Genomic DNA, 144,179 nt, shown 5'->3' on the forward strand with positions numbered 1-144,179 from the left:
GGACAGTGTCAGTAGATCAGAAGCTCTAAATTTTTCCACTCACATTAATTGTGAGAATTTCTTAATTATTTCCTTACTGAGGAGTTGGCAACACTGCTGCCAGGTAGGCAGCTTGATGTATTTGCTTGACAAGCATGAAATGTTGTTCTGGCGGTAGTTTGCTGCTGTACTTGTAACTATTTTCAGAATTGGCTTCATGTACAAATCTGCTAGATGTTCATAAAAAACAGGTGCTCACTGTATTTGTTTATGGTACATTCAGATGAATGATGCAAAGTTCATCTGAATTATATGTTGGATCAAGTCATGTTAACCACTAGCTCTGATTTGAACTGTCAGGGTGTGGAGGTCCAGCTGGACCAGGACCACCTTTCCTTTGGAGCTGTTGTCCAGCGCTGCCAGGCCAGGAAGAGGATTGTCCTGATGAACACTGGAGACATTGGTGCCAGGTGATCCAATAGTACTGGTAGCAGTTATGTGAGATACAAACCTCATACAAACATATCACAGCAGAAGCTCAGAAACATACGTGTCCATACACACACGTGCAGATGCACCAGTCAAGCTAGACTTTATAGAGTCACCACTTTTTTATAGAGTCTACAACAACAAAGACTCAGCAGACCCTTTATACACAATGTTTTGTCATGAAGGAACAAAATCTATAGTGCACATTGGAACAATTGCTCATTTTGGAGTTTTGTATCTGATGAACAGTAAGGGATGCATCATATTTACTGTATGTACCATGTGTGCTCAACATATTTCCTGAAAAATTGGCACTACCAGCATCAGGGTTGTTCCACTTTATCCAAACCTGAGCTGTAATCCATTAGGGGATCAATAAAGTGTCACATTATTGTCTTGATCTGTATCTTTGCAGTAACTGTTTTCGAATACAGGTGCTGTTTTATGTAGGGACAAACAGTTTGCACTGACCAGCTGTATGAATCATCACATTTGATTTATGTGCCACATATTACAAAGCAATGTAAGTAAAAGGTTTTCAAAAAAAAAAAATAGCAAAGTATTTTGGATATTGATTTTGAGGCTTCTCCAGCAGGCCTGAAAGCTCACAGCTGCCTTGTCAGCAGTGTAGCTTCTCATTGTAGGTATGGTTAAAGGCCAGCATCAGATAATGTGAGACGTTGACTCGGCTCCTTTCTGGAGCAGGCGGTCACTGAAGACGGATTCAAAGATCAGTAAAAATTTGGACAAACTTTCAGTCAGTTTCATTTAGCAGATTATTCACTAATGGCTTTAGCCATAAAAGGATTTGGATGGTGTGTCACGTTCTACTGTATTTAGAATAAGTGGAAGCTGATTAATACTGCAGTTTTTCTTTTGTTTATGTTTTCAGTGACAGGGATTACCTACAGTGGAACTCTGTTTGTACTACCTTTTGCATAATTGTTCCTCTGATCTCGTGTCTGCAGGTGGTGAATTTTGTTTGCCCAGTACGCGGTTCCCACATACAGACCCTGTCCGTGTTCAATCCCACAAACCAGCACTGCAGCATCAGACCTGTCATAGAGGGCGAGCAGTGGAGCGCTGCACCCTCTGTGATACTTGAACCCCACCAAAACAAGCTGTATGAGATCACCTACCGGCTTCTGACCATGACTGCTGATGGAAAGAAACACCTGGAAGAGCCTCTAAACAGCCTTTATGTAACAACCGACTTTTCACAGAGCTAGCATGCTGTGCTTGTGTCAAACAAAGGGGTGGTGGATGATGGTCCAATATCGACCCGAATAGCTGGATCATCGGGTATCTTGACAATGGGGCCGATCTATGGACCAATCTATTCAATTCTGTTTACTAGACATAAACAGAATTGAATGTGCATACTCCATCGTGTCAGCAAAGATGTCAGCTGGGGTCAAATGTAACAGATGCCTCATTAATGGTTAAAAGTCTTATAAATAACCAAGTGACCCCAGTCTCTTCCACACATTGAGGCAAGTAGTTTATTAATTAAACAGTTGCACGGGGTCAGTACTGCATATATTCAGCTATCAGAATCAGATTGGAACTGAAAAAAGTGCATCGGTGCATTTCTTGCTTTGTGTGCTGACAGAGATCCTGAAACCTGACAAGCCAAATGCTACAGTGTCCCTCAAGGGTCTAACATTGGGTTTCAAACTTATTACTTCAAGGTCCACATCTGATTTGTATTCAAGGTCACAGAAATGTAATGTTTCAACATGATGATGTACGCCTCAACGCTTCTCTAAGCAGTGTCATTCTGTTCTTGTTCAGTTCATGAACTACTGCGTGAAAACTGAGTCCTCATGTAAGATAAGAAAACATGAGGCATGTCCCTGTGACTTAGGAATCTAAGTCTGTGTCGGTTCTGCACTTACCAATGGATATGAGTACCATGCAGTGTGACAAAGAGTTGTACAGCCTTTGCAAACCGTAGTATACTGTGTTGTGTGACTCTTGAGGAGCTTTGTCAAATTTGGCAGACAATACCTGGTGATTGGAGTCATTTTTGTGATGCAGTGATGTGCACACCTACTGCGTATAGTACACAGTAGTATAAGTTACCATTATGCTGTTTTCAGTTATAACAAATGTGCAGTGAAAACTGTATAAACTGCTAAAAATGTGCTGTGGGTCTAACAATGTTGACATCTGCCCTATTTAACATGGTGCCTTTAAATTGCAGTGAAAGTGTGATGAAAAATCAGACCCACCTGTGACTCCAGAGTTATGATCACTGAAAAATTCATTCAAAAAGAGCAACTCTTGTTTCAAAACTACAATACCAAAGTAATCGCAGTGATTTAATTCCCATCATATGATCCCCGTCTTATCCCTCTGCTGCAGACTTCACTGTCAGCAAGATAGTGATAGTGATGGGGACGTTACAGATAAAGACAATGTCAAACCTACGTATGTACCATCAAACTACTGTGACTTGTATTATCCAGAAGAGACTCGTGCTTGTGCTCAGCCATAGAGTTGAAGAAGAGGGTCATGCTGACCATTTGGTACCTTGCAACAGGGTCCGGATAAACACCTTATCCCATTGGTTTGTTACAAGCACAGGAGAGTACAGAGTACACAGAGTGCACTGCATGAAGCAAGCTGCTTTAAATGTAGTCTGCAACAGTTCAAGTAAAGCAAGTGGCACAGTCTGGTTGTTCAGACTGTGACTCTGGACACCTCTGGTTCTTATTAATTTGCTTCATTTCATATGACGTCTGTAATCAAATTAACCTCTGGACACGGTTCTCTCCAAAAAGACCCAAAACATGCTGATATCCTTCAAGGCCCCTCCAGGAGGCTCTCTGGGGATGTGGTCTGGCAAGCTGACCATGTCCAGGGCCACGGCAAACCCTGTTTTTGGGTGTATTACCTGAAGGGATACCAGTCCTCTTAGAGAGAGCTCTGTGGACACGCTGAACACCTTCCACTAGATGCCAATGTAAAGGTGCGCCGACAACCATCTGGACTCTTGTTTTTATGATGCTTTAATTGTGATGGCAAATTATTTGTAACTCCAGTGTTGCTGCCAAAAATACAAGCCAGAATTTGTCTTGTGTGTATTTATGTCATTTAAATTATTATTTGTCACAAATGCAGCATAAAACGTGAATCAATCCTACAGAGAAAAGCTGCTCAGGCCTGTAGTAGCCCACGTATCTCCACATGGGGGCAGTCATGTCCAGTGAGTTTTGACCATTTCTATTGCTCAAGTGATGAGAAAATACATCATTTATTTTTGCTTTTGTACCTTTTGGTCATTCTTCTAACCTGCGCGTTAAAGTGTTAACTTTCCAACAGGAGTTAATTTGTCCAAACTGTCCTGTATGCTGTTAGACACAAGGCACATTGCAGGTGACACCAGCTACTCAGCAGAAAGGGCAGAGCTGGAGGAAATGCTCATTACCAAAGGTTAGATCACACACACAGATAAACACACTCACATACACGCACGCACGTATACTCACACGCGCACCTAAAGCTGTAATGAGGAGATGCACTAACCATTCAAAAGACACTTCCTTTCATCTTCCCATCGGGACAAAGTGAGCCACACACACTGGTGACAGGCAGCTTCTGCTGTGACTTGAATGGAAGGAAGTGAAATATGACATTAGACTTAAACACAAGACAAGGCAGAGTGACGTGACGCTTTGTCTGAAGTCCCCTCAGCTAGAGAAAGTGATGTTGCTTCATCCCAGATCGTCCAACGTGTTTTTATTTTAATTACAAGATCGCAATGTTACCTGACTGCTCACAACACCTTCATTTATATATAGACAGTTTAGGGAGATAAACTGTATTCAGTCCAAATATACACAAAACATTGTGCCTCATAGGAATACAGCAGAATCACAGTGTGGTGAGAGTTGACATACAGTAAATGTTAAGAGCAACAAAGTCACTGTAAACTCTCCAAACCTGACAAATGTCTGTCCTGTAAGAATATAATGACCATTTCTCCTTGTATCGATAATACTAGGGGTATGTAGGATGGGTGGGTGTGTTTTGGGGTGGGTGCTGTGATGTAACGGGGGAGGTGGGGGGGGGGGGGGGGCTTCTCTCTCTCTCCCATAGAGCGCAGCATGAGCGCTCCGCGGCAAAAGGATGTGTGAGCAGGCAGCGCGCTACTGTAGGGACGGAGTCCACAAACTGCTGAACAAAGAACAAGTCAAACTTCGAGCCCAGGAAAGCCGCGAGCAGCCGAAATCCGTAGCCGGTCAGGACAGCGAGTCCGCGACGGCAGCACAGTCCGGAAACAGCGGCGCCCAGCCCGGTGGAATCGACGGGCTCGTCCGCTGGATCGTCACCAAAATGAGCGACAACAAGAACATCTCCAGCCGGGAGTGGGCCTCCAGCAAGGAGGAGGTGGCCGTGGCTCAGGAGCAGTTCTTCGCCCCGGAACCGCGGAGAGGCATCTCTGTCATTTTGGATGTGAGTATGGTCAGCCTCACTGGGCGGGTGGGAGGGTGTGCGGGATGAGGACATCCACTGAGCACTGCGTGCGGACCGGTGCAGTGCGCACTTACGCACAGAAACGACCTAACAATTTACTGTTCGGGCTTGCAGCTGGACCTTTGCAGATCAGGCAGGAGATCTGCCTGCTAAGTTAACACTTTGGAAAGGTACGTGTCTGTCTGGGATCAAACCTGTCACCCCCCGCTCACTGGACAGTCTCAGATCTTTGTGCAAAATTCACTGTTCAGTGTCGCATAATATTGAGCAGTATATTTTAAGCTCGTCTTCATTTGTATACTTATTTATTATATCGATCCAGAAGTTATCACAGACGCAGGTCAGTGCAGTACAACGTGACTTTTGATGATTTTGATTGTTTTACTGTCAGTCCAAAAACAGTCCGACGCGCACCGACGCGCTTCGCTGCTCAGCAGCTACAGCTGTTGTAAAAGCAGCATCAGTAAGTCAGACTGTTTGGAAGCTTGAGAGAGTTTTATCCCAACACTTGAATAATGAATGAAATGTCTTACTACCATATTCTGGATCAACCTGCACAAAGATGCTGCTGGTTTGGAAGTGGCAATTACGCAGCGCCATGTTGATTGAGGTCAGCTCATCAATACTGTTGGCTTATTTTTCATCAACGCCCCACTAAATCTTTCCCCTGGAGATCAGCTGGTACTGCTTTAACGCTTTAACGGGGTATAAAACAAAAGAGGAAAGTAGTTCAGTTTCTGCACACATTGACCACGACCCACATAGAGTGACAGCCTGATAAGGAAGGGGTCCACGGAAAACTAATTACGATCAAGACCAGAGGGTCCAGATATCCTAGTACCCTAGTAAACTCATTCTCTCTCTCTCTCTCTCTCTCTCTCTCTCTCTCTCTCTCTCTCTCTCTCTGTGTAGGGGTTGATGGGGGTGTAGCCTGATTTGCTGCTGACACTCCCTCCTTGAACAGGACAGTGTCCACTCGGGCAGATGCAGTAAAGCAGACTTTCATGAACTTCCAGTTTGGAGCCAAAGTGGCTGTTTCTGATGTGTGACACAGGACTAGCCTGGTCTCACATCCATGTGTTTCAGAAAATGCTGAATTTCTCTCAACATTTTCATGTTCAACGTACAACCTTGTACCATTTCAGGCACAGCTAAACAGTTTCAATTGAAAAAACGCTGGAATTGATAATATCTCATTGATTCTGCCAGTTGAGGGGAGATGTGTTTTCTGCATGTGTGCAGTCGTCTACATAGATTTCTTATCGAGATAACTTCCAACTCATTTCTTGTTGAAATCACTTATATTTTCCATGGGTTTGTTCCCTTTTTATGGCATTTTACCAGGAACCTCAAACGCACCATTTTTCTGCCATCCTCACACTGATTGATCGATGCAGTGTGGGCCGTGCCTTCTGTCATCAGCAGTGAACACTCTGACATTTTCTCTCCAGCTCACTTTCTGCATTGGCTTGAACTTTGAAATGTTAATCGTTTTTGCCATTTTCCCATATTATTGACCCCAGGAGTACTATCATGGTCAAGAAGTCCACACCAAATGGGTTTGAGTGATTGCTGTAGATGTGTGTGTGTGTGTGTGTGTGTGTGTGTGTGTGTGTGTGTGTGTGTGTGTGTGTGTGTGCATGTGCATGCATGCATGCGCCCACAGGCAGCACTCCTCATTAGACTGTCTCCGCTTGCTTGTTTCTCATCGCTTGCTCCTCTCGTCTTCTCATTCATCTTAACCCTTCTGCACCTTTCTGTCTGTTCTTTAAACTCCTTTCATTGCTTGCTCTCTCCCCCTCCTTCCTTTTCTCCTCTCCTCCTTTATTCCATATCCTTTTTTCCTCCTCCTCTCTCCTCAGCCAGGTCAGGAAAACATCTATTCTTAATCAGGTTAGGAGATGTAGGGAACATTCCCCCTCCCTTGGTCTCCGTCTTCTCTTTCTATTTTGTTCAGTCGTTTTCTGTTCCTCTCCTTTCCTGTCTCTCCTTTTCCTCTCACTCTGTATTTCTGTTACAACTCTCTCTCCACACACACACACACACACACACCCCGCCTCCTCACTGCAACACTCGCCCTCCTCTCCAAGCTTGTCTGTCTCCAGCAGCTACAGAGTTGGCTGTTGTCTGTGGAGTTGAGAGTGCCCCAGGGTGCAGCCGGAGAGCAGAACAATGCAGAACAGCTTGTCATTTGGTACTTTGTGCGTCTCAGCAGTTAACGATTTTCACTTTGGCCTGTTCAGATGGCTGCAGTCACTGCCTAAATGCACCACATACATACTTATAGTTTTGGAAGAAATAAGCTTGTAGAGTAAAGGATGGCAACTAATGAGTATCTTCATTATCTATTAATCTGCAGACGATTCATTATATTTTTTGTCTATGCCCATAAATTAAATGCCAATCATAGTTTCTTCAGTTTACTATCAGCATCAAATCCTCACATTGCAGGACCTTGAAGAGAGAACTGGCATTTTTGCTTGACAAACAACTGGAACAATGAATCAGTTATCAAAGTAGTTGATTGACGCTGAATCTTGTCCTGATGAACTAACTGATGTGTTATTTCAGCTTTACTTGAAACGTTAAACGTGAGTCAAACAATAAAAAAAAAAAACGATTCGCTTAAACAACATAATCCGCCTCTCTCTCAACATCCCCATGACAGTGCTGACAGTGAAAGTCACTGTCAAGTCTTGAGGAATTTTTTTCCGACAGCTTTATACCCTTTTAGGTGAGAGGTCTTATAAGCTCTGCTTCCCTTCTATTCTCAAGTGTGATGGAAGGGAATCTGCACTTCACAGTCTTCCACATCTTGTCTGTGTAATGGGGGAAAATTGAAGAGATTCTTCAGCAAAAACTCTTTTTAGCACCACGCACTCATCCCCTGTAGGTTGGAAAGACGTCTATTAAAGTTGTCAGTTTTGTCCTTCACAAGAACAGTTAGTGCGACAACAGTCCAGGTTTTGTCAGAAGAAAATGAGTATCCCCCCCCCCCCCCCGTCTTTCTGTGTCTCTGTCTCTTCCTTTCATCTTTTGCATCCCCCTCACTGTGTCTCTCTCTGTCTTCCACCTCTTCCCTGTCATTGTGCTGGTTTCTGGCAGTTGTTGTCAGTAGGAACAGTATATGTTACACTATGAAACACTGATGAAAGTATCAAACCTGCTTCTTTCAAATCCGCAGGGAAAGAGCCTTCACTGAAGCTATAAATTAGCCAGAGTCATGTGTTCATACATGCGTAGAATGTGGCGCACACAGCAAGCAGTCATCAGTCAGTGACTTTTTTCTGTGTGTGTGTATGTGTACGTGTGTGCAGCTCTCTGTCCCGCAGCTCCTAACAAGTCTTATCGCACAACGCTGCACCTTATCTGGTTGAGACACAAGTGTTTGTGTGTGATTCAGTTTCTGCGTGGACTCACTGTACCGGCTGCACTGTTAACAAACTGGATGGTAGATTGAACATTTCTATTTGCACTTATTCACCCACTGGCTTCTGCGTTTGCTGTAAAGAAAATGGGTCGTTCTGTTCTTATGAAACATGACATTATGTGTGTTCAACCGTCTGTCACTTCAGCTTAAATGTGACTTCATGTAGATGCTCTGCCCGAGTGCCCGAGATTTATAATCCTCATTAAAGCAAAAACAAGTGCATCACCTTCTGTCTTAAAATACAGACTGTTAAATTGTCAGTAATGAGCCTGCCAGTGCATCTGACGTAGATGTTTATTACATGGAGATTGGGACCATATTTCACATTTGCTAAGATACTGAATTGGTGACACCTTGTCCACCTTGAACTAAACAAGGAGATTTGAATTGATTAAAAGGGATCAGCTTGTCTAGTTTTAGGAGTTTCTGCAGGTTGTTTCATTTGTGTGGTGGATAGTATTTTAGAGCCAGTTTCCCAATCTAAGCACTGACATGGAGATCCTCGAGGACCAAGTAGTCTTGGGACCACTGCAAACTTGATTTATAGTTCAGAAGACATGAGAGATACTCAGGTAACTTGCCGAGAAGTGTTTTATAGCCAAACAGTATACACTGCTCTCTTAACATATGTTAAGATGCTCTGAGTCTCATTTATTGGAGCTTCGCACAGATTCTGACACTGTCGACCACTCAGGTTTATTAAACCACTTAAAATCTTTAAATGTACTTCTGACGTCACACTTGCTTTGCCAAATCAGAAAAATGCCCATCTCAGGGCTCAGTATTGGGTCCTTTTCTCTTTTTTGTGTGGACATGCTTCCTCTCAGCTCTATGGTTTGGAAAGAAGATGTATTATTATGCAGATGATACACAGTTGTATATGTGTAACTGTTATATTTATATTCTACTTTTTGTTGAAATTGTGTTGAAAAAGTGTTGCATCAACTCTATTGGTTCCATCGTTTACATTTGTGTTTATATTATTGTGTCCATCCTATGTACCTGTTAAGTATTCACTGAAAAGTAACTTTCTGAACACGTTTTGAACTGCAGGGCTGTGGTTCCGCCCTCCTTCAGTGGCTTTTATATGACTGTACATCCTCCCTGTTTATACCTCTGGCAGCTCACTGCTAATACCTTGAATGATGCTAACGGCATTCTTGGTTTGTGTTCACAGATATTCAGAAGAGCTGACAAAGATGGTGAGTACATTCATTGACTATCTCAATTGCTCTCTGCAGAACTGGAGAGAAAACACATCTGAAAATGTTAGTTTGTACAATGTATTTGTTAAACTTTATCCATTACAGAAGACGGACATGTTGACTGCTGTAACATAAAGTGATGCATGTTGATGAACAGTATGATTTCATTGTATTTAAGACAAGTTTTACGTGTGGTGGGAACTATTCATATTCTCAGATGGATTTGCATTGTTACGACTCCATTTTCGAACATTTTCCCACTTTTCTCATGAATTTCTGGACTTGCTTGTATGAAAAAATGGTACATGTGTCTCTTGAATGTGCATCTCTATGTGTTTTTTGATGGAGATAGATCCACATGCAGATTCATGTTTCTGAACATTTTTATAGACCCTTCTAATTGGTGACAGTTTTACTTTTCACACACTGGTGTCACTAATAACAATTCTAATAGCTGCATGCCACTGAGGCGTGTCAGGTCTCAGCTGTTGTACATGCTTCTTTACTGGTATAAATAGAGTTCTTTAGAGACAAATCAAAATGTCCATTTAAAGAACAATCTCGCAACCTTAGAGGAGTGCACAGCCATGGCAGCGGTATGTACGTTCTCTGAATGTTTGCAGTTCAGTGTTTTCATACAGTTTGCATCTGCTGTTGTCCTTACAAGGACACAAATTCACAAGAATTAAATCTAACAAACAACCTGTTCCTGAACCATTTCGGCCTCAGTAGGCAGGTTGATTGTGCTGCAACACAAACATACGATTTATTGGGTCTGAAGTGTTTTGTGTAGCAGGAAACTATTGAGCACCGAGCTCTGCCTGTGTGCCGTCTGAGCTGCTGCGGCACTATGGCGTATTTTTAGCATGTTGGGACATTAAAGCGTTTTCAGAGAGAAAGTTTATGTTGCTGTGTAGCTGTGCCAGTGAGCAGTTTGCTTATACCTTCTGGCATCTCATGTACTGCTGCTTTCTTTCTCTCTATCTTCTCCGCATCTCTCTGTCTCCTCCCTTTACTCCTCTTCCTGCTCTGTCCATCTTTCCTCCTTCTCATCCTCTCCCTCCTTGCCTCTTTCATACTATCACTGTGTCGTTGACAAAAAATGATTTAACTAATGAGGAAACAACATAAAAAGCTTAGCTTTCGAAGCAGACAGATGGTCATTTGCTCTTGTGTGTGTGTGTGTGTTAGTGTGTGTCTGTGAGGGGGGTTTCTCTGCTATCCAAGCATATTACCTCTTTGCCTCCTCTCCAGCACATGTTGCCAAAATGTAACTCTCTTCACTTTAATGTGCACTATTGTGGCGGTTTATTTCGTCATTGCTTAGTCATCCATCTGACCTCTGTTTCATTAGTTGTTAGCACAGTGGCTGTGTGTATGTCGATACGCACTACACAAAATACATTTATCAACTGAAGTTGTAGACCAGCGAACATAAACTATTTTTCCGGATAATTTAACTGTTGGCATCGCTGCTGTAGATGACATCCTCATCTCGCCTGGGGTTATTCTTTCTACTCTTTACAACAGACTGTGGCATCAGCTGTCAACATTTTAAATACTTGCACTGCCTAATTACCAACTGTGCAGATACAGAATGTCAGTTAAGACTAAACAAAATGTACATTTTCACTTTTCATGCTGATCTTATCCCGAGCACAGAGCAGCTTTATGAAAGATAAAGCAACTCTTTCTCCATCACAAACAAGCTGTAAGATTGTGTGCAACTTGATGATAACAGTCTCTTGGGGTGTTTCAACAACTCCATCGCTGCTAGAAACACACAGCTGTCTTTAAAGAGGCAGATCCGGGTGTAGCTGGGTGAGGGGCTGCAGAGAAAAGAGAGACTGAGAGTCGGCGAGGAACAAAGTGAGAAGCAGAAACAACAGTTATTATGAAGAAATGGAGTTATTTGATGTATGGAACGCACACTGGAAGGAAGAACCAGTGAGCACAAGCTGAGGAAGAGCTATTTTTATCCTCCTCCCCCTCTCTCCGGGGAGACGACCGGGGAACTGTTTTAATGAGTGAGAGAGGGTGAAAGGAGATGCTAACGGGGAGAGGAGAGAATTGTTAAAAAGACAAGAGGGTACAAGGGGGGAGAGACTGACAGAGGGAGAGGCAGGGGTGCCAGAGATTAAAAGGGAGAGGACAGAGAAAGAGGAGCAGGGCGATGAGAGGAAGAGGAGCGAGGGAAGAAGAGGGAGTATCATATATATGACAACAGGGCAGTAATTTAGCTTTAATTGGCTGAGTTCTGTCTTAACATTCATAGCACAGATTTTAGGGCCAGCTTTCCTGCCCTCAACCTGCTGAAACAGCAAACCAGCAACTGTGTGTGTGTGTGTGTGTGTGTGTGTGTGTGTGTGTGTGTGTTTGAGAGAGAGAGAGAGAATGTGTGTGCATTATGCATCCACTTCTACTTCAAATACAAGAAGCACGCGTCAGTGAGCATTTTCTGTGTGTGCTCGTGTGCGATGTGTAAGCGTGTCAGAACGTCTGTGTGTTCGTGTGGCCGTGTGCATTCTGGGTGTTTTGTGCGACGATCACAGCCGACTCAAAGCCATTGTTATGCAGCTTGTGGAGTGTTTCAGCAGCCAATAACTCTCTGAAATAGTTGCATCATTTGACAGCACTTAGTCTCCTGTTTGCACTTGCAGTAGCACTTCTGATACGCCACAGTCCATCGAGCTGCTGCTGTTTGAAATTTCATCTTTGTAAGTGAAATGGGAATGTTGTGAAATAGTGACCTTTCTTCTGAATCCTTGGCTGCAAAATGGAATTATTTAATAGGCGCCATTAATTTGGAGCATGAATACAAGTGTTTAAACACATTTCTAACCGCTCGACCTCTCTTTTATCTGCTTTGGACAACTTTGTAGAGATTCATCCCAACCATGTGTTTATCTGCAGGTTTGGATCAGTCTATCACCAACTACTTAGTGGATGGTCTGTTGTATCTGTTATATAGTGAGTAGTGAAAGAGTGATTTTGGACACCTCAAGGTCTTAGTTAGGTAAGAGAAGTGAAAATGCCTGTGTGGTTTAAAGAACGTGGTGTAATTGGGAAAAAGCATTTTCACGAGACCTTGGACTTTTACACCACTGACACAACGAGGGATTTTTGCGTCTGTGCTCTCATCACTTAGTGGATAGTTTTTTTCTAGCTTCTTGCCTCGTGACTCATCAGCCATCTGCTAATTATCGTCCCAGTGTTTGACATAAAGACAGAAAGCAGACGGAGTTTAGGGAGGCTTGTTTATCCATGCTGTCAAGACGAGACAGAATTACAACCTTACAGCTAAAAGCAAATAGGAGGGTGCAGCCGCTTCTGTTCAGTGTGGCCAAACACAGCTCATCACTGTTACATTAATGGAAGTGACTTCCTCATTTTATTTCAATTACATACGGATGTTTGGTGGCCAAGTGTTCTGAGCTGTGCGCTCCACAGATCCGCTGTCAGGCTGGTGTGGAGATGTGTTGATTTATCTGCCCATTTCATCACTGAAGTACAAATTTGAGGTATTTTCATGCCACCTTTTATGTCTACTCCACTAGATTTCTGAGGGAAATACAATTATTTCTTAATTATACAAAGCATATGAAGAAAAAAAAGGAATATAAATATAGGAGGTGAGGAAAGATGAGTGCAGAGACTGCTGTTTCGCTGATGAGACACAGAGAAAAGGAAGACATGAATCAGTTGAGAAAGACAAACTGACAAGTAGCAGACACGAGGGACAGACAGGATGAGGCAGTGCAGACAGCCAGGGGAAGGTCCGCACTGGAGCACTTAGTTCATGGTTTATTCAAAAGGAGCCAGCTGATTCGGTGGTGCACAGGTCTTAAAAAGAGGCTGAATTACATCTCTGTTAGCTGTCTGTTGTGCCAAACCTGTGGGAGAAGCTTCTAAGGTTGACGTCTCAGCATTTCTCAAGTTTAAAGTAGCAGTTTGACATTTTGAGAAATATGAAAATTCACATTCTTGCCAAGAGCCAGATGAGAAGATTGATACCACTCTCATCGTTGTTAGCTTAACTTAAGCATGGAGGAACGGCTAGCTTGGCTCAGTCCAAGGAGTAAAAGGCAGTGTCAGTCCACAGCACCTGCCTTTATCAGCTGATATGCAGTAACTCTCGACAACTTGCTGTTTTGACATTTCCTATTGCGATACAGAGCATGTGTTAGTTTTAGAGGTGCTGCTTAGGTGTCATTTAAAACTTTGGATGGAGTGAGGCAAGCTTCTTCCCCCTGCTTTGAGTATTTAAATAATGATCTACTCCTCGTTCTCGCTCCATAGATAACGCAGCGACGTGACTACTTCGCTAAACCAAAATGTCAAACAATTTATTCAAAATTGAGTCTTGAAGACAGACTTCTTCTTATTCCTGTTCCCCAGAAGCTGAGCCGTTTGAGACGTTTGACGTTTTGGGAGCTTCTCTTATTCCCTCTGGTGTAGAGTTGGATGAGAGGGTCGATACCACTCAAGTATCTGTAGTCGGTTAATTTAGCTTAACATAAAGTCTAGAAACGGGAAAACCGCTAGCCTTGATCTGTCCAAAGGTAAGAAAATCCACCTTAAATAATGAGATACAACTTGTTAATTAGTTAGCTTTAGAGGTGCTGGTAGGCAGACATTATACTCATACTGTAGCCCTCACATGTTAAACTAGTAACACAAAAAGATCAACCATCAGCGTGAAACCACACAGAGCATCTGGAGTGAAATCAGGATGGAAACTTGAGTCAAACTAACCCTGGTATAGTAAATTCACTGTAAGTTCAGTGTAGCTGTGCTCCCACCCTGTGCATCCTGAGGTTTTAGTCCCAGAAACTACTTTTTAGTGAACTAAAAGGTTCCTTCAGCCCATTGTTGTCTACGTTTCCACCATGGTTGAAAGGCCTGCAAAGATGAGACAAAGTAGTCAGCTGACCTGGCCTGGACTTCAGTCCATCCGTCATTTGCTTTCTTCTGTAACACCATGCTGATGTGTCGAAGCCAATGCACAAAAAAAACGTGCTTGTGGATGCAGTGTTTTTTTAAAATGGAGGCTGAAATAAAACGCTGCGAGCACTTGACCACTTGACTTTTTCAGCACTGCAAGAACCACCCCCAAAGTTCCTGTACTTTCACAAAATACCAACCCCCTGAGTCGTGACTTTCTGAGTGAAATGATGTCCCAGGTACTTAAATTATAACCTGTTCAATGCGGCGGAGCTCCTCCAAAGGTTCCTGCTCTCAGGGGAAAGTTCCTGCGGTGGAGATATGGCTCATGTTGCTTATCTAAGGTGTGGAAACATCCTGATTCAAACTGCAGTTGTGGCTGTGATAGAGCCATTCTGTACAAATAAATCCAATCCAGTGGAGGAGGAAGAATCCAAATAGGCTGTCTGTAGAGTAGAAGCTGAGAGTAGAAGTAGTAGTAATTTAGTCACCTAGAAACCTACTAAAACAATCTCAGAGTGACTCATCATTCTTTAGCATCTGTGATCAGAATAATACGCCGATCAATGGGTTATACAGGAGTGATGTAAAGCATTTGATTTGAACAGTAGAGCATATTTAAAATCAGGAATCAGGTAAACTGATAGATCTAAAGATGACTGGTCCATTTTATGAATAACTGACTCTCTGTGGGGATTAATGGCTGAACTAACACTGGAACTATAAGCTAACTTTTAATTCTAAAGAACAGCAGAAACTCAAATATCGTGCACAGTTTGAAATGCTGCTGATGATGGTGATGATGATTGTATGCGTGTACATTAAGTCTCTATCTGGAATCATAAGGGGAAGGCTTTTGACTGTGAACAGTGAAACATTCGGCTCATCCGCTGGCAGATGCTGCAGATCGTCAGTCAGCCAGTCAGTCAGAATGGTGTCATGTGTATCTAATTACCTGCAGTCTTTAATCACTGACACTGCTGCTAACAAGCCCCAGAGTGCCGCACGCCGAGGGAGACAGAGAAGAGACAAATAGAGAGGGGAAGTTCTGCCGGAGTGACAGGAAAGGAGGGAAAAACAGAGGAAGTGTTTCTGCTGTAGGACACAACACGAAGCTCAGAGTGTGTTCGCAATATTCAGCTTTTGTCTTGGAAAACGCAGCACATTCACACTAGGTATGTTGTTTGTGCTGTCAGCTGCCCACTGAGTGTAAAATCCTGCCATTTCTCATAGTAGCATTGATCCAGATTTGAGTCCTAAAGCCTAACAGTGAGATTATGCCCACACCAGACCAGCTACATCTGAAAATGCTGCTAACATGTGTGAAAATGACACCCGTGCCTGAACAAGAGAGAAAAGGCTAAAGCCCCTTCTGCTTTTTAGTGTTGTGTTTGTACAGTGTGTTACCTGTTAACCAAGACATTACACGTTCGCCCCTGCACTGACACATCAGTCAAATCACTGATTCATGCTCGTGAACCGGTCTGACACAACAAACAAAATGCGCCTCAGTGACACCTGCTGTTATGCGATCGGCCATATTTACATTCAAAATGAGTGACAGAGAAAAGTCAGACAAAGTACAAAGTTGTCTTCCTCCGCACTCACTCAGCATCTCAGTGTGTGTTGGCTGCAGGCTTGTGGATGGGTGGCTGGTTGTTCTAAAATCATTTAATTAAAACTCTGTATGGTGCTGGCAGACAGAACTCATATCCAGTCCACCGCTTAGAGCGTCGGACTTGAACTTGAGTGAAAGAAAAAGAAAAAGAAAGAGAAATAAACTTGTTTTTCGACCTCAACTCACCTTTTTTCAGGTTAATTCACTTTAGGCAAAAAGTGGCTTTTATCTTTTAGTTGTATGTATATCTCTGTTGTCCCCTACCTGCTTAATCTCCTCTTATCCAGTCTACATTTATACCTAAGTATCTTTTCCTTATCCCAGCTTGATCTCTGGGTACATTTATGCTAATGACTAGCTGTATCTAATCTTGGCACACACAATAACATCTTCATAGAGTCATTTTACTGCTCTTTTACCATAAATGTGCAATATATAGAGGCTACATTAGAGGCACATTAGGTGTATACATACATACATTTGGATTCAGGAAAGACCACTTTCACATCTTTTATACATCAGATTCACACACCATGCCACCACATTATGGCAGCAGATAGGAGAAAAAAGAACAAAGTCATCTACATCCATAAAATGAAATTTACAAAAACACAACCGGTTTTCAAGGAATGGGTTTACATGTTGAGAAATATGCTCAATCACTTACAGAAGATTGATTCCACTCTCACACATCACTAGAACCACAACCAAGGAGGCTATGAATGAAGGAAGGGTTGGTAATATGATATAGGGTTGGTATTATGATATAATATCATAATACCAATGCTGTAATGCTGTGCTTGGTGCCAGACTTTCATGGCAGTTCTATTGAAGCCTATGGGAGATGCATGGAGAAGCACACTAAAACACAACATATCTACATCATATGCCTTTGTCTTACAGTGCAGGCATCAAATTCAATATGTGTGTATATTTACAAAAATAATTCGTTATTAAAAAAGGATTTGCAAATGTGCCCAAACCTTTTTGCTGGAATCGAAACCTGTATTTCCCAAATTTCAAACTATGCCTTTGGATTTGAAGGCGACTTGTTTTCATTTAGTTCTTCTTTAGTATGATAACTGAATGGTATCTATGTGGTCTACAGAATGAGGCATGTCATCAAGATAAAAGGACTTGACCAAGCACCATCCTTTGCATGATACATTAAACATGGCTCCTGTAGTCTTCAGTAACAAACAGAACTCAATACTGACTGAGTTTAACGTGGTGGTGCAGGAATGATGTGAAGCGAACAGTGGCGTGAGAAGTAAGAAGTATTTAGTGCAGGTTCCTTTGGTGGCCTACAGAAGAAAGAGCGAGTGAGGGAGGAGACCAGAGGGGATTGAAGTCTCTTTGTTCAGCGTCTTGGTCGTCTGGATTTGGATCAAAGGCTCAGAGTTAAGACGTCCTTTGAAGATGTTTTCCTCACCTGACGCTTTCTGCCCTCTGCTGGGTCGGGATCAATCCCCCCTCTTTTCACCTCATTCGCCTGGAATATTTGTATGGTTCAGATTGCAAGAGCACCGAGCTGAAATGGAAGCCTTTAGAGACAGCATTAAATTTTATAATCAGGCTTTTTTTAAGGATAGAAGAGGGAGCGATGGTTAGATCTGGGTACCACATGTTGACATCAGTCTGATATGCAGTAAGAGTAGAATAATAGAAGTCTTTTGTCTTTAACTTTACAAAGATGCAGCTAAAGTGTATTTTAATGTATCCCACAGATGTTTTATGGTACAATAACTTGTTTTTGCAAATTGATTTATTTATTCCAATTAGTCTTTCTTCTTTGATTCTTCAGTCTTTCCTTTCCTTCCTTCCTTCGTCCCATCTGCCGTCATTTCTCTCCCTCCCTCCCCCTCTCGCTCGCTCTCCACTGTGTGAGCTGTGCCGTGGTTTTTTGAACTGGGCCTCGGTGCTGGCGTGGCAGGACTCCCTGGCCGAGCCACATTTGGCAGCATTGCTGAAACAAAGCTGAGCCGCCTGTGGGATGAGTGAGCGTTTGGCACCATCAGCCACCTATTCTCTCCCTTCTCTTTCCCTTTCTCCTCCATATCCCTCCTCACTGCTCCCCCTTCTGTATGTTCTCCATCCTCTCCTCTCCACCTCCTCCTACCCTGCAGTCTCTCCCAGCTCTCTCTACCTGTTTGCGGTTTGTCTCTTGCTTTATATTCTTCTGCTTTTCTCTCAGTGACTTTATCCTCCACTTCCTCCTCATGCCTGTGTAATAGTGTCTGTTCTAGCCAGACTTTCCTCTCTCCAGCCTTCCTTCATCTCCTATCTCCTCTCTGAAGCAGACAGAGCTCTCAGTGTGCAACAGAGGGCCCGAACAGAGAAAAAGATGGACAGACAATGGGAGATCTAAACAGATTCACAGAAGTTTTTGATTTGGTGTTGTCAAATATGGCACTTTAAAGGAGGATATGAGTGTAGAACAGAGGCTTTCAAACTGTGAGGCTGGCCTCCCGTGGGAGAGTTGAACTGGGGCGTGGAGGGACAGATGTGAGGCAAAGATACGGTGTGAAGTGTGAGACAGATGCATACAAGTGTTCTGAAAACAACTGGAAGTTAGTTATGAATTGTGGCTCGGCCCGTTCATTTGGCCCTTGTCAACATGGCAAGAGCAATTTAGTGGTTCAACTGTAGCAATTTGTGTCAAAATTTGTACTCTGTACTGTCTTTGAGTCATAACTGAGGCAAATCTGAACCAGTAACTTATGACTTAGTTTTAAATTCAGTGTGACTTCCTGAGAATATCATATCTCCAATATCAAAATACCTAAATTTGCTTAGAGATCATAGGAAGAGGATGCTCCTTATAACTCCAGATGTTGCCCGAGAATCACCACATTTTAAAGTTTGCTTCCATATCAAAATACTTTTGGTAATAATTAGTCAAAATGTAAACAAATGTGGGCAAAAAAAAAGAAAAAAAACACAGGCTCAAGCTGAACCCAAAATGTAACCCATAGAATCCATGACAACATAACACTTTGATAGATCTGGACCATGATTATCCTCCAAAAAGCAGACAAAGAGTATGATTGGAGTGACAAACCCCCGGTGTTATGCAAAGCATAAAAACATCCAGCATCCACCTGACTTTCATTCCTGGTGGAGTAAACAAATCTCTAAACAAAACTAATCAGAAAGCACTTGGATCACATGCTTCTAAAAATCACTCGTCGTCGCTTGTACAAAAACCTCAAGTGAGACGTTTGCGTCATCAGATTGGATGATTGGTGATTATGAGGTTGTTAGGAGCCTTCGCAATCACCCTAATTGAACCTGCACACAGGTCTTAAACAGTCCTGGCGCTAATGATTGAGGGTATGAGAGAGAAAAAGATTGAAACCAAAGGCCAAGGAACTTATGAGTCTAAGCAAGTCATCAGGAAAAAGCAAAGCCTTTAATCAGTCCAACCTGATTCTCTGCTTTAGTGCTGGAGGAGTCATTGATTCACTGATGTGACCTTTTCAACCACTCACACACACACACACACACACACACACACACACACACACACAGATCATCTAGAATCTCAACTAACAACCAGTGATGAGATCAGAGCCGTATTGTGTCCCTAACAGATTTACACCCACTGATTCTCTGTGCTGCGGTGTGTATGTGGGTGTGTATAGAAAATAAGGAATAGGAGGCATGACGTTAAGTGTATTACAACATTTTTATTGGATAATTGAAAAGACGGAGGAGAAGATCAGCTGGCAGCGTGCCACCACAGCTGTCCACTCAGTGTTGATATAAATCCTGCTTACGTACAAGCTGCTGGTGTTGTGCCTGAGACCTGCCTCTGATGGGATGAGTTCCACCTGTGATTGAGCTGCTCTGCAGAAGATAGGTCTGACGTTAAAGGATTTTTAATGGAGCACAAATGAATGAATGAAAAGTAAATGATAACACCTGGTGAGGTATGATGTATAAAGATAATGGACAAGGCAGAGGTGCTCACTCAGCTGAATCTGTTCTTTTCTGTCAGAACACCTCTGCTTGACCAGTAGTAACCTGCTGGAATGATCTGACGTGAAGTATTTTTCACGCCCATATTACAATCTGGTGGCAAAGTAAGATTTTCCTGTGGCATCCTTTGCTAGCCTGTGCTGGTTTAATATATTTGTGACGCTAAGCATGCCACAGCAGGTGGTGTGGTGCAGTAGAGTGCGTTCCATTATCAATCCAATGGCAATCTGCAATCGAGGTACCAAGAGTGACTGTGTTTCATGCAGTCTGCAGTCGCCAATGTGGAGGTGGTAAAGGGTGTACAATACATGTGAATACTGTAATAATGCATACTGAATGCATGAATGAATACTGTAATGCAATGCATTACAAATGATGGCGCTGATTTATAAGAATGGAGCCAAAGTCAGATTGATATTGAAGGTAAAAACAAATCTCTGAAGTGTCAGTGTGCGTTCAACAGCATATTGTTTTTGCCACTATTCACTCATTTGTAGTGCCTTTGTTCAGTGTTTGCAAGGACAACTCCAGAGTCCCCAGCCAGTCAAAACTGGAGACAATGAAATCTGACATCAAAATGTTTTTTGAGAGAAAGTAATTAAGCATGTGACACCTGACAATGCAGGTTGTGTAAGCAGCACCCATTATCTCTCTGAAATGTCTCTGTTGCTGGATTACACCATTAGTTGCAAAGGAAGTACCTGCCACAGCACTTGAAAAGTGAGCCACCTCAGCGTCAAAAAGCAGTGGGGTTACCATGGTGAACACAGCTCCAGTCAGTGATTGGCAGTGCTGATCATCAGAGGTAACGCTGCTCAGTGTTTGTTCTTCCAAGAGCCTCATATAGCCAGAGAAACTAGCTGCGGCTGCTAATTCCTGACTTTTTCTCTCTTAATGAGCAACGGTTGGGAGCTGCCACTCAGGAGAGGATGTGTGCCCTCTGAGTAGTATCTGTGCACACCATCTGTGTGTATTATTGGAAGAGTGGGGGTCTTCTGTTATGAGCATGAAAACACCAGGGGCACTTAAGACATGACATTTACGTGCCGCATAATTAACACTGTGGCCTTGCCAGGTGTCTGTGAGTGTGTGTGCACGCGCATAATAACTCTGCCTAAAGGTCTCTCAGCTGAATCAACTAGGATGGAGTCGACTCAGTGACTGCATTTATCTGTCGTTTCCAAACTGTGTATTACCTTCACTGTTCCACGAGGTCGATAAACCCCTTGAACTAAACTTGCAGATAGTACTGTATGATCATCACTAAGGCTCCAAAGCTTACAATACACACACATTTAGATTCAGATTCACCAGCTGACCAATAAAAAAGTGCAGTGATAATGGGTCGTAAGAGAGCCAAGAACTCCTGTATGTGAGGTAAAATGAGGTTTCTTGCCCTCTTTTGACTTTCTGAAATAAAGCACTAAACAAGCAGTTTACCTCTGCTGACATCAAGGATACAGTAACCCCAGTTACCACTCAGTTGCCCCTGGTTACAGCATCCCTCTGTTCTCCTCCCATGAGGCCCTATGGGCTGCCGTTGCCATGACACTTAAGTTAACCCCTCCCCCCTTATCCCCCCAAAATAAATTCCTTTGCACAAGACGAACAGTGCTTTGCTGAAGGCTTGTTTTTCTGGCAGACCGTGGGCAGCTGTTGGCCTTCAGTTCATAATCTGCTCTCAGGTGTCGCCCACCGTCTGAGGACACGCTGAGCCGAGTAAAAAAAAAACCTCTTCCCTTTGATTTTCAGGTGGGTTTAGTCTAAAGCTTGAAGTCAAGTCAGTATTTAGTTGCTCAACAAATCACTCATCAATTTTCAGCTAGTTTACTGTTCGATTGGTGGTTTGTGTAAGTTTGAGCCTTGCTAGCAGCATGGCTGCAGGGATGGTGATGTCAGTTTGGTCCAGATTGAAATATTTTAACAACTATTGCCATGAAGGTTTGTACAGACATTCTTAGTGACCACAGGATGAAGTCTAATGACTTATCTGATCCCCTGACATTTCTTCTTGTGCCACCATGAGGTTGACATTGGTGGATTTGAGTTAAATGTCTTAAACTATTGAATAGATTGTCAGTGAAATTTGGTACAGGTAGTCCCATTCCCAACAGAACCCTTAACTTTCCATCCTGTGCCATCATCAGGTCAATTTTTCTAATTCGTCCACTACTTTATGACCAAATACCTTCAGAACTCATGAAATTCCCATCAGCCTGAGCTGTATTTTGGATTAAGTGCTAAATAGCAAATGTTGGCATGCTAACATGTTAAACTAATGTTGGCATTTAACCACCACTGTGCCCGAGTTCAGCCTCACAGAGCAGCTAGCATGGCTGTAGATTCGTAGTCTTGTTTAAGCAAACATGCCAAACATTTGTTGTTTCCAACTTCACGAAGAGACAGACTTGCTACTTTTTCTTGTTGTAAATGACCATAGGCACCTGAGCAATGGAGTAGATGGAGCAGATGCTTCCCCAGTATTCTGTTATGGGGAGAAAAGTTGTGGTGTTGCTACCACACTTTTCGTCTTTGTAAAGTTAAACTTATCATCATACAGTCCCTGCAATCACGCGATTGTATTAAAGCGATCACAGTCATGGACTGAAAATAGAATGTAGGAAAAGATAAACCAACATCTGTTGAATGAAGCCACTTAGCCCACTAACTCCAGTCAAACTTTAAATTAGCTAAAATTTGGATTATACTGTCGTCAAAAGGATTTGTGAGTCAACTACTTTGCAAGCCCACACACCTAATGGTAGCTTGCTGATCGGACAGAATTCGGCTGTGGAGATGAGGCGATTGTGAAGGAGAAAACTCAAAGAGTCAGCTTTTTAAATGTTATGTGGCTATTAATCATCTGCATTTGCCCTGTTGATTTTATCATTTGGGATGTAGTGTAGGGTAAACGCACATAAACACAGTTTAGCCACCTTTATCAATGCAACATTGGGTTTACTCACCTTTTGATGAGTTCACCATCACTTAAGATTGGACAGTTTAGCCAGCAGACGTTTATAGTTTACCCACCTTTTCTTTTACTACATTCTCTCTGTGATTTTATCCAGTTACTGTTAATATCTCAGGTGAATTTACTGCCCTGCTCTCTCACTTGCCTCACACAACAGCTGACTAACTGAGAAACAGTGGAATAGCCTGCAACCTATCACCATTTTAAGCCCCATAAGTTTTTATGAATATGATTTCAAATATTCCAATCATCATTTCCTGTCCTGATCCGCGCATTTATGCTGTCATGGCAATACATGTTGGAAGAGGTCATATTCGTGTGCACAACACCTCTGATCTTAGTGTGATTTTAACTTTTATTTGATATTTGCCTCCCTCCACGCCCGCAGCCACGCCTCAGCCCTCACATCAACAGCTGCTCCCGTATTACCGGCGCACATCACTGATTTACTGTAAAGTCAGATTTGATATTCACCTCGCAGCTGGCATCTAGTACACCCACGTCACATCACCCAGGGAATTGTTTTTAAAAAGAGAGAGAGATTTTTTTTGTAATTGTAATTGTAGCATGCCTCAGTGGTTTGCAGCGTCGCTGCCCAGCGAGAACAACCTGGGTTTGAATCCCAGACTGGATCCTCTTTGTATGGGGCTGGCGTCAGTTTGCACAGGTTTTTTTTTTTTTTTTTTAACACATTGAGGGTCAGAGTTTGAGTGAAGTTTTCTTTCAGTATGTTTACAGTAATGATGGGCCCAGTGTGTTCCTCTCCTTTCAAAACCAATGCATGCTGGAATAGCCTCCAGTCCCCAGTGACCATGCACAGGGATCGGCACATCAACAAAAAGAATACATTTGAATTCTTTATATCAGTCAGACATCACAGGACATCCTCATACAAATACTTTGAGAACAATCCATTCTGACATTACTCATGTTCAATTCAACAGACGGGACTCTGCTACACTAATAGAGGCACTGACAAATCAGCACGTTGGCTCTCCCCGCACCCTATGTCTCTATCTTGTGTTTAAATCACACTGCTGACAAGATGCATTGACAAAAAAAACTCAAGGTTAAAGGCCAGAAATTCTATTTTCAGCGGAGACATCAGCAGCACGTATAAATTCAGTGACAACTAGACGCTGCACGCACATCCTCTGCTGCTGATTTGCCGGGTCCAGGCTACAGCAGACCCTGTTATCACTCTCCCTGTGTGAAAGTATTGAATGGTGTAGAGGTGGCAGTGCACACGGCATCTCCTGCTCTTTACTCACACTCTCAGTTATCAAAGGATAGATTGGCACCACAGGGCAGGTTGACAACAGAATACTCTGTCTCTAAATTGGCATGAAGAAATGTTATCTAGCTCTGCTGCAGGGGTCCCAGTGTCCAATAGGAATTGTTATTGAAATGCAGCAGTCAGTGTTGAGATTCATTAGTATTTAAAAAAGACTGTATCTGTCAAACTGTTTGTGACATTAACTGAAGGCTACCCAAGTTGCCTTGGTGTCATCCATGCTGCTGAGTGTGTGTGCGTGTGTGTGTGTGTGTGCCTTGTTAACTGTCTGCCTTGAAGTCTCTCATCCTCCTTCACTGCATCGGCTTCGCTCACTGACAGAAAATGAATAAAGGAAAACTTTGGCCCATCTCTTCCGCTGCTCTCTTCTTCTCTTATCTTCTCTTTTATGAGGGCACCGCTGGCTTTCATGGCCAGGGGAGGTGGGGAGGGTTGGCAGTGGGAGGTGGAAATATAATTGAAATATTTGAATCCCCTATGGAAATAAAAGGGGAATTTTTCATTAGTAGTTGTATGTGAGGAAGGAAGGAGAAGAAGGAGGGAGGGTTCATGGTGGAAAACACAGGGAGAAGGCCTGGAGAACAGGGAGTGAAGGGAAGTGATGATTAAAACCACATTCCTGATCACACACACATCAACTCATTCTCATTTTCTCCTGTTTCACTTTATCTCTGATTCCTGTACTCATTTCCTCTATCCATTTTCCCCTCACATTCAGCTGAACCCCCCTCATTCCCTCCACTCTCCATTCTCTGCTCTTCAGCATCTCTTTTTTTCTTTACCTGTCAGATGTTTCTACAGCTCTATTCATCATTATGCTGCACAGGCCAGGACAATGATACTGGCCTGTGCAGAGTGCAGATACTGGCGATACTGAATGTGAAACTCTTTGTAAACCAAATTGCAAAACCAGTCTGTTAAGTGTACCCATTTCTGTTGTGGGGCCCTTTGAGTCGTCCCAAGCAGCTGGTCAGATTTTGGTGAAATGGAACATTCTAACTGTAACCGAGGCCTAGACTGTTGGGCTGACAAGCTGCAGCCACTAATGAGAAGGCTGATGCTGTGAATGGAGCTCCCTCATGCATGTACACTGTCCTTAACTGCCTTATCTGTGAAAAATGTTGAATTCTAGCATCCAAACGATCTTTACATTTTCATTTCTTAAAACATTACAGCAGCAATTTTTTTTCTAGCTCTGAGTGGAATCTCCAGGATAACCTCCACCAATGAGAGGGGAGGGCAGTAGCTTCGACAATCCAGTCTGAGAGTTGAAACCCAGGCAAGAGAAAGCCCACAAAGCACTCGTTAAGAACTAAAAGCGATCAACAGTTTTATCAGGTCCTTTCATCTGGATGATGGCAGGTTGACAGTAAGAAAACTCCATTCAGAGATCCCAAGTGGAAATGAATCCCTTGTAGTCAGTGGCAATAAATAGTAGTGTCTCCTTACATCAAAAGCGCTTCTTTTTAAATAAAAAAAGATAGTTTGATGCTTTTAATGAGAACAAATCTGTCTATGCATTAACACAATATGCGCAGCCTCCCTGCCATGCTTGTTAATCTGCCAAGCCACCAGGGCTCCATGTGATAACATTAACAACAAAGAGGGCCAGCGCAACATGCAGAAATTACCTCGTTTGACGCACTGACGGTCTATTATCTGCCATTAAACACCATCACGCTGCATTAAAAAAGCACTGTTGTGGGCAATGGTAGTCAATTATGGGCTGGTGAAGAAGCATATCTGGCTGTAACAGGAACCATAAAACACCATTTGTGCAAATGAGGCCTCCCCAAAGGGCTGATTGAAGCAGGAGAGGCTGCCAATGGGTTTCATATGGAAGGATCTGAAGCAGAGACAGGCACCTGAATGCATCATCGTCACTCACACACTGACATGCTGCTATTATCTGCCATCACCTCGGATTACTCATCATTAGGCTAGACCCACACACACAGATGCACACGTGCACACAGAGTAACTCCTGAACTGTACTTATAAAGCACACACACACACATATATATATACACACATACACACTCACGCAGATCTTCTCAGCACCATTACACCCATTGTGTTGTGTGCAGCCACACTCCTCTAATAATAACATTATTATGTTCAGCCTGCAGATTGATGATGATTACATCATTCCACTCTGCTGAGACAGAAAGTAGATAAGAATGACTGATGATGATCTGCTGGGGCTCATCTCATCATCCAGACAGACAGAAAGCATATTGTTTACACCAGGGAAACATCTGTCTCTGGGGAGATGTAGAGAAGATCATATCCTTCTCATTAAGACAAATCATGACTCACATCTCTGTCTTTACTAAAAATTAGGAGGACGGTGATGCTTTAGCTGAACACAGAGCAGCTTGTTGAGTTTAGGTGCATCACACACTGTTTTGGATTTGAAAGACCACAGTGACGTTGTGTCATAGATTATTGATATTTATTGTCAGAGCTGTTGTTAGGGGCCTAAAAGGTACAATAGCATTTTTGCTGACTTTGACTGAAAGCTTGTTAGATTTTCATTGGTTTTCATTTACCTCCATGTATTACAAAAATCAGCCTGCAGAGGACTGAGTTGAGATTGAGTTGTTTCAGATGGACTCACTTGCCGTACTTGTATCACTGTCACATTAAAAAAATATATTGGTCTCTTTGTTAATGCTCAGACTTCAGAGCAGACGACTCTTAAGTCTGGGGTGTTATACGAATTCCTTATTGCAACAAAAAGGAGAGTTTTCAAAACTGTAATCGACTGTCAACCTGATGGCTCATTATGTCTTTGAGTCCAGCCAGGGACCACTATTGCATGTCAAAAAAGTACTTGAAAAAACTGGAGCACCATGGAACACTAGGCATCAGATGGGGGTAAAAAGATTTTCTATTATAATAAAATATATGAAAAAAATCCCTGCAAGCTCATTTAGACTCTGTACTGAAGTAAATAGAAACCAAATACTTCCTGTAAGGTAGTGACACACTGAGGAGACAATTGGATTAATTAGTTAAGGGGCTGAAATATGCAAAACTATGGGTATGGGCCCTTAAAACCCCTGTGTATACCATGACTATTGATTTATTTTTGCTGCTCTGGGTCCAGTTTTACTCTTAGATGCAAGTTTTTTATAGGTCATAGTTAAAAGTCTCCTGCAAAAGCAAAATCAGAGTAATGTGGTCTATCACCTTGCTATTGACTTAATAAAGCAATGAGCCCAAAAAGAAGTGGTTTCCCTTTTTAAAAATGAATAATTATTCATGATTTTAAATGCATCATGTTCTATTTGAAGTATTTCGTATTTACTGGTGCCTCAGGCGTCCTCCAAATCAAGGTTAAGAATAGATGATTAGAACAGGAAGTTAAACTGATTTTGTCTACAAACGCTGTGTTCACTGTCAGCTCCTGAACAGTACATCTGGTAGAGTTGATGACCCAGTTTTCAGAGTAATGGAGTGGTGGTCACGTCGCAGTGCTGCCGTGGTTGTCAGCTGGCGTGTCCACTCTGTGAGGTCAGGTGAGACAGACGTTCTGCACGACTTGCATGACTGGCTCTCATGAGCTTTTTAATTGGACGTCTGTTCCCAAAGTTTAGATGAAGCATAAATGGCATAAACATGAATAGGTGCTGACTGCACCGGGAGCCAGTTTGATTGTTGCCTTCGCTTACCTGATGGTGTTGTGTTGATCAGTGATCAGGAGCAACCCATGTTACTGTGAATGAGAACATCTCTTTATATTTAATCTGGAATCTGATTGTAAAGACACTCATAGACACTTTAGCAGAGCAGACGCTGGCCTAAAAGAACACACAAGATTTACCGTCGGAGTAAACAAGAGGCTGATTGGCACTGTTCCATTTTTTAAAACAATGTTTCTTGAGGGAGTTGTAAGTGAGATACCAAATTTTATATACATATACAGTGTGTGTGTGTGTGTGTGTGTGTGTGTGTGTGTGTGTGTGTGTGTGTGTGTGTGTGTCTACCAGGTGGGCTGCAGTGATGGATAGGGAGAAAGGACAAGAGCTGACAGCTCAGAGAGAATCACTCCTGTTCCTCATCTATCAGATGAGGAGCTCACTGGCAGCCTCACACACACACACACACACACACACACACACACACACACACACACACTCCACTGACACACGCATGCACTCACTTTCCTCTCCCGCTGATAAGAACTATTCGCAAAGTGAGATAATTTAGACAAAGGGTGAAATACCAGCTGATAGAACAAATTTCTAAATCTCATGGACAAAGCAGGTGATTGTGGCTGAAGAAGTATGGAGATAAAGAAAAAGATGAGAAAGACAAGCAATAGTTAAATCAAGAGGTTTCTCAGTTGTTACGTGAGCGAGAGAGGAAGATAAGCAAAACAGGAGAGAAATGAGCTCAGGAAAAGGAAAAAAGAAACCAAGAAGCAGGAAAAGAAGCAGAAGTGTGGATGTGTGTGTGTTAATGTGTACGGAGGGAGAAAGAGATGGTGATATCATGAGCCCAAAAGGAGGGTCAATTCCCCTCTTCTTGTTGCTATGACAACCCATCATGTAGCTCCCCCCAAAATAATGATAAACAGCTAAAAAGAGAGAGAGAGAGAGAGAGAGAGACTGGAGAGAGGAAAACCAAGACTAAATCTTCTTTAGAAACCAAAGTAATTCAGCACAGGTAAAAACATGTGCAGACAGGTTGGATGTGTGTCAGACATGTATTGAAGGAAAGAGCAGTGAAGGCACGTCTCTCTTCCTCCTCAGTGCTGTGCAGGATGTGGAGCCCAGCAGGAAGAGGGAAGTGCTAATTGCTTCTCTTTAGTCTGTACTGAGAAACGAGAGAGCAGTTAGCACAGTAGGTCCACCGCTCTTACCGTCCCCTCACTCTTTATTTCTTCCTCTCTCTCTGTCTCACATGCACTCAGACATAGATACACACACACACACACACACACACACACTACATAGACTTACATTCGTTTGCTGGAGACTTACCCTAACCATAGCCACTACTTGCCTAACCCTAACCCTTACCTTAACCTAAACCTAACCTTACTGTGACCTTAACCCAAGTCTTCACCCTAAAATTTAATGATTTACATTATGAGTAAAACGAGTGTTTAGGGTTGTTCACCTCCTTGCACTTCTCAGTTGGTTAAGCAGTGCTGTAGAGTGACTGTATACAACAAAAGAGTGTTTTTACTTATTCTTCATGCAGTCTGGCACCCTAAAGCGATTTGCAGAGGGCAGAGGTTCAGGGCAATTTTGTCAGCCAGTCTTAGGGTACCATTAGTGCAGCTTGTTAAGGAAGGAGGTTTCCACAGGTTTCCAGTGACCCACCACCTTGGACAGATCTCCAGGAACTGTAGAATCCTGGCTTTCAGCCAGACTGAGCAACATCTGAATGATGCTGTTTGTTTTATAGGTTGGTTGTGAATTCTAATCGGAGCAATATGGGCGTGTTGTGTGGCTCTGAAGATGATTTCCTCAGTTTCCACAGCATTGAGTATGAGATTGTTATGAACGCACCACTGGACCACTTAGTTGACACTGTCCACATAAAGGTCAGGCATTGTCCCCTCCTTTATCAGTGGTATCAGTGTAGTATCATCGGAGAGTTTGATGATGTGGTGGTGGTCTAAAGTACAGCAGTGGGGAGCTGACACATCCCTGCCATGGCTAATTTTGACCAGGGTAGGTGTTATTGACCCTAACCAGCTTCTGCCTGTTGATGAGGACGGAACAGGTCCAATGAATGAAACATTGGTTAATCTCCAGCTGATGCATTTTGGATTTCAGTCTGTCCAGTTTATTGTGTTAAGTACTAAGGAGGAGTCTGTGACCAGTATTCTGGGATATGGTTTTATTTTTGGTGCATCCAGATGTTTTATGACCAATGCTTATACACAAACTGGTATGGGTCAATTTATCCTATATCAACTGAAAGAGCATATGAGAGATAAAAATCTCCGGTGCCTGTATTGATACAGAGGTTAGTGCCACGGTTTGAAAGTCTTTACACTCCTTGGTTGGTTTCTTTGAAAGTGGGATGATGTGTAAAGTATTCGAGGCTGTGGGGACAGTGTGTGTGTCTAATGCCACACCGGCACTGGCTCCTCATTGAATGTCCTCAGAGGAGGCACGGAGGACTTTGAGGACTCGAAAGACGTTGGCCGTCTGACCCCCGGTATTTCCAATCTATTTACACACCCCACAGTTACTGACTCCACCACCTCCCTGCATGTTTAGCACTTTCAGAGGTTTCAAACTGGATGAAAATGTATTAAGGTTGTTTGCAGAGGCCAACTCATCATTTGTCACAAATGATTTGTGGTGTTTACTTGGCATACCTTCATTATTTTTGTAGTGTCTTTGGATATTGTGGTCAGAGTTACATTGGTGGTTTGCTCCTGGATTGATAGGCATCGGTACGTTTATGCAACATTTGTCCAATGTATTTTCCTTCCTTGTTCAACATTTTACAACCTGTTGGCATCCTGTCAAAGTTTTCTCCAGGTATCAGTTGTTCAGTTGTTCTCCCAGGACAATGGCAAACAGGGGTGTCAGGGAATTGCGGTTGTAGGTAAAGACAAATTCCCCCTCCTCAACTTTTTGTTCCTGTCTGCAAAGAAGAGTGAAAATCCATGTATGTCACGGAAACTCAGGTGCAGAGAAACACACAGGAGTTTGACAGCATTTTATCAAATCCACATCCCGCACCAAATCCACTTATCAAATCTAAATATTTTTGAATTCATTTTTAAGGTAACTGAAGTTATAAGTGATTACAACAAGACTCAGTCTAGATCTGTGATTTCCAGAAATAGTACTGTTTTAGAGGTAGCTACTAAATGAATCACAGCGTCTTGCTACAACCTGAAAATGAGACGAGCAACAGAAGATATGAATAATTGATTGTTCTGACACACTGAAACAACCGACTTTTATGTCTGATCCAAGTAATGAAGGTAATTCAGAACTGTGAGGTTAATGTGCTCCATGGGTTGCTCTTCCTCCTAACTGCATTTGCCACGATCAGCTGGATCATTTCTCTAGAAAAGCGTCTCCACTCTGTTGAATGACAAAACACAGTTCACTCATGGTCGTCGAGTGACGCTTCACAATGATGTATTTTTACATTCTTAAACAATCTTTGGTATCATCCGGCCAGCAGCTTGGACAGAGCACATTAACTAACAGACAGAACTTTCAGTGTAGCTGTTACAGAGTTAACTGTAACTAACAGCTGATATTAACTTTGCGGTTATTTAGCCACTGCAGCATTTGTCAGATGATGTCAGATTGTGGTCCAGCAAGAGTTGGGCCAAGTACATCCGCGCCCTGCACCTTTCAAATGAAGAAAAGGGCAACACTTTTTCACGCAGGGTTGAAATTGGTTGGAATTAGATGATTTCAGGGCCTAGACTAGTCTACATACTAGTGTGCATATGGCCAAAGTGGTGTGATTCAGTAGTAATTGTTGGTGTACAACTAATTTGTGCATTTGAGTATTATTTTTAAGCTAAATGAGTCCAATAGTACCAGAAGAGAATTTCAATCAGATCATCATCCATACCTAAAGACACACCAGGAAACACAGAGTGACTGAGCAGAGCAGAGGGAGCTGTGGTCTGTTTCATTTGACAGTGACTTTTATGTTAGTTGGTTGCTCTGCAAAAAGGTATTTTACTTAAATCAGTCATGCTTGCAAAGAGCATACAAATCTGTCGTGTTTACGAAGGTAAATCAAATCTTGAATCACTTCACTGCTGTTAGATGGCCTGAAAATGATGGTGCGCATCGATGGCATTTTCACCACCTGCAATTTGTGACATTAAAGATGGCACCACAGCTATGTGAATCTGCCAATTTCCATGATTGGCTGAACAAAGAGGTGTTTAGTTGCATGATTTCCTGTTTGGTATTTTCTAAATGAACTCTGATGAAAGAAGAGGTTGGAAATGCCATCCTGTTCACGACTCCTCCTCAGGGCGGTGTGATGAGACATTACAAGGAAATAAAGCAGGCTTTCATTTCTTCTACATAATGTGGAGGGAAGATTTGTTTTTGCCTTTGCCCAAACAATTTAAATCAACTGTTCTGTGAGGTGTGTAGTTAGTGTTAATTCATTCATTTATGATTCATTCAGAGAACCATAGCCTACAGTATCCACTTTCAGAAGTAAAAGTTGTACTTACAGATTGTGTTTACCTTTTTCTAATAACCCATTCCCCCACTGACAAGCAGATCGGAAATAACTGTGACACAGATTTGCATGAGAACATTACATTGTACTTAAACAAAGCAGCAGGCTGGGTAACTGTACTTCCTGTCAGTTAAAGCGGGTAAATAAACAAACTGCTAGCTCCTCAAAGATGTCGGAGTCACGTGGGACTCATAGAAAACAAATAAGAGCAGAAAAACAGACAGACAGCCAGCAGGCGGTCTACCTAAACCCTCACACTGATTAGGGCTACAGTACACTCTGTCCATTCGGTCTGTGTGTGTGTGTGTGTGTGTGTGTGTGTGTGTGTGTGTGTGTGTGTGATTTCCATAATTTAATCTTACCATGGCGGCACATTAGCAGTACAGGACCTTGTATTAGTGCTAAATGAATAAGCCTGAAAATGCAGCAATGCAAACGGGGAATAGAATCCACCTGAGGAGACATGACAAACCTAACCAGAGCTGCAGTGGGCGGTGTGGTACGTTGGCAGGCCAAAGTTTCAGTGGGAAGTAATTGTTGATTTCAGAAGACTCTGCTCAGAAATTGTAGAATAGTACACACATATCCACCTTATTCCCAGTCCCATAATACCCTTTTTCTTAGAGATTTGTGGCAAATAAATGATGTGGGAACACAGCCAGGAGGGAAAGTTACACACTGGCTTTGTTGTTGAGGGTGAGATGAGAAGATTCTTACTCCCCACTCTCATCTCTGCATGTTAAATATGAAGCTACTGCCAGCAGCTGGTTAGCTTAAGTTAGAACAAGGACAGGAAACAGAAGGAACCAGCTAACCTGACTAAAGAAATCCACCTACCAGCACTTCTAAATTTCACTAATGAATACATTTTAGCCCTTAAAATCTGTATTACTTATACTTATCTGTGTTATTAGTGTCTCGTTCTTACACTTGTTTTTTTGTACAGATTAAACAAATGAGATGCAATTTTTTTTTTTTCAAACCCAGTTTTATATTAGAAATATTCTATTTTGCAGCCGAGCTTTGCCTGGACTGCCTCCTCATCTCCTCTCTGCTGTCAATGAAGACATTTTTGAGTTTGGGTCATTTCCTTTGCATGAAAATGGACCATTTTGGACAGCAGAATAATAGAAATTTCAGAAAATAGGGCAAATGTACAGCGTCTCATTTGGAGGAGACAGGGTGCTCTTGGCTGTTGCATTGCCTCCTCTGTTGCCAACTTATCAGGTTAGTGAGGAGGGTGGTTGTCAGGGTTGTAGGGTGAATTGGTGGCTGGAGGACCAGGACTTAGACAATGGGAAGCAGACACAATATTCTATGAATGCTGTTCAGTAGTTGACCAATATACCTGGCTGTCCAATTAGTTGAATGTAAAAAGAGAATTTCCCAATGTAGAGCCTGCAAATAGCACATTACACTGTGCTACATATGTGTGAGAGGGCATCATGTGACAACAAGGAAACACATACATTATACATACATATATATGGAGCATTTGACAGTGGTATAATATAGGCCAGGGACTGTAGAAGCTGTAGTGTTTTGTTAAACATGTGTAATTTGGAAGTATTTCATGCTTTAGGAAATGGGGTTAGCTAGCTATCTGCTTGCTTTAGTGGTGTGTGTTGCTGGGTTTCTGGTGTGTTACTGGAGAATTCCTAAGTGGGTCTAACCAGGCTAGCTGGCTGCATGCAGTAAATTGGGTCACGGCTGAATTAAACACCAGTGCCTCTGCTTTCAGTGCTGCACCAGAGAAGGTTAGAAATAGTCATCGCTACAGAGTCCAAATAAACAGTCAAGCCCGGGCGGACAGGGAGAGTGGGACTGGTGCTGTGAACACAAGAAGTGGCATTTCAGAAGTCCGCCTCAAACAAACATGCCTTCTGTCCAGGAAAGGTTATGCCAAGCGTCACAAAAAGAAAGCCATTTGCAAGGGCATTTCTTACCTGGTGTCACTGTGCACAACAGAAACCAACATGGCGCAGCATCCGAGAGTCAGCTTCTAGTAACAAGGAGCTAGAAGAGAGGAGAGATAAAAGATATGGCGAGACTAATAGGGGGACGGGTATTAAGTGAGATGGAGAAGACGTAGCGGTGTTGCTGGCCATGGATGTGGAGTGCCTGGAAGCTTTTTTGACAGTCTGTTAGTCTGTTTTGAAAACTGTGTGATGCCTTTTCTCCTGAGTGGTCAAAACTAGAGCCAGAGTCAGAGAGCTGTGTTTCTGCTGGATGTGTGTCAGTCACATTCCTGCTGTGCTGGTGCTGGGAAAAAAAAAAACAGAGGCAAGAAAAGCTCCACAGAAGAAAGAAAGGGGCAATGAAAAATTGATAAATTCTTGGTGGTAAAAAGAGAAATTCATAAACATACTGTATGCTTGCCTAATCTTGCAACTGAGAAAGAGCAGAGGGGAATAGATGAGGCAGATTTTAGGGCAGCACATTTGAATTTCAACCCTTTGTAAGGCTGCAGTCGTCCTGTCCCTGCGGTTTCCCAGCACTCTGCAGTGGCCCCATAGCTCAACCTGCTGCATCCAGTCAGCCACACTCAAGGACAAACCCTTTGAGGGCAAGGGAATTAATATTTGATATCTAGCTCTGCATCATGTGGTGAGACAGACAGTCAGGCATACTAGCAAGCAGATTCAGAATGGAATCAAAGCCATGAATAACCACTCCCTAATGCAGGGCCACCACTCCACCTCAGGAAAGCTCACACAGCATTCCAATTAGACAGCAAAGAGAGATGTTGGTTGATTGCTTGTTGGATTAGTAAAAAAGGTGCTTTGCAGTATTTGCTGGAACTAGATGCAGAATAGAAACTTGTCACTAGTGATTAATAAGCTTAAGCAACTCAAACCACTGTATGAGAATGAGATGAGGCCACCACGGCCTTGCTCTTTAAAAGTACTCTACATTGTGTGCTGCATAAAGGTCCAATAAGGTATTCCTGCACAAAGAGAAATAGAAGTGCTGGAGGAATGCTTTTTTGTACAGATAAGCTGAGACGCACAAGTTTTAAAGGGAAATTAGCCATGTTTTATGTGGATGTCCAGTGAGTGCTGGGAAACGTAGTCAGTTCAAGCAACAAATTCCTCAGTGCGTGCTATGTTGACAGAGAGAGCTAAGAGTTCAGCTTGTCGGGCCATGCCATACCAGAATACTATGGGTTAGATGAGGACTGACTCCTTTTTTTTCCTCACGCAAAATTATATCAATCATGCACAATCTGTGTAACACTCCTCACACACTCACAGAGGGGAGAGAGAGATAATAGAGCACAGCAGCTGGATCTGAGTGAAAGTACAGAGACAGGGTATTCGATGAGACCGGTGTATGATTAGGTGCGGCACATCAAATATGCCACATAGACCACCAAGACCACAGTGAATGAGAGCATGTAGCAGTAACCCAGACCACACAACATGTGACAAAGTCAGCACAGGTTCCAAATCGATCCTCTCATTAAAAATATATTCAAAGTCACTGCTGATGTTTTCATGGGAGCACAGCACACCAGATGTTGTTGAAAAGCTCTTATCTCCCCACAAACTAATTCAACTTATACATACGACGAGGTGGATTAAGAGGTCGAGGCTGTTTAAGGCTGTTAAATCAAATGAAATGTTAACTTACTTGAAACAAGATATGCTTGCTCATTTACGCAGTAAGCTAGCTAGTTATTTAACAACGTAGCTCAGGTAGCATGTCTTGTCTTAGGAAAGTCAGCATTGATTAAACATCCCTAAAAAGCCTAACCATGACATCTTAAATCCACCCAGTTGTATTTAGTCATGCAAACATACCTTTATCATGCTGTTTTTTTTCCATTTTCTGTTCTCATCTTTCTTTTCACTCATCCAGAAGGATATGACATTACTTTTTTGCAGCTTTTTTCCATCGATGCAGAGGCCTGTGACTTAACATTAGTCTGACTGACAGTGTGCATGAATGTGACACCAGCACTGACAGAGGTAGTGGAAATTGATTAAACCAGCAGTTTTAGCTAGCCAGCCCATTAATATATAATATATGATATAATATATCACAAAGAAGCATTTCAAACTCTCTTGTGGGACATTTCAAGTTCTCCTGGAGGCCCTCTGGTGTACATTGGCGGCCTAAGCAGGTGATTAGTTCACTGATGCATCAGGTTGATTGTGATATAGTGAAGCCCTTCTCCAACTTTGTCAGTCAAATACCCGTACAAGCAAAGAGTCAAGCATTGTCTGTATTACACATCAGTGTCGCATTACACAAACAATCCTGAGGTTTTGAAACAAAACCGGCACTGTGTGCTCACCAAAATGCAGAGACAGACAGACAGACAGACAGACAGACAGACAGACAGACAGACAGACGGGATACAGCTAAAAGTTTGTAGCAGACTGAAGCGCATGCTGGATTGATTTCACAGCAGCCTGACAAAGTACTGAAGGCAGGGATCACACTGAGCATGAGTGTGTGTGTGTGTGTGTGTGTGTGTGTGTGTGTGTGTGTGTGTGTGTGTGTGTGTGTGTGTGTGTGTGTGCGTGCACACACCTCTGGCTCGTAAAGCACAAGAATGAAAGGTTTGAAAGTTGGACATGATATTATTAACATGCTGATGTTGGGCAGGTGAAATGTTCGCCAGATTCACCATCTTAGTTTAGTGCAGCGAATCTCAAACTGGAAGAATGTGATTTATGTCGGCAAAATAAACAAACAAGCGCTTGTTAATGCTATTGTGCTGACCTTTACTCAAATTCAACTTGAGTCTTGTTTTTTTTTATTTTGTTTTTTTTCCCATTCAATTACTGCTAATGATTGATACAAACTGTGGTGTGGGGCTCATGAACTTTTGTCAGCAATGAAGGGGGGCAGAACAGGAAAAGGTTTGACAACCCTTGGTTTTAATATGTTAGCATGCTAACAATTACATTTACATAAGAAGCACAAAGTACAGCTGAACCTGAAAGAAATCAAATTTTTTGTGCACATTTTAAACCAAAATATTGCACATGCTAAAATTCTGACCTTATGATGGCGCTAGAGGAGAAGTCAAATATGGCCAAAGTTGTTAGTTAGTTTGCAGAGAACATGAAAAAAATCCAAATCCAAATTTCTTTACATTACATCAAATAGTTTTCACTTAAAAAACAACAATATAAACCTTGATCATGTTGGCAGTAGAAGTCAGGGGATCACCAAAATCAGCATCCTCTGGACATCATAATGTCCAATCCAGATGAGATATTTTAGTCTTAATCATGTGGTGGATTGACTGACTGACTGACAACATTGCCATCTTTAGATCCTATGCTGCTAGTGTGGCTAAAAGCATGTCAGAAATACACAATGTACAGAGCCGTGGACTGAATGATCTTCTGGTGACAAATTTAATAGACTTTTTATCAAACATTAACACCAGTGAACTGTGACTTCAGTTGCTTGATCCTAATGACTTGAAAGACCAAAGAGAACACGTTAGTCGGAAAAGAGGTTGAGCAGAATGACTGTATTACTATTCAGAGGAATACAGTATCATAGGGCGGAGATGGTGCAGGCTTCGGTAATTACCAGTCACATCTTCTCCTTTCATCCCCTTCAAAAGCAGCAGACAGGTTCATACAGTGAAGCAAAGGTTCCCCATACTAATGCTGTCTGATACTGAGCTGGCATGAGCAAATGTCAAGATGGTTGACGGATCTCAGGTCTCAGTGCGAGGATGCTTTGTACTACATATGATTTCACAGTGGCGTGTGTGTGTGTGTGTGTGTGTGTGTGTCTCCTGCAGATGATGGCAAGCTGTCTCTGGATGAGTTCCAGGCTTTCTTCTCCGATGGCACGCTGAACGAGGAAGAGCTGGAGAAGCTGTTTCACACCATCGACTCTGATAACACCAGGTCAGCACTACTGCTTCTCTGCTGCGTGTAGCATGCGACACAGCTGTGTGGTTGCATGAAAGAAATCTGGATGCAGTGCGTGTGCATTTACGCCTGTGTTTGTTTTGTGTGCTCATTGCGCCGTAACTTTTGTTTTTTCTCACTGTCAGTTATTAAAAGAAGCTGCTCTGCTGCCACACAGCCTCAGTACTGCACTTTTCAATTGTGTGTGTGTGTGTGTGTGTGTGTGTGTGTGTGTGTGTGTGTGTGTGCGCGTGTGTGTGCACGCTCAGGTAAAAGGTATGTAATTTCACTGGCAGCCAGAAAATGTCACATCCGCCTCTGAACGCTCTTTTTACAGAGCGCCTTTTGTACCAAAGCCCTTTACGTTAAGTGACACTTTCAGTATGAAAATGACAGCGGGAGAGGGGATATAGACACAGTGGGAGAAAATAATGAAAGAAGAGTGAAAACTGAGGAAAGCCAGTGTTCAGTTTTTTTCTTCGTTCACTTTCTCCTCCTCTCTAGTCGTCGTCTATTTCTGCATTAGTCATACCGAGCCTGCAGCACGTAAACCTCTCTATGTTGCTCCCTAGGACGCTCTGTTTGGATTGGCTCTCATTTAATCAATTTATTGACCCTTTCTAATCAGCCAATCAGCTCATCCAGCCTGTAATCAGGAGAAGTGTGCTGACACAGTGGGATCTGAGTGATCAGAAGACCGGCTCAGTTAATTTAAAGAACCGCAGTCGGAAACCTGTGGGGCCTTGAAATAAAATGAAACCAAGCAGAAGAAAAGCTGACCTTTATGGTTGTTGTAGAATTGAATTAGGTTCAATATATAAATCCACCAGCAGGCTCAGACATTAGTGGAGATTTCTTTTATTTTTTAAATCAGTGGAGTAAGTGGACCATGCAGCTGCAGCCATCTCTCTGACGTCAGCCATCTTGCTTCTTGGAGATGGTCCGGCTTTATAAATCATATTCAGCGCATTGGACGCAGTCAGAAAAGTTTCTACTCATTAGAGTTAAGTAGGCTTGGCAGCCACACGCCAGTCCTCAGTATTATCGTGCGACAGCAGATAAGGTTATTGATTGGTCCTAGTAAAAGAAGAAATGACGGCGTAAGCATTTCCTGTTGAAGCAGGAAGTTGATGGATGGAGAGGAGGGAGGGAGCAGGCAGAGACTGAGTGCTGTCCTGCTTCCACTCATTTGTCTCTCTGTCTCTGTCACTCTTTGCTTTCTGCCCAGCTTTCTTTCTATATCAGGCTTTTTTCTGAGATTTCTGTCTCTGTTGTCTGTTTTTCTGCCAGGCTCTTCTTGTTTCCATCCTGCATCCTTCTCCATCACTCTTCCCATCACCCCTCTCTCTCCCTCCATCCACTCTCCATCTGTCACACATTCCCATCTTTAGCCCTTTCTGGTTTCAAGTCCTCCCTGCACTTTTCTCTATCTATTGTCCCCCAGTGAAATGGTTCTGGAGATGGGGAGAACATGAAATCTCAGGTGATATCTCAAGCAAAGTCTTATTTATTTTTTCCTGGGGCTTTTTGTGCCATTTTTACATTCAATTTATGTTTAGTTTGGCATCTAATAAATTGCCTTCTTCCCAAATGCATGGACAAAGATACGGTGCCTGCAGGTGTGACTTATTATTTAGTCAATTTAACAAACCACGAAGCTTCCAGGAGCCCCAACAGACAGCGACACCTGTACTAATGTACAATTCTTTACTGACAATCACAAAATAAACATTATTATGAAAAAGCATAAAACCATTTTTTACCACCCAGTCTTCCATCTGATTGGCCAAAGAAAGAAGAAAACAGCTTATTCCATGTTTGTTTTCATGGCAAAGAATCACAATATGTCAAATAAAATGTAACTGTCCTCATTAAAAGGGGTATTACAGTGGTTTACTATTGCACATCCATACAGTTGAGGGACACATAAGAAACACGTCAAAAAGGGGTCAGCATCAGTGCAGCAGAGGCTGACATGTCCTGACTTTTACAGCGTGTCTTTGCAGGTGTAGCACAGGCAGCATGTTAGCAGAGCAGCAGCAGCCTCTTCTGTGTAGACATGCTGTCAGTCCCCAGCATGGGCCAAGCTCCAGAAACATCAGTTCCTACATTTCCCTCAATGCAACTCAACAGCATCTTTTATCAGACCCTCTGAGACCCTCTGTCAAACTCCACAGCTCCAGTCTGTGACACAGGCTTCTGTGGAGTGTCCGCTTAAACATGCAGAAGCAACAATAATTCATAAACACAATTTCATATGAAATTCCTTTAATGACGTCATTGCTTCTGCTTTGCCTACAGACACGAATGAGATACTTCTCAACATCACTTTTAATTGGTTTGTCCACTTCCCTGCGTTTGATCCAAATAATCTCTACTGTAAAACATGATTGATTCCTCCTTTATATTCCTATAAGGTGGAATCCCAAGGACTAATAAACCTTGAAAGGATGATAAATGATGATAAATCGTATTGCTAAACCCAACAGGCCCCTGCATCACTTGCAGAGAACAACATAATTACTGGTTTATTTCCCCTGTAAAAATGCATCACCCGTTTGGGTAGTGAACAATCTGCCATATTTATTTAAGCCTCTGAAATGTTGGAACATTTTACAACTCTGACAAACATCCCAAGTGCAGGTTAAACTGCATATGTCATCAGCAAGCGTGACAGTACGTTTAACGTTGCATGAAGCCAGACTTTTGATGGATATTTTAAAGCCCATCTGTCACAGTGACACATCAGGATTCATTCTGGCCGAACCTGTTTATTTAAAAGACTCTGCTGCTTAATTAAATAAAGTGGGCCATTGTCTATCAAGGACCATTCAATCCAAACTGAGCGTAGAAGGCATGGAAATATTGAAAGAGCAACAATGAAGTGACTTTTAAACTTCAGCTTCTGTGTTTTATGAACATTCCCTTTAATGTGCAGCATTGACTGATTGTTAAGATGAACAGATGGAGTCTTTCTGCCCGTCTCCTCCTCTGTCCTCAGTTCTCCCATCATCAGTTACTGTGCACCTCACATCCTTCTATCGACTGGTTCCTCTTCCTTTCTTCATCCCCTCTCTTCTTTTTCTTTCTCTCCATCCCTGCCTCTCCTCCCTTTTTCTCCTCTGTCCCTCCTGGTCAGTCAACTAGAAAAAGTCTTCTTTAGGCCAGTGCAGAATTCACTGCCAAATGGGTCCCAACACAGCGAACTGAGCATGAATGATGGCAGTGGATTGATTCAGACTCCTGTCAGAGAGTCTTGTTAGATCGCTTCCTGCCTGCCAAACTCCCGCTCTGTGTGTGTGTGTGTGTGTGTGTGTGTGCGCGTGTGTGTGTGTGTGTGTGCATGCAAAAAGCCTTTCCTCTGTTTCTGACCCTGCTCTTCTCCATCCTTTTCCTTCCTTCCTTCCTACTTTCCTTTCTTCCCTTCGTTTCTCTCCCTCTGCTGCTCCTCTGCTATGCTGTGATAGTAATGTTGACACTAAGGAACTCTGTGGTAAGTAAACTGCCCACACACACACTCACACACTCTTCCCACTGGCCTCATTCTTTCTTATCTATCATTAAAAAGTACTTCTTAGTTGAAATGCAATTAGATTTCTTTAAATTATACACGATGATATTAATTCAGCTACTTTAGCTACAATTAGCCACCACAAATTATTTTTGAGCACAAGTTGCATGAATCTGGTAATGTGCCAATGTGCCTGTACGTGTATGTGTGTATGTGCAGACTACTTCGCTAAGCACATGGGGGACTATGAGGGAGTTCTGGCCTCGCTGGAAACACTCAACCTTTCCATCCTCAAAGCCATGGACTTCACCAAAAAGGTAAGAGTGAGTGTGTGTGTGCGTGTGTGTCTCTTTCTGTGTGTGTATGTGTGTTAAAAGAAGTCAATGTAACAAGGCTGTGGTGACAGGTGACAGATATCATCAGGTAATACATAGCATATAGACAACACGAGTAGACATGCAGAAGAGTCATTGAAGTGGGTCAGCAGTGGAAGTTACATTAAAGTTTGCTAACATTAGCCACCATAAGCCATGGTTGATTGCTTATTTTTAAGAAATTGTTTTATTTCTCTTTTGTGTGTGAGACACTTACAGTACTTAAAATGCTGCAGTGGTGGTCCACTACCCCTCAGCACCGTGTCTGCCAGAGCTTCACTGTATAACACAGGACCTTAAAGTGTTTATACTCCTTGTTTTTGTGTTAAATGACAATGTTAAATCAGTGTGAAAGAGGTCATGATGAACCTACCGAGACTTATCACCTGAGTTTGCAGCTCTTTGACTTCACAGAACTTTACAGCGAGTCTCAGCTCATTATTCAGCTGTCCGGTCACTCTCACTGCTGTGATAGCATTGTTTTCAGCAAAAAAGCTGTGAAATTCCCACTGTACACTACCTGCTCAGCGCCAAATGGTTAGCTGCCAGTCTGTTGAACATGGTGCAGAATTTAGCAGCTAAAAAGCCAAATACTTACCTCAAGAGATGGCAAAGACCCAAAACAGCCATCAGCTGCATCAGCTGTACAGATATAGAAGCAGTGTGTCCACTCTTGACCCTTCAAACACACAGAGCAGTCTACACTGAATCTGTTCCCATAAACCAGGTGTAATGCTGTGTCTGTGTCTCTGTGGAGATGGATGATAGCTGTCTGCTTTTGTTAGTGTGTGTGTGTGTGTGTGTGTGTGTGTGTTTGTGTGTGTGTGGCAGTCAGCTGCGGAGCAGTAATGTGTTGTCCTAGTTTTTGCCCATGATGTCCTATATATAGCAGCTGGTCATACTTCACATCCATGTGTGTTGCACTTCGACTCGACTCTGTGTGTCTATATCTCTATCCACCAGCTCTCTCTTAATCTTTCTTTCAGCTATATGCCATTCAGCAGCACTCAAACACACGCACACGCGCGCACACACACACACACACACACACACACACACACACACACACGCTTGTCCATACACACAACCCCAGGCTAGTTTTTGTCTCTAATGAGCAGCCATTGTTTAATCAATCAGCCAAGTGTCTCTCTTGTTCTGTTGCTGTGTCTCCTGTGCTCTCTCTTCCTCTCACTCTCATTCATACCCTCCTTTTCCCTGCAACACACACACACACACACACACACACACACACACACACACACACACTCAGTCATGCTTCCATCACTTCAGAGAACATTACACTGACTTATATCAATTTCCTAGAGACTTACCCTCACCCCAACCTTATCCACTCCACTCCACACACACACACACACACACAAACACACACACACACACACACACACACACACGCACACACACACCTTCCTCAGCGGTTGTGATGTCCTGATACTGTGTGTTGCGGGCAGCATGGAATTGCTCCAACAGTCCTGTGTAGGGGATGGATCAGCTCAAAGAGTCAGATAGTCAAACTGAAACACAGACACTGCTGATGAGTCAAGTATTGATGGAAGTTGTGTGTGTGTGTGTGTGTGTGTGTGTGTGTGTGTGTTTCAGATTTCATGGCTCAAATAGATTTACTGCAGAGAGAGAAAGAGAGACAGACACTGAGGCTAAAGTTTCTTTGCTTCAGCTACAGTTCAGACAGTTCAATGCGGGCTGCCAGTCTTGCAGCAAACATTTATTTTTAGATTTCTGTTGCGTCGTAGTAACCCCTCTGTGTTTCCTCTGCTGCGCTTATTTCAATCTTTTTTCTCTGCCTTTGCTTTTTGTCTAATACGTATTGCAGCAACTGCACTAGTGGCTGAGACATCTGCCATTTGAGCTGTTTATGAGTAGAAAATGTACAGCCCTGAAGAAACACAGCCCTCCTCTTCATCTGAATGGCACTGTGTTGGCCAATCAAATTCGTGCAATCGCACATTCCTGTCAGATCATTTTGTAACATGAACACCATATTTCTCGTGTTTGCCTGGCAATCATTGAAACAAAAGTTAAGTATGGTCTATGGTTGTGCCATTAGGTAATGTGTAAAATTGATTATGCCTGGCAGTCATACAGACAGATGATCTTACAGTTCTTAAAAGATATCAGGCTTCAACACCATCGAAACTCATTTGTATGTATTTTTAGAATGCAGAATTCAGAGTTAGGGGTTGAAAATATAGGGGGTAGTCAAGTTCCTAAGAACCCACAGAGCTGTTATTTGAGCTGTGAAACGTACTGAAGTGTGCGACTTGATAGACAAGCATATGATGTTTAACGTGGTGATGATAGGATGAACTGCATTTTTAGCCTGTTACACTAAATACTTTAAAAAAACAAACAAACATAAAAGTCAAATGGTGCAGATTATCCATCAGATTCTACTCTTTCTCAAAATCACCCTTCATATCATTTGAGGAACACTTAAGTATTTCGGGGTTAGCCAATTCTTGTTTCAGAGCACCGCCTCTTTACAAGCTGGAGCTTATCAGCTCCTCACAAAGGTCTAAGTGGACTGTCTGAGTGCTAATCCACAAGTAGGGATAAGAGCCGAAGTCACTGGGCTGGCAGTAATTGCTCCATATGTTTCAATTTAACATTACCCTTTAAAATGGGAGCACCAGTGATGCTCGTTTCTTTATCTTTGCCTCCTGCACTCTTTGTTGTCTTTACCACTGCCTCCTTTCTGCTCTCATTAGACCCTGCTGGTCCCTGCCCCCCTCTACTGTATTTCTCACTGTCTTTCTCTTTTCTCTCTCTCCATTCTGTCATTTTCAAAAAACATAAATAATTCTATATTGAAGACATCAACATTTAGTAAAATATAGTGATGTATATGTTAATGCATCCAGTGTTTCTTTTTCTTTTTTTTTTTTTTTCCTTTTTTTACGCCCATGTAAAAACTGGAGAAAATCTCCAAATTGAGGCAGATGTGAGGAGGCAGAGTGGGTGGAGCTAAAAGACAGAGCGTGATATTAGCTTGAGCAGAAGGTTGTAGTCTGAGCCCTGGCCTTTTAGAGCCCAGTGAGAATTGATTAGCTCTCCATCCCCCTCAGTGGATATAGACACAGAGAGAAAGTGGATAGGAAGGCAGACTTTGCACTGTGCTGTTACCCACAGTACTGTACAGAAGTCGGTTTTTCTTCTTTAAAGCCATTGGTTGGAACATAAGGGCGGGTTGCTGCAAGGATTGAATGGTTCTCCAAATTATTCATCTGAAATTTATACCCCAGCAGCATTGGCTCTGCTATGGTGCGAAACCTTGCCAAGTCCTTGTAATGTAAGATGAATAAAATTAGAGACTGCTCCTGGAATAAAACACATTACAGTAGTCAATGCAGTGCCTGCATAATCTTCTTGACCCTTATTTTTATCAGAAAATATAAATCTTCTGAATGCAGATGCCTCTAGAAAAAGTTCGATAGCCACAGCTGTGTTCCATGCAGCTGTGCAAAGTGCTAGAAACCAGAGAGATCCTGATGCTGTGCGTCTGTGTCACCATTGGCTCATCATCCTTCCCTTCATGCTCCCAGAGGGACAACCAACACACTAATAATTCATGCAAATGTGATATTTCCATTCACTTCATGCACTATTCATTATTTTGACTGTCAAGGTATCAATTAGTGGAAGCAGGCATTGCTGCCTGTCTTAAGAGGCTGATGAGATTCTGCAAATGAGGCGATCATAAAATAATTAGTGGTGATAAATAAACTGAAATCACCTCTGACCTCACATCAGATCAGCCCGGGCATTAATTGTAATTATCGTGCTAATACACAAAGGGAGGGTACGACGTAATTATCTTTAGGTGTTAAGATTACAGAAACAATGATAAACAATGATCTGCTTTGTCTCTGTTACCTGTGCTGTCTTTTGCATATGCATTTTATAGGTCGCCTGTGCAAGCAGATTATTACCACCCAAATTTGCATCGATTGTTAGGCGTCAACCTCTAGCGGCCGTAGTAATTATGAAGGGAACAAAGGAGGAAGTCAGGTGACGTACTTAAATTACATAGTTTACCTAAAATAACGTGCCTATTTCAACCAATGATTGTTTCATAAACCTAACCAAGTAGATTTGCTACCTATACCAAAGCAAACTGAGACCATTTCACGAAGTTAAGGATGTGAGGATGAAAGTCCAGTATGATGAACGTCCACCTTCGTTGTAGCGGCCCGATGCTGATACTGTATATATCATATATAGCATTATGAGAGTCATTGGCAATTGACCTATTCAGTCATTTAGCCATGATGACGTGTTGGCATTTTATTAACTTATTAATGTATTGGCGCTGCAAAATGTTGTTTTTTTGGGAGGCTAAGTGGTTATACACCCAAATTCCAAACTGTTCTCAAACATTGGAAAAATCTTTATCCTTTGTTTTAAAGAAGGATTACAGTTTGTAAAAACAAATATTTTTTACAGCAGACATTTTAGCAGGAAAATGCACAGGTGTAATCAATAACATTAAAAATGGATACATTCCAAGGTGAGCCATTTCCACGGTCCTGGTATTGATGTTGGACATCTTTAATGAGACCTGAGAGAGTGACCCTGTGAAGATTCAATCAGAAAGTTCTCTGACTCATGATCTTTAGTTTATTTTTAGCGTGGTCTAATTGTTGATTGCATATTTTACTATTGAAAATTCAAGTCAAATCAAGTGAAGTTGCTCAGAATCATTTTTAGCTCATTAGTGTGTTCTTCCCTGCATGCGTTGTATTTTTGTGATAGTGACAGTGTGATAGTACACTTACTAACTCCATTTTACACAGAAAAATGTGCAAAAAGTGTGCATGTTTTTGAACTGAAAGCTGCAAAAAAGCAAAAGCAAACTACAGAAAGTTTTATTGAAGTTTGCATTTATTAACTTTCTCAACTTTTTTTATTTTCGGAATAAAGCAAACAAGGTGTCACCTGTTACCTTGGTCCTGAGCATCCCACTGCAGCTCGTGTCAGCAGGACATCAAATCAAGAGTTCTTGCAGGTTACTGTGGTGACAGTTACCATGGAGGCAGGATACTTTGGGGACAGTTGTCATGGAGACAGGTCGAGTTGATGTCAGTCTACATAGAATCAAGAAGAAGAAGAAGAAGAAGAAGAAGAAGAAGACATCGCTCAGCTATCTTTGTATTAGCTAGCAGATCCAGCTCATGTCATCATCCAGCACCATGTTTGGCGTCTCTGGCGTCCTCAGGTCCATACTTTACTATAGTTCCTCTGGTAACACTCATGTCCAAGGGCGATCCTTAATTTAGTGAGCACGATCAAAAATTACTGCCTTTGCAAATTATGAGCAGCAAAGACAAGTTTAAGAGAAAATTTTATGACAGGAAACAGCAACAGTGAGTTTGTTTGGCCACAAAGGATTTTGAGAAAGCCCCCGCTGTATGTGTGCTTCATACCTGCAGCAGCATCTTACTCATATTCCCAGATGACAACGTCATGATTTAGACGCTGTTAGAGAACAAATATATAATCCACAAGGGGGAGAGCAAATGCGTTGATATGCATCAAATCCAGGCCTGTTTCCACTATTTTTCTTTTCTTTCTTTTCTTTTTGTAAAAGCTTTTATGGAACTATCAGACTCAGGAGTGGGTCAAGAAAACAATTTTAATTGGCTCTCCAGCAGGTGGAGATACTGTAAGTAACTGCCCCTCCCATGAGGTTTGTGTGTGTGTATGTGTGTATGTGTGTGTGCGTGTTGGGGTTGATGAGAGCTGAAGCAGGTGACAAAAAAAAGAAGGGAGAATTCACTACATCTCCTCTCCTGTCTGTCTTCAATAAATGCTGCTTTAATGAGCCACTCTCATTAGCACTTTATTTTTTTCAAGCTTTCACTGAGCGAGCCACCATACTCATTGACAACTCTACAGGCACACACACACACACACACACACACACACACACACACACACAGGCACAGACAGAGTTTCTCGGGCTAAAATCTTGTTAAGCTCATCTTTTTTCAAAATGTGTTCAGGAAATTGTTTCATGCCGGCGAGTGACCCTCTATGAGCTTTTTAGCTGCTTCTCATATGACTCCTCCTCCCCACCTCCTCTTCATCTCACCTCTCCTCTCTCTCATCTTCTCCACTTTCATTTCCACTCTATTGTCTTCGTCCAACCCCAGGCCACCACCGCCTCCCCAACCTCATCCTCTTCATCCTACTCTTTTCTTCATGATGATTAAGGTGAAGCGGATCACAGGGAAGAGGGAGGCGATTTGGTCTGTAGACAATAACATGAGCGGGATGAGGAGAACGAGAGGGGAGGAAGATCGATGGAGGAGAATGGGTGGAGGAGAAAGGGCAACAGGGGAGACAATGAGAAAGGGAGAATGGGCGGGTGTGTGGGGCGAAGGGGGTGTGTCAAGAGGTTGGCAGGAAGTGAGGATGGTGATGAATAAAATAATTAAATAGAAATCAGTGTGTAAAACATCTCAGCTGGCTCAGTGAGTGGGTACAGTGTGGCTTTACGTTACATTCATCACTTATTCATTGGGATTTAATGGGTTTTCAAGATGATTGTGCGTACGCAGTACAGTATGTTGGGAATACATGTGGAGTGTTGCATCATTAGAGCTGAGACGGTGTTCTTGAGCTTCTATCCTTGTGACAGCTAGTTAGATGATCAAACCCTCAACGTGTCCATTTTTATGGAGCCCCAAACATGACTAAACGCAGCAAAAGCTTATCAGACAAGTTGAAAATATAACTGAATACATGAATATATAATTCTGTTAGTTCAACAGTTAAAATCAAGTGTAAAAGCAAATATAAAGCTTTGTGCTGCTTCTTTAATACAGATACAGGAATGATTAAATGGTGCTAATACCAAAAGAAAAAAACACAATAATAAAAGCTAAATAAAAAAAAGGAATTAATTCAAGGCAGTGTGGGTAGGATTTTCCTAAAAAAAAAAAAAAAAGTAACATGTGGACTCAAACAAAAATAATCATCACTTACAGCCCACCAGGAGTGAGTGGCAGTGTGTCTATCTGCAGACACTCTGCCTGTATTTTCTTATTTTGCTGTGTTCATGGGCAGTGGGTGTGTAGCCCCAGCCAATAACAGCACACCGGGTGTGAGGGGGGGGGGTGAAAAATGGAGCGACCAGGTGCCAGGTGTAAACAACCACCCAAGAGGACGAGAGGAGAGGCCAGCTTGAAATGCTGCGTGTACAAACTGCAGCCGACAAATCCTATTCATTCTGCCTTGAAGTAAATTGATTGGAGGTCCCTGTCTCTGTTTGATTGACAGCAGCTGGCAGGCTGCCACAGTGCCAGTCTTAGACCAGAGAGAACGACAGAGTGAACAAACTTGTGCTTTAGCCTGCATTTCAGGAGCCTACAGTGTGTTGTTAGTGGTACTGAAGAGCAAGGACCACAGCAGCATCTAACTGGAGACAAGTGACATTTACAGGTGCGTTCACATGCTGTTTAATGTGCTTCAGCTGAGCAGCTAATTAGCTATCTAGCCTGTAAACCGGCGTTAGCAGTGCACTTTTCCCAGATTAATGTCTGTTTGATGGCTTGTTCACATGCTGAGGTGCAGGACAAGCCGCGTGTTCATATTTGTAAAGTTAGATACGGAGGAGACTTTAGCAAGAAAGCTGTTTCGAATGTAAATCCAGCGAAGTAGTGGCGGACTCCGCCACTAAAAGTGAAGATTACAATATTGAAAGGTAATTACAGACTGCAAAAAAAGTGAATTAGGGCTGCTCGATTATGGCAAAAATCATTAAACACAATTCAACTGAAAAACATAAATTATAATATAATCCATAGAAAGACTTGTGTGATACTCAGTGTGTATTACAATGTTTTTATTTTTTTTTTATCAAATGTGAGGAAGGATTGCTGAAATGCAGCTCTCTTCCTTTTTGGCTGCTTCAAGCTCCAGTTCTGTAACAGCATGGATGCAAACTCACCTCCAATCTCCATTTATAGGTTTCAATTTTTCAAGTTCAATTAGCTCAGGTGAAATATTTCCAAGGACTTCTTGCATGTCTTCACAGTGACCCCAGATGATTTTACTGCAGTGCACAGGCAGCAGTCCTCCACACTCCTGAGTGTGTGTTCATAAGGCTTGTGTGTATATGGATCGCCACTTGGTGCCAGGAGTTCAATCTGGGGCTTTCCTGCAGCCCGGAGACACATGCATATATATATGATATACACGTGTATCACTGCTGACAACCCTGATAGCAAATGCATCCCTCAACCTCTGGAACCTGGTGACCATGGCTACCATTTCCCCAGGAAACCAAAGAGCATGATGCTGAAACCATGCTGGATGTTAAAGAAGTAAAGTTAGATTCAGGGAATGAGAATAGGAGGCATGTGAGGGAGGTAATGATTGAGAGGAGTCAGGGTGAGCAAAGAATTTCACAAAGGACAAAGACATAGAAAAGGAAGAGGACAAGGAGAGGAGGAACTAAGGAGCAAGTGAAGGGAAGGGATTTAGGAGTGTAATAGAATCGCAGTTTGAGATAAGGCAAGAGGTCAGACACAGTTAAAGAGGTGCAGGAGGTCAAAAACGCAGCTCGGCTTCTTTCTCATGCCTGCCGCCACCGTCTGGATGAGTGGGAAGCTCAGCAGCGCCGTCATGAAACTGATTACGGATTACATGGTTTCATTTGCAGAGCTCCCGAGTGCTACATTACTTTACTAAAACATTTCACTCCACGCCCAGCTGATCTCTTTTATGTACAATTTCTTTTGCACTTCAGCCACAGATAGAGCTGCCACGGACGCCGGCTCGACCAATGAGAGGGATTTGATATTGTCGCAGAGTAGTATGTGAGCCTTGGTGCACTATGTTGAAGGCTATGCTGTAGCTGACATGCTTTCATTCATAATGTAACTACGCTTTGGGCTATGGTGGCAAAAGAGCAACGGCATGGACACCATAAGAATTGTGATTGGTCAGGTTTGGCTGCTTTGTGATAGTGAAGGCAACATGATGAGGTTGAAGAAAGGACCTGTAGCAGGTAAGCAACCAGAGCATGCTGATGTTAGCTTCTACCTCAAAGTACAATCTTTTAGAGCCGATGGCATGGCTGTTAGTTTGTGACCAACGCGGTGCTCATGTTCACGTCCTTCGCCCACGTTGTATAAGCAGCAGATGTATCTGTGCAGCCATGGACGTGTTGGTCTTAAAATGAGGTGCGTCAGGCACATCGTTGGCGCAATACTATCTTGAGGCAGCAGAAAGCAATTGCGCCAATAACCAGCAGAAACCTGTTCTTAAGCCAGTGGCACAGTATTTTCCTGCTATTTAAAGGCTGCATTATTCAGACAGTTAGATCTTCCCACGCCTGCTTCACCTCAGGGAGCTTTGAGGATTGCTGCTGCTCTCGTACATGGTCTCATTTTCTGCCATCTGTTGCTTTCGCTTCGTGTACGAGCAGATCCGTTTCCTCGGAAGCAAACCATTCGCTCCCCAAACTTGCTGAATCCGCCTTTCGAATAGCAGCACGCCGCATGCAGGCACACCTGGTTTTTAAAGGAAAGAGAAGGTGACAGTGTGATTATTTAAATTCATTAATTCGATCATTTCATTCAGTTATTTACACCCAAAACACACCTATGATTCATAAATACAACCCTTTTGTGCCTTGCGCCTTCCTTAATATTCAGATTATGCGCCACTTTAAAAGCATAAGTGGAGTTGGATAATTTAGAGCATGCACTATAGATAATTTAAAAAGGGCAGTTAGTCTTATTGACCTTTATATTTTTGTATTCAAAAGTTGTAAGTTATGCTTCACCGAAGAATATTTAATTTCCACCATTCCACTTGACCGAGATATTGCGGGTGAATGGTGTTGCATCGAATTGGCTGGTGGGGCTGCTCTTCCCCCTCATCCTCACGCTTTCTTACATCACTCCCTGCCTCCTGCCAATTGCATCTGCTTACAAAGTGCCATTGTTACGTGCTTTTTCTCCAGAGTATATGGAAGGCATGTAGGCACTGTACACTCCACACTTAAACCACTATGATAGCCTGCTCGGTCTCTGTGTAAATCCAAATCCCATCATCCCACATGTGTCCAGGAGCCCCACTTCCCCTATCGTGCAGCACAGATGTTCAGCTTTGGTCAACTCCGCTCCCTGCAGATCCTCTCATGTCAGTTCAAGACATCCCCTCAACCCTCAACATCTGTTTGTTTGACTTATTTCAATAAAACTCAAGCACATCTCTCAAATTACACTTCACTATAAGAGCAGATTTACCATCGTCATTCATAGCTGCAAAGGCTTGAATGCTTTTTAGGTGCAAAAACAGCTGATTTTTAACCTGCAGACTTCCCTGTGTCAGAATTTACAATAATCACTTTCATCTCCATCAGTGGAATCAGGCTGTGCTGTCACAGTAGAAGCTATCATAGTGCAACCCCTCCCTCCTCTCTATCTGCTCTACATTAGCATTGCAGATAAATTATTTCCAGTCAGCTCCTCTCAGAGTTAGAGCAACAACGCAGCAGAGGAGCAACCAGCGTGTTACTGTAAGAGATTTGTATGTGGATGCATGTATACCTGTCTGTCCTCTGTTTCAGACTCTGTTCAGGTGTCCTTCTGTTCAGAGGTGGACACGTGTGCCCAGAATCCACCAAATATGTGACTGACTGTCTGACTGACTGCCTGACTACATCCTCTCCAGCAACTGTTAATGATGTGGACATGAATAATTTGTGTGTGTGTTTGAAAGTGAGAGAAAGAAAACTGGTAGAGGGTGTGTTGTGTTGTCAGCTGGGTGTGTGTTGACTGATGAGGTTACACCCAAAGCATGAATAATGCAGAGGGGTGTGGGAGCGAGAAAGGGAGAGGCAGTGTGTGTGTGTGCGTGTGTGTGCGTGTGCGTGTGTGTGTGTGTGTGTGTGTGTGTGTGTGTGTGTGTGTGTGTGTGTGTGTCGGATGGGTAATTGGGTGAAAGGAGAGCAGAGGAAGCCCCCTTAGGGATTTGATGTGGAGTGAGATAGTAAAACACACAAATGAAACAGAAAGCTTAACACAATGTACAGTACATTGTCCTCGCTCTCTCCTAACCCCTTTATTTGCCTCCTCTCTGCAACTCTCTTCCAGTTTTCCCTCCCGTGCTTCTTACCAGTTTTCCTCATGTACTCTCCCTCCTACTGTTTCTCCCCGCCTTCGACTTCCATAATCCTCCTCGCCTACCGCCATTCTCGTCTCTCTCTGAAGGCCGATGAAGCTGGCATGATATCTGAAGCGTCTGTATGTTTCTCATGCCTGTTAGATCGCCTTCTGTTTAGCAACAAACTCAGGCGTGCTGCCTGCTGTTAACCACTTCTACACTTCCAACACTCACTTGCACCAGTTAAGTCTCCCCAGTACAGCAAATATTTGGTACTGTGTTAGCTTTTTCTTTTTATAGCTGTGTGCAGTCCAGACCATTTTCTACCTCTCATTCTAATGTCACACATTTGTCTTTGTAGAAAATGATAGAATGCTGCATTAACCCATTGAAACTTTTGAAACAATGTCTCCTTAATTCCAGACCTTAACAGAAACAGGCTGGTCAATTCTAGTTTCTGATTGAAATTACATCCCAGTGTCCCCAGGTCGCATCTGTGTGAGTAAGGCACAAACACAACCAATAAAGACTTGTCTAGAGAGTGCAAGACAAGGCAAAAGAGCTTATCCATAAGCTTGCCGTGGCTGGAAATAAGTGTGTTAACAACTTGGCATGGCTTGGCCCAGTTAAAGTGGACCAAAAAACAGTACACTAATCTGCAGAACCAAGTCAGTTGCTTTTGAGTACCAGATAGACCCTGTGCATTAGGTTTTGAGCTTTAATGCTTTTTAATGCATACATAGCGTAGCAAAAAAAAAGGTTGTTTGCCAAAATAAACACAAGAAAATGGATAGTAACATGAGTAAGGACAGTCACCATGAAAAGAGCATCACTGAAACCATGCAGGCTGGACCAATGCTGCACGGATACACTGTTTGTTCCACTTTTGACCTTTTTTAGATCGTAATGTAGAACTGGATCTGATCACAGTTATGGCTCTCAGTGCACTCTCTCTTCACAACCATCTGCTGACAATTTCTTATTTATTTTGTAATATTAATTATTGCTTATATTTCTCCATTAGCTTGCACATGCTGTATAATACTGTACTGAAATCTTACAGAGAAGAGTGTGAAGATCTTACATATACTGTATCTGAATTGTTTCTCATCCTCTAAGTAGCTAAAGCTACAAAGAATGACGACAAAAGCAGAGAACAGATGATTGTGGTGTGTGTGTGTTTGTGTGTATTCCTCACGTTGTGGGGGCATAGATCTGTTTACACCCCATAATGTAAATCATTACGTTTTAGGATGAAGATTTCAGATGAAGGTTAGGGTTCGGTGTAATGTCCCCAGAAGTGATGAAAACCTAACGTGTGTGTGTGTGTGTGTGTGTGTGTGTGTGTGTGTGTGTGTGTGTGTGCCCGTGTGTCCATGCTAAGTTTAGTGTCCTGCTAATGGACTGGTACTGTAGATGTCTCCAGAGTAGGAGCAGCGGGTGGTCAGTCATACAAGTCCCCCATTAGCGTTCAGCCACACACACAGACACACACTCTGACACACACTCTGACAGGCAGTGCATGTGGTTGTACTCTCTAAGGTCAATGAGCATTGCAGCTGGGATGTCTTCATCTCAGTGAAAAGGGATGGCGGCAGAGATTGAGTATCAGTGTTTCTCACTGTAAAAGGTCTGCTGCTCAGATATAATTTCCTGCATACTGCTGAAACAGTGTTGCTTAAAGACATATTGACTGGGGTTGCTAGGATACCATTTTAATTGGATGATGTGTGAGGATGAGGCAAGGCTGTGGGGGTTTTCAGAGGTAGCCTGCCAGCCGGGGAGCTACGCCTGTGCTTCCTAACGCATCAGACCTCTGTTATCCTCGCAGATGGAGACCCACTGCAGGCGAAGGTGCTGGCTCTGCAGAGACTGGTGAAATAAAAGTTGATACCTCTTGAGCTGTGAAATAAAGGAAACACCGGCACTAAAAACCAACACGTCTTACGGCAGACAACTCCGCAACATAAACAACTTTTATTGGTTGCCATGGCAAAAAAGATCCAACCAATAGAAAGTAATAAAAAATCTCAAAATAGGCCATTCACGAATCCTCTAGAGAATGCACCTAGGTAGGCTGAGGTGTGGGCGTCGTATCGCCTGAAGCTCTTTGAAGACCAGTTGAAAGGAAGTCCATGAACCACAAACTGCTCAACATGCTGGAAACTACAAGCTGTGCTCTCTCTTCTCTTCTTTCTCTTCTCTTCGAGATGTCCTCCCCTCTCTCTGTCTGTCCTGTGATGGAGGAGTGGCAGCAGGAACATGAGGGCTGTCCTGTTCTGTACAACTCCTGAGTCGGAGGAGCTTTGCACCAAAGGGGAGAAAGCTCTGTATTACAGGCGTCTATTCCACGCTCCATGGTTGCTTTCACACCTGCGGTTTGGTTCATTTGGTCTGGACTAAGGAAAAAAAAATTCTACTTTGTTGCCTTTCAGTTCTGCTGCGGTTCATGCTCACACTGACTTACAAACGAACCGTGAAGTGTTTGCTTGAAGTCGTATGGCCTGACAGGTAACTCGTTCACACTTAGTTATAATCATGTAACCAGCAATCCTGAATAACTGATGGAGAGACAGAGTGCACTGTTCAAACTGTTGAGAAACCTGTTGCTGAAAAACGCTAATGACCCATATTGAGCTTTGTTGGCCTACAGAGCCGCAACTCTGAGTAATGCAACAGCCCTGTGCAAGTTCTCATGGGACATTGCCTTTGCACTACATCTATCCAAAGAAGTTTGAGCCAGTTCTCCCAGACCTACAAACAACCTGGCCCAAGTAGAGAGAAGAGGTGGATGACAATTGTATCAATATGAGACCCAGAAATGTTGTGAAACTGCCACCAGGAGACTGTCTGAACGCCTGGATTTCTGTTGCGATAATGACATCCGTACACCACAGTCCCACCAGTTTACCTGGTATCATCTAGTGCCTGTGCCTGCACCAGAGCCTCAGGCTGAAAACCAGCATGAGCACCGCCGTCAAGTGGATTCTCCTGTAACAGCCACACTGAGAGTGCACCTGGAGCGAGGTCAGGCAGAGAAATAATAAAACCACTGAAGCTTACAGACCAAGTGAAAAAGTGTAAAAATGGTTTATTGAGAGAATTAAACGCACAAGAACCTTTTCAAGAACCTTGAGAAAGGAAAAAGTGAAGTGTAAATGCTCGGTGTTCATGATTTGAACCTAAAGTAAGGGTGGTGTGGTTGTGACGTAAACGCAGATGGTTTGGTATTTAACCTTTGGATGATGTCATAGGACGAGCTCAGGATAGTTCTGAGTGTTACGACGTCCCGTGCTGTTAGTGTAACTGCTCTCCTTTTAATAAACAGTCTGAACGCAAAGACAAAGTAAACGTTATTGTCTCAACCAGATATGATTTTAAAACTGCCCACTATGACTGCTGAGAATGGCTGGATTTTAGTTAAGTGCTCATTTTTCAGCTTTTATTTTGAACAGCACAGGAAGTTGTATTTGCTTGAAGTGTGACGTCGCTGGGATCTGGCACACCTCGAGGCTTTTCACGTATTTGCAAGATGTTTACATTTTAAGGCCTTGAGTTTTATTTTCTGACCTAAATATGGTGCAAAGAAAAAGCTTCTCTCTCTCTCTCTCTCTCTCTCTCTCTCTCTCTCTCTCTCTCTCTCTCTCTCTCTCTCTCTCTCTCTCTCTCTCTCTCTCTCTCTCTCAGAGCTGCTTGAGGTGACTTGATTTCCCTCCTGTGAGACTGATCGAGCTCCTTCAGGCTAAGCTGAAGGATGTAGAGAATTATCAGTGGATCAATACTAACACTTACACGCCCTCTCCCACCCATCTATCTAAGCGATGGTCAGCCTGCAACACCTTTTTCTTTTCTCATAATGCCTCACGCTCCAGCATGTTATTGGTTTATTTATTGTTGTAATTTTTTTGTCTTGCAAAATTGTATTCATTTTTATTCTTTTCTCTTTTTTTTTGGTCCTTGTTGGTTCAGTTTTGCTGTGTGGTGCATATTTGTATAAAAGGTGCTATATAGATAAAGCTGAGTTGAGTTGTCCTGGCACGCTGGGGAGGCTGTTGTGACATTATTTGAATTAAACGACACTACAGTCCCAATTATATGTGCAACCTTGGGGGTTGCACAAGAAGGAGAGAGAGCCACTCACTGTCTCATTATGCAGTACCCCGTCATCACTGATTGGTGGATGCTATCGTGAGCGGAGGCTCTTATGTTGACCTCTACCCTCCCAGTTTTTCAGAGGGAATGAAGTCAATGAGATTCCCTGCTGTGGCTTTATTAAGTAGAACAGGAGGAACACTGAATATGGCTGATGACAAATGGCCTGACACAGAGAGCTTACAAATAGTAACAGTGATATTGTGTATGATTATATGCAGGATTGTCCTTAAAAGCAGCTTGTTCAGTAGTTACCAGTACACACTGAAAGCTGGGTATTTATGTGAAGTGAATGAATTAAATGGAAGCCAGACAATACTGGTTGTCAACTACATTATCATGGCAAGGCTTTTCAGAATTAATGACTTCACGTTGATCTAAATATATTCTAAATTCATGTGAATTCCACTGACATATTAGTCATACTGTACAATACACATACTTCCTCCTCGCTCAGTTTACCTCATGGTCCAACTTTATCATTTTATATTTGTCATGTCGTACACTAACATCCTGTTCTCTATGTATGTTTCTGACAGTATAAATGTTGTGGTGCATTTGAATGTATTTTGCCTACAGTCAGTGCTTCCTGTCCAGAAGTGATTTGTTTGTGAAATTCATCAAAGTCATTGGAGTATTCCTAACATTGCGTCACGCCAATTATGCCAGTCGAACTGGAGGCTTGCATCTTTGACACCTCCACCCCTCCACAAAGCTTCTGTATCTCCATCTGAGACACTGAAGATGGAATAATTTCCCCTAACTAGACCAACCTCTGTAATCACTGATTACCACCTTCTACAACCCCCTGTAATCAGCCATAGCCATCTTATCACAATGGGAATGAATGTGTGTGTGTGTGTGTGTGTGTGTGTGTGTGTGTGTGTGTGTGTGTGTGCACACACTGCGGGGGAAGGTTGTACTATACATGTGCAGATGTGTAGGTGGATGGTAATGAAGAGATTGGCTGTTAACCTTAAGAAGATGGGAAAGAATACATGCAATCTAAAACAAATACACACACACACACACACACACACACACACACACACACACACACACACACACACCGCTCACATTCACGGGCTTAGTGACCCTGCTGACTTGGTCAATTACTCCTACCAGATTACATTTTTCAGGTCTCATAAAAATCACGTCACCTCGAACTTTATTGCAGCTCCATGTGTGTCGCCTGTGTGTGCTATTTCAAAAAAAGCCTTCGGTGATGTGTGCAAAATGACAATATTTAACCTTGTAGGTGTGATAAGTTCTGGAGCGCTCGGTCATCAATCATCACACGCAAGCACACACACACACGCACACACACACACACACACACACACACACACACACACACCCATTCCTCCTGCCTTGAAGCTCACAGGCACACACAGATCAGAGCAGATAGACACACACAACCACACACACTCACAGATGCTAACAATGATACACTCTGTAGCTAATCACCAGGCTGTGTTCAGGGAGCCAGCGGAGAGAGATGGTGTATCTCCTCCTGGGTCAGTGATCTGTGTGAATTATAGATCACAGCTTTTCTATCCCAGGTTTTGTTGTCCTGCCCTCGGGACACACTCGGCAGAGGGAGAGAGGCTATGATGGACACGTACAGGAGGTGTGGGCAGGGTGAACTGTGGAGCACATTTTTAAAATAGTATTTACAAGTTCACAGAGCACACTGCATTTTTTAGAAAGCACAAATGAAGACACACTGATTGAATTAGTCTTCTGTGGTTTGGATGTTCTGCTGATGCTGGAGTCGATTCTCAGAAATTGAAGGGTCCTAAACGCTCCAGGCTTAATGTGACTGGTTTGTGCTGTTTTGTTCGAAGTAGAGTATGAAGTGATAAGGTTTTGGGTCCTGCTTTATTACCTCATCTTGACACCCTGGAGGAAAGGTTTAGGACCTTTATAACCAATTTTTTCCTTACGCTGTATATTTCCCACTCATAAATGTCTTTCATTGAATTATGATACAGCCACAACAAGTGTGGCTCAGTGATACTCCAGCATAGAAGAAGAATTGGCTAAGTTGGACAAAGAGTGAATTTTTGATGTATGTATTCAGCTGTCCTATTCCCACATTTGCTTTCATGCATGTAAGGTCAATGTGTAGAATCCTTATACGATTATAGCATCTCAAATCATTTTAAGGGCAATTTTTTGAAAAACACAAGTTGTCTTATATATTTTATACTTAAGTTTGTTGGTTGCAGGTTTGTTTTTAACATATGATGCAAACTCTTAGAATTGTTGCTTCAGTGACACCATTACTTAATAATCAATGCTGAAGTTCAATCTAATCTAATCTGCCTAATCTAATCAGTCCAGGCACAAGCTGTAAAGCTTTGAACAGTTATGGTCAGCAATCACACACATACACACACACACACATGCACACACACATCCACATATACGTATGCATTGTTAACATCCTTCCATTTTTCTTAAAACAAGTGAAATCGACATGTAAATCAGTGTTGTGTTCTACAGAAGACTGTAGTGTTTATCCAGCCAGCTGAAGATGTGATTTTCTGTGAAAAATCTAACGTATGTATCATAATTCAAAGGTCACAATGCATTGACTTTAATGCATTTAGTGCTGTGTGTGTGCAGGCGGTTAGTGCCAAAGGCGTTACTTTGACCATGAAAAACATCCAGTTTATCCGACATGTTTTCGTTTTCTTTCACCCGTTGGAGGAGTTCTCCTCTAATCATTTCTTCCTCTGAATCCATAAAGCAGCTGTGAGGAACATCAATTTCACTTAAGGGAGTTTCTCAACTTTATTACTTTGTTTCATTGTGTTGTTGCAAATTAATGTTAGTGTTTAACCTGCTTAACCATGTGGAGAGCATAATATCAGCATGCTCAATATGCCAAATAAATGGCATGTTGTATCAAGATTCAGTCAGCCTCTTCTTATTTTAATGACAAAGTGGCTTCAATGGACTCATAACGCACTCATGATCTCTGCAAGAAAACTGCCAAAATTCCGATCTGTCATTTCTGTTTATTCAGACGTGGATCCCACTTCGGTAATTGAATCTCAGCATGACAGTCATTAGTAAGTCATCAGTGCCTCTCGGGTAAAATAGCAAATAAAAATGGTACCACAAGCCCAAATTTTGTAATCACAGTGATATGTGTGGTATTCCAGTGAGATGTGTGTGTTTTGCTCTGAGTGGATGCTGTTGAAAAAGTGAACAAGCGGACGGGACTATTCCGCACATGAGGCGTTGAGGATGAGCCTCCTCAAAGCGTGTGTGTCTATGAATGATTGAGCATGCATGTTTGTGTGTGGACGTGTGTGTGTGTGTGGACTTGAGTAAAAACCATTGACTGTGATAATGGAAGTCAATACGGCCGGTGCGATTCTGCGTCCTGTGGGAGCGTTTGTCTTTGATTAGAGCGCAGCAGAGAATGGCTGACTGCACAGGACCCTTAATTGTCTTCCTGAATCACTGCACTGTGACTTCTGACAGTAAAGCTGACATGACCGACTGCCTCCGCTCTCTGGAGTACGCGTGTAGTCACTTGTAGCCTGGCGTTTGAGTTATGGGGTTTTCGTGTGTTATTTTGAGTTTTTTAGCCTCAAACATGTCCGAGCAGCATGTGAAAGTTGCCAGTTTAGTTTCCTGTAATCGTCAATTGGGAAATATTAGAGTCTCGAAGTCATTAGACTGTTCAACCCCGTCACCCTTAATGACAGCTAACTCTCAGCCTTAGAAGTAGCCTAACACTGTGAGAACATGTAATACACTACAGTTGTTAGCCAGACAAGCTAACAGTTGCGGCTGACATCAGAAGACATTTTTTTAGTTTATTTTCTTTTATGATTTTGCTCTTTTCAGTCGTGGAAAGACTGAAATGAGACCAAACTCTTTCAAAGCAAAGTGTTTTCTACAGCCTCATGCACGCAGTTTCAACATGAAGTGCAAAGCTTGACAGGCCCTCTGTGCCTAGTCATGGTTGCTAAGTTATGATTGGACAGTCCCTGTTGGGGGGAGGTGCCTTTAGCGAAAAGCCAAATCCCTAAATAATTAAAAGGTGGCAGTGATAAGGTCATTACAGTTAAAGCAGCAGCTCCAGTCTTATCTGAAACAGTCAGCTCCTCTGACAGTTCAGCATGTTCACGCTGTCAGACGTGCAGTTCAGGGACTCTTTGATGCTGTTGTCAGGATGTCATTTCTTTCTTCATTCCTCTCTGAGAAAGTCTTGCTCAGCTTAACAAAATCCACCAAAAGTCCACATGCGCTCATAAATTCACTGTCTGGATGGATTTCCCCTCAAGGCTTCAGTGCACGAGCTGTGGCCATTTAAAACACGTCTCTGAAAATGATTGATTTCCTATGGATCAATACGCTTTGAGCTGAATGCTACAATGCTCAGTTTGTCTATTTGAATCGGTATTGTTTAGAGTAGTGACTGATGCTGACAATGGAAGGTTTTATTGATTTCTGGGCCTTTTTTTTGCCATAATGTTGCTGTGTTTAATAGGAGAAGGTGGATAACATTTCAGTCTGGTCTCAACAATATACAGTTAAACCACAAAACAGCACTTTCTATTCCCCACGGGCCGGGTTCTATGCTCAGACTAAAAGGTTTTTAAGGCGTCTGAAACAAACTTTCAGCCCAAAGTCCTGACAGTGGACCGAGGAGAGGACGAGATGGAGAGAGAGAGAGAGAGTTGAGGAAAGGAGAGGAAGAAGATTGCAGCAGGGAATGGAAGTTATTGGTCTATTTTTACTTGTTATTTTGGCCTCCCCGCATGCTGCCCGTCCACCTTTAGAATCCGTTCAACCGTCAAGGAAGGTAGTGCTTGATGCTGGAAAATCTTTGTGTGTGTAGTGAAGGGAGCAGAGTGGGGAACAGCGAGGCTGCCCTGTGATGTGTGAAGGGCCTGATAGGGAAAGAGGAATATTGAAAATAAGGACATGCTCCGGACATTTTGGTATTAACACGTCTGACAGAATGACTCACTGTTGGTTTCCATTGAGGTTTCATGGTCATCCTTTTTTCTACTTTTGTCTCCCCAGGTTTATGAGAGAGGAACCAATGTGGAGCAGTTTGTGACCCGTTTCCTGCTGAAGGAATCAGCCAATCAGATCCAGTCTCTCCTCAGTTCTGTGGAGAGTGCCGTGGATGCCATTGATGAGCAGCACAGCCAATCAGGGTGAGCCAATGGACTGTGTCAGACAGTAATATGTGAAATTGGAGTGTGTGTGTGTGTGTGTGTGTGTGATCGTGACTGTACACATGTATCATGGCATTAAGTGGAAAACCCAGCTTGTCAGCAGTCCTAATGACAACTAGGCAGTGTTTCAAGCATAAATCCTCTCTGGTTAGAGTGTCTGTCGCTGACACACACATGCACACACACACACAAACATGTTCTTTATCCCACTTTCATCACCCTCTATCACGCCCTTGTTCCTCCTCTGCATCCCCTATGGATCCTCCTTTCAACCCCCCCTATTTTTGATCTTTCTCCACTTGCTTTCTCACTCCTTCACCCCTCCAAACCCTATGATATCTTCCATTTTTCATCATATTCCTCTTTTTCCCCCCTCCCCTTCTCTCTCCTTCTCCATTTTTCAGTCATCTACCTGCCAAGGTGAGCCCACGGATGTCAGAGAGGCGCAATGAAAACACCGTCCCTGACTATCCCCCTAACAACAGAGTCAGCGCCAGGGAGGCTGTCAGGACCATCAACACTGCTTCAGGTGACAAAAGCAAAAACACACGTATACACACACACAAACCGCAGCACCTCCTCTGAATTCATGGTTGGAGGTCATCCATCATGCACTTGTATGATTGGCCTCATATCGACAGCCTTTAGGGAGGCGACATCGCTCTGAGTGAGCAGAAATCAAACTCTGACTGCCGCTCTGCAATTTTCCATCCACTCTTCACAAACCCACACACACACACACACACACACACACACACACACACACACACTCCCATCCATACATGATTTATTCTCCATTTTAAAACTCCTCAATCAGCCACCTGCACAGGTCTGATGCAGCTCTCCTACCGTGGTCAGGACAGCACAGATAGACAGGTGGAACAACGAGGGAGCGAGTTTTAGAGAAGTGAGGGGGGCAAAGGAGACAGAGGAGAGGGAGAAGGAGGTGAGAGGAAGATGAGGATGAGAGGACAAGAAATACAACAAAGCCTGTGTGTGTGTGTGTGTGCGTGTGTGTGTGTTTGTTACAGCAGTTAAACAGACAAATTGATTGAGGCTGACCAATCTGTTTGAGGATGTACAGGACCCTCATTATTCTCTCTCTCGCTCTCTCTTTCTCTGACTCTCTGACTCTGTTACAGCTTTCCTTCTCTCTCATTCTTCCTCCACCAGCTGGTAGTTAACGCCGCTGTGCACTCTGGCCTTGACACTTTGTACCCACTTGAACAAATTGCTCGCTGCAGAAATGACACTTCAAAGGTCGTTGAGATATGGCGTCACTTTACGCTACACAAACTTCAGCGAGGAAGAGTCAAACAAAAATATACACTTGAGTTGAGGAAAGCCTCAAAGGCCCGAGAAAAACATGAGGCAGGCAGGGAGGCTCCCTTCATCCATACATAAACAGCTGAATATGTCGATTGCCAGTGACTCCTAAAACAATGTTCAGTATATAAGAGAGAGAAAGTACCAACTAGAAGACTTCATGATATTGCTGTTGTTAAATTTATTTCCTCATGTTCCTCAATTTAGATAACAAAATAAGGGTTTTCCCCATCAACTACAAACTGTCTTTAATGTATTTTCCAAGTCATAGCATAAGCATATAGAGTGATTTCCCAGCCAGGCAGCCATTGGTGTTCATTCATATCAGAACTCTGTGAGCATCAGCTTGAAACATGTTGTTTACAGGTAGTTCATCACAGTTAACATTTTGTTGTTGCATTATTCTTGAGTGGTGTTGCAGCTGATGGCAGGAAGTGTTGGGAAACTGCCCGTGTTTGTGTGTTCATGCACGCTCTGCTGTGTAAGATGTGTGTGGTATGGAACAGTGACCTTTCCAATGCAGGAAACTACGTCCTCTTAATCCTTCACATAATGTCACGGCTGCTTGTTTTCTGCGTTTGGGGCAGACTCATTCATCCAGCTGTATCAATGCATCAATTGTAATTATGCCAATTCAGCTGCAGTGGTCTGTTCAGAGAAATAATTGAGTTGATTGAGTCGCTCCAGCTTCAGCAATAACTGATATGAAATGCTTTGACTCGTACTGCTAGAACTGTTACTGGCAAACTTTCTATCTTCTAGTTCTGCCACCACCTCCATATTATTACTGCAGTGAAAAATATTATTATTTAGTTTGCTTATTTCTTATTTATGTGCAGAGTCTAGTCCTCTGGTTTCATTTTATGTGAACAATCTTCACTGTTTGGTCTATAGATAAATAAATAAATAAATATGCAGTTGGTATCAGTATTCATGTAGTGAAACAATGCAAACATTTTGTCTTTTTCTGTGAACGCTTAATGCATAGATCTGCAGTTTCTCACTCAACAGAGTCAGAGTAAGGACAGGTGAACAAACTGTAGCACATTGATTTCATAGCATTACAGTTTTGCTTAATCATCACTGAATCAGACCATGATTTACCAATTCAAAGAGTAAAATATTTGATTGAATTTCTTGTCAAAACATCTGACTCTCAAATAGATATCAGAGTTCCCATGAACACACCACTGAAGTTCCAGTATGCTTTGTGAAAGGTGACACATTATTGAAGCATGTTTGATTTACACCATACAAAAACATTGAAAACCTCACTATGGATATGCTGCGCTTTCTTTAGCTGGAATACAACGGCATTGTCATTGTCTTGTGCTGCAAAGCAATTCACCATACCCTCTACAAAATCTTGCACATGTACACTGGTGTCTCACATTTAATCTGGTAATGATTTAACCCCATAAAGTCAAAGAAAATGTACATTTCTAAATGCGGAATAGCAGCTGGTGTCTCAGTGATTACTTCTGACTGAGTGCTGTGAAGCAAACAGGCACAAACGACGGAGTGGCTGTCAAAGCCATTATTGATTCAATGAATGATCAGTAGAGCAGAGATTGATCTTCTGTGTTTTAATAAACAAAGTGTTCGACTTGCAGCCGTCACACCAAATTAAACCCATGACACAGTAAATCACAGCGTTTCTTTATGTGACCTGCTGTGTTTCCTACAATACGTCACATAAAGTAGACATTCTTCCTGTTATAAACACACACATCATGTATACTGAGGCCAGTCGAGTGTCATTTGACCTATTTTATCACAAGCTTGAACATAAAACACCAATTAGGTTTACACGAGTCGGTTTGCCTTGACAGGATTTTGTGATTTATGGCCCCAGTGATGCAGTTAAGTGAGGAGAGTGTTTCTAATGGTTACCTTGGTTTCTATAAAGCTTCTTGTTTCAGTGGGATGTCACACACACACACACACACACACACACACACACACACACACACACACACAGAACCTGACAATGCTGTCAGACTGGATGGGGCATGGCAGTGATGGCACTTTGTTCTCAAACAGCCTTGACTCTGACAGCATGCTGCCAAAGGGCAGTTTATCCTATGTCTCTAAAAATACATCCTCATCCACGATACGCACGACGTCATGATAAAAGAGGCTTTTATTGTTGCGTGACTCTTTGTACCACCCTGATACTGCCTGCTCACACCGTTAGAAATAGACAGGAACAGCAGAACATAAACACGGGAGGGAGAAGACCAGAGAATTCATTAGACATGATGCACTAAAACTCTACAGTTAGAGTACAGTTAAGTAGTTGCTCATAGGAAATGCTCTTCTTTTAATTATTTTTGGATGTTGTTCCCTCTTTGCACTCAGGAGAACAGACATTTTTACTCATTTTCATGCTGAGAGTTTAATGGTTAGATCGATGATCAGTGTCACATCTATATGCTAAAAATGAAGCTAAAACCCCAGATAGTTAGCTTAGCTTAACATTAAGACTGGAAATGACAGAAAACTGGATGGAATGGGAAATGTGAAGCATGTCCCTTAAGATTGTGCACAAACTGAAGAGTAAAAACTCTAATATCTTGGCCTGCCGTTTCCCCTGTTTCCAGATTTTGTGCTAAGCTAAGTTAAATGATGGCTGATGGCTCAAGTTTCACATCTCCTGTACAGACATGAGTGTGGTATTTTTTATTTTACTAATGTTGGTTTCTTTAAGTGACAGTAATCTTAGAGAGAGGTGACATTGAAGTGCCTGGTGTTTTTAAACCATACTACCACAATGATTTGAGTCCTTGGTGGCTGCTGTATACCTTCATGCTTGGAGTCTTTTCTTCTAAAGATATATTGCCAAAGAAGCATTCCCTTTTTAATTGAGCAATATTTCCTTAAATGACTCCCTCCAGATGTGGGCTTTGACCCTGGGCCAGACACAGATATGTTGATAGAGATGATATGAGCGAGAGATGACCCATGCCACTGATAGTGTCACAGCCGGAGTGCTCCTGGGTAATTAAGCAGCCTCCCTCACACACGCTCTTCTGGACTGAAACTATTCTGTTTTTGTTTAAACCCTTTCAAATGCAGCAACATACCAAGTGCACCCAAATGAAACCCTAATGAAAAAATATTTTTTTTGCTTTTGCTTCTGCTTTCCACCTTAAAAATACTTATTTTTCTGATTAGAAAACCTCTGTGGTAAACCTTTAGAGCATCCTAATTAAGGAAGAGAGGCTGCACTAAAGCAAAAGCTGACTGCATTTTGGCTTATTTCAACTCAATTTAGCCTGCTTTTTATTTTGTCTGCTGCTCATTGAAAGTGAACGTTCAAAGCTCTGTTCAAAGTGCATATTATGTATAATTCCGTGGCTCTTAGAATAAATAAAATGCCTGTTATCTGACAAACAAACAACTTCAATACATGCAGAGTTTGAGAGTTTTGAGTTTGAGAGTGCATAACACTGAAGAGCTTCAGTATCATATGAGTCAATATGTAACGTCATCCAATTATAGATACATCAACCTCAACACAGCACATCTTTAACAAGGATAGCACTCTGTTTGTGCTCAGCATAGATTACTAGACATGGTCTCATTATGAGGAAATTATTGTAGATTATTTATGTTTCATTCAGTCCACTTTGAAGCGTACGCTGCACAAAAATGTAATTATTGCTGCTTGTTTGCACCATACCAGGTTTTCTTGTTCTCCTTTTTCTGTTCTCAGGTAACAAAGTGCAAAAAGAAAGACAAGTTCAACACAAGTGACGAAAACAAAGGTTTTGTGTCAGTGGCATGCACTGGTCTGATTTACAGCAGTTGAAAAGTCTTTCTAAGTGCTCCAGATCTATTGCTGCATAGAAGAAAAATTGATTCATGTAGTTCTTCCTCTTTTGGATTCCAAACATCTGTCAGCTGTCAGGGTGAGTGTATCCCGGGATATATTTGAGGTTACAGAGGATTACCAATAATGGTTTGGGTGAGGTCTCCATGTTCATCCATGTTGGTCACCTCCTGTGCATCATCCCTCACCTCATGATGGGCACTGTAAAACCTCAGAGTTGCCAGGTTCACCTGCAACAGCGCAGGGACCCCTTGAACTTCAGTGCTTTCAGACCATAACAGTACCCAGAAAGCTTGAGGGAGAGATGGTCAAGTTCCAACCCAAACAAGCAGTAAACACGCACATGGAAGTCATTTTAATCCTCATTTTGTGAGTGACAATGACTGTAATCACATTAACGTCGAGTCAGCATTGGAATCCCTGGACAGCAGCATTTCTCAGCTGGTTTGGAAATTCGGTCCAGAGCGTTTCCAGTCATTGTACCACCTTCACGTTCTGATGAAGATGTTTGGTAACATTGGACCAAACTGCAGCAGATAAAACGTGATTTGTCATTTTTGCATTAAGCCAGACTGCTAGACCTGCTGCGCTGCAGGCTTTAGTTCACAGACATGAGAAGGTGAGTGAACAGATTGATTCAGCTCACTGATTGTAAGGCTGCAATTAAAACACTTTAGATTAAGCTCCATCCAGCATTAATAAGCAGCATAGTAACACTTCATAGATTCATTAAATGTATTATTTAGTTATAGCACACGATAATGTAGTTGAGCAGAGATTTTGAAGTGTTTTTTAATGTGACTATAAGTCCTCCTGTGAAAAGCATGTAACTGATACAAACTGTTAAATGAATTATTGATAATGCAGAAGAACACAACTATAATCATGCTGCTGTAATTACACATAAACAAAGCTTATAGTTTGTTATAAATAATTTATTAACTGCTTATACACATGTACAAATCATTCCTAGTTGACTTTAAAACTTTTCATTAAAGGGTTCAAAACTTATGACATATGGACCTTGAAGGTTCTTGGCCTCTGAAGACTTAACTAAAGGTCAACTTAAAATATTTTTTCTGGAGCTTTCAGCTGCACCTTGTGGCCTTCATCAGCCAATGGACTGCTCTTTTATCATGGAGAACGATGGAAATGTGTTCACAAATAAATAAATACTTCAGTAATAAATCTAACATTATGCACTCTGCATATTCACAGCACAGCTGTGCTCACAGCATTGCAGTGTGTTATAAACTGTTTTAATTAGTGAAGGACTGCTTTTGAATGTGAAATTGGGAGGTAGAAGAAAAATGTTACCGCTCAAATTAAAGCAAGCACTCATGGATCTTACGGTTTAGGAAAGATTTTCTCTCAGTTCCCTGGCATATTGGATGAAATGTTCCAAAACCGAGGCAATGCTTTCCCAGTGGGTCCATAAAACTTACTTTTACTTTGATACGTCCTGATTCCAAAACAAGACAAAGATGGAAAAGCAGCCTTTAGTGCTCTTTGTCAGTGTCGCGCTGCTTTGCCCCGGCCTCATGCCGTCCCTTTTTCTTGCGTCTTTAGTTTCCCTCCCCCACCCTCTCGTCTATACTGTAGGCTGTAAAGCAGCCCTGACAGCTGAGGACCTTGATGTCAGCTGCACTTTGTCTAGAGTCAGGACAAGTCGATTGATTAATGACTCCCAAACTCTTTTCTCCCCCGCTCTCCCCATCCATTTGCTCAACCTCCTCCAGAATATGTGAGGTACTCTGCACTCCTGAGTCAGTCCTTTCTCTTCTTCTCTTATTGTTCTCCACTTATGGCTGCCCTGTATGCACACATGTGAAGTCTCTGTGAAGTTTTATTATCTTCCCTTTTCATCTCATAATAGCATATAGACAGGAGTGTGTGCGTTAAGTGGGTTTTCACTGTGAATTGATCCGACTTTCTGCAGAAACACAGAGATAAGCAGAAAAAGACAAAGCAGTGAGTGGGAAAGGACTGGGGTTAAGAAACAAAGAGCGAGGAAAAGAGCAAGAGGGGGCAGAGAATAAGAGAGCTAAAAATATCCTCCACCACCTTTAAGTCGAGCAGCGAATGCTATATTGTTGCTGTGTTCAACGCTTCAATGCGTACCTCCCCTAAATGTATCTGTCACCTTGCTGAAGAGTTTTAATTGTAAGTGAACTGCAGTTTATTGTTCAGTGCTTTCTCAGGCACGGACGCACAAGCAGTTGAGGTGTGTGTGCTTGTGTATGTATACAGCCTGTTGTAGGAACGTGTGTGTGTGTCCTCGCTGGTGGAAAACATGGATGTAGATTATGTGACATTGTCCATGTTTCATTTTATTGTTCACATCCATTTTCCTGTCAGCCCTAATTGACCATTTAGTCAGCCCCGCCCCCCTTCGTTACTGTTGCTACATATAAGCTATATAGAGGAGAGAGGGGCAAATATGGTGGTGGAGATGCATTTTATTTTCATGACATAAAAAGCTGATATCTATAGCCGATGTTTGCAGTCTTACTCAGGTTGTGACTCAAACCCACTAGAATTTCGACTCACAACGATGGTGCTGATATTTCAACCTGTGTTGATCATATTTTCACAAACGTACATGAGTTGTGTTCACAGGCAGTATCAGTGACAGCAGGTTTTATTGACCTCAGTTCGATGGCTTTAATACGAAATAGTAAAGTCTGGAGCCAGAATTGTTGACTGCAGGTGCTATAAAAGACTTACTGCAGACTCCTTTTTGAATGATGTTAAAGAATTACAGCGATCTGATGTATGTCAAGATGATGTAAATGTTGCTTTTAAAAATTTCATGGATACATTTAGTTAGATATATGGTTAGATAAGTAGTAGACAAATGGTCCTCTCAGAAAGAGGTCTGTAAAGGGCAGAGGTGCACCATGGTTAGATGATGAGTTGCAGAACAGACAATGCCAAGGCTGCCACGCAGAAATCTGGGTGCTGTTTAGAAAGAAGGCTTTACTGCAAGTTAAGAAAAGAAGGTCACCAAATGAAATTACATCACAAAGAAAGAAAATTTCAAGCAAAATATTTCCAGCACAAAATATTTCCAGCACTATTTCCATAATTTACAATTTACAATGTGTAAGGAGCAGACATTTTTCCAAAAATAACAACTTTTTCTTCAACAAGGTGGACAGTTTGAGATGTTGAATGCACTGGATGATGTCACGTCAACTTGCCGTGGTGTTATGAGTGATAGCATTATGAGTGATAAAACGTTGTTTGTATACATAACCTGGATGGAAATCTATTGAAATTGCAGCTCAGCTGCTTTCCAAACTAATGTCATAGTTGTAATAAATGCTTACTCAGTGGAACCTTTCCTGGAGCTTTGGAGAGACTCGGAAATCATACCTTTAGCCAGAGATGGAAAAACACGTCTCGCTGGGAGCTGCAGACGTATGAGTGTACTCCCTGTGCTGAGTAAGAATAGTTCAATCAGGTATTTTGATAAAATGGAATACTTACATAGTCCTGGGCACTCTACCAGCTCTGCATCAGTACACATGACTGATCGCTGGTTAACACATGTGGATAACAGGAAACTGCTTGGGGGCCGTGCTCTTGGACTTTACTGTAGCTTTGATGTCAGTGACCAAAGTATTCTAACTTTTGCTTTTGCCTGGATGAAGAGTTGCATCTCAGTGCAATTTTAATTTGGGGTTCCTCTAAAAATAAAGAAGAGTAAAAGGCAGTGATGTGCTTCTTGGCCTTGAAAGTAATGCTCACGTCTACTGCAGGTATATATAAGCTAGTTAGTCAGAAATGCTAATGCTTGCAGCTTACCTTAGTGCAGATAAACACACAGTTTAATCCAGTGCTTACACTTTTGTTCATGTGCTTTTGGATTTTGGAAAGGCTAAAAGAAAAGACAGCACCCTTCAAAATCTTTACTGCAGCCCCATACACACCACTTCAACATCCGAGGCTTCACATATCAATTGAAAATTCTTGTATGCAGAAGTCTTCATGTACAAATGTGTATTGTGTGAGTGCACGCTGAGCTGTGACTGTGATGGAGAAGAGGGGAGCCACCTTATGTTTTCCAGTCTGCTGAGACAGATGTCCATGAAAGTAGAAAAAATCAGTAGCTGGTATTTTATCCCCCTAACATAAAATATATTGCACACTGTTCATCGTTAAGAATGTGTATCTGTGTCATAAACATCAAAGCTGGTCATCCTGCCTCTTTTCATGATGTATTTATGTATCCATGACAGGATGTCTTCAGTCCAAGGATAAATACATCCAGATAATGACAATCAAGTTTGCCTCAAAACCAAGCAAGTTATTTAGATCAAGAGGGATGACGTCAGAAAGCAGCCTCGCAAACGTTCTTTTGAGAAACAGTGGGAACATCTAAAAGCAAGACAGTGGAAGATCTGAGAGCTCTTATAGCAGCATGAAGTTAAAGGTAATCACGCAAAATGAGATGCAGATAGTGAATGCAGTAGTTGCAAGTAGTGGGTGATCTTTTTCAAGATCCTGGCTGCAAATGCATTTCAGTCAGAACTGTAATTTTCTTACAGATTTTTAGGCCGTCCAGTGAAGGGAGAATTGCAGTAATCTGGGCGACTTGGAATGAAAGCTTGGTCTAACTTTGGCAGTGTGCCTGCTGAAAAAAATGCGCTTTTGTGGCCCTGTGAAAAGGACAAAGAGGTTACAGTCAAACCAGTGTGTGAACACACCACTACACCATGGTGACATCTGCACCTTACTGCTTGACGTACAGCACACAACGTTCAGCTTTGGCAATGAACTTTGGCATTTAAAGTAAATCGTGTGATACATATGAGTCAAGTGTTACAAAGCTGCCTCTTCAGTCAGGTCCAGAACTAGTTGGTGTGGAGTGACTGCTCTACGTTGTGTCCCAGAGAAGACGAACAGACGTAAACAAGACAGGACCAACATTTGTGAACTTTTCAGTCACTTAATTTGAGACACCGTGTAACAGTCGACCTTTTTTCATGATTCATGCCAACACATTTAAATACTGGCTGCCACAGAATGGAAAGTTAAATTAGGTGAATGTGGAATAGCTCAAATAAGGTTTAATTGAGGAGAAAGTCAACAGAGACCCCACCCCCACCCCCCCACCCCCTCCTCACCATGCTGCTTGCTTCGAAGGCTGTAATTCCTCAGACACTTCTATAATTGACTGCGACACTTATTTTCTAAGTCCATCGAAATGACCACTGGGCTTTTATCTCCAACTGTCTCCATGGTTACAGACTATGGTTTAGTGGGTGTGTGTGTAATGTGTGTGTTTGGGGTGGAGGGAGGTAGCTCCTAATTGACTGGCTGTTAAAGCTTTTAATGAAGAGTGGGCAGCCAGCTCTCCAATTAGCTGTGAGGGGGCCATCAGGGGATGAAAAGAGGACAGCAGCTCAGGAGAGAGTGGAGGAGATGAGGGAGGAAGAAGACGGAGGGAGGAGGAGAGGAAGGAACTGAGAGAGGAGAGAGAACCATAAGTGGCACTAGAGAGAGAGGAAAAAGAGGCGCTCATCTTGTGTGGGGTCAATGTGTTCTTAAGTGTTATTTCACAAGATTTTTAGTTGAACAAACACACACAAATACACAACCGTCATCAACATAGAGGGTGAATTTTCCATATCCTCATTACATATTTCTCTATGTGAGTTAATGAATAGTTAAAGGTGCAACGTGAACCATTTTAACATCAACAACATCTTGAAAACATTTGAAAAGCGGTTGTTTTTAAATAGTTTATTGTCTGCATATGGTTGCTTGCTAGTCGTCTTCTTTTTCCTCATCTTTACTGCCACATCGCTACATGTCTTGGGTTAGGGTGAGGGTTACTGCCACCGACGGCTGTTCAGCATAGCTTCAAGCCAACGGCATGAATTTGTATTGTGTATTGTATCCTTGTGTGCATGCACAATACAAACAAAGGGGGGCATACTCGTAAAATGTTGCTCCATAGAGCTACTCCTGGTCAAAAACTCCACAGGGTACCTTTAATTATGAATATGAAATACTAGCATAATTACCATAATAAAGTCAGAGCATTACATAGAAGATGAATAGAAGCTCTGCACTGCAAATTCCAACATGTTTAAGCTCTTCATTAAAGTGAAACAGAAAACAAGTACATGCAGAGGAGAATCATTCAAGGGGGAGAGAGGCAATAACATCTTCTTCATAACGAGACAGTTTTATGGGAAATGCCTTCTAATTTATGAGAAATTGACACTAACACATAGATTAGCCCAATGACGTGAATTATTTCGGTAATCATTCTACTTTTTTAGAAAGAATGATGCTGTGTTCATAAATTCTTCAAGTTGCATCAGTCTGTACCACCAGTTAAAACTGGTGCAAACAGAGCTTAATTCTGTTCTGATTAAATTTCCTTTAACCATTATATTTTGCAGTTATTGATAAGATATTAAAAAGCATCAATGCATAGGACAGAATTGTTCTTCCAGTAAACATTTTCTGCCAAAGTGAAATATTGCTTTAAGATCCAAGCTAATTATGAAGAGCCCAGTGTGGCTGGCTATCTAAAAATCACACTCGAATAAGAGCCAATTAAACAGAGCTCCTCAAAGGAGCTCCCTTCCTGTCCGTCCATTTCTTTACTGTCTTTGAACAGGCCGAGTTCCTTCCGATAAACAGATATAATTGCCTATTTATCAGCCTCTTTGGAACTCCCACTTTACATGAAATATTCATGATGAAAGAATGAAAAGGAAAAAAAGAGAACGATGAGAAGGAAAGAGCAAAGATAGTGTATTATGATGTGGTATAATTGTTAATGTAATGTGCAGCAGCTCTTTTTATCTTTTTGCTGGCCCTGTGGCCCTTATGTTTGTCGACCACTGACCAATAAGAATTATAACACCATGGCCATGTGGCGCCACCACTTGTCCAAAAGGCTACTACTTATTCAGGATTCTGTAACTTTTTTGACTAAAAACATGTGATAGCCAAAGAAGTCTAATTGTATATCAGAATGATGAAAATTAGAGCTGTACAGAAAGATGTATGACATCCAGTTATAAACACAAAGGCAACAGGAACAGAAAGACGGCCCTGGTGGTAACTTACTGATGATTTCATTATAAAACCATCATCAAAAGTAGACACAATTTAGAAACTTTATATGTCCATACTGGTTCATTGAGTGTATTAAGACTGTGTGTGTGTGTGTGTGTGTGTGTGTGTGTGTGTGTGTGTGTGTGTGTGTTTGTGTGTGTTGCAGGTACAGTCGAGGTGAGGAAAGAAGGTCTGGAGGCTCAGATCAACCGCCTGGCTGAACTAATCGGACGACTGGAGAATAAGGTAAGGAATGCTATACAGACACACACACACACACACACATACACACACACACGTGCATCTGGATGTGTACGCAAACCATAACCGCTGCATGCCTAACCCCAACCTTAATCAAAGCGTCTATAAGTCTTAAAGGTGAAGGCTGGAATAATCCGTGTTTTTTTATTGTCTATGAAAGAACCAAAGCAACAATGAATGGATTGTGTGAGCAAGTAGAGCTGAACAATGTGCAATCAAGCTCAGATTGTGATTATTTTGACAGATGTTGCAAAGGAATGGTACGTTTTGCATTTCATTTTCACTGATTTTTCCTCCAAACGTGTTCCCTCACATTTGGAGAATTTGATTTTGTAGGTCAGGGAATCTCTGCAGCATCACACGCTTCATTTCTGATTGTATGTTGTGACCTGTGTTTACCTTTATGAAAATATTGCAGCTCCTGTGATTTGGATATTACACCTGGCCATACTGTGATTTAAATACTATTTTGATTGCTTGTTCAGCCCTAATAACAGTCCTACATATGCTGTCCTGCTGTCATAAAAACATACAGCACATCAACTGTGTAGTAGATGCAAATTATCCCAGAGATAGAGAATTCCCTCCAGCTTGAGTAACAGTTGTATTCTTCAACCCTGAAATTTAATGGTTCACCTTTGGAGACTAAATTTTTGTCCCCAAATCTGAGTAGTGAGTCCCCATAATGTGACTTTATGAACATATTATTGTCCCCACAAAATTAGTAATACAAACACATTTCTCTGTCTTACAGCTAGACTCTTCCATTTCATTTTATTAAACTTAATGATAGAAATACTTCATTTTTGATAGAGGCCAGACACACACACACACACACACACACACAAGTCATGTACACAGAGGAAGAAAACATCTTTAAAGGAGATGAAATGTGTATATATATATATTAAAAAACATAATTGAGCAAAGAATAAAAATGCAGTGTGTGCAGAAGGATTAAACGTTCTGCAGAGAATAAATCACATACATTACGATAAAAACTGAGTTCAACCAGATGCCCAAACAGACTGTGACCTCTGTGGCATTGTTGGTTTCTCCTTTTATTTTTAACTCTGCTCATCCTGTACATGTGTAGAACTCCTCTGCCGTCCGGAGACAGCACAAGCCAGTGATCTTCTCCTCAAACTAAACTTTTTTCACCAGGTTGTCAGCATTTGGAGACGTTTCATTGGCCAAATTAAGCAATGCCAAAGCAGCACACTGAAGTTGAAGGTCTGCAGAGGTCAGGAGAAAGAAATGGAGAAGAAGGAAGACGCAGGGGGTTGATGAGGAGGCTAAGTAGGGGGTCGGATAAGGAGTTAATTAACACTAAGTGATGGAGAGGAAAGGATGGAGGGAGGGAGTGGATGAATAAAGAGACAAGGAGGCAATTAAAGGCCTGGTGTCCAAGCTACTGCAGTGTGTCTTTTTTGACACGACCTCCTCTTCCTAGGAGCTCTCTTGTCTCAGATGCTTCTTCATTGTCCTCCCTCCCATTCTTCCTCCACTCCACGTGCTCCTTCGTCGTCCTCCTTCTCTGTCTCTCCGTTCCTCTGCATTGCCTACATCTCGTCCAGTAGCGAACATGTTAAGGCTAATAGAGCCCCAGCAGACTCAGCTGTCTTTGGGAGAACGGGCCTCTACAGCAGAAAGAGCTAAGAATAACTAAACACAGTGCACTGCAGGGAAGGAGGGAGGATGTGGGAAGAGAGCAGGGGAATCACATGAAGAAGAAATGAGAAGAATTAAAAGAACAGAGAGACTGATTGTAGATACCCGTTTGTGTTAACACACCCAGGTCTGCACCCGTAGTCCCTGTTTAAAAACGACCTTTAGCTCCGGGTGCTAATTTAATTTACCTTTAACACATTGCCCAGGTTTAAGCAGAATTGTTTCACTCAGTCGAGTGACCTCCATTTTAGAAGAAATGATAGAGACGCCTTCAACTAGAGAATTTTTCAATAATCATTTGAGACCCTGAAGCCCCCCTGAGAGCTCATTACTCTACTCCGCGTCTGGCTTGATTACAGTGACGGTGGCACAAAGGTAAATCTTCTCACAGATGACTAAACACAGTCGAGTTTGATTTCTGCCTGTTTAGAATGATTTATTTCTGTTTTTTCTGAGTGAAAGTAGTCAGCCATTTACTGAATGTGTGATGTGTGCAAAAAGAAAAGTGGAGGTGGCGTTGCTTTCATTTATCCATTCTTTTTCCATTTCATCGACAAGCTAAATCCAAAGTAAATTTTACAGTCAAGTCAGCTCCCAAGTCACCAACCAGTGACGTGACGAAGAGTGAGAGTAAAGGGGCCACACATGCTTTTTGTTTAAGAGGAAATACATCACACTGTAAGCATTTTTGAGTTTTACAATGAAATGACATGGGGTCATGTATTTTAATATCTTGACTTTTAAAAATTGAATAACTTTTAATGTAATGTGCATTATTGTCGTTGCAGGTTAAGAGAACATTAGGCTGAGCCCAGAAAGAAGGGTCGAAATTTGTAGCTGTAGCTGTAAAATAGTCTGTTTATTGAAAAAAAGGACACAAAAAGAAACATCATGCATCATACATTTTCCCTTTCTTCATCCCGCTGCACCCCCATGCACACACATGCATGCACACTAGCAGTTGTCCCATTGCTCCTCCTAGCAACAGGAAACTGAAGTCTTTTTCTGCACGTTAAAAATCACCTGGGATTAAGTAGTACAAACCTCTGTATTCACCGCTCATATCTTCACAGCAAGTAGGATCCTACGCCCAGCAGGCTCATTATATCTCTCATGATAACACATTATATCTTCATGCTAATGCTTGTATGAGGGGTTATGTGCTGGACAATTGTTTGAGATCAGTGCCTGGAGTCTCTGCTGGTCATCTGGACACCGAGTAATGAACACAAGTCATACAACGCTGCTTTTGGCCAAGAAATAGTCCCTGTAAAACCACAGTTTAATGTGTTAATTAGTGGGCTTTAAAGGTGCTGGTAGACAGCTTTTGTTTTTTTGCTTTGTTCAAAGCCAGACGAGCTGTTTTTTTATGATAAGCTAAACTAACTGGATGGCTGCATATTTCCATTTAACATACAGACACGCAAGTTGGCAGTGATTCTTTTCGTGTAGCTCTTGGCAGGAAAGCAAATAATAGTATTTCCCAAAATGTTCAACTATTCCTTCAATTGGCAGCTTAAAGGCACAAAGGTTAATACAGTTATGAGGACAAAAATTCAGATTCAACCTTGATTGAGAACATACTCAGGAATATATTGTGATGTGTGTAACTAAGAAATTATAATATAACTGTTAACGACATATAGCAGAAAACATCACCTTCATGTATTCAATGTGCAGATTTAAAGCATTTTCAAAGATGGTATTTCATTTAATGACAGGATGAATGATTTCATTGATGACTTCAATGAGCAGATTTATTTTTCTCTTTCCAAACTTAAAACCCATCCAAGAAGGAAATAAGGCAACATATTTCAAATACATTATGCTGTCCTGCTTTTATCTGAAGGTCTTTCATAGGGAAAGTTACTGCATTTTCATATTGGTTGATGAAAGATTTTCTTTGTGAAAAGAAGAAATTATCCCAAAAATTACCCTTGAAATGACAACAAAGAATAACATATTTATCAGGTCACCAAACTTTTAGAATGAAAAGAATGTTTTCAGAATAATCAGCTCTAAAGAAAAAGCAAATGAATAGACGTTTTCTGCTGGATTACATTTTCAGACAACCAGACAGTTCTGCAGTAATCATATCAAAGCAAAACATGGCTTTGAGGAGGCACGCTGAATGTGGCTTTGTCTCTCTGTTTGGCCTGGTATTACCTGCACGGATCTCAGTATTAAGACTGTGCAGGAGTCTGGAAGAGGAAGTGACCGTATCACACTGCGTCAGAGTGAATCATGAATTGTTTACTGAGTGAATAATAAGCCAGCTACACACAGAGTGATGTGGTGCCTGGTGAGATGAAAACAGTGCCCTGTGTTGGCATCACTAGTCTGTGATAACACGCTGGAAATCCTGTTACCTGCGAACCCTCTGCAGAGTGGCAAATTCATGTTGCTGCTGTTGCTCAGTCTCACTTTCAGATTCCCCCGCTGTCTTCCTGCACGCTACCGTGGGGCTTTGTTTGTTCTTCTGGTTACAAAATATCATTATTTATGGCTCTGTGTGTGCAGACACCTGGAAAAGCTGGTCTCAGGATGATAGCCTCTGATTGTAGCTGCACATCTGGCATGGCTGATATGGAGGCTGAATACTGACAAGCAAAGTGACAGAGCTGTCTCCTCTTTATCAGCAAAAGAGTGTGATGCTGTCTTTGATGAAGTGTTGAACTTTAATTGCATTGTCTTGTAATGGCAGATCTTGAAGCTTTTGTTGGGATGTTCCAAGCCGACCCTAAGGATCAGCACTGGGGCTGATCCGAGGGTATTTCATGGATCAGTATCGGCTGAAATAAATCGCTATCTTTACTGAACTCTGTGTTTTCTCCACCTCAGCCTGCTAATGTTGCAGCACTGCTCTCCTTAATGATAGCTGGCTATAGTGTGAACATTTAACTCCATAAGTTTTGGTTTCAGTCTGTCTTATGAGGAAAGTTTAGCAGTATACAAAACATTGAGTGTTTTTGTTGTCCCAACAAATCCAACGGAGTGAAGCATCTTCTCTGTAGCTGATCACGTCTGGTCAATTTCCTCCAGCTCAGCTTTCATCCATATCATATTAATGTTTTAGATTTGAATCAGCAGCTTAACTATTTGGATCAAGACGCTGTTGAAAAATTTGCAGCAAATTTAGAAGGCTATGTGTGTTATTTGGATGTGTTGGGTACATATTTATATTAAAGGATTCAGATTGGGATAGTGGCTAGTTTTTTGTATTCAGTGAAGAACAGTGGAAAATACAAAGATACACATAGTGATGAACGAGCACAGAATTACCTCCTCAACATCTTTCAGCTCATCAACTGTCTTAACAACCTGAATTATTATTACTATTTTGATTCCCACTCATCAGCGTCATTTCCAGGCAGGCAGCTTTTGATGCAGGATTGAGCAGCTTAGAACCAGATACTTTTCTCAGGCGTTGTTAAAACAACGACAACAACAAAAAAAAAAAAAACAGTTAAAAGGAGAGTGAATATTAGACTAACTGTTAATGTTGTATTTCCAAGTGATTAAAAACCAGTTCATTGTGATAAACCTTAGTTACAGCAGGTTTAACAAACCAGACTGTCCACCTTGAGAAAAGTCTATCGGGTAAATGAGTGTCAGTTGGTAAAGAAAGCAGCAGACAGTGAGACACTAACCTCTCACGTCTTTTATTTGCAACAGCCAACCAACAAACACTCACCACCTTCCATTTCAGTCCAGCTGTGACCATCCTGTGGCACATAAAGTTCACATCATTCAGCCGAGAACTCAGTATGTTTCTGCTGGCTTTGACAGTACGTGTGTGTGTGTGTGTGTGTGTGTGTGTGTGTGTGTGTGTGTGTGTGTGTGTCTCACCTGCCCACTGTGCCAGACCCCATTGCCTTGACTTTCCCTGCTGCGCTTGGTAAAAATCTCACTTATCCTGCAAGTGATGCAGAAACTCTTCATTCACAGTTGCAACACTGATACTCATCAGTCACCTTGGTGACAGAAACCTGCCGCACATACTGTGATTTGTTAGATCAGGTTTATGTAACTCTGACACACAGGCTTTGAGAGTCGAGGAGAAAGCCAGAAATCAATGTCTCATCATCTCTACACACGGACACACATAAATACACTGTACCATTATCCCACCTGGCTTTGCTGATTTCTTGTGTGAGGAGAGAGTTTGAACTTAACTATTAATTGTGTCTCCTTCACTTAAGTCTAGAGTGTGAATAATTGACGGTTCTCTTAACTAAACCCTTTCCTGAAGCAGGAGGATTTAATGAGAGCAAAGCCATCATCTAAAGAGCTCGGAGGGTGGTGTCTTTTTTTAGCCTCTCCTAAACCAAAACCAGACAAGAGGCAAAATGTAAGGTATTGCTCTGACATAAGCTTTAAACATTACCATGCCGGGCTAACTGGATTCAGTGGACGGCACTGGTAAATGGATTGTATTTATACACTCTTCTGGTCTTACCGGCTACTTAAAGTGCTTTGTGACACAAGCCAGGACTCATCCATCCACACACACATACACAGGTGGCAGGGATCGAACCACCGACCGCTCTGCCTGCTGAGCCACAGCTGCCCCTACCACAATAGTAACTTAGCATTATTTCCATAGGCAAGGGCCACCATTAGCTAACTGTTATTGTGTTGGGTTGCAGGATACATAAAAAAATACCTGTTCAGGGCTGGAACATTCACTGCGTGGGAGCTAAGATGGTAGAGTAATAGAGTTTACAGTAGTGACTCTGTGAACATTAAAACATAAATTTAATCACTGCTTCGATAGTCAAAATCAAACCATCTGAGGCTAATGTTAAAATAAATAAACACTTATGTGCCATGAGAGGATGGAAAGCTTGACAGGTGCTGAGGGGACTGGGGCTTAGCGAAGTCAGTTGAGTCTGACCTTATTTTGCACTCTGGCTTATGAATAATTACTTGAAATAGTTCCTTCCATCTATAGCTCCTATATTATGATGCTCAGTTCAGTCTTTCAGTGTTCTTGTATGTTTAGGTGTTTTTACGCTGATGTAAGTCATTGTGTTTCATTTCGGCCTTCTCTTACTGGAATGCATCCACCTCTTCTCTGTACCGCCTCCCATAATGCCTGCTGAACTTTATTTTCGTCCTGAAAAGACGTCAAGTCCTGCTGTCATGCTTGTTTCTGCCCTCAGCGTGTCCACTAACACCTCTCGTTGTGACTAACGTCTGCTTCAAGCTGTGGTTGTAGTAGTTGCTGTCATTGGTCTTGTTGATTGACATGTTGCTGCTGTTGTTGTTGTTGTGCTTCTCCTTGCAGACGGTCTGGTTTGATCTGCACCAGAGGCTAACAGACACAGACGGCACTGCCAGCGCAGTAAGTAGAAACTAAACGAATCACTGTTGTACATCACACAGCAACACACAGCCCCAGGTGCAGCATCACTTACTGCTGCCTTACAAAGGCCAACAACCACTGCTGCAGTCCCTCAGGCTGAGTGTTACAAGGCCGAGACGTGACTTTTGTGATGTAATTAACATGGGAAAGCACTTCTTCTTGACCGGAGGCGTCCAGAAATAATCCAGGCTTCAGTGTCTGTCTCATGGGTGCTGATCTTTTGAATTATTCCCAGAAAAAGCGCTTGTTTTGATTTGTTGTCTGGACCTGAATAATTCATTGATGCTGAGTACTCTCTGAAAGAATTAATAGCGTCACACCCTCTCTTATGTGTTAGCATGCTAACACTTGATCGTTAGCAGTAGTGTTGAAGGTTTTTGGTTGGAAACCAAAGTCTTGGACAAGCTGTAGTTATGAGATGATGATGACATTAGATGAAAAGTGAAGAACCTGCATCAGTACCAAATGTCAGGGCAGTCTGTCCAGTATTTATTTGTCGAAAATGTCAACTTCACAGTGACACGAGAAAATAACATATCAGCTGTCCTACAAACATACAGCATAGTCAGGATGTGTGATATTCTCTGTGATAATGATCAATGATTCATATGAAAAGCCACGAGCACTGTGTGGGCTTCTTCCTTTCAGACTGTATTTGGACTGAATCATTAATCAGAAAATTTAGTCATTGAAGCTCAACTATTTGATACCATTTTCAGGCATAATTTCACCCAAGACTGCAATCAGATACAGCGCTTGTAAGCCTGCAGTGAAGTCAAGATAAGAGTGCAAGAGTGCAATCGATACGGTTGAAAGCTATCTTACAGGTCTGAATGTCTGCACAAAGCCATAAGCAATCTGTATCTTAGAGAATTACAGAAAAATGACTCTGTAGTGTCAAGAAGATACATGAGAATAGAAAAATAGGTGCACTAAAAGGAGCTCAGGAGTGTTGCTCATATATGTCAGGGATGGTGTAGTTCACTACATTGATTCTTGCTTATGAAGCGGGCTGACACCTTTATAAAGTAACAGTACATTTAGTCCATAACAAGTGGCAAATGGATCCTGGAAAAATGCATGCTGTCTTCCATGTGGATTCTTTATAAATAAACAATCGCTACAATACCGACCAAATGCATAAAACTGCAACCTTTCCATCAGAATTATAGAGGTATATGTGGAGGGGTTTTTTTTACAAGCACATGTGTACAAGCCTCATATCCGCTCCCACTGTTAGCCATAATTGGATCAAAACACGCACCTAATCAACAGTTCGCATATCACCACTCATTAGACCTGTCAACGGCAAAGAGGGGTTTTATTGATGCCACATCACAATGGTTCTCCATAAATGTCAGAGCAGCTGTTATTACAAGCGGCCATTACTCTTGGCTGTAGCTATTTATAGGACACATATAATTAATTCATGTATCTGTTATCTGAACATTGGAAAGTCAGTAAGCAGTGATTTAGTTTGCAGCACTGTTATCATTTGCTTCAAAATGAAGGGTATGACAAAAACATTGCACACACAGTTTTGTTTCCACTGTAAAATGATGCTTCCATTGTAAATAAAAAGATAAAATAGATCACAGGAACATATCAAAATTATCAGGATGACAGAAAATATCTGTCTCACTCCCACTGACAGGACTGGCCTATATTGATTCAGTAAGGGGTATTTTATATTTCAGTATGAGACAGTCTCATATTATATATATTATACTGGCAACTCTGTTTCATAAGAATAATGTTTATTATGTTCACAATCTCAGTTCTGTGTGTTAGCATGTTAACACTTGATGATTAGCAGTAGCATTGAAGGTATTTGGTCAGAAACCAATGTCTTGGACAAATTGTAATTTTGAGATGATGATGACATTGGATGAAAAGTGGAGAACCTGCATCTGTACCAAATGTCAGGGCAGTCCAAAGAATATTTGGCAAAAATGTCGACTTCACGGTGACACGAGAAGACGGATGGCCAAAGACAGTAGACTTCCTCCTCTGGGAAGCATGGATGTCGATACAAAATGTCATGGCAATCCATCCAGTAGTTGTTAAGATACTTGACCAAAGAGGTACAGAAACTGACCAAAACTGCCCCAAAACCATGTTGCTATATGCCTTAAAAAATTACTCAATCCGTGAAATACTTGCAACCCCATATCTGTGCCTCAGGGGGTTAAAAACCAGATCGTTTCCAGTTATCTTCTGTCTGCAGGAGACCAGTCTCATAATCACCTATTGCACTTTTACCCACAGTAGTCGGGCCGCTCATGGCTGCCCATTAGCTGACTAAATTGTCCACTTGTCATGGGCCCAGACACAGAGAGGCGATTATAAGAGGCTGGTCACATGCACTCAGAGGGAGAAGTTGCAAGCGGTGACTTGCTTTTCAATTGCTTCTCAAAGAAACTCTCGTAAAACACCCAACAAGGAGCACTTACAAAGACAAGAAGACAAGAATTGGGCAAAAGTAAGAAACAGGAAAATTAAAATGAGCAGCCTTTAAAAGTAATGAACTTTAAACAACTAAAGATTAGCTACTCAGGGCCCGGTCTTTAAAGAATTACATCCCTCGAAAAACACATCGAGGCAATTAAAGAAGAAGCTCTCAGCAATTACCATGCTTCCCAGGGTCCATTCAGTTGTTTGGTGGTCTGCTTTACAAAACAGAGTAAACAGCGGCCAGCAGGGAATTTTTGCCTTTGAAGTAATCATTTTTGTACATTCAGACAGACTGGGAAAACACTTTGCTTCAGTTCCCATGGCAATGTAGCAGGGGCTTCGTCTCACTTCCCCAGTCAGCCGATGGCTTATCGGGTGCACGAGACCGTCTGTCCAATCAAATGTTCTTAGATATGAAAACCACACATGAATTCAAACATTCTGGGCACATTGTAGTTTCATTTGTTAAAACCTTTGATGTCCTCATTACAAAATGTGGATTTTTTAACATAGAGTTGAGAATAAGAATGAATTATTTCCTGTGAGCATGAACACCAGCTGAATGTCCTCAAAAACACACATGCTTTGGCTTCACTTGGGACCTTTTGGTAGTAGACACCCTGTGTTTTACCTGCACTTTGTAGTCAGTTAATAGACCTACATGATGACTGTTCAGTGTGTAGTGCAGCTCTGCAGTGGGATTCTCTCTACTCTTATTACTGGCATGGACTTGAGGAAGCACAGTCTCTTCTTAAGTTGAAATATCTTGAGCCACAACTACGGTACATCCTTTTTTTTACTTTTATTTCAGCTTATCCTTCATACAGACACTCACCTCTCTCTGATTCCTATAACTTATTTAAGATTCAGTACAGATAGTGGAGCCAGCATCAAAGTAGCAATTGATAACATACAGTTATTAGCACTGGCCCCTCTGCAGTGAAGGAGAAATCAAAGGGTCAAAGGCCGTAGCTCAGTGGTGGGATTTGAGCAGCAAGCACAGAAAAGTAGAGATGTTAGAAACAGAAATGTCCACCTGATCCGACACTGAGGTGAGGAAGAGGAATCTGAAACTACCACCAGCTCTGATGGAGTATTGGCAGCTTAAGGAACATAACAGAACTGTAACATCCTCGGTTCAGGCCTGGCAGCTTTGTTGCATGTTGTTTCTCCTCTCTCTCCCCTAATTTCCTACCTGCCTCTACAACATAACTGATCCAAGGCAAAAATGTCCCCAAAAATCTTCTCTTACAGAAGTAGAAATGTCCATTCATAAAGTCACATGATTCCAAAATACACTGCACTAAAGCCACCACTCACCTTCACATGAGAGCTTTTATTTTGTTGTCCATTACTCATACAATTTTATCTTAAGAACATGAGAAAGGGATTAAATCAAACAGCAACCAGCACAAGGTCTCACTGAAAGAGCGTGTGCATTAGCAGACCACTGAATGTCTGGTTCAGGCTTAATAAGCACAAAGCCCCCCCCCCCCCGCTCATTGTTTGATATTATAGAATCATTGGTCATTGTGCTCATATATTGTCTTCTTCTTTCTTTTCCTTTCAGATAAGTTGCTTGCTTTTTTCTCCCTTCCTTAACCTTCTCTTAGTGTACCAGCGCAAATCTGCATCTGCTTTTCAGAGGCAGAAACTACTTCCACAAAGACTGACCCTCATAAATTGTGCACACCTTTATAAATCCAGTGAAATGCAGCCGCGATCAGATGTATCAGCTTTCCCTCTGTTACTTGCATCTTCCTGTAAAAAGAAGCACACTTCACCGATTACTCTCAAACTGCACTTCCAGGCTGGTGTGCCTGTTTGATGAATAAATCACACATCTGGAGGCACAGTATGCTTCTGAAACCAAGTGGAAAGGCTGGAAGGAGTCTGCTCCTTAATTCCCAAACTCAAATAAAGACACTGTATGTGTGCTAAAAAGTGAGTGAAAACATTTGAAACATTTCCTGTAAATCTTCCTCCGTCCACCTTTCACCTCCTCTCCTTGCCCCTTCATCCCAGCTCTTCTGCTACAACTGCGTGTATCATCACCCCTCGAGCCTTCTTTTCCTGTTCTTTTCCTGTAGTAATCCCTCTCTCCTGCTTCCAAACACAGATTTCTTTTAACAAGGTCATGCTCCTCTTCACCTTTACATAATTTCACCCTTCCTCCCACGGCTGGCTCAGTTCATCCCCTCTGACCTTACATTCTACCAGAGGAAAGCTTCAAACGCGATTAGCTGTCATCTTCTCTCCCTTTCAGCGCGCCGTCGAAGCAATCAACCCTCCTCTCCGCACAAAGACACCTCAGTGAGTCTTATCACCACACAGGGGATCTTAACAAGATCACTGTGTGAGAGATACAGAGATACTTTGTCAGTGCAGTTGTGGAGCCGAATTAACGCATGCATTTTGCTTGTAGTGGACACTCGTGAGCAGTGAGCGGCTGGCCGACAATGATTTCTGTCATGTGAAGTGGATAAAAAGGGGTGAGTGGGATGCAGAGGCAGATTACATTGTAATAAGAGAGAGATAATAGAGATGAGGAACGCGAATGAGAAAAAGAAAAGGCCAAAGGGACACAAGCGTATCTCTGTTTTTAAGAAGGGATGTTTTCATCTCAGCAGGACAAAGGTCTCATTCTTTCCTCTTCTGTTTGTCATACAGTATCTTTACAGTATCTAAAAGAGACACACAATTAACTAGAGGGCACTCAGTACAGAGCACAAACCAACACTCAACTGTTCTCCATTTTACAAAATCTGCAGTTACAAATTCAAATCAAATCAAATCAAACTTTATTTATATAGCATTTTTCATACAAATAAAATGCAACACAAAGTGCTTTACACCTGTGAAAACCATTGTAAAGGAAAGACAGAGAAAACCCATCCCTCCTACCCTCCATACTGTATATACATGCACACAACTATACACACACACATATATATACACACACACGCACACACACACAGACGCACAGACGCACACACATGCATACACACAAACACAGTCACGCATTCTCACCACTGACAGTAGCAAGACATGGTAAGGCACTGATGGCAGACTATGTACACCAGGGGCGCCGGCACCCAGGCCCCCCCGACTTCAAGAGACTGGCGGACCCCCACACCAAGGTCGGGCAGAAGGGACCCGAGGACACCTCCCTGAGGAATCACTGGAGTTCAAATCAAAAAACTTAAAGTACAAGATAGACATGATATAAAATAAGTAAATAAACTAAACAGTTAAAAGAGTAAAAATACATAAGATAATAAATAAAGTAGATTATCATTTGTGTTCTGGTATGTTCTTCTGAGAAAGTGTCACATGACTGCAGTGAACTGTAGGAGATGACCTGCATCATGTAGACCTGCTGGCCAGCATATAAATTCCGCCTAGTTGTGTTTGAGTTTTGACCCTTTGAGGTTTCTGTGGCGGCTCAGTGTGGAGTGTTTAACCTGTAGAGTAGCAGAATGAGTAACAAGGTGAAGTCAGCAGTTATTGGTTCATTTCCAGAGAGCACAGGAAATAAATGCCTGTTAGGTATCAACACCTTTATGATAAGCATGTGAAGTACAATGGATTGTTTGTTAAGATAATACTGTTGTGATCACAATGCTAATTTCTGTAATGGTAATTGTCATTATTATGTTAGCATGTAGCTCATGCTCACTACATGAGCTACATACAGTTACCTACCCTAGATGAGAAGTCAGGGGATCACCTCCAGGTACCATGAAAGCCAGAACAAGACTTGATGGCAATTGATCACATAGTTGTTGAGAGGACCAAAGTGATGAACCAACCAGCCAACAGGCTAAAGAGATTCGGAATAATGCTATAGCACTGAATTAATCCTTGGGGTGAGCGTCGCATTTCAGCCAAATTTTCTGTAACACTTGCTGTAACACATTGTATCTTGCCAACAACCAAACAGAGATACATGATACTCTAACTACTTTCCAAATTCATTAGAACAGACCAATTTCAAAACAATAACAGATCAATGAAATGGAATGTGTAGGAAAACAAAGAGAGGTGACAAGCTGGCATTTAAAAAGAAGTTGGAGGGCTGAGATACACAAGAAGCGGTGGAAGGGAGGACTACAGAGAAAATCAAAGCTAAAAGGAAAGGCATCCGGGGAGAAAAGACGTCAATTGAGAAAGCAAATATGCACCGTGTGATTAATCAGTAAGACTACTGAAGATGTACTGCAGATAAATGGAACAGACAGTCAGGAGGTGAGACTAGAAAGGAGGAGGTTCACAGAGAGACATTCAGGACGCTGTGAAGACCCTTATTAAAAATGAATCAAGAGGTTATAAATATGGATATTACCGTATGAACAGGTCACGCACTCTGCAGCAGCTCCCGCTCAGATGGGCCTGCTCTTTGAATTAACCATAATTCTCAAACACCACCAGTGCTGACTCAGACAGGAGATGAAGATGTAGTGTGAAATAGGTCCCACCTTACAGCTAATGTGGGTCTACTGTACATAATGGTGCTTTGTCACTCAAACTGTACATTTCATTCAGCGGAGGAATCAGTACATTTGTAATGTAAGAATTATTGTTCATTTTAGGGAAGGCGGAGCTGGAAAATAAGACCAGGAATTGTGATTTTGGCTTGTTCTGCCCAACAGCAAAAAAAAAAATCCTCCTACGGGCACCTAAAAAGCCCAAAAGCTCATTAATTAACATATTAAATCCAATTTGTTTGGTTGGCACAAAAACCAAAGTGACAAGATTTACCTTTGAAGGAGAAGTAATGCGCTGGACTATCTCTTGGCCACGGACAGTGATTTCCTGAAGTTCCTGGCCATTAATTAGTCTGTGACATAACCCACCATAATAGAATGAATGGTTAATTAAATAAGTGGCCAGGTTAACTGTTCCCACTTGTTTCCTGTCTTTATGCTGAGCTAAGATAACCAACTGCTGGCTGCCGTTACGTGTCATCCATGCAGGCAAGAAACACATCAACTACCCCTTTGCAACAAAGCAGACAAGCATATTTCCTAAAATGTTCTATTTCCTTTAAGAAGGGCTTCTTGTCACTAAATGTATTTTTGTCTTGTATTTCTCAGTTAGGTTTTAAGACCTTTTAATTAGAGACTATTTTATCATTGTTCAGGGGATTTTTGTCCTCTTTTATCTGATAGTGACAGATGCAGAGACAGACAGGAAATCGAGCTGCTGACCATGCAGCCATGCAGCATGCATTGTAACCACTCAGCAACCAAGGCACTCCACTGTAGCATTTTATATTTCATTGTATTTAGGATTTTACACTAATCTTAATTGCAGTTCTATGTAGCAATGAAAGGTCTCAAAAGTCTTATATGTGGCTTTCTGAAGCCTGCAGATGCGCTCCAGTGGAGCAGTTGATTTAACTTGACTGGTAAAGATGCTCGTGTCAAGTGGCTCCCTTGCATTCATTTTCTCCATTAACATCCTCCCATTCTGATTCTGCTTCTCTAACCATCAGGTTACCACCACGCTCCTCTCATGAAGCAGCATTATATATTATTATGAATTCAGCTCCGTATGAGCCGTTCCTCCTCCCCGACTCACACAAATCTTGTTGAAATAATCCAAGCCATTCTCACGGGGCATTTTTATGAATACAATGTGCTTTTATTGAAGGAACAATTCCTAAAAATAGCTACAGTGATCAAATCAAGGGAACCAGGTACCAGGTGTCTCCAGCAGTCTGTGAGTTTCTACTCTGCTGTGAGATTAATGTGATGAGGCATTTGAAAATTATATCAAAGCTAGAAAAGACACCAAAGAAGGAGAAATGATTCCTTACTGATTCAGAGTGATGTTTTATATTAAAGAACACTGAGGTACAGTTTGGAAACATTTATGTCTACATTTTTGACACAGTGAATTATTAAGAATGGAGAAGCATCTGTGAGACAGGTCAGTGTCTGCTGGAGGAACACTTGAAATATTAAGGAGAGCAGTGATTGGATGGAAATTTAGCACAATTCGCATGTTTCAGACCTGCGGCTGTAGTCACAGGGCAGCAGGGTGGTGAACTGTACCCAGAGACAAGCATAGCTGCAGGACTCTTTGTTAGCAAGAACCCCTCCCCTGTTCAGCTGTCCTTGAGCAAGACGAATCCCTGCCAGCTTTGCGCTCTGCAGCACAGTTTGACCTCCGACGTCCCCATGGACAGAGGAAAGAGACTTTCTCCTTCTGAGAACAATACATCAGTTTATTTTTTTATGGAAAACCCTTGAAAAGCACTAAATGGCTGCAGGATTCCAAACTAGTGTTATGGGATACAATGAGGCTCAGCTAAAGGTGCTAATCTCACTCTGTCATTATGAAACTGAATGTGATCCCTTTAGAAACACTTATCTGATACTTCAGAAGTCCTGCTGTTTGTCAAAGCATTACAAGTAGAGCACCGTCCTCTTGATTTTTATTATCAAGCACTGCAGTAGATATGAGCTATGTGTTAAAGGATAAGGCTGGCATTATTTTATATTTTCTTTTTCTCAACAAATCCCTTGAAAAGACCAAAACCAACAGTGAGCAGATCCTGCAAGTCCTGTATGTGTATCCAAAGCCTGCTATGTATTCTTCCTCCGTGCCATAGACCTCCATTGTTGTCCAAAAACTATTAAAAAGCATGTCAGTGAGCCACACTGCTGCCCTGGCTGACATGTTCCTTCATTACCACGAACAAGGACACTAGTTTATTTTGTGTAAATCCAACACACACTGTCCTGCTGCTGTAAACACTCACTGGAACACCAAATTCAGTTATTACTGAAAATAGCAAAGAACTGTAAAGATTTAGAGGATGTCTTCAGGAAGAAAGAATGGGTGCCACAGACAGAGCAGGGAGGTCTGCAAGGGTTCACACACTGTTTGGTTGGTAAGATAGACTATTGTCAACCTTACCTTTAAGAGCAGAGGAGGCTTCTTCTTTTTCAGCCCTGCTTGTTTGGAGCCTTGAACATGTCTCCAAATGAATTTGAGTCTTAAATGTTAATGTAACACCCCTGAAGAAAGTGTGTGTGAGGGATACCAGAGGGACTGTGTAAATGGTCCACTCAGCACTCCCTCCCGATGCATGAATGGCCTATATATTCAACAGATACTAAAGAAACGTGTGACAGAGTCGTACTGGACCCATTCAAATCAGTCACACATGGCAGGTGTGTTGCTTTGAAGAGTCTAATGAGATCTGGATCTTTTCAGCATCTCCTCTCTTGATGTATGAGCAGCGGCACTTGTTCCCTGAATGACCCCAGTCCCCTGTTGGCTGTTTGAGTTTTCGGCGCTGAATTTTCTCTGTAAATTCAATAACCCCTCCTACTTGCATTAATCAACCACAACCCACACTGTCTCTCCCGTCCCTCCCTCTATATTTGTTTGTTTCAACCCCCCCACCACCACCACCACCCCCCCGCCTCTGCTGCAACACAATTTAGTCCACTTAGGCTGCAAAACTGACAGCTTGCTCACCGTATCAGTCCCTGTCTCTGTAAGTGTGTGTGTGTGTGTGTGTGTGTGTGTGTGTGTGTGTGTGTGTGGCGCTCTCTCCTCCATATATTTTGACTTCCCCTTTTATTGCCTCACATCTCTTTAATTGACTTCGCTGGCCGTTTTGTTGCAGCCCTTTATTCAACCCTCTAACTGTATCCAAAGGCCCTGTTGATCTATTTTTGTTTTCCAGATGAGGTCATACCTTTTTTTTTTGCCTCTGTAACAACACATTTCATGATCCATGTTTAATTATTAACAAACATCATAACAGGGTCAACCAAATGGTAAAACAGAGCCGTCTGCTCCCTTTTGCACCGCTACTCTAACAACAATACATTTAGAAGATTTCGGTAAATGCAGCAGAAGGTCAGAGTGTTTAAAAGCAAACAACAACACAAGAGAAACACCCAGAGGAGGAGGAAGAAACCTCAGGATCAAAGAACTGAAACACAGACACAGACACACACATTAGGTTTTTGTCACTTTTGGGGACATTGCATAGACTAACATTCATTTCCTGGAGACTGACCCAAACCTTATCCTAAACCTAACCTCAAATTTAATGATTTACATTATGGGAACCTGCGTTTTGTCCCCACAATGTGACATGAAAACAGATTTATGACCCCACAACATGAGTAATATACACACACACACACAGTAGTATCAGCTCTTTTTTGTTGCTGTCAGTCTCAGTGCTTTTAATCGCCTGCACCGATTCACTCACAGTCATTCTTCAATAAGTGTGAATCACCATGTCGATATAACTAAGGTACTGTGGACAATAAAGAGAGAGAGAGAGTCGGGTAGTTGGAGTAGTGAGGTAGATATATAGATCCTCAGACAGTAAATGGAAGCTCTGCCATGTTTGTCTCCACCACAGTGAATGCGGGTGAGGTTTGGGACGTAACCTGTATCTGCTGTTTACTGCACACGCGTTAACATGCTGATGTTAGGGACCTTCATTTCATGTAATTCTCCATTATTAATAAAGGTTCAAAATCCCCCCGAAATACCTCAAGAAATAAATAAGTCGCTCAGCATCTTCATTGAACAGGTCACTAAATCACTTGCAGATCATCTGGAAGTGGTTTAGCACCAAGTTCTCCACATATAGTGTAAGAGGATGGCTCAGCTCTGTCATGAACAGCTCTGCTCACAGTCCCAAGTTGGCTGACTGTAGATCTGCAGCTGTGTGGTTTTGGTACATCTGGGCGGGATTCTGACTGAGAGGATCTCAGTCAGAATCCCACAAATGATAGCTTAGCCTCCACCTGTCCCCGTCAACCACTATATCTTCTCATTTTCCAGCTGCACAAGCTTTCCTCTTGGTTTCATATGATATTGTATATGTTGACGTGTAGTTTGTCGCAGGAAGGTTTGGACAGGCTTTCAATAACGTCTTTGCACCAACAAAATAGTGAAGTTCAAATGCAGTTTTCAGCCAACTGCAGCACTTCAGAATTGTGCAATTCCTGTGAGTGACGACTTTGCGGTATGCCAAAGCATCCCGATCACCAAAGTACATTTCTTAATTATGCTGTACTCATATTGTTTTATTGGTTTGCAGGCCCGTCTATTGGTGCTGTCAGGTTGTGATCTACAGTGTTGTGTGAACCCCACACTGCAGTGTTCTGCTGATGGATTTTGGTTTTGATAGTCCTCCACCTCTGCACTCCCTGCTGAAAACACTCTCCTGCGGCTAATGCTAAAACATAATGTTACATTATAGAAAGAGCAGAGTCATAAAGTAAGCAAACTCAGTAATGCTTTTTATTATCTGTTCATTCATTTGAGGAAGATGGTGCTTGTTCATTTAAAGAAATGGCATAGTGTCACTCTAAGACCAAAGGGAAAGAGTCTATTAGGAGCAGAAGTCCAAACTGTCTTTCCTCCTCACGTCATTTACTTGCTTAAAGCCTCATGTTTTAGGGTCATTACAAGTTTTATGAATTTCACAGTACTCCCAAAGTGCACACACACCTCCAGTATTTGTGTCCTTTCTTTCAAATTCAAATCATATTGTTCTCATCCGCCTAAACAAACCTGATCTGAAGGACTAACCTCCTCAGAGCTCAAATATAGCTCTGCAAACATGCTTGTTGTGAACGTGCCCTGAAATGTTCCTCCCAAACGGAGAGACATTAACATTGATTAGAGGAGTGATTTGGAAGATCGATGGAAAAGCAAAAGGCAGAATTAATTTGTTAATGTTTGGAGGAATTCATAAGCAGGGCCGCAAATAAATTCATCTGAGATAAGTGAGTGGAAGACATTAAATAAATGTGATGAATACATGCAGTCATTTAAAGGTTAGTTATTCTGCCTCATGATAACCACTCCCTGGGAATCATCACATTATAGAAAATGGCTCATTGTGTTTTGCATACGAGCAATCAAGGTAATACAGTCTGGAAGAAGAACGTTAAACAACAGTGATGCCCCTGATGAATAGATATACGAGCAGGTTGCATCAGTGGAGCTCACAGGGAGCTCGTATGTAAGACGGTATGAGAGAGAGAATCATAGTGATAAAGAGAGACGTGCAGCAATAAAGAAAAAGTGTGAGTGCTTTGTTTGTAAGACAGCGACGGATAAAAAGATTGAGTGAAGGTGGCAGCAATAAAAAAGAACTTGTCCTTGGAAATATTTCAGCTGGTGTTGCATTATCAGGACACATGTGGCAGATGCCGTTTCACTTCTGTCTTCTTTTGTTTTGCGACTCGAAGCACCTCAGGGACTCGCTGCTAATACGCCGTTCTGTGTCATGAGGGGTTTATAAAGTGTACAATTTTCCACAAGCTTTTTGGGTGTTCATTTTGTATGCAAGATGATTTGTGCAGGTGAATAACTCATCTCTGCAATTCCCTTCTAAATAGCAGTGTGTCTAAAGAGATTTGTTGTTGTTTTGTCAGGCAAAACATGAATGAGCGGACCTGCAGTCCCACAGTGAATTAGTGCATTATGAGACTGAAAGTATTGAGTGCAGGCATTTACCCTGATTTCACCAGGCTTTTATAAGTGCAGCAAAAGTCTCAGAGATGGGATGTTTATACACATGATAACATCTGGGAGCTGCATGCTACAACCACAGTCTGGTTCCATTAACTGATGCTGTATTTGGAGGTCCCAGTTACTCGCAGTTTGTTTTGTTGTTGTTGTTTCTGGTTTTAGATGCTAGGAGCTGTTTTTGCATGGCTCTTCCCAGATATCACTTGTCTGTCAAACACTGTTGGTGGGCTGTGAGTCCCCTTTCCTTAAATTTCCATCTATTAGCCTACATGTTAGACCAGGGGAGGAGACGCTCAAAAGAAACCCACACAGACGGCATGGTCTCCACCCAGTTAGAGCTGCACTGATTAATAATTTTGTGTGGGCAGTCATTCAGAATTGAAAGGGTCTCTGGCAGCATTTTAACACCTTCTTGCCAGTTGTTTTGGTTTTATGACCAGCTGGGCATACTTTACTACTTTGGTTCAGTCATGTTGACACTCATCGTGCACTCATTTTAGCCAAAAAGCTGTAATATAATAAACCAGCTGTATGCTGTAGCATTTGTGAGTTAACACATGAAAATAGTGTCAGCATTTAGCAGCTAAGAGTTGGTTGAGACCAAACCAGAGCTGAAACAAGAGGGAATACTTGACCTTCAGGTTGTTTTGTAGTTGTAGACAAAAAGCAACAACCAAAAGATGGATGCAGCTTTGCTGACTTACTTTATCAGTTATACCAAAATGCTGTTTATATTTGGACTGCCTAATCTTAAATCTTACTAATTTCTTCTTAAATACTTCGAGAAATTAAGTCAAATAGCCTGAAAACATGAAGAACATCATAGCAAGGTGCTGCAGGCCAAAAATGATGACAGCTGCTGTTGTGAGTGTCCTGCTGCTGCTTATTGTGAGGTATTTCTTCTTGTTCTCCCACTGCTGCAGTCAGCAGGTCGAGGTACTGTAAGCTATACAGTAGCTATCAATCTATTATTGCAGCCCAAGGAGAGATATGCAAATTATCCCTGAACTAATGAAGGGGTTCTTTCTTTTCTTTTTTTTTGTTCGAATAAATGAGGGATTCCTCGAGCCCTGAGCAAAAAGGATGGGGAGCTGGAGAGAGGAACAGAGGGAGGAGGGACAGCGATGATGAAGGAAATAGAAGAATGACTCGAAGAGAGGAGATGTATGGGGAGGAAATAATAGAGATGATATGGGGATGTTGGCAGATTGTATGAGAGAAAGAGGAAGGCTGCAGAGCCCTGAGACGTGAAAAACAAGAACTGGGGCAGTGAAGGAAAGTGAGGAAGGAAGAACTGAGGAGAAAATGGGGGAGCATGTGGGGAGATGAGGGGTCGAGAATGAGAGAAGGTGTGAAAAGAAGACCTGAATGTGGGTAAGTGGTATTTCCCAGTTCCCATGGTAACGCTAGACTGATCCCCCCCTCCTCTCTACAACACATACTCACATGTATCTTTCTGCTACTCCCATTTTCATACCCAGCGGGATAACATCACACACTCCCACATGTTAAGCGCACACACACACACACACGCACAAATGCTTAACACATACATTGCAGTATACTGTATGTGGCCTTGATAGATGGTGATGATCTCTGCATTATTTATACAATTGTCAGTGCAAAGCCTCACTCGGGGGTTGGCATACAGATGTGAGGAGAAAGATGCAGAGAGAGAGAGAGAGAGCATAAAAACAACACAGGAGTTTTGAAATGCTTTGTATTTGACATCCGCGCATACGGCAGCATGTGCTCTTATGATGGTGCAGTTTTTGGTAGATTGTCCCGCTGAGTGATGTGGAATTTCTGACTTTGGCGGCCCCCAGAGTTTGCATCAAAAATGACTGCGTGGGCATTTCTCACCAGCACTGAAATCATTACTATGCCATCAGTGTAATTTAAAAGATGCTACAAATACATAAAAAAAATGCAAATAAGCAAAAAGCAGAATGTGTCCTTGGCGGTTCATTGGCTGCTGTGCCTCATGCTAACACTACAGCATGCAACACTTCATTTTATTTTGAGCTCAGTCAGGAAAGACACCAGTTAATATGAAGGCAGGAGCTTTATTTGAGAGCACCCGTGTAGCTGATTAGAGAGATGTGTGTGTTAATTGAATTTTGGACTGACAAGAGTTTAACTCAGGTTTATTGGGAATTTGGGAATGGAGGGCAGAATGGCAGAGCAGGGAGAGTCAAGCTGCTGGCTGGAGAGTGGGAAATCTTTGGATGATAGTTCAGAGGTGGAGCCTCAGTGTGATGGAGAAGTAGAGTGGCAGGGTTAGGGTTAGCTTTATCCACCCCTCAGTGCAGAATGAGATGAGGGTGATTATGATGACATACAGTATATTTGACATATGACAGGAGAGAAAATTACGAGCCTGTCACAGGATCATTTCACTGTTATTCAATATAGTCCATCAATAACACACCACAACACACCACACTCAGAGACAGGAGATTACTAGCATTACTGAAAGTACAGCTTCACGTTGAAAGAAAGTTCACACGCTTTGTTTCCATAACAACAGACAAGAGGAACACACAGCGACAACAGAAAAAGGATGAAAATAAGCACCGTACTCCTGACAGCCTCGGTGTGGCGGCTCCATTTCCTCTGGCACAAACCCAAACTATCGTCAAACAGCCACATATTTTTCCATTCTCACTTGACACAAAGTTGGCGATCACTGTCACTGTGTCTTTTATTACATCTATTTTCATTTGAAAGCCTCTTCAGCTGCATTTTAAAAAGAAAAAAAGTGTCTGGCACCTGCTGGAGAGTCATGCCCGACCTCTGTTCTGAGCCATTTTATCAGCAGATGTCACAAATACGTAGAATTTCAACATCATGAAAACGCTCTGTAAAAACAAACGCTGCGCTCAAAATCCTGGTGTTGGACTCGGCTCCAGTGTTTAACGACGGGAGAAGAGCTCATGCTAGAAAAACAGGGTTTAAGAATGCTGATGGAGCCCAGGACAAGACAGAAATCAATAATATTTATACAAGCCCATGAACAAGGCTCCACATAACTTTACGACGTGGTGATAGTCAGCCATTTGTTCTGTCAAACATGTAGAGTCAATAGTGCCCAATAAACACACACACACACACTGTATGTAATAATGTGCAGTCTTTCTAAGAAGAAGCACATTATAGGTGTTCTCGCTGACACAACACACACACACGCACACACACACACACACACACACACACACACACACACACACACAGAAAGCTCAAAGCAGCTCTTAAACAATATAAAGTAATGAGCTGCAGTCCTCTGTCCAGAGTCTGCACATATTTCAAAAATGCTTGGCCCTTAGGGAAAACCCAAACGTGTGCACCCCTACACTGTTTGATATCATCACATTTCAATTCATTTCACTGCAGTTTGAACATGTAACTCACTGTAACTCTGCCTGTCCTTGCCTGCAGCTGTTTGGTCTATCATTGTCCTGACAGCCCTGACACTGGACTTGAACCTGAATCAGCATTGTCACACAAATACTTGATACTTATATTATACTTGTGTAAGAGATGCATTATCTTTAAAATTCCAGCGGCAACAAACCAAAACTGTTCATGAACACTTTATTGATTTTGTTGCTGCATCCATGAAATCTCCCCTTAGTCATCTATTTAGAGTTTTGCTCTTGGCTTTGGTAGATTATTTTCACAACTTTCTAGATAACAGAATATCTGTTGATGGGTTTTTACTGGAAGAAAATAAGACATGATACAATAGCTTTTAAAAGGAATTAGTTTCCTCTGCTAGTTAAAGCAGTTACTTACACATGTCATCACACAGTACCAGTAGAGGTATTACACACTTACAGTAGGTTTGATATCACTGTCACTGTTTAGGTTTGCAGTACAAGATTCCTTTAAGTGCATCTCCTGTTTCTGACAAGCCGTATTCAAGATGAAATGGAAAATACTATAATAGCATACCATGTTAGGCATTTAACTGATGTATGCATTTCATTAAATGAATATTTATTTGCTGAAAGAATTTCATAAAATAAATGAAGACATGAATTAGATGCCTGGTGTGGATTTATTCTCTCACCATTTCTCAAACAACATTTTTGTTCATTTGAAGTTGTTCAGGCATTGTGCAGAAGGTGTTTAGACCATGTGTTGGAAGACTTTCTAAAGGTAACAAAATCTGCCTACCAGCACCTGCTAAGCTCACAAATGAACGTGTTACATCTCGTTGTTTAATTGTACAACACCTGAGTAGTATGGGGGTTTTAATGGGGATTATGTGCTTTAACTATTTAATGGCCAGGAGCAGTCACTGTTGCTGCACAAGCTCACAATGACAACAAGACACTGGGCCAGCTGTTTCCATCTTCTTGTTTAGCATACATAAACAGAGTGATATGAATTTTCTCACAAGGAGTTACCTAAGTATTCCCTAATGCGTCGCCAAGAAGGTCCTTAGTAACCATTTTCCTCAGAAAAATGAAGGGACCTCAGACCAGTCTGTTAACAGTGAAATAATTTGTGGAACATGAGACAATGACTGAATTTATGGTGATTAAAGAGGAGAAGAGACAAAGATGCATTTTTGGGGGGACAGGGAAAACCCATCGGACTCTTTGAGTGATGCACAGCTTTAACAGAACTCAGTCTCACATGTTTTGATCGACATACTTGTCAATGTTTGGCTTCCTCCTTTCTTGCTGTCACAGTAATATTTTCATATTTTTTCATTACTGCATCTACAGTTTGTTTAATAGAAAGATTTCCTGCGTTGATTTTGTCAGTTAGCATCACTTTTTCAACTTTTTCATATTCCACCTTCTGTCCGGCTTTCTTTTTGTCTTCTATTTGTTGTCCATTCTGGAGAGGCTAGCTAGCAGGATGATGATGTGGGTGAAGCGTAACCATGGTAACTGAAGTGCACTTGTGCTGTATTATGACTAACTACTGTGAAAGCCTTAGTCTAAACACTTAGGCAAGGAGACAACCCAAGAGGCTTCGGGAACTGTTTTACATAAGGGACAAACTTCGGCTTGAAACTTACAGTAGTTTTTGCAGGCAGGCGCTGTTACCTTCATAGATGTAGCTTTGATGCTGACCATCATCACAGAGGGTAGCCGGAGAGTTAGAGGTTCCTTTTTATCACCTCTGCAGGGCCACACAGCCAGAAGGGAGCAGATGCTATCATTTGGTCAGAGAGGCAGCAGGGTTAATGGAGTGGTAGTGATTAGATTAACAGAGGCTGCTGGGCAATATAGTGTTTCTAATTGAGTTGGGAGGATGTCTGTGTGTTTTTGTCCATGTGTTCATGTCTTAAGGTTGCCTGTACGGCGGTTATAAGTCTGTCTGGTTCTGTCACTGTTATGAGTGCTTCACAAATAGACGCCCATGCAATCATTGCCTCATAAATCACACTTACACACGCATGCGACACATATCTTCACTGACGAACGACCAGGTGTTCATTCTTGCAGCTTAATTTTGCTGCCTCATGATAGCAATTTAAGTTAATGGCAGCAGATAAACAGCGATGTCAAGAGATAAACAGTCATTACATGTCAATGAAACAGACAAAGCCATAGAGGCACACAAGTGGATGCAGATGTGATGAATACTTAGACTCTGCATGTGTACACGCAGTAAGAGCTGGAGCTAATATCTGCTAAATATAGAGAGCTCTCCTCTCAGGATGTTTTACAGCAAGCTATTTCCAGTTCTATTAGCTGCATAATATGATATCTCATATCTGTCCTAATAATGGTAACAATACTTCCTGTGTCTGTAGTCACTGTTAGTCTCTTAAAGATGTTTGGAAAATTTCTCAGGGAGAGGGAGGGAAAGATTAAAAGAGATGCAGAGAGCGGTGAGAAACAGCAGCCAGCAGGGTTACCAACCACCAAAACCAATCAATGCACAAAGACTGATATGTTTACGATGCACATATTTCATCACTGCCAACAAAAATGTGCCGTCCAACCCGAGAGGAGCATGTCGAGGTATGTAAACATCTGTTTGATTCCAGATAAACCAAGTTGTTTGTGCTTGTAGTAGGTGCAGTTTTTATGCTGCGTTTGCTCAAAATCAGATGACTTTTTATGGGTTTGACCGCCAAGTTGTCATATTGGGACTGTGTGAATCCACTGCTGATGTATGTTAATGGTTAGCATACAAAGATACTGAGTTAACATCACTGACAGCTCTTTTAGAAATATATATTTTAATCTTGTCAAATAAACACAGTACTATCAGCACGGATGAGTCCCAAAACCCTGTATTAAACTAAATTATTAGCGTAGTGTTGATCAGCTCTGACATTGCTCATTCTTTTATCTGTACTTTTTAAAGTTTTGGTGTAATTTATTATCACACTGCAGCCTCATCCTGTTTTCTACCATCTATTTGACTCAAGTAATGGAGTTGTGAACCCTGTGAGCTCGCTGCCTATACCGCTGTCAGCCCCTAAAAAACAAAAGAACACGGTTTTTTGTCTACATTTTTACGCAAATGTTCATCCATCATCCAGAAACCAGGAAGATACTGTATTTCACCATAAACCTAAAAGATGTTCCTCATTTTTCCTCAAAAGTAGTTGAAAGCAACATGCAGGCCTCCACTAGTAAACGAAGTATTCAGATCCTTTACTAAAGTATCAATACGTGACTGTAAAAATACTCTCAGAAGTGAAAGCCTTGCATTGATAACCCTTCTTAATTAAAGTTCAGCTATTATCAGCAAAGTGTACTCATCAAAAGTCATTAAGTAAGTATTCATTCTGCAGAAAAACAGCCTTGTGAAGTCAGAAGCCCAAAAGATTACATTAAACCACTGTTTAAATTCTAACAATGTGTTGTATTTTATGAGCTCAGTGTGTGTTTCTTTGCTTAATGTTGAAGCTTCATCAGAAAAGTGAGCTGAACTACAGCTGTCAAATAGATCGAGTAAAGTAAAAAGTTCAACAATTCCTGAAATGTGGTTTCATACAAGTATAAAGTAGCATAACGTTGAAATTATCAGGTTAAGTACAAATACCTCGAAACTTCACTTTCGTGCAGTATTTCAGTAAGTGTACTCGTGTCTTGGATTTGATTAGATTCTTACTGGTAGTTTCACATCACATCAGTGAAGGAGGCCAAAGGAGACAGAAGAGACATGGCAGGACATGACAGGCAGGTGTAACAAGAAATTCAATTTTAACAGTATCTAAGCGTACATGCACATGTGATATTTGTGTGTGTGTGTGTACATGAATGTGTACTGTGCAGTCTCAGTGCGGCACTGCTGGAGTTATGTAGGTCATAGTGGATGAATTTTTAATTGTACTGTAGTAAGCTACAATAGCACTGGCACATAAAAAGCTGAAGATAGCAGCTCATCTCATCTGATCAAAGCCAATGCAGCAGCAGTTCTTCGTTCCTCTTGTTGTAAATGGGATTCATACAAATAATTGCAAATAATCCTCCAGGCTCTAATTGTACAGCATACACACACACACACACACACACACACACACACAGGCAGATACGCTCATCTTTCACAGACTAAGTTAAGCTTCTGGTACATACTGGACCACTGGGAAGAGAGTTACTGTACTGTACAGAAAGTTAAGATCAAACAGAGAAATGCAGCAATAAATGACTTTTCAATCTCTCTCTCACACACACACACATGCACACACACAGGCCACTGGAGATGTTTTATTATGCACCACTGGGTCCTCAGGAAGCCTCCATAAAAACATTTCTATAGGCTTTGTGAGATTATGAACATTTTGTTTTTACCTACGGGACACAGGATTGTACAGGGGCAGAGCTTCATGGCCTCCCATTGCAATTCAGCAGCAGAGCAATTGCTTGTACAGTAGCTGTAGTGGAGGCATAACACTTATGTCTCAGATGAGTAGAGGATTTGCAGTTGGATCACAAATCTCCTGGTAACTGAAGTTGCTATCATAAAGCTGCCGTGGTACCAAATAACAGAGAGTAATCTTTACATGCAACTTCTACGGTACAGTGGATAGCTGAGGATGGATCCTTTGACATGTATTAACAAATCAGATGTGTTCACAAAGACGAGCTCCCCAGAATTCAGCAGATGGCAACCTTGCTCTTATGTTTCCACTGATGGTTTGTGCAGTGTTCTGCATTATCTGTGCTCCTCCTTCATGTCAGTATGCACCTCCAACACTCACTCCAAGCTGCTTCAATAGAGTGAAATCCTCAGCATAAGAAGACAGAATGTGTTTGTTAAGCCTTGTGAAATACCAGGAGACAAACATCACACAGAACTGGCTGTTATTCTTCATTCAACTTGTTTAATCTTTTAGCGACTGGACTTCATCCCGACTAGCTTGTCTGTTAGCAACAGCCTGTGCTATAATCATATGCTCCTTACTCTCATTGTGTTCATCAAATAATGGCTGACTGAAGGTCCTTCAGCCTGTATAATATACACCTGTTGTGGCTGCTAGATGTGAACGACATATGTATCTTGCAGCTCATTTCTCATCTTGCGCTCATCATTAGCTTCAAGCCACGACACATCTTGGAGCCACTTTTCAGAGAATATTCTTTTCTCCTGCTCTGGTTAAGTTAGGCGTTTCTTTGGAGATGGTGAAACACCGAAGTAGCTGCTTAATGTCGTATGTACTGTTTCTGTTTGTTTTGTATTTTCTGTCGGCTTGTATCAAACACAGCACAGAACTGACCTCCCGCTCTCTTCCTCTGCAGTCTTTGTTGCTGATTCGTCAGGAGATGGTGGTTTCCCAGAAGAAGCTTGGCGAGTTTTGCGAGGCTCTGAAGCAGTATCTGAAGAATGTGTCCACTCAGAGAGACTGCTTTCAGTAAGTCTCACCGCTGCGCCACATGTTCATAACTGCTCTGCTGCAGCTGCTGCTGCAGAGTGCAGCGCCGTAACCCCAATCACTTTCAATATTTAATGACGTCTATTTCCAGTGTCAGGACCTCGCTGCTTTCCTCACTGTATTAAGAACTACTTCAAGAGTTCCTCCACTGATCTTTGATGGTATTTTTTTAGTATTAATGCACACAAACACACACACAGAAAAACAACTTTTTCCTTTGAATAACTATTTCATCATTATCTTTCCAAAATCCAAATAAAATGCTGAAAGTCCTTTGGGGTTTGAATCAGTGGGACAGTTGTATTATGCCGCATACCCAGTCTATAATATTGTACCTGGAGTATAGTCTGATATACACATGCCAAACTTATTACAAACCTCCTGTGCCTCCTACGCAGAGCCTTGAGGTGCTGTGAAACAGTCTAATATCCAGAGAGATTTCTTTAAATCCCAGACTCAATATGCTGTATGCATAGTCTAGAGTCAGATTCTGCATATGCCCTTGGCAAGATTTCAAGGTTCTGGATCTACGCTATTTCTTCTATTTGTATTAGAGTTTCTCCCACCAGTAAGTACAGTCTATACTTTGGGATAAGGAGTCTGCAAGAGGGGCCGAGACAGAGGTGCAAGTCTCAACAGCTTCATATAGCACAGAAGGCATAGCACAGTCACATAATCATCAATACTTTTGGAGTAATTTTAGATGTAAAAACTTAATTATGTCATCCAAAAAGTGTTAACAACCTTTAAACGCAACATTGACACTAACAACAAGGTTAGTGTGTTAGTAAACGGTTGTCTATTTACACATCCAGCAGACACAGAACAACATTAATCATTCATTTAAAGTGGAGTTTTTGGCCACCTACTGAGGGTTGAGTCCTATATCCACTCTCCTTTTAACTCTCTTTTGGTCTCCACTGACTCTTGAAGGAAATATCTGGCTCTTGAGCTGCTAAATGCTCCACTATATTCATCAGCTAGTTGCTAATTGTGTCCGTTGTAGCTATATCAGGGCTTTATCATTGACAAACAACTGTTTGAGTCTGGAATTGACACAGTGGTGAGACTGAACCAAAACATTAAAGCTGCTGGCTGTGAAAACCAAGACAATTAGCTAAAAGACATTAAAACACTCCATAGACACTTCTATGTGGCAGACAAGGGAAACACTACTTCAGAAAAAAGGCTCTTTAATGTCAGTCTGAAAGCAAATCTACAAACAGATCTAAATTAAGTAAAAAAACACAAAAATGATTCATTAAGTGTTCACTTCCTAACTGTGACACATCTAAGTCGTCACTGGTGGAGCCAGTTCCTTTTAGAAGTCACTTAATAGGTTGAATGAGTTGATTTATGTGTTATTGAGATAATACATCAGCCTGAATTCACTCATATCTTGAAGACCTAACTGCTCTGTAGTGAGTTTCCTGTCTGCTGCACATCATGAGGGCAAAGGAACAAACAAATCTGAGACAACTTTACTGAAGCAAGTACGTACAAGGTCATGGACGCAAGACTGCCCCTCAGAGTACAGTGAGATCAGTCCGAAAATAAAAAGACATGGTGCAGTTGTAAATCTGCTGGGAGCAGGGTGTCCTCAAAAACTGTTGAGCTGGGAGACATTGTGCATGAAGTATAACTGCTCTGCACTCTCACATCATATCTGGGCTGGACGCATGAAGGAAGCTGTCAAACATCGAAAAAGAAGGTTCTGTGCTGGTGAAACCAAACTGAGCATTTTGGTTTAATCCAAACAGCACACAGCAGAAACTCACCATCCACACCATGAAGCGTGGTGGTGGCAGCGTCAGGCTGTGGGGATGTTTCTTTACAGCATGTTAAAACCTCCTCTTGCTGCATTTATTTTCCAGCAAGGCAACAATCAAGTCTACAAAGGAATGAGTTAAAAACACCATTTTTGTCCAGGTGGAGCCAAGTCAGAGTCCAGTCTTCATTCCAGTCCAGAATTCATAGCAGGACTTCTGTTCACTCACGTAATCCCCATGTAATCTGACTAAGCTGAGCAGTTTTCAAAGACGAATGGGGGAAAAGTGTGTATGTGCACACTGCAGATGTGCAAAGCTGAGGCAAACGTGCGTATCCACATTAAGTCATGGCTGTAGCTGCTGCCAAAGGTGCCTGTACTAAATGTAAAGCAGAATATATGCATTAGCTTTCTGATTGGATAAGAAGCATTAAAGGTCAAGGTCTGAGCAGTAAAAAATTGAACACAGCAAAAGTAAATCAATATTTTTTATGATGTGTTTACACCCACCTCATTCCAATTCATCACACCGGTTCACTGCATTTTGTGATGAGCATATCTTGTAATAAAATGGTTCCTGTGAGGGCGGGCTGCTTCAGAGCAAACAATGTCCTAAAGTGAGTTGGATGGAAGATGCTGGAAAGTGGAATGGGGGAAAGGTTTTGGATTCTGAGCAAGCTGTTTATGTTTTTGGTTAAAAATTACTGTAGTGCCCCAGGCTCACACTGTTATGGAAAGGTTGCTCACATGTGATCAATGCCCTGTAGTGAACCATGGCTCTGCTCCAGCCGTCAAGGGACAGCTTCTGTGAACTTTTGCACGTCCCAACCTTTGTAACTCTGTTGTAAAACCTCTTTTGCTGCTGTGAAAGTTCAGCAGCTGACACCTTGACTTAGTGAAGCTGATCCCAGCGCTGTTTTCAAACACATTTACGTCTATTAGAAAAGCTGTTCCACCATCACTGTCACATTGCCTGTACTGTGTGTCTGTGATGTAAAGAAAAGCCAGTCTGTACACAATACACAGGTACCAGTATACTGAGACATAGATTAAACCTGAACCATGACATTGCCAGTTTCCACACAGCTATGGGAGTGGTTTCGGTTGGTCAGTCATTGATCAGTCCACCACTTTGCTGCTATTGGATAGATTCCCATGAAATGTGACGGTCCATCGGGGATGAATTCTTAGAACTTTGGTCATCCTTTAACTTTTTATCTAGCACCATCATCAGGTCAAAATTATAATTTGCCCATGCTAAACTAAAATGGTGAACATGCTAAACATTAAACCTGCTAAACACCAGCATGTATTTTAGCATTTAAGCATGCTTATGTTAGCATTTAGCCCAAAGCATCCTTGTGCCTCACAGAGCTGCCATCGTGCCCATAAAATCTTTGTTCTCTTACTTTTTTTGTGGTGAATATAAATACTAGATTTCAGATGAAGAAATCATGGTGAAATCATTGATTTTATAAGTGCTACCTTACCAATGAAATCTGGTCATTCTGCTGAATTTGGTTCCTGTATTTATCAGTAACTTTGTCAGTCTTTCATTTTCAAACATTTCCCGTAAGTCGCACACTTTCAAGGCCTTCAAGGTCTGTGGGAACTTTAACAGCTACTTTCCCAGCAGATTAAAAGCCTTCCTTCAGTCAGACACACACTCAGTCACACCTACTTCACACTCTACACCTGGAGGACAAGATGTATTAAATGATTCAGCTGTGAGCGGAGAGCACACGCAGGTGGAAAGGGCCTTCAGGTGAAACACTATAGTCATGCTGATGAGGCTCTTACTTTTGTTTGTTTTGGGCATTTTTCAGCCTTTTCACTGGCTTGTTGGTGCCTTTGTTACTCCCTTACCTTATCAGTAAATTTGGTGGCAGCACAATGCTTATAGGTAGCTGCAGTAAATAATGCATGAGGGATAAGAAGCTTTGTTGATGGAGGAAGCCTGCTCATTAAGTCTGAATAGACTTTTCTTTCCTGCATGCTTCCTCATTCTGTCTCTCTTTTGTGTCATGGGGTATCTTTCCTTTTCTCTCTCCTCATTTAATCTTGCACAAACGAACTGTAATATAAAAGTTTATTTAGTCTCTGTCTTCCCTGCTCATTATCTTTTCGGGTGAATGTGTGATTACCTGCGCAAACACTGTATTGTCCCCTGCAGCAGAGCTCACACAACTCATTTCTTTCAAAGCCTTGTGAAAATGTTGAGCATGTGGCAGCGGCCCGTCCCCCGAGTGCCCCCCTGAGGTTCAGGGAAGAACTGCCTTGAAGACTGTGTGTATGCTGCTTAGGCTGAGCGATAAAATCTAGCCTTCAGATTCCAGAAAACACAAGAAATGGTAAAGTATTGGTGTTATACATGTCGCTGGTCATAGTCATCTGTCAGTGTCCAGAGCCACTGAATACCAGGTAGCACCTCCAGATCTAACATGAACAGAGCATTTCCTATCTCACTCATCATGCATTAGCTGTATGCTGAGTGTCTGATACTAGATTCATAAGAAAACTATATTGATAAATTGTAAAGAAAGATTGAGAAATCATCAAAACTCTATGAAAATGTGAATTCGTAATCTTCAGTTTTGTAGTAACAACAATATTCTTTAAGTTTCTTTTTTCATTCTAGAAATGTTTAAAAAGAAATTTGGCATTTTTCATTATTGCACAAAGCTGCTGGTTGATGCAGACATGCAGTACACAGACACAGTAGATAACGCCTCCTTTTATTTTACTTAATGAGGCTACACATGCTACCAACCAGTCCAGCTAATGAGCCAATTACAGCAGCTCTCTGTTAAATTGAGAGTGACCTCAGCAGCTCTTAATTCTTCAGATGTTACTCAGAGAAAGACACAACTTAGTGACGAGAAGTTTGGACTCACCTACGTGGGAGATTGAACTTGAGGTGAAGGACACAGCGCAGTTTGCAGTTGGGATGACAGCATCCTTTCTGACATCTCAGCTTACCCTGGCTCTGTGATTGCACTTCAACACAACTGTCAAATACAGTACTGAGACAAAGGAATTTCAACTCAAAGGCTCAATAACAGATGGGAAAAAAGAAATCTATTTGGTGGGGAGATACAGTCAACATTAGGGTTCAACATGCAGGGTTCAACATTAACCATGGCCTGATAGTCTGTGGCCATGAAAAAGGATGCCTGTTCTGACCCACCTGCTCTCACTGTACAGACTCTCTGGAATAGCTCACCAGCTAAGCACAAAAGGACATGTATCTGTAAATTTAAGGTACCAGATTACAAATATATCAATGTGAAAAAGGCAAAAGTCAACTTTTGAGCAGCACTTTTTTGTGTGATTTTTAGGAAAGTCTGTGCTTGCACCATGAAAACACTTAAAAGATTGGAATGAAAATTGTGTTTGTGATGAGAGATACCCTGAGCAGGCGTAAATGCGAGTGTAATTTCATGCTGAAACAAGTATCAGAATTTCACTGCACTGCCTGATCTGCATAAACACAACCTCAGCTGCTCCGCTGCGCTCACTTTGATGTGTTTAGAGCCACAAAGCTACAGAACGGGCAGGTGCAGCTAATGGACTGGAGTCAGATGAAAATAGGATGACACTGCGTTGGTGCTGCTGTCCGCTTTTTACTGCCACTAAGTTAGAGGCCTTTGTTGAACACTGTGTTTCAGGACAGTTTGTTGTCATAGAGATCATGTAGTTCAGTGTTGTATCAAAAGCTTTGACTGATTTAAAGACTTCATCACATAGAAAACATTCCTTATCACCTAATGCTGAATGCTGTGTGGAATGCTCCATGAGACAGTGGAACACCATGTTTGAATTTTTCAACCACTATCAGCTGTAAACAGAAAAATGAGACTACATTACAGTCCAAAAATAGACAAAAATCAAAGCAAACGCGTGGTCGTGTGTTGATACCAGGGTGGTACGGGCTGGTGGTGGTTTAACGCTGCTAGCATCAACATGTTTGCTGTTTTCAGTAGAAAAGTTCTAAAAATCCACTACCTGCTCAGCACCAAGTGGCACATAAGCAAAGTTTGCATCTGGCTGGTGAACAAAGCGTATAGCGGTTAGAGCGCAACATGTCTTCCACTAAGGAGTGGCTGGAGACCAAAAGTAGAGCAAAAACAGTCCTAGAGGAGAGTGGACACAGACACAAGTCTAACTCAATGCTAACGCTACTCTGTGTCTATTGAAGGGGTAAATGTCAGTTTTGAGTTACATGTTGTTGTGCTGCCCCCATGTGGTTTGGTGAGGTGTGGAACGCCCACATCCGTGTACTAACTTTTAAGAACTATTTTTCTGCCACTGGAAGTCAAAATACTGTTGCTGCTGCCTCGTTTCACCTCTGTCAAATGGACATTTCCAGCAACATTTTCTCACCGTGTCAAGATTGCTCCAACACGATGGCGGCTCCGCTTTACCCCTGCAGCCTTTAAATGCAGCACTTGCTGTGAAAACTGAGTGACACTATCAAGTGAACACGGACCCTGGATTATTTCCATCACCTTGTTGAACCCCCACCTAAATGTATTCATGCTGTTCCAGAGGCAATATGCAGCCCTTGTTCATTACAGCAAAGTGTACCCTGTAAAGTGCCTCAGAGAACCGGCCAATAACACCCGGCTTCCTCCGTTTGTACTGACCTGGTCTCACACTGTTCCACATTTCATTTGTGTAGATGGGATGCAATTTCCAAGCCCCCATTTTGGTGTGAACTGCTACGACATCAGTATTGTGCAGGATGAAGGAAACAGTTCACCTCCTTCTTCTCCTTGAAATCCAAACTGTTGTGTTTGTGTCTTTGTCATTTCATAACATGTCTTTAATGTACACCTGTCATGACTTCTGTTTCCTCCCCTTTCTGTCACTACCTCATGTCCCCTCCATCTTTCTCTTTTACTCCCTCTTCTGCTGCACCTAATCTATCTTTCCACTCTCTACCGTCACTTACACCATCAATCTACTGTATACATGCATCTCTTCTTCTCACCACCTCCCCCCTCCATGATCCACTTCCTATTCTGCCATTACTCACTTTCTCTACCCTTCACTTTCTACGCCCCCTCTCCTCCGTCTCTTCTCCAGTGTGACTGCGGTGCGCCTGCCGGATGGTTTATCCTTTGTCGTCTACGAGTTCTGGGATGGAGAGGAGGAGTGGAAGAGGTGAGTTTTCAATCACATGTGGCTTTAGGGACTTAAAAATAATGATATTTCAATGTTAAGCCTAAGTCTCTGGCTACTTTCTGTCACTCATGCCAGTATTAAGAGCTCTTGATTTTCTGTGGCTCGTGTGAACAGGCTTCTGATGCAGCTACAGTGGCAGTGAGACTAAAACTGAGCCGATCAACAGGCAGAATGAAACATCTGTAAACGCTGAGGAAGGCCCATTGTGGCCCAACTGTTTCATTCCCAATGCTGATGCACTCTAAAAGTATTAAAAGTCACTACTGAGTGTGGACATTCATTTTGCTTCTGAAAATGCCTTTGAGTCAGCACTCTAGCTCCTCTGGAAGGTTTTTGGAGCTGAGCATGCCGTTCCTTGCTGCCATTGTTTTCATTGATTGGTGATTTTCCAAATAAAGAGAGCGCTCACTTTTCTTCCATTACTGTCTCGAGTCTGTTGGATGAATTCCTCCGTTCACATTTAATTAGCATACTTCAAGCATTCACTCGGTCTGGAGTTGCTGAGGCACTTGAGTTGCGTCAGGTCATCATGATTTAGTGATGGTGCTGGTGCTGGGCATGAGGAGAGGCTGCTGATGTAGCTGCCTGCTGATCTGAGTTTCAGCTCCACTGCTCCCAGCATCTCACCGCCATTAATATTTCAGCTCTTACAGTAAAGGCTAAGGGCCGTGCTAAGCGGTTGGAGGCTATGTGTGCTGACGTGCGTTTGTGAGTGGCTGCGCAGACGTGTGTGCTCATCTACATGTGTGTTATGTGTGTGTGTGTGTGTGTGTGTGTGTGTGTGTGTGTGTGTGTGTGTGTGTGTGTGTGCTCGCTCATCGTTCCTTCTCTTTCCAGGCACCTCCAGTCGGCCCCCAACAAAGCCTTTCAGCATGTGAAGGTGGATACACTGTGCCAGCCGGAGTCCATGTCCTCTGTAGCCGTGCCAGGTCAGTGGTGAAGTTCTACAGGGTGAAACAGTTTTTATCACTAATTTAAGGAGCGGTCCAAACATTTTAGACATCAAGATGAGCTTAGTGTAAAAAAAAACATCAAATCTGAGTCTGAGGTTGAAACACGAGCATGTGCCAAGCAGGGAGTCGCAGTCCAGTTAGTACAGTACAAGAATTTCTATTTTATGTTCCCTTAGAATTTTACTCCACTACATTTATTTCATAGCATTAGTTACTGTGTAGATTCAGATTATGAAAACAAAACCAAATTAATAAGTTGTGATTTGTTATTACAGATCACACCTGAAGCACTAACATAACTAAGACGTGGTTTTACTCTGAATGGTTTGTGTCTGATCAAACAGGAGCATATTAACCAAAACCATTTATAAAATGACACAATAATTGATATCTAAGTATTTTCTATATTATTCTTATCAGTATAATCAAGAAGAACAGATTGTTGAAATAGTATTGTGCTCTGTTGCAGGACCCCTGTGACTTCCAATTCAATGGAGTACTTTCTTAATTTGCTTCTTCATTAGTGCCTAAGATGATGTTTTAAAAAACTTATTTTGTCCAACCAACAGTCCAAACCCAAAGATATTCAACATAATAAAGGTGTATAACAGAGAAAATGACATTTGAGGAGCTGAAGCAGTGAATGTTTGGTATTTTTTCTTGATAAATGACTTAATTTATGAACCAGTTCTCAAACTTGTCAGTGAGAGATTATTAAACATTTCAGCACTGAATAGAAAACAGTAGAACAAAGTAGAAGTTAGTCAGCATGGAACAGAAAACAAGGAAATGATGTATAAACACACAATTACAGAGCAGAAATCTAATGATAATATAGTGTCCTCATAATCCTGAGAAGCTGATTAGTGTTCAGTCAGTATGGCTGGCTGTGTAATTACTCGAAGCTCAGATGCACTGAACAATTAAAGCAGCCTGGCACCATTTAAAGCGCCTGACACCGGCATGCATCCACGCTCTGAAGCACACACTGTCAGTGACTTGATGTGGTTCTTGGCAGACGGCCATTTGTACTTTTTTCTTGTCTAACTCTTATTTTTTATCCGTCTCTCCTCACCCCACCCTCCGCTCCTCTCATTCTCCTCCTTTCATCACTCTCTGTCTTCCTTCTTTCTCTGCCTTGCCAAATTTCTCCTCATCTCTATTCAATCTTTTTCCCCCATTCCCTCGCACGTCTTTCTGTCTATACCCCCCCCCGGGTTCATTTTCTTTTCTCTCAATCTCTCTTTCTCTCTCCCTCTTTCTTTCTCTCTCCCTCTCTCTCTCTCTGTCTCTCTCTCTCTCTCTCTCTCTCTCTCTCTCTCTGTTTGCAGCCGCCTGGTGCAGTGTGAACAGGGACTGAGCATGAAGATATTCAACTACACGCCAAGACTCCTGGACACTCCCCACTTCCTCTTTAACTCCCCTCCGACCCTAAAACCTTTTCCCCCCTGCGTTTCACACGCTCTCACCCCCCCCCCCCCCCCCCAGACCCCCTCCTCTTTCAACCCTCACATTCCTCAACTTTTTGTAAGTACATGTTTACACAGTGCAAATGAATGGTGTCAACTGCAGTGACAACTGACCAGTGCATTTTACAATGTGAGATTACTAAATGCATTTGCATCTCACCGTAGTAGTTTGCTGGCTCAAGATATTGGATTATGTCATGTTCACGTTTCGAGTAGCTTTGAGCCACTGTAAAGTGGAGTTTGTCATGTAGCAAGGACCCTGACGTTGAGTTTTTTCATGTAGCAGTTACTGGTTTTGAGTAGTGCATTTGGGAATGCTGCTTTTTTCACTCCTGTTAGGGTTGAACTTACCACAGGTAGCTCATCTATTTAGATGTTATTTCATAGTAGCCTTGCTGCTCACTCCACATTTGCTCCCATGCACACTATTCTAATCTTTTTTTTTGTTTTCTTCATCAAAGGCTTTGGACATTATTCTCACATCAGCCAATCTGAACTCGCATCACCATGTTGAGTAACCGAGGTCTATCGACAGACAGACTGTTGCCGGATCAGCTTGTAATCTCAGGAAAACTGAATGCTTGAATTTAGCTTGAACGCTAGCGAGCTCCCTTGCTAGCTGTCAGAGCAAGTGAGTTGGGTTTAAGTCAAAAAATCTACACTGTACATATTATGGTGAAAACCATGATGGCCTTGCAGAGAATGGATTTTAGAGATGAATAAGCACAAAATGTGCATCTAACATTTTCTGCACTGTTATGGATAAGAGCTAGCTGGAGCTGTTGGTGTTGTTTGTGTCATTACCTGATCTGATGTGTGGAGGTCAGATTCTAACACCTGACTGATGGGTCATCCAGCCAATCCCCAACCACACACACACACACACATTGCACAGATCAGGCAGTGACAGCTCATCTACAGCCTTGGCGCTTCATTTTGATCAGGTTTCAAGTTTTCCAGAGAGTCTTCAGCATCAGCAGCACCGTTAGACCGGCTTTAATAAGCCAAACATCATATTAGCCTGAATTTAAGACAGCCCTTATTTTGCTAGCTCCTGTTTTAGGGGAGAGGAAAAACGTCTTTGAAGGACTCTGAATAATACAAGGAAGGCAGATATAACATGTTGGGCAGCTTTAAAACACATTTGATTAAAACAAAAAACTCTCTTACCGCTTCAGAGACAATTGGTATTGATCTGTGGACTCGCTGACTCTAGTGTTTCCCTTGAAGATACAGGCCTCCCTGTATATTAAAGAGCGAGACAGAGCGTTCTCTCTCTGTCTCCCTGCAGGTTACAGTCCTCTGCACGCTGCTATCAGTGAACCAGGGCTACGGCTGTAGCTTTAGGTTTTACACGTTTACTTTCATTTATGCCAGTCTGTGAATGACTGCAGCAACTTGTCATTTTCTTATATTACCTCAAAATACAAACCTTTGTCCTTTCAGACTCATCAGATCCATTTGTCTGTTCTGTAAGTACATTTATGTACGATGGCTGCTGTGGGAGTAATGTCTATGATGCTATGAACTCATTTAGCATGAATAAACACAGCACAGGTTTTTAAAGAACAACACAACCCTCAACCCAAACCTCTATGAAGCTCGACATCTTCATTATATCTGTACATCAGATGGTGGCATCGCCTGGCAACAAAGACCAGCCAATGGGAGAGGGCCAGTCCGGTTTAAGAAAAGATGTCAGTCTTCACAAATATTTGGGTACTGTAAGTTTTTGATTGCGATTTCTTCACGTAGCTTTAATTTCTAGAAACATTTCAAGAGTTGAGTCACTGAGCTTTGACATCAGGGTCACGTAAGAGGTGAGATGAACAGACGGTTTTGCTGTCAAGAGATCATCTCTGACTTAGACAAGAGTCTGCTGCTACCCTGAGACAGAAGAGACTAAGTGGAGGGACTAAGGCAGCACGTCACTGGTCTCCATGCAGCTAGTTTGTTTCATTTCCGCCTTCTGTTTGTGTATTCCTTGTCTGAATTGGCGATGGGTAGCTTATATTAGCTGTGTAAGTCTAGTAGAGATTGTACATATAAAAACGTTGTTCTATTATGATTATATTTGTATTTATTGACATATTTTAGTGCTATGGTGCAAATTTTTCCTCAGTGGAAGTGGCAGTAGCTTTGTAGGCACTGCAGCTTCTTGTAACAATTTGTTTGAATCAGAAGAGCTATCATCAGAAACTTCAGGCAGATAAACCCATTAATGACGCTGAACATGAAGCCTTAAACATCACCACGTGGAAGAGGAGCTTTTAGATGGGGGGGTTTTCAAAGGACGACTTTCTTTTTTGATGTGACGTAAACTCCCAGTAAGCGGGGAAATGCAGAATAGCCGTCTTGCACCGTTGACTTCTTGGCATCAGATTACACAGCAGCACTTCTGTGTTGCATTGTCATGTTATTGATACAAAGACATAATCTTGACTGTGAAACAGGACTTCACATCACTTAGCGTGCTGTCGCTCAGCATTAATATCTGTAACACACAATGATCATATAGTATATTGTCACCATTAACCCCGACTATAGGAGACAAGGGTCTCAATACCTGGACCATAAGAAGCAAATGCTGGGTGGGTCTGATCAGCTGTCCCTCAAAAAATAAGATGTCTGGAAGCTCTGATGAGCATGTTGTTGTCATGTGGCCAATGACAAAATTGTGCAGCTCAGAAGAAAACCACAGTCAACTCCTGTGCATACAGTAGTTTTCATGTTGGTCTCACTTTTTTTTCCAAATAAATACAAGCAGATTGAATTCTTGACAGTAAATTATACACAGATGTGATCTTGTTCTCCAACAGATAAAATGGCAACATTTCCTTCCTTCAGGCGAATTCATGCTGGGATATTCAAACACTAAGATTAGGTAGACAAATTGAATCAGTCCAGATTAAGTCTTGTGTTATCTCAGCTGCATTTTCTGCCTGTGGCCTTTGCTGTGTTCGTGGTGGATTTGTCGGACATTGATCAGACCTACCTCTGCAGCGGCTCTGATCTTTCTCGGATCTTTGCAGCAAATCTCACCCTGTTTCAAAATGAAATCTCATCCGTTCACACTGGGACCAACTGAGGTCAAATTCAGGTGAACATACCCAGATTCAATCCCCCAGACAGCTCACCTAACACCACTATAAACCCACCCCTGTAAAACAATCAGACTGTCACTCAGAAGCACAATGTAAAAATGAGTGAGTATTGTGACTTAAAGATACAGTATATTAGAGGTTGTTGAGTACGATGAAAGTATTTAGAGATATATATAGTGTTGCTGTTTATCTGGTGAAAGGTTTGTTGATGAATCACTCTTTCTTCATAGCTCTATACTTTCAAAGGTGCCATCTCTCATCATCCACCTCACTGTTGGCTTTATTTTCTCCATTTTCATCTGTGAATGACACTCTGCCATCTGCCAGTACTGTGGTAGCAGTGAGTGGGGATCCAGCTACACTGATACCAATATCAATCCAGCACCGTGCCCTCCCTTTAGAGCACTGGACTGCATTGAGCAGGGCAGGGCTGTGCAGAATGTGGAAGTGTTGAATATTATTCAATATATTGTTACAGAAATACATATTACAGTAGGCTTATAGAACAGGCATGCAAAGGCGTCGCTGCTTTATCCGTGGAATGTCTCTACTAATCTCTGAGTGTCTGTGTTAAAGGTGTCTTGTGGAGCTTTTATCCACCATTAGCACTATGGAGCAATGTTTTCATGAGTGGGCCGCTGATTTGTTTGTAACAGGATGCACATTTTTGCAGTTTCATACTGTTTTGCTGAAGAAATGTTGCATGAGATGTAGCAATGCACAAAGAAAGGCAAAGATGAAGGCAGCTAGATAGGACATGGATGTAAACAATGCAGGATTCAAAACATACAAGATTTGTTTTGCAGATGTTTTATGAGGATGAAGATGTATTAACCACACACACACACATTAAACACACCCTCAAGGATGCACACAGTGGGGTTTACAATAAGTCCTCTTAAAGCAGAAGAAGTGCTAAACTGAACATGAGTGCGAAGCCCAGGATCAGCTGAACTGGAGCTAACCTGCAGATAAAACTGATGTTTGATGACGTCCCCTCAAGATCTGCCCACTGCAGCGGTTTCAGAGGAACACGACATCATAATGGTCTGTGTGACTCTCTGACTTTCATCAGTAGTTAAAGAAGATAAATGTTCATTTTTTACTCACAGTTTCATTGGCTGTATGTGAAGCGATCAAAACTTGAAATGACCTGTTCTCAGCAGTGGAAATCAATAGGCAACATATTTTAGCGTGCATGACATCCTGTTATGGCCTGTTGTTCGTGCCTTCATCCTGCCTTGATTACTGCTGTTAATTATTTATTTGCTCATGGTCTGCAGTTGGTGCAGAATGCAGCAGCAAGCTTTCTGACGCACACTGAATGCATCAGCTGGCTGGATTACACTGGATCTCTATTGAGCTCAGTTTAAGATTCTTTTACTTACTCTGAAAGCCGTCCATGGCTTTAAGCCATATAGCTTTAACAGCTTATTTTACACTAAGGCCACTCAGATTTGGGGGTTGCTGTTGTTTTTTTCTAGTATGACTTGCAGCAGTAATAAACTCTAAATTACTGATTGTCACACTCCCCTTCCCTTAAATCTCTTAAAGCATGTCTGCAGTAGTTAAAACTCAGAAACCTCAGCTTCTCAGGACACAGCACAGTGGGTTGTCCACAAGAAAGCTCCACAGGGCACCTTTAACCTTTCGCTTCTTGAAAACATATTACTTGCACTCCTGTGCCACTTCAAATTTTGTCAAATCTGGTTTGGCAAGAAGGCTGTATACTGAATAGAAACATAAAGCCATATTGCATGGATTGATGTTTACGTGTCAGTGATTTACTATACTGATAGCCATAGTTTCCCAGTACTCGAGCGCCCCGCTGAATGCAGCCCACATGCTCTAATGGAGGCTTTCTTTCCTGTACATTGTGCCCAGCTTGGTTGGGTTGTGTATATGAGGTAGATAGTGAGTGAACTGTCAGAAATGCCAATACTGTTTCCTATTGATACATTCCTGAATGTCCCACAGACTGTGCAACCTGTTATTTTCTATCCTCCTACTCCTCAGTGCAACCTGTGCTTTGTCATACAATGAAAGAGTTTTGCCATTGAACAGTAGTGAAACAGGCCTTGACTGGATGTTTCCTGGCAACATGAAAAGATTAAATGCGAGCAGTGTCAGTTTCTGTAGCTGGAGGGATGCTGGTGGACAGGAAGCCAATCGCAAGGTTTGGCCAATCAGGAATTTGCCGAACTGATCAAGGCCGCAACTCTTCCCTTCTATGACTGTGTTCTTTTCTATCCCTCAACTGAGTGCATGTCAACTGAATGTCCAGTAACTTCTTTGCTGTAGTATTAGGCCATGCTACTCTTCAATGGGTTTTGTGCATTTCTTACCGTCTTTCTTTTCTAGTATTCCTATGAAGGAGACAGAGACTAAAATCTATTATATAAAATATATATGACTAGAAAAGTGGCATACAAGAATGAACATTCACTTTTATGGCAATGTTTAATGAAATATTAATTCTTAATGTATGTTTCAGTAAAACAGCTTTCTCTTCTTAAGTGTAGAGACTTATTGCAGGGATGCAAGTATTATATTATTGGTCTTTAAAGGATATCTTGTTGAAATTCTAGACGATGTAGAGTGATACAATTCAATAAAAGTATAAAACTGAAAACTGTGCTTTGTGGCTTTTAAATCCTGCTAATGATTCACACCGGTGCTCATTTCATGCTGAAAGGTTCTGGCAGATCTGTGATTAATTTAACCTTCCCTTCATCCTGTGGTACTGGAGTTTCTCTTCTGATGGAAGTGGAATCATCCTGCGTGGCAATCCTCAATTCACCAATGTTTACTTTACAGTTTGATGAGCATTAAAATGAGAAAAGTTATAAATCCATTTCACCTGATCTCAGTCCAACAAGGATATGTGACACAGCCTCAGTAAAGGGGCACTCCACTGATTTTACACATCAGGTGTGCAGGGAAAGTGGCAGAATGTTTGAGTTTGCTGTAGATGAACACTACTCTCCTCCAAAGCAATACAGATGGAAGAGGTGATGTTCACAGGTGAAGCAAAATCAATGGTTGACAAAGTATTCAGATATTTTACGTAAGTAAAAATAGCACCACCATACCACTGTAAAAAGTCTTACATTCAAGTACAAAGTACTTAAAGTGCTTTTAAGTACAAAAGTGTTACTAGCAAAATGTACTTGAAGTACCAAAGTAAAAGTAAGTTGTTGGAAATAGTCCCTGCCTGTTTGTGAAGTTTCATCTGTAGTGATGTTACAAAGTCCCATCTAATGGCACTTTCTTTTCTATGAATAGTTAAGTATATTGTTTTTTTTATGTATACTACTAATTGCTAAAACAGTATGCTGTGATTGTTAGTATGTAGTAATGTATAGAATTAGTGTCCAACCTCAAAAAGGTAAATAAAAATAGAATGCATTCATTTGCAAACAGTGTTAACCAGCATCAGTTTTCCAAAGTGTTCCTGAGTCCATGTATTAATCTCCTTTATCCAATCATGTGTTCACAAAGTGGTGAACCTCTCTCCATCCTTGCTTGTGAACGACTGAGCCTTTCCAGGATGCCCCTTTCATACCCAATCATGATACTATCACCTGTTACCAATCAACCTGTTTACCTGTGGAATGTTCCAAACAGGTGTTTCTGGAACATTCCACATCTTTCCCAGCCGTTAGTTGTTCCTGAACCAACTTGTTTGAAATGTGTTGGTGCGACACATTCAGAATAAACAAATATTCACAAAAATCAATGAAGCTGATGAGGTCACACATTAAATATATTGTCTTTGTGCTGTTTTCAGTTGAGTAGATGTCAAAAAGGATGAACAAATGATCACAGTCTGTTTTCTGTTTTGTAGTGTCTCAGCTTTTTTTGGAGTCAGGGTTGTTGTATGGATTTGGGACACACCATTAGTCCTACTCAGTGTGTGAAAACAGTTCTATAAATGTCTGCTGTGTTCGAGAAGGTAACCCTGATGATGTCATTGGGGTAAGGATCCAGTATTTTTGGAGCTTGACCCCTATTAAGGGCTAAAAGTCAACATTTCTCTGCTTTTTTGTTGCTTTGATTTTGACCACTTTTTTTTTTTTAATCCAACTCTGAAGTCCACAAACTTTATGTCCAATCCTAAACCACTGTCCCAAAAAAAAATCAATTGTTGGGCGCTGGTGGAGAACAAACCTTGGTCGTACTGGTGGCTACTGTTCGCTGAAGATGTCTCATTTACAGGTTTCATTTTCCATGTGTACTAAACAGCTACACATTCAGCAAAGGTTTCATATAAAATGATTTTATTCAATTATCTTTTCATTTGCTCAGTATTCACTATTAACATGTCTACATATCATTGCATACTTAATGCAGCTCGTTTCTTTTTTCTTTTTTTTTTTTTTAAACACACAGATATAACAAGACTTATTTACACACACATTCAAATATACATGTACAGAAACATCTGAATCTTACCTCCCTCCCTTGTGGCTCCCTCAAGCAAACTGACAACTCAGTCTGATATGGCTCTACAGTGGATACCAATAGTTCCTGTAAATAATCCCAATCTGGCCTCTTCCATCACATATTCTAGAGGTAACGTGCAGACTGTGCAAAAACTTTGAACAAAAAAAAAAAAAAAAAAAAATTTCCTGTTTACTGCACTGTGTTTGGCACACATGGTCATATCTTATAGTTTTCACGTCATATTGGTACAGTGATCCAGCTCGTTTTTATGATACACTACTGATAGTGGCCAAGTGAAATATGATTGAGGAAATAAAAACCATGACAAACATGTTTATAACAACCCGCCCACTATCTTAAGGCTTCTTCAGCTTACCCACAAGTACAAGTTAAAATCTAGGCACCACAGTCTCCATGAAAAAAACCCTGGATCAGCCGGGAGGAGGAGGGGTCAGATCTTTCCGAGGATCTGCATGACAGCGATGGTGGTGCTCTGGCCGAAGATGAACGCTCCACAGAGCAAGGTCACACCTCCCCAAAAAGTGAGGATGACTCTGGAGAAGACAGGCTTCAATGTAACAACTGAAAAACTCTCACTGTGAGTTTAGGACCAAGAGTCTATTCAAAAGCTGCTATTAGAATTCAAATGTCCATGTTCAAGGTTTCTCAGAGAATGAAAACACTGATTAACACCCACTCAGGCAACTTATTATACTACATTTATTCTCCGTCTTGAGTATTATTTTGAGTTGCCACCCAGACAGAGATTTACAATACATTAACATTTAAATTAGGTTTTTTCTCACCTGGTCTTCCAGGACACTGGCTCAGACTGCATGGCAAACATCAAACAGAGTCCTGTTCAAACATCACAGGTTTTAAGGGTTGTAGCACAACTGGGAAAATATGAATCTACAGTATAACTAATGTTACCTGGAAAGATGAAGATAAAAAAGGCACTGATGCCTCCGATGACACTGATGACCTTGCTGATGTCTGGTACAAATGTGGCGATGAGCAGTGTCACTGTTATCCACAGTACCGTCAGCACGTAGCGGCTGCGGCTTTCAAACTCCACCATCACGGCGCCTTCGCATCTCCGCCGCCAGCTCAGCAGGAGGTCCTGGATCACTGATCTGATGTGCAGGGATGGGTATGTTTTTGATCAATTACTGTGGCTGAAGACAGTCTTCATGCAGCTGAAGCACTGTCTTTGTAAGACTGAGGTTGTGTGGAATTTTTTTCATATTTATCAAAAGATCCTGTGTCCACATCAGGTCATATTTACTGTAAATATGACCTATCATGTAGGAAACTGTATTTAAACTTCATCTGAACATTTCACATAACTTTGGATGATTTCATGAAAGTGAAATAAAGCGACAGACTGAGACAGATTCAGCTGAAGCGATTTAAATTCACTAAGGTTGTATCCCTGACCTGCCCAGCAGCAGGATGATGGGATAGATGGTGATGATGGAGACTCCGAACAGCAGCCTGGCAATGAGCATCAGAATGTCATCACCGGTGTACGACATCAGAATGTCGGCTTTCACGTCCTTTCCAAATGTCAGGTACCCATAAACCCCTGCAACAGAGAATGGAGGATGCCGTTTCCTTTTCCGTCTGCAACAGATACAGTGCATCTGATGCCAAATGGAAAAAATGACATTTTCACTCACAAAAAATGGCCAAGAGAGCTGACTCAGCACAAACATGGTGGCATGACGGTGAGTGGAATAACATACGTGTATGGATGCTGTATAGACAATAGTGAGGCAATATGCCTAAAACATGTTCAAATCAGTTCATAAACTGTGACATAGCTGTAACCAGACTAAACCTGTGACCCATACTACATACTAATAGTTGTATACAGTTTAATACATACTTAATGTAGCTACTGTGGGTGAATAGTGTCCATGCTACATATTCAAAACCTACTAAAAATTAGTCTTCAGTATGAACTGTGTTAGAATGTAGTGTGGATTTGGATACAGGAACCACAGCCATGCTAGCAGCTCTGTGAGGCTGCACTGAGGCTGTCGCTTTAAGCTAAATGCTCAAACTGTTAGCAAGCCAACACGCTAACAATGACAAGTATTCTGAAAAACATGACCCTCTTAGTTTAGCAAATTAGCAGGCTAAGGCTTGCTAATTAGCGCTAAACACAAACTACAACTGATGTTCTTGGCATTAGTTTTGCAGGTATTTGGGCATAAAACAAAGTTTTGGACAAATTATAGGTTTGACCTGATGGCGGTGCTAGATGAAAAGTCAGAGCATCACCACAGTTATTCCACTTCTTCCTGAAGGGGGCATGACTGTCTAAACCAAATTTCATGACAAATCAGTTCTCTGGTTGTCAAGACATTTCAATCAAGACCACAAATGTCAGCCTCAGGGGGGCGCTGGAGGAAATGTCAGGGGATCAGCTGAGTCATTACGATTCATTGTCTGGAGGCCGTGAATATCTGTTCAAAATGTCACCGCAATCAAATTGATGTTGAGATATTCCAGTTTGGACCAGAGCAGTGGACCGTCAGACACTGCCATTCCAAGAGCAGCTACAGAGAAAACTTTCCAGCTGCGACCTTCAAAGCACGCTGCTCACTTCACCTTGATATGAGACAAAGTGGTGCGATCATACCTCTGGAACAGAGTTCTCTGTATCAAAAGCACCCAAGAACACACTTTGTTTCCCCCCTGATGGTTTCTCTGCTGCTGATACTGCACTGGAATTACAATGCAGGAGGAAGTGGATAGAAGAGAGGAGTAGTAGAAACCTGTGAGGGAGTAGATGACAAGACAGAAGATCATGGAGACCACAGAGATGAAGACCCAGTGGGAGAGCCGCTGGTTCTCCATGCTGCTGTAGATGGCGATGGATGCCTCGTGACACTGGAACAAACACACAGACATGAAAAGAAATGGAAAAATCAAAAACTGTGCACTCTGTGCAGAGAATGAAGGTTAATTCTAACTGATCAGTCCAGCAGCTGATCTCATGCACCACTCCTCTTCTCATTCTGAATGCGAGAACACAAAATACAGATCCACTGACAGATATAATAGAGACTAGTTGTCAGCCAGACAGATTGCGTGCCTCTCTAGCCGGCGGCCCGGGATTTTTCTCATCTGTTTGGAGCTCACAGTGCAGGGCGAGGATCCAGAGGTCTTATCTATGATCTTTCTGCCGGTGTGAGGAACTGAGATAGGGAATTAAATGAAGGCTGTGGGCTCTGAGTGGTACAATAGGGCAAGTTAAACCATCACAGAGGTCAGGATACAGACTCTTGTCCCCACTTGATCCCAGCTGCCATTGCCCGGTTTTAAATCTCGCTTCCCCTTTCCTGCCATCCCCTCCCCCAACTCATCAGGTCTCTTTTCAATCCTTTGCAGTGCAATCACTCACCCTGATGGTGTGTGTGTGTCTCTGTGTGTGTGTTCCTGTGAGAGGACATGCATCAGTCCTTTCACACTTTCCCCTCCTTTTATTAGATCCTGCCAGCATCCCTCAGGGGTTACCTTGGCAACTTGGGAAGTCACACATCAGTCTGTCGTGCTTTAGATTGACAGAATGATCTTTTTCCTTGTACCCTATCCTGCTATTAAATATGAAAAGCTCACTCTGCCAAGTTCCCGCAGAACACCGCAGCCCTAGGCTGCACCTGGCTGCTGACCTTTACACTACACTGAAACAGTCTCCAGAGAAAGTCCAGGGCCTAAAGATTACTGAGAAAGCCCACTCTGCATCACTTCAATGTCTGCTACTGTTTGCAGCAGAGAATTCATTTTCTCATTTGCCTCCAGTGGCATCTCAGCACGCAGATGTTTGGTTTTATTGGTCTACGTTTTGAGATCTGTCTCTGAAATGTCTGTCTCCAGCCCGACACAATGGAAGTGAATTTGTTTGCTCACAGCATTCTGCAGCAGTGCATCCTTCCATATTATTATGGGCCATTTCTTCTGTACAAAGTAGTTTCAGTGGAAACTGTTCACAGTGAGGCCTACATCCAGAGATGTACACACATCATCACATCACACAAACACCTTTAGCACTTGCCTCCTCCATTGCTGTCTATGTGGTGTGTTTTCCCTTTGGTACCAGTCTCATCCTGCTGTATGCCAAGTGATGCACAAAGCTGGCTCAAGCAGGAAGTTGTTGACGCCAACCACATTAACCAACCAATGGCTGAAGGCTACGGTGAGTTCCATGTTCAGATTAACACACTGACATATTTCCTTATTGCTGAGAGTTGGATGAGATGATAGATACCACTCTCATCTCTGTCAGTAAATATGAAGCTACAGCGAAGCTACAGCCAGCAGGTAGTTAGCTTGGCTCAGCATAAAGACTGGAAACTGGGGAAAACAGCTAGGCCTGGTTCTCTTCAAATGTAAAAAAAGTCTGCCTACCAGCCCCTCTGCAGACAGACTCCATTAACAAGGTCAAGATAAATGACGGTTTGTTTCTTGCGTAACTGTACATTTATTACAATCATCAACATTTGCTGGCTGAAATATCGGCCCTCGTATGCAGCTACTAGGTGTGTTGGCTGAGTCTCTGTACTAATCCAGCGGTTTCCTGCAGGATTCATGATGTCATACAGATCTTGGCAGAAGTCCCAACTGATGACTACTGATGCCAGTATGCTTCAACAGAAGTGTCTGTGGTGGTCAAACAGTGCTTCATAGAAATAAATGTAGGTTAAGTCATTATCGCTGAATGAGGGAACACATTGGTGACTGAGCCTTTGGCCAACTGATGAAAGTACTGCGACATTCATATATTTGCAGTATTACAAACTGTGATGACATTCCAGGACATAATGCTATATTAAGTTGCTGCTAATGCAAACCAATCATTTTCCACTGCCACTGTTTCACATTAGGAGTATTTACTGGCAAAACACGAGTTGGCTTTTATTATGCAGTCTCATAGGAAAAGCAGCATGTCCGTCAGTGAGCTTTGAACTTACAACTATCATTAACCAATAATGTGTCTACAAAACAGAACGATCATTTTCAGCATTTTTTGAGAGTGGATCAGTATGAAATATTGCAGGAAGTAATGGAACAGGAAGGAGCAGCCACAGTCAGCTGTGAGATAAAGAGCTGCAGTCGACAGGCCGCAAACCTCCAACTTCTAACCAATGTAATAACTCCTTTCACTGTGGCCTGTATGCAGCATAAAATCACATCACTGTTGATCACAGACTGAAGGAAAAAGGGAAATGATTTTCTGACTTCTTCAGTAAAACGGCAATAGTTGGTTTGTTTGCTGCTCACAGACTTCTGTGACGTGTAGTATTAAACTACACTTGCTGTTACCACCTGTAACTACAGGTGTCGCCAAATCAACTAGCACTGAAATCTTAAGGATTAACAACTTTAAAGCTTCCATTCTGAAAGAATGTTAGTTTGAGAAGAGAATCATCAAACGTGACTAAGTACTGTAAGGTTAGTTTAAAACATTTCTTAATTGAATTTACAGAACAGCTACTGTACTGTGATACAGACTATTACTGTGATCTAAAATTAGGTGACAGAAGATTTTGGCCACATTCACCCTGCAGAGGTGAAAATTAAGTAGCATTATATTTACAGTATATTTACATTTACATTTAGTTTTATCTTGTATTCATTGCTGCTTTTTCTGTATATATTTTTTGTCACTTTTTTGTTTACTTTTTTAAATTTTTGTATATATGCTATGGTCGTCTGTATGTTTTTTGTTCATTGCGACTGCAACAAAAAAAAATTCCCAGATTGGGATCAATAAAGAAGCAGTCTGAAGTCTAAAGTCTGCATTTGAAGAAAGACTTTGAAAAATTATCACATTTGCCTTCACGGCTGTTGCACACTGTACAGACTAGTTCTTTTCAACCATCCTCAGGCCTTGATTGAGAATGTAGAACAGAAGCTCTGTTCTTCTGCTACAATAAGGGGACGCAGTTATTGGAAAGTGATGTTGCTGTTTGAGCTTTGAAAATGCAACTTCTCATTGTTTTGATCACCAAAACTGAAATCCCATTTACCTCAATTGTTTTGGGCTGGTGGCAGAAAATCAGACAGACTGGGACAAATACTGTAAAACCCAAACTATCTACAAGGACAGGTTCTATGAGTGAGAAAAATCTGCTTATTACTTGCTGGGTTACCACGTTTTAATGTAGTCCCACGCATGTTTTTAGAATTTTGCAGCCATAATTAAACAGCTTTCTCCTCCTGAAGCATTCATACATACATAAGCCACACAAAACTGCACACTCTGTGGCCTCCAGCCTTACCACAGTATAATGTTCCAAACACATGTTAACCAAGTCTCAGAGGGTGTTATATGAATACATTTCAAAGTGATGCACTCACTTGGAAACCAAAGCAGATGGTCGGGATGACGCTGAACATGGAGGCCCAGGAGCTGATTCTGCACACAGACAGGAGGAGACACAAGAGTCGTTTTTTGGATTTCACAAATGCCATGAGAAGAAGAAGAAATAAGCTATTGTTAGGGCACCATTCATAATGCCATGGCATTTAGAGACACTTCCATAGAGCTCATCTGTCAATCACAGGCGCACAGCTGACAAGAGCAGCTGGGGGAAGTCAGGGAGCCAGAAAGAGCATCTTTACAGTGACACAGGGGTTTAAGGAAAGGAGCGGGCACAGTGGTCTGATCTACTTCATCTGTCCCGGTGGCCTGGATTCAGAGCAGATTTATGACTCATGACATGTCATATTTCCTGGAAGCAACCTCATTACATGAACTTGCTCTTGTGATCAAGTATATTATTACACAGAAAAGAAAGCCTCAAAGACAGAACTTCACTTTTTAAAAAAAAAGACAAAAAAAAAAAAACCTTCTGTTTATCATTTTGTTCTAATTATTTTCGGTTTTATTTTCTTTCTTCATTTCCAGCCAAACTGCTGAGGCTTGAAGGCAGATTACACACCTCATGCACACAAAAGTAAATACAGACAGCTACACATATTCACAGAAAATAATTTTGTAATCAATTTTGACAGCCGCAGACTGTTTTCATCACAAGACACCAAAGCGAATGTGACAGAATAGTCGGACATTTTGGAAACACAGTTATTTGCTTTCTTGCAACGAAAGAAGTGAGAAGATCAATGGCATTCTCATTTGTTTGTCAAATACGGAGCTACAGCCAGCTGACAGCTAGCCTAGCTTTGCATAAGGACTGGGCACAGAGGGGGGCAGTCACTCACGTCATTTATGTCATACAATAAGCCAAGTGTAAAAACAAGTTTAGCTGCTGTTTCCCCCCGATACCAGTTTTTATGCTAAGCTAAGATAACCGTCTCCTGGCTTTAGCTTCATATTTAACAGACAAATATGAATGGGTATGAATGAATATGGGTCACAATTTTCATCTATCAACAAGAAAGCAAATCAGTGAAGTTCCCAAATATGTCATAAAATAAGTGCTGCGAACAGGAGGACGACTCAGCATTGCACTCATGATGGAACCAATTTGCTTACAACTACACATATCTACTCTCAACACCGATTTTCAGAAGCCACTGTGACCGGTGGAGGTTGCTGGGAGCCTTGCATCCCATCATTCATCCCCATCCACACGGAAAAGCACTCACACACTCAGACACAAACACACACACGTACCCACTGCTGTAGAGAGGAGCGATGTGAACCATAACAGAGGGCATAGTGTGGTATTTGATGATGATGGCAGTGGTCAGGTAGGTCGCAGCGAGAGTGCCGAGAACACTGTGAGAGGACAGGGACAACACGCCTGGGTCAGGCAGAAATCACACAAACCAGAGACATTTAAGTGCAATACAGGAGTGGATTACTGGAGACTGACCACAGGTGTCATTTATCTATATACACGTGTACAATATTACATCACTGCAGCAAGATGAGTGGTTTAACCACTGAAGCTCAGCAAAGCCTTTTCAAAAGCCGTCATGGTAATCTGCCTGTTATGTGACACAGTTTCTTGTGTGTAAACCAAACAGAAGAGTTAATGAAGCACTCAATAAATACGGTTCATCCTGAGGGGAGCATGAATGTGACAGAAAAGTGACATATGCTCCTGTACTGCTCTGTCGAATTTTTTAAACCACGTGTGTGCGGACAAACAGCTGATGTGCATGTATGCATTCCAACATGGGCCACCTGACCTGATGTACTTCTGAATGCTGATCTCTTTGGGGATGGACAGCGGCAGGATGAGGAGGATGCAGAGCAGCACCAGGGCGAAGCGCTGGTCTGTGTAGAAGTGGTACGGCATCTCTGACTCCGGCAAACCAGTTACCAGCTCATACAGGGAGCCACACACTGACAGGTGAATGAGAAAAGCACAAACATGACATGCATGACTATCTGTGCCGAAGATAAGGAACATTAAGGCCTCATTTCCTGATGATGTGACTCTGGTGCAGACGGGGAAACACCTGCTTCAGACCATATATCAAATCAGCCCTCCATCTGTGGACACTGTCTGAACCATCAGCTGACACTCAATGCAACAAGCCACAGACATAAATCTGCCCTTGAACTGAGAGGAGACAAAAGCCAAACAAGGTCATCGAGGATTCATCCAGACAGAAGAAGAGGGGAGAGATCGTAATCGGCCAGAGAGAAAGTGGAGCTGGATGACTAAGAAAAACGAAAAAACAAACGAGTGATTCAAATCCAAATTACAGGAGGCAACAGATTCCAATCAAAGAAGCGGTCATGGTCACATTACGGTTCCTTCTCCCAATGACCTGGTCTGATTTTGGGACATTAACTGGCAGACACTCACTCATTAGAGCTGCTCAACAGTCATTTCAACACAGGTCGTTTCAGACAGCAGTTCTGTTCAAACTCAACTTCTTTACAAAAATGAATATTGATGATAAAGCTGAAAAGGGATTTTACAAAAAAGTACCAGTAAGGCCAACTTACACTTCTCCAGCTGGTCATCCACTATGACCAGAAAAGCCACAGAGATGATGAAGAGGTTGAAGACGAAGCAGATCTCACACAGCTGACCGATGGCCGGCCCGCACACCTCCTTCACCACGGCCTGGTAAGTGCACTGGCCGCTGATGGATGAGGAGTAGCCCAGGATGATCAGACCGCTGACCAGGAACACAAGGGAGACCTGAGGCCCAGATGACACATTTTAAGGCAGGATATTGATATTTATGAACGTGCTAAAGATTTGACCTGATCAAAATGTCATTTTGTGACACAATTTCTAAATTATCCTGAAATCTACTTTGGCATTTCTCTGCTAACACTCCTTGTTACTCCGGCCTAACACAATATACTCAAACAGGCTGAGCTCTCATTTAGACAACATCATCAACATTTGTGAGCTGTGTCTTCTTTTTTTAAATGAAAATAGGCAGTGAGTATAAAAACTTTTGCTTTGGTATCAACACTGAAAGTCAGGAATGTTATTTAAAACAATAAAAACCTTGACCAGCAGATGGTGCCAATGTCACAAATTCCTAAGCGGCTGTAATGAAACTGCTTTGTCTTTTATTCTAAACTGCAGATTGAGAACAATTTTTGATTTTGTCTACACGGACAATACACAAAACATTTATTGTTCCAGATATATTGAGCTAAAGGCTATTTTCCACAAGCACTGACAAGGCTAACTTGTCCATATTATCCCACTCCAGCTGCTATAATATAACATCAAAGGGAAGAGGCCGGCCATCTGAAATTTTCCAGTCAAACCCTTTCAACTTTGACGCTAAAAGATGAGCCAAGCAATTACCTTCACAGCCCAGGAGGTTGCCCCTCCAGCCCCGCTACGTATCAGGATTAATGTCAGTGTCTTCTGGGTTAATATGCTGACAAGAAGCGGGGAGTAACTATAACAAGAGGTGTGGAGGCTAAAGTGTTTCCTCCATAACAATCAGAAAACCAGCTTCACAGCCTAAACAGAGGGAAGGGAAAGCACTGGAGAGAGAAGGCATCCTTCAGGGTTATTGGTCTCTATGAGCCAACACCTAAACACCCTGTTTTCTCAATAATTTAATCAGTATTTTCATGATCAGTTAAGCTACAAATTATGTTTTCAATTAATTCAATAGAAAATAACACAAAGACAATCCCTGTCAAGTTTCCAAAGTCTAAGTGATGCATCAAATTGCTTCTTTTGTCTGAACAACACACCCAGACACAACAGTGTTGAATTTAATAGAATACACAACACATTAGCAAATCATTGTTGTGTGGAGAATATGTGGAGACCAAAGCAAGAGCTAAAAGCTGAGTAAATATTGGACTTACATTTGCTCAGTGACCAGACACAAGACGGTAAATGAATGCTAATGTGTCTAAATGTATTTACGTAAATGTTTACTGAGGCTTTAGCCATGGAAAAAATTCTATAATCCTTTGATATGTGGTGGCTCTGCATCTATCAGCATGTTCTGCCCCCTAGTGGTAAAAAATATAGCAATTTAAACTATATATCAAATTGTCATTGACTAATGTCTTGAAAGTCTTGGCATACAAAAACGTTCTTTGTTTCAGGACAAGATAACTCACTTGTTTAATTTCACATCCAGTTTTGGAATTTGAGGACATGACGACGAAACCACATGAGAGTCAAATTAAAAGTAAGGAAAAAATGACTTTCTATGAAACAATAAAAAAAAAGGGACAAGATCAAGGACACACACAATTTAAGTTTAAAGACGTTCAAGCCTTATTTTGTCCAAAGTCTGCAGACGGACAAATGATAAGGAAGGAGCAGCAAAGGAGGCGAGACAGTGAAGTGAATGCTTTTCAAACAGAACAGACGAGGAAAAAGAGAAACATACGGAGCCCCTCTGTGTCTACTGCTCGGGGTTTTTTCCAGTAAAATGTAGGAAGGACAACAAGGGCAGACAGTGACACGAGGAAAATGATTTCTATTTTTCCTCTGCGACTCTTCATCAGTGTTTTTATCTGCAGAGTCACACAAAAAGAACTGAAACAGGAATGCATGCTCCACTTCTCTGACTGAGCTGCTCCATTCCTCTTCGGACAAACTAGAGCGCACAGGTTCCCCAGAACAATTCCCATCATCCACATGAGAGGCAGCCAAAAAAAAAAAAAGACTTATGCTGGGATTTGTGGTGAGTCTGGGAACTTTTTTATACACACAGCTTTCAAGTCAGTTTTCAGGCCAAAGTGATGATCAAGTGAGGTGAAAAGGTTACGCACAATGAAGGTAAAAAGACTGAAGTGTTAATCCCCAAAACAATTTCAATATTGCAGTGATGTGAGTGACAGAGTGGAGAAAAGAGGTGAACATCAGAGGAGAAGTGAGACTGATAAGAATGAAGTGAATGTAAAAGGTGCTGAGGTCAAGTCTAACATGGCCTCTCCTGTCAGGTGGAACAGATCACAATCTCCCTAATTGATCTCAGTGGACCTCAGCCCTCACTGGATAAGATGCATCTGCCCTACAACAAACTTCCAATAAAATGCATATAAAAAGTTACCTCAACTTTTGATAAATAACCTTCAAAAAGGAGGCAGTTTGGCTGCCTCAGCTTTTAAGATCTGTGCCAAAACCCAGAAAAGCGTAGAGTAGAAATAACCTATTATATTCTTATTTCGTAGAAAAAACATGCCCACCAGCTCCACGGTGACTGCGCTGCGGATGCCCCCGGCTCTCTCGAAGGCCCAGGGGAAATTGAGAAGGCCGGCGCCCAGAGCGGACTTCAGCATGATGAAAATGGCCCCCATGGAGCCGAGCCGAGGCCCGGCGGTCACGTCCAGCGGGGGCTTGGCTGAGGCTGAAGCCAGCAGACTGATGCTCTCTCTGGCCAACTCCTCCATGCTTCAACCGGTGGGAAACTCACAGCGGGGCACACTGACGCACACGCGCGCTCACAGGCTACACACATACACCCGCGCGGGCCGACGGTGAGGTCTTAACCACTCCTCGCGCACGCTGCTGCGCTTTGAGGGCCGGCCCGCTCACGGGACAAGGTGAGCCGCATGGCCGGAGGAGGGGCAGCTGATGCCTTCAGGTGCTGCTCGGAAACTGTGTGCAGTCCTTCAGAGACAACCCCAAGGGACTTACCATGCTACCTCTTCAATGAAAATATATTAAGAAAGTAAGTGCCACAGTAAGCTAGATGAAGACGCTTCCACATCACCATAGTTTAAGATAAACTCTGCCATAATAAAATCAACAATGGTGATCTTTCCAGCAGTAGATGAAATGCAGATAAGGGACTCCTGGTGTCCAAAGCAGTCGCAATTAAATCTAAAATCTAATAATTTGTCAGCCCACTCATTATGTATTTGTTTCATTCATTTGTAAGGGACCATAGGCACAAATAGTATCTGATGTCTTTTACCACAGTTAGCATAATACAAATTTTTACTTAATGCATAATCTGAGAAGAAAGAGAACACAAGTGACGAAAACTGGAGGAGGACGGGGAGGAGTTGAAAAGGTATGAGAAGGATGTTGAAGGGCTGGGATGGGGGACAAAAGAGGAGAGGGGCAAGAATGTCTTGTTCCGGCTGGTCAGACTATCACATGCACTGAAGTCAGCGAAAGTCTGCAGAGAAAGTCAGATGGTAGAGGACTTAGGGAGTTGCGAAGGTCCCACGTGGACAAGATTGTTCTCACACAAGCATAAAAGATCAGATCCATCATTGATGCTGTTGTATGGGGGTGAAACCAATCTGATTACGCTTCAGGGTGTGAAGAAAGCTCAAACACACTTTAGGTTCAGAATGTTAGCAGTATTTATCATGAGCAATGTGGAGTTTGTCAGGTGAGGAAGCAGTCACAATTACTCATCTGAGAAGACAATTCTGAAATGTCCAGCAGTGGAAATATGTGCACAGCGGCTTTTAAATTCCATGCACAAAACTGATGTGATGGTACAAAAGCCAAAAACATATTGAGTTCACCCCCTCAAAAAAACCCCAGCAATATACAGCATCCCTTTATTTCACTTGTGAAGTTGAGTTCCTGGCTTTTAATTTCATGGATGAAAATGAAAAAGCAACACAAATCAATTTCCTGCAGTACAGTTGCAGGGTAACAGATTGTACCCTGCAGCGTTCTGAAGGAAAGGAAGGACATGGACTGAATCAGGAAGTAATATGTTGATTTGCATATGTAATCAAAGATGCTTTAGAACAACTGAACCCTCTGAGGTGTAACCCCTGCTATTCAAATGTAAAGGAACAGTGCGGAAAATTCATCTCACAAATTCTCTTTGAAAATGAGTGAGGTCATGAGGAAGAGGAGTTCAGGTCTTTCAAGCCTGGCGTAAGATGTCAGTGGGTAAGAAAAGTCTCAAGTCTTGGAAATGAAATAGTGAAGTCTTACATTTTGTGTTAGAAACAGTTTGTAAACAACAGAAAATGTACAGAATAATGCAGCAGTGCAAGGGGAATGGCACCAGCTGCACTTTTCTTTTATTGATAATTAGCAAATATGAGCATGCTAACCCAATAAAATACCGTGGGTAGCAAGGCGAATATTATACCTTCTAAAAATCTACACGTTAACATTATCATTGTGAGCATGCTAAGATTAGCATTTAGCTCAAAGCACCCCTGTGCCTCAGCACAGCCTCACAAAGCTGCGAGCATACCTTCGTCTAGCTGAAATGAGAATTTATTTCTTTCAGATAAACCTGTTGATATGTTTAAGTCATATGACTGGCTGCACCTTGTTACATTATTCCTGGTATAGAAGCACTTTCATGTTGCCATCTGCTTTTCGAGGACCACTGCACAGTCTGTGCTGCTCTGCGCTGCTTTTCCTGCTCATACAACATCACTGGCAGCTTTCCAGCTGATTCCAAGCGCACTTTTGTTATATCATAAGTTTTAATCTTTGGACTGGGGCAGGAGTCATTCCAAGTTAAAAGTCCAAGTGAAGTCACGAGTCATTTGTGTTAAAGTCAATGTCGAGTCTTTTTTGATTTTGTCAAGTCTTGCGTCATCTTATTTATGACTTGAGTCTGAGCTCTGAGGGGACAAATGGATGATATGGAGGAAAGGAGAGAGAGGAACACGTGGACAGGCCTGACCGAAGGGGAAGCAGGAGTGTAGATGCCAGCCTTTCATGCTCACACAGACATTAGTGGATAAAGTGGATGGGGAAAGGTACAGGCTGGTAGGAGATATGATGGGGGAAGAAGTGATGAATCTGAGGGGGGTTGAGAGTTCAGCTGAGAGCCGCCACAGTGTCTCTTTCAACTGCCCGTCCAGGATGTGAGCAGGCGACCTGATCGGCCTGACAGGAAGTTCTGGCATCTGGGAACCGTGGAGGGAAAGAGGGCATGTGACCTCCACTCACTACCAGCTTTCCCAAATCTTGTTAGCACAGCTATCTGGCTCCAGGGTCATTTCCCAGTTTCCCAAGGTTCCAAGGGAGATTAGTTCTCGAGTGGGGCCGTCATCCAAGAGGACGGGTGACAGATTCACAGGCTGATCTGGCCTATTAGGCTCGGATAAGGAGCCAAAGCTCAGACCCCCAAGCACACCGACACACATCACCTCTGATGAAATCAACCTGCATCACTGAATTTAGCCCATAACCAATACTCAAACCATGAGGGCGATGGAATTAGTCCATTCAATTCATAATTACTCCACAGGAAAAAACTGCAATTATTCCTTCTCAAAAGTCTGTAAAAATAGAGAGATGAAATGCAGTAAGATGCAGAATAAAAGGGAATTAGCTCATGTCATAAATTTAACCTCCGCTTTCCTTTTCAGCCTTGTAAGTGCTCGTGGAGACTGAAGCCAAATGCTTTTGCAGGTTTTATCACGTTGTTGTAATGCCAGCAGTGCACTGATGAGCAATTTGGCAAGAAATTGCAAGAAAAATAAGCATTAAAACTTTTAAGCATCATATTGCTGTTCCTGACTAAGCAATTCCCAATTATTTCCAGTTTGGATCATTAACTTTGTCTTATTCAATCTACATGTGTACTGCAAGCGTCAGGCCTTCCTGGTCATTCAAATGCATCCCTGATTCACTTCTGGCCGATGACCTTTTTGCACATCATTACCCCGTCCCTCTTTCTGCTTTTGTTTCCTGCCACCTCTCACCTGTCTGTTCACCCCCCAAACTTTAAAATTCCTATCTTTTAAATGATTCTGCTGAGATGATCACATTTTGACGCATAATTCATATCCACAACTTGAATTAGTGCCTCGCGCTTGTGTGTCTCTGCCAACCAGCCAAGTTGCCGTTCACGTCTGTCCAGACTCATATATGTCGTGAAGACTTTGAAGGAATTTCATAAAAGGTATTAAGTGTATTTTTTGGTAAAACAGAAGTTATCACTGTATTGATATGTTTGATTCCAGTGAATCTTTTCCAGGTAGAAACATGCTGTCTTCACTTAAAGACTGTTTCTACAGAGGAGCACAGAGGACTGATAGAGAGCTTCATCACATGGAGCAACAACAATCACCTGAAGCTCAATATGAGCAGAACTTCAAATATGGATGTGGACGTGGAAGCTTCACAAAGAGAGCACAGAAGATCTGCAATCACAGGTTTCAAGGTGGACACCCAAGATTAGTGTCACCAATTCAGTATCTGACCAAATGTGAAATATGGTCGCAGTCTCCCCTTCTGTTCCTGAGTTATGGTGTTGAATAATGGCCACAAGTGTCTTTATTAGCATGTGAATTCTTGAGTTCACAGTAACCTTTGACCATTAGGCACCAAAAATCTAATCAGTTCACCTTTGAGTCCAAGTGAACAAATTTGAGACATCGCACTCTCAAAATAATGACTTCCACCCCTCCACCCTTATGACCAACCGGTGGAGGCAGATGGTCGTCCACCCAGAGCCTGGTTCTGCTTCAGGTTTCTGCCTGTTAAAAGGAAGTTTTTCCTCGCCACTGCCACAAGTGCTTGCTCATGCTGGGTCTCTGTAGGTGAAGAGTGTGGTCTTGATGCACAGTTGTATGTCAGCTGCTACAAAGAAAAACAGCTGTTCTTAGAGGGTGTAGTAGTCAGTATACCTGGATGTGTTTTATGGAACAAAAATATAGTCGTAGAAAAATTAGCTCGGAGCGCCTCATGGAACCACCAAATTCCTTACTGAAATGCACAGACCAAGTAAAATTTTCCTATCACCTTCAACATGGTGTTGAAAGTCTAAATATGCCTTCACATTAATGTAAAGGCTGCAGCAAGACAAGGCTAAAAAGAGAGAGATGAAGCCACAGAGCTACCACGAGAAACGACTCCAAACCCCCAAATAAACGTATTTACAATCACAGATAGAAAATAACCAAACAGATGACTTTGATTATGCATTTTAATTGATGAGATATATTTGAACAAGACTGTCAATCATCATGAAGGAGGACATCAACAGAACTCCTGGCCAGAGTTCATTCATCATAGAAAATATAAAAACAATGAAAAGACAGTGATTTTTAACAGACATGGGCAGGACTTACAAAACAGCAGAAGGTGACACAGGAGAAGACAACCTGATCATCCGATGGTCCTCGTGTTGGAAAAGTCTGCATGATTGCATGTGTGTGTGGGGTGTGTTTCTGTCCACGCGTATGCCAACTGCTTTATCATTAAAGTGCATACAGTATTTGTTAGATTTCTGTGTTTGTTAGGGTACGAACAAATTCAATAAATATAAAAGTCAGACACCTTTCATTCATAAAGAAACAGTTTGGTCAAAGGAGAATGTAGACAACATGTCTGTCTCAAACAGGCATTTTTAGGGCCAGGTGTACATTGTGTTTTATATGATGTGTGTAACACTGTCTAATACTGTTCATTAGTCCACAAACACCCACGGACAGCCTTGAACAGACGAGAGGCACAAAAACTGTTTCGGCATCCGAGACACATCTGGAGTCACAGTACGTTCTTGTCCGGCAGGCTTGGGTTTACGAACAGTCAGACGTCTGCCTCGACAGTTTATCAGACTCCGTGTAATTATGCTCTAGTGTTGACACTCAGCACAAGTTGTCCTTTTAACAGTGTCTCAGTTTTGGAAGTGAACCCAGCTCCCCAGCAGCGCTTGCCGTTGCAGTCCCAGTCAAACTGTGGGGTTCTTCCCAGTCGTCGTCTGCTGCTGCTGGAGGTACGTGGGCCGTTTTATGCGGGGTTTCCTGCGCTTGGGTTTGCTCTTAGCCTTTGTGAGCTGGACCACAAAAAAGGACAGGACCACCATCGCTCCCAGGAAGGCAAACACAGGGATGGTCTGGCCCACTTCTTGGTTGTAGCGACCGGGCATTATCCCTGAAGGGCGGAGGGGAACAGGTCAAACGATGCTTCCTCGGCAATCACCGTTATTCTTACATACTGTCATTCAGTCAGTTTAAATAACTTGTTATGTACGGTCATATTCATTAGTAACACATTTCCTAATAGTGATTAGGGCCTTTCTTTGCCTAAACTAAAAAAAGGAATGGCCTTTTTTTAAAGCAGGCTTGTATTAGAGGCAGGCCTTTATTTCTAATTCCCTCTGTTTGATAAGTATCATTGGTCATATTTTAGCACAAACACTCAGTTTCAGTCACTCCTGTTTGCCATTTTAAAGTTAATACATTATACTGTTTATGCAAACTCAACACTACTAAATAAAAGCTTTTTAGCATTTCAGTAGACAGAAACCCTTCATTTCTAAACAAGGCTTTTATTGTGAAACATTTTCAGGAACGTGGAAAACTCATTGACTTGCAAGGTGCCCATAGGGCACTTGATGTGGCTACTGCCATCCTGTGGTGCTTGTACGTTACTTCAGAATACAGTCTGCCTGAGACAACAATAACCTGCCACTTGGATAACTAATGGTGTAATATTAAAGAAAAGGTGATGAGTGACAAATGTATCTTTCCATGTCTTATATTAATACACTTTCCACTACAAAAGTTGGCATTAAGGTAAAGGTTTTAAAATAATGTAGTCCACTGCTGAGTACAAAACTCTAAAACACAGTGAAATATGAGGAAAGGCAGCTCTAAAACTGATTTATTAGGCAATAACTTTGAACCATGTATTACCTCCAGGGATGTCCCAGGCCCCACTTTCCCCAGGAGACAGAGGTCTGACCTGGGGACGGTAGGCCCTCACATTAGGTAGAGCCACTTTATCCAGATCCACTGAGAGAAGCTTCTGGTGCTTCCACAGGTTACTGAGAGTACGAAGGAGACAGAGAGACACAGAAAGAGACAGAGAGAGAGGGTGAGGGTTTGTGTAGCTGTGTGTGTGTTGACTCTGTCACAAAATACTGCAAGAGTTTGATGCTCTCTGTTGACAGGATGGAAAAAGAAAATTGCTGCCTGGAGGGACTCTGGCTGCTAGCTTCACAGTGGTAAGGGCTGGCAGAAAAAGACGGCCGTAGTAAGACAGAAAAGGTGATGTTGACTAAAAATAATGCTTGGGTTGTGCATCTACCAGCAAAATCAGCTGATCTGATGCTGAGATGAGATCAGACCTACCTGGGTGCCGTCTCATTGACTGGCTGTGGCTTTGCCCAAGACAGATGGGGACAGGCTGGTAGAGGGCGAGGCTTAGGGTCTCCCAGGTGAGCCTCTAGAACCTTGGAGTAGCGGTAAAGATGATTGCCTGGAAGAATTAAAAGAATATATCAGAATAATTCCAGTGACAAAGCATCGTTTACAAGCTGCTTTGCAGAAAAATAACACACGGACAGGAAAACAAACAGCATTTGAGATGGTAAATTGACCTGTCTGGAAATCTATTGTGTGATTTCCTTCCTCACCTTCCAGCCTCTGTGGCAGTGGGCGCTCGGTGCCTGTGGGTGGTGCTACCCTGCTGTGGGAGTGGCTGAGGCTGGGAGGGGTCATACTATAGGAAGTGTACTGAAGGAGAGCATCTAGCAGCCAGAAACAGTCTGAGAGAGCAGACGGAACAAAACAAAAGTCAGTCAGTTCAGCCATGCCCTTTTGTTGTATGTAAAAAGTGACAAAACATAGACACACCAGCACACACTACAAGAGAGGTCACCTTTCTGCCTGTGGCTGTCGTCTATACAGTTAGAATCACCGTACAGAGCAATGCGACCTCCCCCGTCAGACGGCGTTTGGTACAGTCCGAGGATGGGGACCCTCTCCACCACTGCTGTCTCCTGCTTTAACACTTCCAGACCTGTGAAAAGCACACATGCACAGGTGTTATATCTGAACTTGAGACACCCAGATTCTAAAGTTCACTGCTGACCAGCACTGTGCTACACTAAGCAGAGTTCAATACTTAAAGAGGGGTGCTGGTACCTTGGTCCTTAAGGTTCTTGGCAATCACTATTCCATCCTCTGGGAAACGGGCAATGCTGCAGCCTGAGGCATAGTACACTGTGGCAGAGAGAGAAACAACCATCTTTACTTTCTAAAAAAAAAAAGTGTGTGTGAATATAACAATACTAAAGGTGACCAGAGGAATAACCCCATCAAACTGAAGAGGGTTTGTGTGTGTGAGTGTGTGTGTGCATGTGTGTCTTACTGTCATGATCAGCCAAAGTGAAGTCTCCCTCGTACAGCCCATCACTGAAAGCCATCCCCCACACTGAGATCAGGTCATTCAGAGCTGGTATATTAGCGCCCCCTGTGTCTGGCATCCACCACTGCCTGCAGGTTACATCAAGAAAACCATCTGTACAACCATTCATTTAGGAAACAGACATTCTAGATCTGCACATATATAGCAATCAAGAAATCCCCCGCTATTGCAACAAGAGAACCAAGCTTAATTTTCGACTTGACGTGCCACCAACAGATTGATTCAGGGAAATCACATGAAAACAAAGACATTTTCACAGAAATAAATCAATATAAAACCCAACACAACCTGGCTCAAAATCAGCAGGTTTTATAAAAATGAAAATGACAACTTTAAAAAGAGCAATAAAGAAAATACACTCATAGAGAGAAATTAACTCTAATCCAGTTTTCTGTATCAGGCTTGATTTGTCCAGAAAAGGCAGCAGCGAATGAACAAATCTCAAATGACCCATTGCCATTAAATTAAACCTGAATTACTCAGCATGATATTTTGAAGCCATTAAGTCTATATTTAGACGTATTAAAGACTTTTAATGCTGTGGATTTTGTGCGACAGCTTGAGTGGGATATGAATGGAGCGGCATGGAGTCAGGAGTAATTTTTAGCTCTGCATGAGGAGCTCTGAATCTGAAAAGTCGTGATATATTACATCTATTAGAGAAGGCATAAATAGTCTAACACACAGAACGGGAGTTGGACAGACACTGTGTTACAGCAGCCTGTGGACTGCACAACACAGTTTATTTTGCTATCATTATAACATGATAAAGCTGCTGGTGAAAGCAGGAGCTTTTGAGGGAACAGCTGTTTAATCATTGAACTGTCTCATGATGGACGAGGACGACACAGAGAGCTTATAACTATAAGAAATCACTAGTGCACTGGGCCCCGGCGCTATATAATACAGTTCAAGTTCTCACAACTCATTCTACAAACACAATTAATCAAAAACACTGCATTACTTATTGGATTTGTCTGGAATTGCTGAGGCTGCGATTTAGTTGGTTGTTTTCTGTTTTAGATGAGAGCGAGAAATAAATTTATTTCCTGGAATGTTTAAGAAAACATAAAGCATTGTCGGCGAATGAGTCAGTGCTAATTTTTGCCAAAAGTCTATTACATTTGCTATTCATAGAATAATTTAAGGGTCTGGAAACACTTGCCAGTCATCCTGTTGATTCTACACAAACACTCTTTCTGCCACCAGTTTGAAGTGGGTGAGGCTCAGTTGGTGCCTGTCCACCAATCAGGATTTAGCAACATTTGAAAAAGAATCTGATGAAAACCGGTAGGTTGTTCGGTCACTGTCAGTCAAATCTGACAGAAGCACACCAACACAGTCGTGATCAAGCACCAACATCAGCTATTAATACACAGCAAGACCTAAGAAGTGAAGTTTTAATGGCCTTTAATATGAAATCGATAATCAGCAGCAGTAGTCTCAGAGAGAGCTGGATACCTGGTGTTTTCGTCATAGAACTTGACCTTCCTCATGACCGAGGTGTTGTACCAGTCACTGAAGATAATGAGAGACAGGCCGTTGTCGATGTCTCTCCTCAGCTTGGTGATCTCTTCAGGGAAATACTCCTCCTCGCTGTCCACCATCAGCAATGTGCCTGCAGAGACACAATGACAAACAGGCCATTAGTTTGTTACCTTTTGCTAAACCACAAGCAAACAGCAAAAAAGCTTCAGTCACTGGAGCTGTGATAAGATGGCCTTTAAGGTGGAAGTCACTGAATTCTGTTGCTGTGTGGTGTTAGTCTCTGTATTCTTACCATACTGGCTTGCATCAAAGCAGGTGAGGGGCGCGCCAAGCACCTCGACAAAGTATCCCATACTCCTCAGGTGCTGATACATGTCTCTGAAGTTAGTGTGGATGTGGTCTCCATTCCTGGAAACATAAAACCATCAATTAAATTTCACTTTTCAGTTGATGAAGGTCAACACATATCATGCGTCCAGACATCAGGAAAACATCTGCACACACGTACCAGTCCAGTGGGTCATTTTTCATGCGGAGGTTGTCTCGGGGAAAGTAGCCGGGCGGGTAGCGCAGGTTGTGGTACTGGTCCCACAGTACCCTCTTACTGCGAGGGGGAGTTGGGACAATCTTCACCTTGATGGGCAGCTTGACTGTGGAGGTCAGCTCACCACCCACCTCAGACTGCAAGGGGTGAAATTTCAAGAAGATGAATGGGTCATAAATGAAGAGGGATAATTCATTTCAGCAGCTAGATGCAGTGATTCCTAACCTGGATCAACAGTTTAACAAGATAAGCAAAGAGTCATTTACAAACAGCAGAAATAATTGGCTTAAAGTAATGCATGAGTAAATAGTAAGTAATTTATTTTTCAAATTGTCATGCACCAAAAGGCGCTCAGCCCACATGGGCTTACAACACACCACAACAATACTAAATACTAAAACATAATCAGAGTGAAAGAACAAATACAGTACACCTCCATACATGCCAAACAGATGGATGGTTCAAATAGACAGCTAAAAATAATTTACAAACTCTTAAAATGATGAGCTAAAACAATGGGTAAACAGGTGAACTAGAAAACTAAAAGTGAAACATAAAAGATGATTATGGAGGCAGCAGTACAAGTGCAAACTGGACAAAACCAAAAAAGTTTGGGAGCCACTGCTCTAGAAAGAGCTGAAGCTGTTTGGAGATGGAGGTCGAGTGTTGCTGCAGTGACTCACATCATTCTCTGCTGGCGATGCCACGGTGACCATCACATGACCTTGAGCGATTCCTTCCCACGATGCTGCTTTCTTGGCCACAGAGATGGACACAGCCAGGTAACCGGCCCACGGCCACAGCACTGGCGAATAAGAGACCGCCACGTCGATGTGGTCGCCGTTCTGAGGGAGGTAGGGCTGCCAGATGGGCTGAACAGGAGAGAGCAACCTTTAGAAACTGAGTTCATCACAAAAACCAGGTCAGTCAAGGATGAAGCTCATCCTTCACTTGTCCTCTTCACAACTTGAGGAAAAAACATTCTGTAAATTGTGTGTTCTTTGTAGAGTAGCATTTAGCTTAAGGAAAGAACAACAACAACAAAGATTCCTCTTTATTCACGAAGTCTTGTGTGCGCACCTTGTCGACAATCCTGCCGGTGACACCCATGCCGTTGAGGATGGTCACATTGACGATTGTGGGCATTCCTCCGTAGTAGATGGGTTGAGAGCAGTAAGGCCACATGTATGGACACTCTGTCAGGTCGATGTAGCTGGGAGAAAGACTGGCAGGAGACAAAGATGGGTAAGGATATTGCAGAAATTGTTTTTTGCATGGCACAAGCTTTTCTGAAACTAGCTTATGATGTCTGAATCATGGTAGACAAAATTATTTTTCTAGCATGATTCCCTCAATATGTTGGTCACCTGTCTGTATCACAGCGTTGAAACTAATGAATACAAGTACTTTGATAATACTGCATAT

At 42.1% G+C, this 144,179-nt stretch overlaps 3 protein-coding genes across 3 annotated transcripts in view; 1 reads left to right on the forward strand and 2 right to left on the reverse strand.

The window, feature by feature from the left end:
- Nucleotides 1–4,572: 4,572 nt before the first annotated feature.
- On the forward strand, nt 4,573–119,369 carry necab2 (N-terminal EF-hand calcium binding protein 2). Its single transcript, XM_076733188.1, has 13 exons — nt 4,573–4,929; nt 9,558–9,582; nt 38,372–38,480; nt 41,951–41,976; nt 42,214–42,311; nt 62,727–62,863; nt 63,289–63,413; nt 75,295–75,374; nt 82,351–82,407; nt 104,127–104,239; nt 111,117–111,194; nt 112,053–112,144; nt 113,500–119,369. Exons 1-13 carry the CDS (start codon nt 4,603–4,605, stop codon nt 113,526–113,528), a joined length of 1,296 nt encoding a protein of 431 aa, XP_076589303.1. The 5' UTR covers nt 4,573–4,602; the 3' UTR covers nt 113,529–119,369.
- A 2,269-nt stretch (nt 119,370–121,638) lies between these two features.
- slc38a8a (solute carrier family 38 member 8a) lies at nt 121,639–133,082 on the reverse strand. The gene is given in 11 exon segments (XM_076734004.1): nt 121,639–121,741; nt 121,994–122,045; nt 122,121–122,323; nt 122,628–122,775; nt 123,974–124,088; nt 127,560–127,617; nt 128,839–128,943; nt 129,360–129,516; nt 130,129–130,327; nt 132,811–133,037; nt 133,040–133,082. Coding segments are annotated over 11 exon segments (1,410 nt in total).
- A 4,392-nt stretch (nt 133,083–137,474) lies between these two features.
- mbtps1 (membrane-bound transcription factor peptidase, site 1) overlaps nt 137,475–144,179 on the reverse strand; it is a 24,675-nt gene continuing 17,970 nt past the window's right edge. The window contains exons 12-23 of the mRNA XM_076733204.1: nt 143,835–143,979; nt 143,438–143,626; nt 142,719–142,891; nt 142,503–142,618; nt 142,184–142,340; nt 140,666–140,790; nt 140,440–140,517; nt 140,174–140,314; nt 139,929–140,060; nt 139,645–139,771; nt 139,207–139,337; nt 137,475–138,442 (exon numbers count right to left, since the gene is read on the reverse strand). Coding sequence (XP_076589319.1) covers nt 138,240–138,442; nt 139,207–139,337; nt 139,645–139,771; nt 139,929–140,060; nt 140,174–140,314; nt 140,440–140,517; nt 140,666–140,790; nt 142,184–142,340; nt 142,503–142,618; nt 142,719–142,891; nt 143,438–143,626; nt 143,835–143,979 — 1,717 coding nt within the window. The 3' untranslated portion in view covers nt 137,475–138,239. The remainder of the gene's footprint in view (nt 138,443–139,206; nt 139,338–139,644; nt 139,772–139,928; nt 140,061–140,173; nt 140,315–140,439; nt 140,518–140,665; nt 140,791–142,183; nt 142,341–142,502; nt 142,619–142,718; nt 142,892–143,437; nt 143,627–143,834; nt 143,980–144,179) is intronic.

This window comes from Chaetodon auriga, chromosome 6 (assembly GCF_051107435.1).
Source record: "Chaetodon auriga isolate fChaAug3 chromosome 6, fChaAug3.hap1, whole genome shotgun sequence".
Lineage (NCBI taxonomy): Eukaryota > Metazoa > Chordata > Actinopteri > Chaetodontiformes > Chaetodontidae > Chaetodon > Chaetodon auriga.

Bases quoted from the DNA above. Each gene is read 5' to 3' on its own strand.
- necab2 (XM_076733188.1), top strand. From the start codon at position 4,603: ATGTGTGAGCAGGCAGCGCGCTACTGTAGGGACGGAGTCCACAAACTG. The intron at 42,312-62,726 runs GTAAGAGTGAGT...TTGTCTCCCCAG, and splicing joins CCATGGACTTCACCAAAAAG to GTTTATGAGAGAGGAACCAA. The intron at 112,145-113,499 runs GTCAGTGGTGAA...CTCTGTTTGCAG, and splicing joins GTCCTCTGTAGCCGTGCCAG to CCGCCTGGTGCAGTGTGAAC.